Genomic DNA, 136285 nt, shown 5'->3' on the forward strand with positions numbered 1-136285 from the left:
TCTAAATTTAATTCAAATGGCCAAACAAACATATGGCTTCAGTTGCATCATTATAAAGTACGCACTAGGTAAACCTGCATCGGAAGTTTGAACCATGATCTCACGGTCACAAGTCCAATCCCTACACCATCATGCCAATTTTTACGAAACCTGATATTTTAACCATATGACAACTAGATGCACCAAAAATGTTGAATAAAATTGTGCCTAATAAAACTAACAGAAATTTTCTGATATTAGCAAATTGCAAGAGCATATGAAGCTTGGAATTGTTTATTACCTATGCTTGTCCTCGGGAATTTTCAAAAAATTGGTTGGTTGCCTATTTTTATGAAACTGTACGAGAAATCTATTACAGACAATGACTATATTATATTATGATTCCTAAAATGGTTGTCCCTATTGCTTCAACAACCCCTCCATGCACCAACCTATATGTCAATTAATATAATTTGCTTAATTAATTATTCATACATTTGGAGTTTGCTTTTTCCCCCCCAAAAAAAAAAAAAAAAAAAAAACTCTGTCGTTTTGTCAATCACAATTGTGATACTTTTATGCAGTGTCTTATTCGTTCTTGAATCACATCAAAATGCACCATAAATATCTTCCGAATTCTGTTGCTGGAATTTAATTGCAAGTTGCAATCTTCTGCAAATTTAATTAATAAATTTATTTATTTATTTATCTGACAACATTGAAATTTATTTTTTCTTGGTTCACAATCGTACATCAAATGCTTCATGGTCCATTTTACAAAGATATTTTTCTCGAGTTGTTGAAAGAAGCCATTTATTTGATAATGGACTGATCGATACATGCAAATTCCCATCCTTTTTTATACTGTCAAGGGTAGCTTATTATAAATGCTAACAGAAGATAAATAAATAAATAAATCCCCTAAATGTTTGAATAAAAAAATTAAAAAATAAATTAATGCCCAATATTTTTGGATGTAGCATTGTGTTTCCAACCCACCTACATAAATTTTTACACAATGAGGTTGAGCTACTGATCTGACGATTTGGACACATTTCACTAAATAATATGAATTATTAAAAATTATATCCTAACCCTTTATTTTTATCAAAAAAAAAAAAAAAAAGCCCGAATATATTATTATTGGTGTTTGGTTGATTTATTAAAGTATGTTAAATGTCAATTCTCAAGAGATTAAAGTTAATACTTATAATATACCTGTAATACCAAATTTATTATTTTTTGTTTTAGGTTTCACTGTTTACAAACTATTAAATTTGGTTGAGAGTTTAATTTATTCAATACCCACTCGTCGAGCAGCGACTATAATATCGTTATCAGTTTATCTGGGTCAATTTAATTTTTATATTTGTTTGTGGTGTTAGGAAATCAATCTTTAATCAATGATAATTTGATAAGGAATTTATCTCAAAATCCCCGTCCTAAATTATCCTAAAATACATGACAATGTTCAAAATTTTGGATAGAGATTTCCGACCTACCTACATATATTTCAAGACAAGTGAAGTTGAGCTAATCAGACGGTTTAGACACACTGGAGTTAATAAGTAGAATTACAAAAAATTATTCCAACTACTTTTAACCATAAACTAAAATAAATAAATAAAATATGAAAAAATATGAATGAATGTATATTATTATATAAGTGACGTGTCTCATTTGACTAATAATTAAAGTGTTAAAAGAGCAATTTTGATAATGTAACTAAAAACGTGTCAAAATATCTATAATTGAGGGTCCTACAATCAAATCGAATTAATTATAAATTAAATAACATATAAATTATACAATTATTTAGATCATTCCAAATTTTTTTAATTTTTATTTGTATTTAAATAAATACGGTGTCAATTAACTTGGAACGGAGAAGTAATATATTTAATTTTGTTATTTTGAGGAGGAGATAATTAAAGAATAGTTAAAACGTCCAAACTAACGCAAGGTGATGATACTTTAAAACTTGGTTTGATCAGTTTCCCCTCAGGTCCAAAAATGGCGCTTGCAGTTGGATCTGCTGCTGTTGTCTTCTTCATTTTAGTCTTTACACCATCGCCATCACCAACAACAGCAGATTCGATCTTTAGATGCTACAATTCCATTGTTAGCTTCGGCGATTCGCTAGCAGATACCGGCAATATTCTCGTCCCCAGCCTACAACGCAGTCCCTGCGTCGCTGTTAATCCACCCTATGGCCGGACGTTCTTCCACCGCCCTACCGGAAGATACTCCGACGGCCGCCTCGTCATAGATTTCATCGGTACGCAGTGATTCATGGAAATCAAATTTGAATGTACACTACAGAGACGGCTCCAATCCCTGTTTTCAATTTTATAGCACAGAGCATGGGGCTGCCTCTGCTCAAACCTTACGTTCCCGAAGCTAACGCCGACGCGGCGCAACGTCGCCGGAGCTTCAGCACCGGAGTGAATTTTGCAGTCTCCGGTGCATCGGCGCTTTCGTATGAGTTCTACGAGAAGATTGGATGTCAGAATCCGTTAACCAACGCCTCTCTTGGAACTCAATTGAAATGGTTCCGAACCTTTTTGGCCGGACTTCCAGGTCGAAGTTTTGCCATAATTATTCTTTCATAGATTACTTCATTTACGAATTTATTCTCTCAGCAAATTCTTAAAAGTTATGTGATTACATACAGATAGTCGAAGATATTTGGAAAGATCTTTGGTTGTAATGGGAGAGATCGGAGGGAATGATTACAACCATCTCCTCCTTCAAGGGAGGACTCTTGATGAACTACAAATTTTGGTTCCTATGGTTGTTAGCTACATCGGATCCACAATTCAAGTATGTAAAAAAAATTTCATTGTAATAATCCATCCTTACCTAAATAAAAAAGATTGGCTTGCACTTCTACTTTCTTACATTAACTAACATACTGCAGGAATTGATCGAGCTTGGAGTTGTGACAATGCTTGTCCCGGGGAATTTGCCGATTGGTTGCTTGCCTGTTTGTTTGACACGATATGAGAAATCAAGCACAGCCAAAGACTACGATCGCCATGGTTGTCTCATTTCATTGAATGAATTCGCCGAGTACCATAATCATCTTCTCCTACAGGAATTGCAGAGAATAAGAGAACTCTATCCCCATGTCAACATAATGTATGCAGACTATTATAATGCCGCAATGCGAATGTATCAATCCCCCAAACAATTCGGTAATTAACATACGCTCGATTCTATGGAAAAATGATCAAGAAATAAAAGGCTAATGTATATATGTTTGTGGATCTATAATGCAGGATTTGGCAATCGAATTCTCAGCTCTTGTTGTGGAGGTGGAGGGGTGTACAATTTCAACGAATCTGCGCGATGCGGCGTACCACAAGCGACATGTTGCGATGATCCGAGTAAATATATTAGTTGGGATGGGATGCACCTCACAGAGGCAGCCTATAGATTGATAGCACAAGCAGTGATCCAAGGAACCTATACTAATCCTCCTTTCTCAAACATATGCCTTGGTTCCATATCCAAGACCCGCGGCATTTCTGATTATTAAGACTCGACTCGTCTGTGCATGGATGTATCTATATACATATATACACATATAGCTGATGCAAAGTTTCTATCTTCTTGTTGGAATCTTTCTGCATGTTGTTGGCTTGAGAAATTTAAATTTGGTACCATATTTCCTCCCAGCAATTAATTACCAATTAGAGTGGAACCATTGAAGTCATGATGGAGGAAATAAATAGCCAAAAATCGGTGAGAGAAGATGAAGCAGACGGCCCTGTGCCCACCTAACTACTAAATGACGACATTAATGAGGTTGAGCTACTCAGTCAATTTTGGCACACTTACACCCTCACATAATAATTCTAGTTTAAAAATTTCTTCTTCTTTATACTATATAGCAAAAATATATTATATAATAATTTAATTAAAACTATTATTGCTTCCGAAAAACAATAAATGGAAAATTCAAATTCATTTATTTTTTATTATTTAAGAGCATGGCGATCTTAGGTATACAAGTCAAAATATTCTAGGTGGTTGAAAATTTTCCCAAAAAATTTGGATTGGATTCAGATAGTGTTTTATACTAGTTGATATTTGGCATGAAATACTCAAGAGTTATTATCAGATTCAAATAGTGTGTTATACCATCTGATATTTTGAGTTACTCGAACAAGAACTACCCAATCTGATGCCTTTTCGGGTGTTTGTTTGGAGGATTGGATTGGATTGGATTTACACTATTCATCCAATTTTTTCCCCCAAAAAATATTAAATCAAACTCCTATTTTTTATTTTTTATATTATATTAAAAATCAATTTTACATTCAAAACATCACATCAACACTTATTTATATCACATCATACAACTATTCAAATTCAAAATTTTTAATATTTAAATCCCAACTCAAAATCCAAACCGCCGAACAGGCAGACATGGATTTTTGTAGGTTGGAAGGAGTGCATTTTTGTCATTTCACATGAATATACAGGTTAGATATTTAAATAACTCTTAATAGATATGCATAAAGGATATATGTGCATGTGAATATATGGAGTAAATTGCAAAAAAATATCTCATGCTTATACCATATTATCACTTTTGTCTTATATTTATCTATTTGATACAATATATCCCATATGTTTAAAAAAGTCGCTATTTATATCTTTTTTCCGCGCGTAAAATTCACACCATGCGCCCTTACGCACAATCACGCGCGGCCACGCGCGGTCAAAGGATAGAAATTGCGACTTTTGCAAACATGTGAGATATATTTTACCAGCAAGATAAATACAAGACAAAAGTGATAATGAAGTATACGTGTGTGATATTTTTTGCAATTTTCCCTGAATATATGTGTGGTATAAATTCGGTACATGGAGCATAAAGGATAGATGTTGCATGTGAATTTATGTGTGGTATAAATTCGGTACATGGAGCATAACGGATATATGTTGCATGTGAATACACGTATGGTATAAATTCGGTACATGACTGCTACTGTCAGTACAAAAAATTATAAACCATAAATAATTTGATATAAATCAAACATATAGATATGTTACAAAAAAAATTATAAATCACAAATAATTTGATATACTATTAAACATATAGATATGTTACTTGAAATTATATTGTGCCAAGTGTGAACTTATAACCGTGAACTATGAGTTCATTATTAGTCCAATCGCCATGAGTATCAAAATGAAAAGTTTATTTAATAAAAAAAATAAGGTCAAATAATTTTCTAACATAAAATTAGGGTGGTTGTTCCCTCTGCTGTAATTACGTTAAATTCTTTTTATTCTCCATTATTTTATTAAATTTATTTTAAAAAATAATAACCAACTTCTCACTATTTTCTTTAGCTATTATATCATATTTTATTAATTTGACTACATTATTAAAATTGGTCAATTTAAAACTAATATGATAATATCAGGTTTGAATTAAGTCTACACAGATTTATTTTTGGATTCTGAAAAAATAATATTTTTTTCAAATATTTGGTTTGCACCCAACATCTAGTAAAAGAAAAACTCAAAAGTATTCCGGCCTCCTAGGTGTGTTCGGTTGTAGGATTTTATCAAAATTTTACTATTTATTCAAAATTTTCTTCTAAAAAATATCAAATTAAACATCTATTTTTTATTTTTATATTATACTAAAAAAAATCAATTTTACATTTAAAACATCACATCAACACCTATTTATATCACATTATACAACTATTTAAATTCAAAATTTTTACTATTCAAATCCCAATCCATAATCCAAATCCCCAAACAAACACACCCCTAATGTAGACAATGAACTGATGACCACGAGCTTATGACTTCAAATCTCGTGTATTAAATAATGGTTATTTCACTCAACCGACCTGTAAAAGTTTCCTGGTCAGGAACCCGCGTACGTCAAAATCCAACGCTAGCATTCAAAACGCATGCATATAATGTGTCTATATATATAGATATAGACTCATTATAAATGCCCAACGTCAACATATTTCTGCGGTTCAAAATCTCCTCACGCAACTCACAACTCAGTCTCTGCAAACTCGATCGCTATCTTGATCCACCGCCGGAGAAGATTATATTGAATTCCCAGCATCGCATCGCATCGCACCGGAGAAATTAATTAGTAGTAATTAAATGGCTGTTGCAGGTACAACTACTGATGCCGCCGTCGTCGTCTTCCTAATTACTGTACTCTCAATCTCAGTCTCAGCAGCAGCAGCAGCAGGAACGACGACGTTTGGATGCTACGAATCTATCGTTAGCTTCGGGGATTCCTTGACCGACACAGGCAACATTCTTTCCGTCGCCGTGCACAAGGCCATGCCCCCCACCGGCAAACCCCCCTTCGGCCGTACCTTCTTCAACCGGCCCACCGGAAGATATTGCGACGGCCGTCTCGTCATTGATTTCATCGGTACGTGTCTCTATCAAACACCCAATTAAATTAAATTGAATTGGATTGAATATACACCTTACATTTTGGGAGGCCACGATATATATATATATATATATTATAGCACAGAGCTTAGGTCTGCCTCTATTAAAGCCGTACTTTTCCGACGGAGGAAACGAGGAGGAGCGCCGCCGGAGTCTCGCCACAGGAGTGAACTTCGCGGTGGCCGGAGCCACCGTGCTTGATTCTGAGTTTTACGACAAGATTGGATATCACAATCCCGTCACCAACAACTCCCTCACAATTCAGTTGGACTGGTTCCGAAGCTTTTTGACTCGACTTCCAGGTAATTAATCCGCCATGGAAACTTCCAAAAGTTTTAGAGTTGTGTTGGTTTCGAGGAGACGATAGGAAAATAATAAGTGCAATAATATCATATTCAGGTTTTGGCCTTTTTTTTTTTTTTTTTTTTAGTATATAAAACGTTCTCTAAATCATTTACAGATGGCAGAAAATATGTGGAAAGATCTCTTGTTGTGGTGGGAGAGATTGGAGTAAATGATTACAATTATCTCCTCCAACAAGGGACAACTTTGGATCAGCTTCAAACATTAGTTCCTCAAGTTGTTAGCTCCATCGGCTCCACAATTCAAGTTCGACCCATTCTCATCATTAAAAACAATATTGCGTAAGTATAATTCATTTTTGTCAAATTGTTCATAACATACTTCAATTCAGGAACTGATCAAGCATGGAGTTGCTACAATGCTTGTCCCCGGGCATCCTCCAATTGGTTGTTGGCCTATATACTTAACATTACACAACTCCGGCACCGACAAGTATGATCCGAGAACCGGTTGTCTCGATTGGTTGAACGACTTCTCCAAGTACCACAACAGCCTTCTCCTCGAGGAATTGGAGAAAATCAGGGACCTTCATCCTCAAATCAACATAATCTACGCGGACTATTACAACGCCGCAATGCGCATGTATCTCTCCCCCGACAAATTCGGTACACATTCAATCAGCTACTAATTATCCATCATTATAGATCCTCCTAATAGAAGGAAATCATAACATGTACGTATTTAATTGAATTTGTTCTGTAGGATTTGGCAGCAGAGTTCTTAGAGGCTGTTGCGGGGGAGGTGGGCCGTATAATTACAATACGTCGGCTGGATGTGGCGACGAAGGAGTGGAAAGCTGCGACAATCCGGGCTCGTATGCTAGTTGGGATGGCGTCCATTATACGGAGGCAGGGAACAGAGTGATAGCCCAAGGCATTCTCGAAGGGCCGTATACTAATCCTCGAATCGCAACGATCTGCCCCGACGAATCCGAATTATCCCTGCAGCCTCGCGGTCATTACACGTTATTTATGGTGATCATCTTCTCTTTGGCTGCAAACTTGTGCATACAAAATGTATGTGTTAAGTTCCATCACAGGAGGAAATCATTGTAGTGATCCCATAAAGTCATTTGTTGTTGTACTAATTGTTGTTAGCTAATTAAAGAGTGATGATTTATTACGACACGGCAGCCAGATTTGGAGAGATGAATAGTCATTGTTGGAGTTTAAGGACGATTGTTGTGGCCGAAATGAACTACTGATATATATGGATAGTTTAATCATTTTCAAGAATGTGGATATAGATAGATACGGATATGGATAAAAATGAGAATGAGAATAGTTTGATAGTGGCACGGCAGTAGAAAGAAATTGAAGCGGTGAATGATGCGTTTACTTGTCAAATTTTGATTTTTGGTTTTGGTTTTAATAGTAAAATTTTGAATTGAAATAATTGTTTGATATGATATAAATATGTATTTATATGATATTTTAAATATAAATTTTAATTTTAATATAATATAATAAATAAAAAATAAGTATTTAATTTGATATTTAAAAAAAAAATTAAAATAGTAAAACGGAAAAACAAAACTCACGGTAAACCCACCTGCGTTGCGCTTTTAGTATAGTGGCAAACAGCATCGCATTTAAAAAATGCTGCAAATGCCACCAAACTTGATTCAACAAAAGCACATTTACACGTGTTGGAAATATGAATAAACAAACAAATATAGGGAATAATAAAGAAATCATTGCAATAACGTTCCGCTGGTTAGGTTAGAGTATCTGTCGCTTCCCAAGTCATTTGCCACATATAATTTGTCTAGTATTATTTTTTAATTAAATTTGATTTGCAAAGTATTAAATTTGGCCAAAAATTTAGCCAATGTATACTTTCAAATAACGATTGCGGATTCCCATATTATAAAAAATATATATATATAAAAGACTCGAGATATAAAAAATGAGTCAGATTCGTCGGATTGAATCTTTTAAATGAATTAAAATAATTCAATTTTAACCGGACTTATGTGTTTACTTGCGAGATTTTGTTTTTCCATTTTACTATTCCAACTTTTTTTTCTTCTCTCCAAAAACATCAAATCAAACACCTATTTTTATTTATTATATTACACTAAAATTAAATTTTACATTCAAAATATCACATAAATATATATTTATATCACATCAAACAACTATTTCAATTCAAAATTTTACTATTCGAAATCAAAACAAAAAACCAAAATCTTACAAGTAAACACACAATTAGTTTATTTTTATGTGGGATTCTTGTTTATACTTCATCCATCTCAGTCTAAATCGACTATTTGAGGATTTATAATTGATTAAAAAATAATAACATTTTATAGGTGAGCGTAAGTGAGTAAGATGTTTTGATATTTTTTTGTCATTTGATTTATTAATAAAGTAATTGTTGTATATATAATGTATATTTATAAATTAGATAAAAATTAAATAATATTTTATTATTAGTGTAGATTTATTTTTACTAAAATTAGAAAGTGACTTTGAATGGAAAGGGAATGAGTATTAATTTTTTGCAAATGTGTATAATGAATTAAGTTGAGTTGTTTATTAGAGGAAATTTATTTTATATATAATAAATTAATTGATTAATACAAATGTATTATAATCTAGTTATTGTGTTGGGTTTAAATTCAAAATATCAATCATAATCCGAATTATTTATAACATATCGGTTTCCGTTGACATATATGTATAATTTAATTGAAATTTTTTATTTAAATTTAATTATTTATTTATATAAAGTTACCGTAAAACTGGCTTTATTTAGATTAAATGTGAGGTGACGTAGAGAAATTACTGGGCCAAGTTATGGGCCTGGTCCAAAATCAATGGGCTGAGCATAAAATTTATGGGCAAGTCACAATTATAGTGATCGATTAGTATATGCACCATACATATTTTAGCTTTAAGGGTATGTCAAAAAAATAGAAATTATCTTTTTCTTTTTTTCTTTTGTTTGGTTGAGATTAAGGAGTTGAGAAATGAAAACATTTCTCATGATTTAATATTAATTAGTATATTTATTCATTTATTTTATTTTTTATACTATTTATTTAATAAATTTTTAATAATATATTATTCTAATTTTAAATATATTATATTTAATTTATTATTTAAGTATTTAATTTTACATTTTTTAAAAAAATTATACTAAAATTTAATTTTATTAGTATCTAATACATTGTTTAAACTAAAAATTTCACCATAAATATTTTTCATAGATGCGTTAAAACTTTCTGTTGCGCCATTAATTATTTATTCTAGGTGGATTATAATTGTATTTTTTTACATTTTTAAATTGAATTATCTATTTTTTACCAAACATAAAATTATTCTCATTTTTTATTAATTTTTTTTCTTTTTTGTTTATTTTTTTAATTTCGTTCTCTATTTTTATTTCTCGTCAATTCAATTCTCTTTTCCAAACGCCTACGATGTTTGACATATTTGGGAATTTTGAAAGTTAACTAAATAATACTCCCTCCGTCCTACATACCATGTCCATGTTGCCGTTTCTGTCCGTCCTTCATACCATGCCATTTTTTTTTAAGAAAATTATTACACACTTTAATCTCATTTTAAACTTTTTAATTTAATTTTTTTAATTTTAATTAAACTAATTAGTTATCTTAATCTTAATTTATAATTATTTATATTATCGAATAATTATTTTCACTAATACATTCTTAATTATCTATTAATTACATCCCTCTTAAAATACCGTATCTACAGTGTAGCAGACACGGTATGTGGGAACGGATGGAGTATAATTAACGGTTGATGCAAGATACACAAGAATATAGTATAATGTTGTGTATATTTACGTTCATTTGATAATTACTACTTCAATTTTTGATAGATAATTGATTTGTTAATTATAATTACATAAATTAACAATTACTAATTATTGTTCATAATTTTATTTTTCCATAAGAAATTAATGTTCAATACAAAATATTGTTTTATATTATCAATACAATTTTTCATAATTCACATAAAAATGATCGCAAATTAAAAATACTAAACAATTTTATATCATAAATTAATGATCAATTATTATAATCTCAAACTCATCCATTCAACGTATCAATGTAATAATTTTTTGAAGTAAATGTATTTCTTTATTTTTTAAATATATTTTATTTGTATATAAATAAAATATGTAATAGATATTCATTTGTTTATTACCTAAATTTTATTATAATATCCGAAAAATATTTAATTCAAATATATATGTGCCTTACTAATTTAGTGGTACATAAATTAAATAAATATTATGAAAAAAAAACATATATCTAGTTTGATTAATATTAAATAGTATTGAGTGGTAATTTTTACTATTTGAATATTTTAAAACAGTCCAAAAGTATCAAAATATTTAAAGACATTAAGCATCAAATATTATGTAATGTTTGGTTGATTTTTCGAAATTGTTTGAAATGTTATTTAGGATTTATACAAATTAGACCCGATAATCAAGTCACGTTAGACAAACCATGTGTAGCAGACAATATCTGGAGGCGTCGATGTTTGAATCCATAATCTTACGGTCACATTTGACCTTTTTTATGGACAAACATCAGCTTTGATGAAGATTATATGTTATGAATACTTAGTTTAACACATTAAAAAATAAATAAATAAATAAATAAAAAATAAAACACTCTTGTGCATTTTTACCAAAATACAAAGACTATTATATAATTTATCCAATATAACAGAATTTTTTGACAAAATTTAATCAAGTAAAATTTCTATATTTTAGATAGATTTTTATTTCTAAATATAATTAATTAATGATTTAATTTTCATACTTAAATTGTCATTATATCAACTTTATTTTTATCCCTCAACTATTTTAAATTCATGTATATCAACCAAATTGTCAGCCTTCCGAAAATGATGCAATCTCTTGCACGTCCCCACTTGTTTATTTCAATTTTGTGCGATTAAATTAATTTATACAAGATGGTACATTAATTGATTTGTATTAGTAACACCCTGCCACGTTCTTCCTTGTAATTTTGTACTAGCATCATTTATTATTAATGTCATTAGTCACCATAACTCAATGATTTAACAAAAATAAAAAAATAAAAAATTATGTCATTAAGTTTTATATTCAACAAATAAGAATATATATGATATTTTGTAAGTAACGTTAACATGTATTATACAATATAGCTTACTACTCTACTTTTGTACACCCACGAGCTCGTAAGATTTTTAATCTCATGCACTAATTATATCAAATTCGGAGATAATTTTCTATTTTCAGATTTTACTTTTTATGGTGGAAAAAATACACCTAACAGTTGTTAAATTAAATTTATATAAATTACATCAACCGTTTACTTTTTATTTCATATAATATAATATAAATAAATATTTATATAAAATTAAATTAAATATAATATAAAAAATATTGATAAAAACCCAATGAATCCGACGTCCAAACAAACCTATTAAGATAATCATACTTTAAATAGTTGTTAAATCCAAGTCGTAAACTGATGCATCGATAGATAATTTTTGCTTTCAAACTTGGTACGAATTTGATCAGCTTCCCCTCAGCTCCAATAATGGCGCTTGCATCTGCTTCTGTTGTCTTCTTCATTTTAGTCTTTACACCGTCGCCATCAGCATCAGCATCAGATTCGATCTTTGGATGCTACAATTCCATTGTTAGCTTCGGCGATTCGTTAGCTGATACTGGAAATATTCTCGTCCCCAGCCTACAACGCAGCCCCTGCGCCGCTGCTAACCCACCCTATGGTCGGACGTTCTTTCACCGCCCTACCGGAAGATTCTCCGACGGCCGCCTCATCATTGATTTTATCGGTACGCAGTGAAATCAAATATGAGTGTGCAGAGATGGCAATAATCCCTGTTTTCAATTTTACAGCACAGAGCATGGGGCTGCCTCTGCTAAAACCTTACGTTCCCGAAGCTAACGACGACGCGGCGCAACGTCGCCGGAGCTTCAGCACCGGAGTGAATTTCGCAGTTTCTGGAGCTTCGGCACTTTCGTATGAGTTCTACAAGAAGATTGGATGCCAAGATTCGTTAACCAACGTCTCTCTGGGAACTCAATTGGAGTGGTTCCGAAGCTTTTTGGCCGGACTTCCAGGTCAAATTTTCGACAATTTTAAGGATATCTGGGAAAATTCTTAAAATTTAGTTGTTATTCTAACAGCTAAAGATATGACATACAGATAGTCGAAAGTATTTGGAAAGATCTTTGGTTATAATGGGAGAGATAGGAGGCAATGATTACAACCATCTCATCCTTCAAGGGAGGACTCTTGATGAGCAACAAATGCTGGTTCCTGTGGTTGTTAGCTACATCGGATCCACAATTCAAGTATGTAAATTTGTCTTTAAATTTTTTATAAAAACGATTGGCTTCTTCTATTGGTAATAATTTCTCATGAAGGAATTGATCAAGCTTGGAGTTGTGACAATGCTCGTCCCGGGGAATTTCCCGAGTGGTTGCTTGCCTGTTTGTTTGACACAATATCAGAAATCAAGCACAGCCGAAGACTACGATCGCCATGGTTGTCTCACTTGGTTGAACGAATTCTCACAATACCATAATCAGCTTCTCCGAAAGGAATTGCAGAGAATAAGAGAACTCTATCCACATGTCAACATAATGTATGCAGACTATTATAACGCCGCAATGCGAATGTATCAATCCCCCAAACAATTCGGTAATTAACATACGCTCGATTCTATGGAAATATGATCAAGAAATAAAAGGCTAATGTATATATGTTTGTGGATCTATAACGCAGGATTTGGCAATCGAATTCTTAGCTCTTGTTGCGGAGCTGGAGGGCTGTATAATTTCAATGCATCTGCGCAATGCGGTGCTCCACAAGCGACATGTTGCGATGATCCAAGTAAATATATTAGTTGGGATGGGATACACCTCACAGAGGCAGCCTATAGATTGATAGCACAAGCATTGCTCCAAGGAACCTATACTAATCCTTCTTTCTCAGACATATGCATTAGTTCGATATCCAAGACCCGCGGCATTATTTCCGACTTTTAAGGCTCAACTTGGAAACTGCTACATCGAATTCTATTACAAGGTTATTGTCTTGTTGCTGGAATCTTGTTGCATGTTGTTGGCTTGAGAGATTCAAATGTGGTACCATTACCATACATATTTTCTCCTATCAATTAGAGTAGAGCCATTGAAGTAATGGAGGAAATAAGTAAAAACCGTGGGGGAGATCAGAAGATGCAAACACTTTGATCGGAATGATTTTTTTTCTAGTTTATTATTAAAAAAGTAACCAAGATTATATAAAGTAAACATCAAGTATTTGAGGCAAACAATTGGAGTAGAGGGGAATGTGCAACTACAACAAATCTGCGTGACGTGGCACTCCTCAAGCAACATATTGTGATGGGACACCCTTCACTGATGAGAATTGAGACAGACAACAACATGTTGGTAGCTCAACTATTGCTCCAAGGACCTTATACACATCTTTCTTTCTCAACCGATGACTTTTGAAATACTTTTTCTACAATAATTTTTCAATTTTCTGGCAGTGCATCACAGCATCAATACGTATATGCAACAAATTCTCAGCATCTTAGACTAATGCAGAGACTAGTTAGTAGCCGGAAAAGGCGCGAGGATTCAATGCAGAATTAAGGCAGATGGTCGAGAAAGGAGGATCCGCATATGGTCCTTGGAGCAATCCTTGGGCCAACAATCTGTTGGCTGCCTCTGTATAGTGTACCCCATCCCAACTGATATACTCGGCTGGATCACGACAACATGTTACTTGAGGACTACTGCCGCATTGCTTGTCCGGGTTGTAGTTATACGTCCCTCCGGCTCCGCAACAAGACCTAAGAGTTTGGTTTCCAAATCCTGTATCATACATGGATAGTAGATGCATAAATAGGCATTCAATGGCTTTCTTGATAATTTGTGTAGAGCATAGGAATTCGAGGTTTAGAGTTTGAAGTGTTTATTACCGAATTGGTTGGGGGCGAGATACATTTGCATTGCATTGTTGTAATAGTCTACATACACTATGTTGACATGAGGATGAAGCTCCCTTATTCTCTGCAGCTCCTTTTGAAGAAGCTTGTTATGGCGCCGGAAGTGCTCGTTGTACCAATATAGACAACCATTTTGTGAATCATAGTCATCGGGTGTACAAGATTTCTCATAATAGAATAGAGTAGCAGGCTTGCAACCATCTGGTAAATTTCCAGGAACAAGGATTGTCACAGCTCCAAGCTTGATCAGCTCCTGCAATGTGATAGCTGCATGTATAAAATTCTATCTAATCTAAGGATTTTATGAAAAGACAGAGTTTGGTGAATCTACAATTAATTAATTTAGATTTTTTTTTTTTAAAAAAAAAAACATATATACCTGAATGGTTGATTCGATGTGGCTAACAATTTCAAGAGCCAACAATTCCATCTGGTCAAGAGTACTCTTCCCTGACAGGAGGAGATGACTGTAGTCGTTGCTTCCTATTGGTCCCAATATAACTAAAGATCTTTCGAGATACTTTGAACCATCTGTATAACATTAACATATACTTCAGTTCTTAGTCCATATCATATTTTAACATTCATTCTTAGTCCCAATATGTACTAATACGGCCAAATTAGCATGGTGCTGATTTGACCGGATGAACATATATGGTATAAATGATTAGCTTATGTTTACACATAGTACAATATATATATCATATGAGTGATCAACATATATTTATACGTAATACAACATATGCTGATTTATGGGGATAAATCCATGCCCTTCATTCTATATTGGTTTTGGAATGCATTGAAAATTGGACATTGGCTAGAGAGAATGGTGATGCTATAACTTTTTAAAAATAAATCTAAAGGGGAAACTTTCAAAAAATATGTTGCATATAACAAATTATTAATTTTTTCCTATATTATTTTACCCATCAAAATATATCATACATCTTTAAAAGATTAAATATATCTTTGATATCATAAGTTGTTATTATTAATTAATTATAAGTTTTAAAATTATTTAATAAATTTTAATGATATTTGTTTAATAAATTATAAGTTGTAAAGATATTTATTAAATTAAGAAGATAAAAATATAGAACAATTATTAAATTAGAAGTTTGTAGAAAAAAATACATTTTTGTGTCTCACAGAATATTTCATTGTATATTATTTTAATATCAATTTTTTTTCAAACACATCACAAGAAAATATAAATAAATAATTTACGTAACTTGTCGTGTATGATATATTTGGATGAAAATTTTGTTATGTCTTTCTTTGTTTAAAAGAGTTTGTTTGACCCGGAAATAAAATTCAGGCGCACTTTCTGAGACCGTAAGTATCAAAATCGTATTTTTATTATTTTTTCATTTAAACATAATATAGTGATTAATAATTTATACTAATAAAATTGAATTTTTATTTTTCATTTATTTATTTATTTTTTTCTGAAAACTATGGCAATTTTTTCAAAATTAAAATATAATAGAAGAGAGTTTAGGGGAAGATCGACAAGACAAGTGGTCTTGTCCAAAGATCAATGAAGCAAGCACATTCCGACCTGGAAGTCCGGCCAAAAAGGTTCGGAACCATTCCATTTGAGTTCCCAGAGAGACATTGGTGGACATATCCAGACATCCCATCTTCTTGTAGAACTCATAAGGAAGCACCGACGCTCCCGACACCGCGAAATTCACTCCGGTGCTGAAGCTCCGGCGACGTTGCGCCGAGTCCTTGTCAGATTCGGGAAAGTAAGGTTTGAGCAGAGGCAGGCCCAGGCTCTGTGCTGTAAAATTGATGAGGATATTAATATAGTATTATACACATTCAAATATCATTATTTAATTCAATTATATGTATATAGTGCGTACGGTACCGATGAAATCAATGACGAGGCGACCGTCGGAGAATCTTCCGGTAGGGCGGTGGAAGTACGTCCGGCCATAGGGCAGGTTAGTAGAGAAACAGTGTCCCAGCAGTAGCTCTGGGGCGAGATCATTGCCGGTGTCGGATAGCGAACCGCCGAAGCTAACAATGGAATCGAAGCATCCAAACAAGGAATTATCTGATGAAGAAGATGCCACCAATGAGAAGATAACAGCAGCATGTGCAAGTGCAAGTCCAACTGCAAGCGCCATTATCGATCCTTCTCTATACGGCTGGGAATTTAAATCATGAAAAAGACCACAAAAAGGCTAGGTGATATTGGTCGTTGAGGATTTTAATGACCACGTTTTCAAATTAGATATTTTTTATCAATTTTTTTTTTCTTTAAAAATATATATGAAATATTTATATTTTTAAAAATATTGACAAAAACATTTTGACCCAAACTCTCCGTTTCTTGTTATTTGGACTTTGAGTATGTATTTTTTTCCATAAAATATTCAATCAAATATTATTTTAATATCAAGTTGTAATACCATCGGAATTGGGCCGGTGCTAGGCCAATTCCCGTGGATGAGCCGATATCAAGTCATCCAAGATTGAATATAATTAAATGGATTCAATAGACTACTCATGTCAACAACGTGCACGTTATTTTTCAAAAACCCTATTTTAAACGTGCTTCCTCTAAAGTAAGTTGAGGATAGGTGACACACAAGTCTCTCAGGATGCGCGTAGATGAGGACAGAGGCGCGCTGAAAGGACTCGGCCAGTCTCCGATCCCGACACACCCGACTTTGCATGGCTTGCGGGCCGGGTTGTCACAATTGGTATTCAAGCCGACCTGCGACAACTTGCAATCGTTGATTGGATTGGTGACGAACCTTAGCAGTTGATGATTCTTGGGGTGCAACGCGAATGTTCTATTCTTAAGTGGGAATGATGTAATATCCCGAAGTTGAACCAATACCAGGCCAACTCTCATGTATGAGCCGTGCAGGTCATTCGAGGTTAAATATATATTAAAGAAAAATGTATTTTTGGGGAAATGGGTAAGAACACACCCTTGTTCTTTTTGTAAAATAAAGTACATGCTATTTTTTAAAAGAAATTAATATATCAAATATATTTATTATTTTTATGTTACTTATACACTTTTTCATGTTTCACATTAAAAAAAAATTTTCAAACAATTTTACAAAATAAACACATCCAAAACATTTTCATTTTTTATAGTTTAAGGTAATTATAAATATATATATTATTTATATTATATAAAATTTTATTATCTATGATATGATATGATATACATATTGCATATATATTATATATTAAAATATAATCATATATATTGTAAATTTATTTTAATCATATATATTAATTCATATTTTAAAAAAACCAACAATATTATTTATATAAAAAATAAATAATAGCCTTGCCAAACTAACACAGATTTTTCTCATATTAGCAAACTGAAAGAGCAGATCCAGCTTGAAATTGTTTATTATCAATGCTTGTCCATGCAAATTTTCAAATTGATTGGTTGCCTTTTTTTCAAAAAATAGATGAGAAAATTAGGGACAATGACTATTGTTCCAAATTTATTTTAATTTTTTAAATTGTTATTTAAATATATTTTTATTTCTTTTTAGTTTTTACTTTAAATTAATTATTTTTATCTACTTTTATTAAAATTCGTATTCGATCTAATGAGCGCACATTGATTCCCAAAATGGTTGTCCGGATCTGTTGAACAACATCTAGAAATATGTATCTAATAAGTGTGAATTAATATAAGCTTAATAAATTATTCATAACATTACATTGAAACTTTAATTTAAATAGAAAATTATAACAAAAATATATATATATATATATATATATAAACTCCAAAAACACATATTTGTTGTTTTGTCGGTCCCAAATCCCAATACTGATGTTTATGCAGTGTCTTATTCATTTCTTGAATCACATATATGCATCAAAACTACATCATAAAAATAATATCTTTCAAATTCTATTACAAGTCGCACTGTCGCAGTCGCACTATCACGGGACCATTTTAGAAGATATTTGAGGTGTTAGAAAGAAGCCATTCCAAAGGTGATAATAATATTGGACGCGGATTTTTGTTGATTTGGTATATACAATAAATAGATAGTACATATTATGTATAATAAATATTGTATTATAAATATATTATATTGAATATAATATATGTTTGTCCAATTTTATAATATATATATCTATGTATCAAATTTAATCGAGTACAAAAAGAGGTGTAATAAAATTAAAAATACTAAAAACAATATATATATACACATATTGATATATGCGATATTAGATAAATATTTTGCTATATTTTAGACGATTTTTTTATGCAAATTTTGTATATATACTCCTAACGATGTGTTTTTGAACAGAACACAGGAAGTCCTTAGGCGTGATCACCAAGCAGAAAAAAAATGAAAAATTGCAAAATGGGATGGACTTGAACAGAATGGACTACCACTTTTTCTACCACGATCTCACATACAACTCATTTCTGAAAGAGAAGAGAAGCGAAGGAAGAACACTACGGAGGGGAACTTTGGAAAGCAATGCAAAAGAACTTTCGGGCACCTTTTTCTTCATTTTTAGAATTAGTTTGTTGTCGATTTTTAAACTTGAAAGCATGATGAACTATTTGATTTATATTATGTTTTTAATTGCTATGGATTGCGAGTAGTTTTATTTCTAGTGTAGGTATGAATTGATGTTCGGGATTGAAATTGTGAGACTTGGTTTCGATTAAAATTGGTGTTCATCGATGTTGGGTATTTTTAATTCTTCTAATTGATGAGTTTAGAAATCTTGACTTGACGAAGAATTAAAATCAATTTTAAACAAATCCTTGTAGAAGCTTGTTAAATTGAATTGAGCTTTTCTAGTTTTTACTGCTGTCGAGTTAAAAAACTACGGTTGTACCTAGGATTTTTTCCCAATTAGAGAAATAGCTAACGGTCGTACCTTAGCTATCGAAAAAGTAAGGAAAGATTGGTTATATTAGTGTTCGTTCATTAATATTTGTGCACAAAGTTCGTATTCGATCAATAAACATTCGAGTTCGATTCGTTAAGTAATTTTAATGTTCGAATTCGTATTTTTATTCTATTGGAATAAGCTCGTTTCGATAAATATGATCTTTTGTTTTATTTTTTAATTCACATACATAATATTTTATTTATTTTTTAACTAATAATTTTATATTTTTATTTTTAACGAAGGTTCACAAATAAGGCTCGAATTCGTTCATTAACAAAACAAGTTTATTTATATTGTTCAGTTCGACTCATTTACGTTTGCGGAGCTAAATTCACAAACGCCTTGATCCATTTAACATTTTAGCAATCATCCAACTAGATGGATAGATTTGAAGAAGTCAATATAGACCTGAAAATTGAAGAAATATTGTGGATGAATGATGTGCAAGATCATAGTGAAAAAATGAATAAACTCCCACAGGCTAAGTGGATAAGGAATTAAAAGTGGAGTTCAATAATATCTTCAAGGGTAATTTTAAATTACAACATTTAATTTGCTATGTTTTGCAATTGGACAAATCCAATAGGTCACCCGAAAGAGAAATTTCGAGTGATAACAATTTGTTTGATGCAAAATATATACACACTAGTATTATGATTTGAATATCAAATTAATTTTTAATATAATATATAAAATTAAAAAATAGGTAAAATAATGTTTTGATGGACAAATATGGAAGGATGAGGGTGGTGTGTTTGTTTGAATGATTTTCACAAATTTGTATTATTCATTAATTTTTTTTTTTTAAAAAATATCAAATCAAATATTTTTTTATCGTATCAACATCTATTTATATAATACGATAGAACTATTCAAATTCAAAACTTTTACTATTTATTCTCAACCCAAAATTCAAACCCCCAAACATGGTCTGTATTTTCCGGCAGGCGTTCTTCCACCGTCCTACCGGAAGATTCCCCGGCAGCTGACACGTCATTGGTTTACCAAATGGCTGCTCGGCTATTGGGCTGAAAAATTAGAAGATAGAGGGAAGCACATTGGATCATCAAGCTTTGAGCTGTAGATTTGGATCATACGACTTTGGGCTGTTGTGAATCATATGCAACCCAACAAGTGATGTCGAATCCGAAATGCAAAAGAACATAAAATTGGTTGAAGAACAACGTAACATCAACATGGTTGGTAGATTTGTTAGGAATTTGTCAGAGATTGATGTGTTTTGAGTTATAAATAAATGATGAGAAAAAGACAGTGTAAAATAAGAATGACTAAATGGAAGTTGTCAAAGAAATGGATAAAGATGGACGATGGATATAAAATTAATATTTTTTAATTATTCAAAAGTTCAACCTTTTGAGAAATTAAAATTTAAATTGAGATTTGTTTAGATATGAAGTGTGATTTGGATATTATATCTTAGAGATATGATTTGAATATCATGGTCGTAGGCTTAGGCTGGCAGCTGCCACGAGACGTAGATCATTCTGATCGAACTGGATTACCAAATTCTTTTGTCTTTGTTATTTCATTTTGATTTTTTGAAATTTCCATAACAAGATTTGAGTAGCTGGCACGAGCGATATATGATCGAGGTTGTTGAAAGAAAGAGTTGACTTCATATGGTTTAATTACTCTCTATAGTAAAATCCAAATTCATTCAGCAGTGAAGTATTGTATGTAAACCAACAAATGAAAAAAATAAAATAAAATAAAATAATAATAAATAAATAATGGGAATCTCTTGCACGTTCCCACTCCTGTTTTTTAAAATGTATGTAATTAATTAATTTATACACGATGTGTGCACTATATATGTAATTACATATATGTGTGAAATATATCCAGATCCACTGTAGCATGGAACATCCTGTTTCAAAATTGAAAATAGGGTGTAATTTTTATACTCTTCCCTTTAATATATCCACATAAAACACTTATGAAAACAAAATTGTCCCGTAAGGGATAACCTGGTGGTGTAAGGGTTGAACTTGTGACCGTGAGGTTATGGGTTCAAACCCCCGACGCCTCAGGTCACCTGCCGTGTAGTTCGTCTAGTGTGACTTTCCCGTCAGACCTATTTATCCAGTGTGCACTATCAGATAACAACTGCGGTTCCCACGTCATTCAAAAAGAAAAATAGGGTCAAAATTCAAACACCATAACAAAAAGGCCATGACAAAAACAAGCAAACAGAATAAAGGTGGAAATGTTTGAATTTTGTACAGGCAAAAAATTGATACAAGAAATGTACAATAGCTGTGATGTAATATCCTCTCATATATTAGGGACAACTTGCATTCTTTAATAAAAATAGTAATAATTTTTTTTTTAAAAAAAATGTATCATTAAAAAAAGAAAATAATATTTTAAACTAACTTGAATATATCTTAATATTCAGCAAATTTTAATTTAATCCCAAGTTGCTGACTTGTGGCCGACAAGAAAGCATGGCATTATTTTATGCTAGAAATGACAGATAAATAAAATATATAAGGGAGCTCGCACAACACATGTAACAATTAACATAAATACACTATGGATATTAACAAAACATAAATGTAAGGTATGAGTTAACCTTATACAATAATTGGTCACATATTACATGTCGCAATTGATATCAACAACAAAAAATATGTTTACGTAACACAAATGATTTTATATGAAAAAAAAAATAAAATTAAAATTAACATAATTTACATAGTTCAGAATAAATGACATCTATAGCCATAAATCACAATAATTTCACTTGTTATAAATTTTTAAAAGAAAATAATGCAAAAAATTAAAATAAATAGTTTATATAATTAGCATCAAGAAAGAAGACACAACAACATCAATTGACCAAACAATCATTGATATTTTTCCAACAACAATTGACTAGATAAATTTGTATCTTTAGGCCATTTACAATGCCAAAACTTATACTCCATTTATGTTCTCCAATGACTCTATATCTGCCACATTATTTTATCAATTTAGTAAAAGAATAATTTATTCAATACATTATTTAAATAAATTATATAATTCAATTCTCTCTCTTAGGCTGAGGAGAGAGAATGAAACAAGAAGAATGAATTTTTAATTATTTATTTATTTATGTTTTGTTTTTTGTTTTTGTTGTTGGTTTTTGTTTTTATTTTTTATGTTTGTCTATTTATATAGTTAATTAAGAATTAGCATTAACGAGGGTGTTTTGACAAAGAATTTTTTAAAATATTTTTAGCTTTTTAATAATTTTTAGTTGTTTAACTAATCAAATATTTAATTTAGGTGTTTAATAAATTTATTTTTTAAATAATTTATTGCATCTAAGAAATTAATTTCTGATAAGTTTTATAATTTCGTATTTTAGAAGAAACTATTCTCTTTAACTTTTTTTATTCTTTATTTGTCATTAAAAAAATTATTATTAATTTCACACATATATAAATATAGTTTGCATTGTAGTAGTTATTAATTATTTTAATATAATTATTTACTAAATTATAATTTAATTTTTATAAATTTAAAATAATTAATTTTTATATGTAAAATATATAAATTTGTTAAAATTAAATCAAAAATAGAAAATATAAATATTATTAATTTATTTATATATAATTTTATATTAAATAAATAAAACAGAATAAATTTATTAAAAATTATAAATATAATAAAATAAAAAATTAATTACTGATGAACATAATAAATATATATATATATATATTTTTATTATATTATATTTTACACTATTTTTAATAAAAAAGCATTAATATTTTTTTATTAAAAAATAGTAATTATTTTTAATAAAAATATATTATTTTTTCAAAATTTTCAATATAATAAAAATAGATATTTTATAATATGTTCATAATTTCAAATAATTAATAACAAAAATTTTCAAAATTTTCAAAATTTTTAAATTCAAAAGAATACAATTGAATATTTTAAAAAATAAAATATAAATGTCCATTAACAAATAATTTTATACAAATAGCAAAATATATTTTGCATAATATAGAAAATTGTGTTTTTGGTATCATGGGCATGCACGATTGACAAATTTCAAAAAAATTGCGTTATTTGAATTTTTGTAAATTAATATTATTTTAAATTTACATAATTTTATGATGCAGTATAAATAGATATTTACGTTCATATTAAAGTTGTATATATATATATATGTTTGTACATCAGCTATTTCTGACCATACAGATCGAAGAAATTCAATCATTTAATATCAAAACCCACTTCCTTGCACGTTTCATATATGTTTATTCTTTTTGTTTGAATAGTATAATTTAAATATGTTTTTGTTTTTTTACTCTTTTATCATTTTCTTATTTAAAGTATTTTTATAAATTTATAAATATTATATACTTCATTCGTTTCATAAGTAAATATTCATTTACTTTTTGTGCGTAATTTTAGAAATATTAGCATTATATTGTGATATAGTAGGAATAAAGTAGAAATAACTAAAATAACTTTATTAGTACATGTGATATAAAGATAATGATATTTGTGTAATATATTGTAAGTTGTAAGGGTATTTGTAATGTTAGGCATATGGTACAGTTACTATAAATTAAAATGTACATAAAATTTAAAACTGTTACCAAAAATTGAAATATTTCATATATAAAAATAATAAAAAGGAAAATTGAAACAAAATATTAATTAAATACGCATATGTTACATCTACAAATATATATACTCTTTGATGTGTAATTAGGAAATAATATAACAGTTATTATATTATTTTACATGTAACTAATATTATTTGTAGTTTTAAATAAGAATTGTATATATAATTAAAAAAAATTAGAATATATATTAAATATTTTAAAAATTATATCTTAATAAAAATATGAATTCAAATATAATTATAAATATTTATTTATTATTTATTGAAAAAAATTGAAATAAGGGTTTGAGTGAGTTAATTAACTCTGTAGTTATAGAGTTAATTAATTTATTTTATATTTATTAAATATATTTTAAATTAATAATTTTGATCAAATATAAAAAATATCAAATAATATAATACAGATTAAAATATAAAAGATATCTATAAGAAACAAAAAGTATAAAGAAGTGAAAAGTAAAATATATATAAATATATATTAAATACGGATATTATAATTATATATACATGTACACAAAACAGTGTAATAGTGAAAGTAAAAATTGGGTCGTGGTGTTTATTTGTAAAATTTTATATTTGGTCATGCTATTTTAATTTTTTTTTTTTTAAATATCAAATCAAATATTATTTATTCATTTATTATATTATACTAAAATTTAATTTTACATTAAAAAAAATTACATCATTACATATTTATATTGTATTAAATAATAATTTCAATTCAAAATTTTACTATTCAAAATCAAAACTTTACGAATAAACACATTATGCTCTCTCTTTTTCCTTTTTGCACGCAGAGAGTTATTTACTTCTCTTCGTCCGCCTCTAAGGGTCACATTTACCTTTTGTGTCATTTTATTTAATATTAAAAATATTCTTATTATATTTTAAATATTTTTTTTTTATAAATATCCTTCTATTGGTATTATAAGACATTTTTATTGATATTATATCTTTGTAAAATGGACCATGAAGCATTTAGCCGGACGATTGTGAACTCAGAAAAAATAAATTTCAATGTTGTCGGATAAATAAATATATTTATTAATTAAATTTGCAGAAGATTGCAACTTGCAATTAAATTCCAAGCAAAGAATTCGAAAGATATTTATGGTGCATTTTGACGTGATTCAAGAACGAATAAGACACTGCATAAAAATATCACAATTGTGACTGACAAAACACGAGTGTTTCTCTCTTTCTTTTTTCTTTTTTATTTATTTATTTATTTATTTTTATTTGAATAATAATTTGAATGTGATATTATCGAGCAAAACCAATCGAAAAAGCAAACTCCAAATGTATGAATAATTAATTAAGCAAATTATATTAATTCACATTTAGGTTGGTGCATGGAGGGGTTGTTGAACCAATAGGGACAACCATTTTAGGAATCATGATATAATATAGTCATTGTCTGCAATAGATTTCTCATACAGTTTTGTAAAAATAGGCAACCAACCAAATTGAAAATTCCCAAGGACAAGCATAGGTAATAAACAATTCCAAGCTTGATATGCTCTTGCAATTTGCTAATATCAGAAAATTTCTGTTAGTTTTAATAGAATATACAATTATATAAATATATATAAATAATATATCAATTCCTCTAAAAAAAAAAAAAAAAGTTGCAGAGACAATAAGATCTGAGAATGGATAAAGAGACAAGATTCTCCATCAATTAACATTTTAAATGTAGAAACAAGATATCCCTTAAATAAATAATTATATAAATGTGTGGAGGTTAACTTGTGGTCGTAAAAAAATTTATTTACGCATTGTTTTATTACACTTATCATATAATTGTGTATAATATAGTCAAATTATTGAAAATAAAAATAAATATTTATTTTAATAGACGATTTAAAATATATATATATATCTTTTGAGTCCGCAAAAAAAGTATATTTTTATATTTATACTTATTTAATTAATAATTAAAACCAAATCAAATATTGTACTATCAAATAAAATTACATTTTTTTATTTTTATTTTATTCATAAAAATCCACCACCATCATAAATATTAATTAATAGTATAAAAAGGTTTATATTCTTCTTTTTATTCATTTATTTTCAAATCTTTTGATGTTTTAAATGATGACCTATATTTGAAGATACTTTTCTCCTTTATAAAATGATAAATTATACAACACTCATGTATTTTTTTTTTTAGTAAAATTGTATAAAATACTTTGTATTTCATTTATTGCGTGAAAATTGCTTTTGTTAACGTACAGTTTGCACGAAACATCATCCTTGTCCAAAATTGATGTTTGGTTCTAAATAAAAACTTAAATTAAACAAGTTTTTTACAAATAAAAAACGTAAAATATTTTAAATAATTTTGTTGAATAAAATAAATAAATAAATAAATGATCAATCATTTATTTTTATAACTTTTTGTAAAAATCAGATAACAATTTGTCTACAAAAAACTATAAAATGGAGGATTAATCAATTATTTATTTATTTATTTTATTTAAAAAATATTTAAAGTATTTTACGTTTTTAGTTGTATAAAATATGCGTAATTTAGGTCTTTATTTAAACCAAACATTAGTGCTGGACAAGGAGAGTGTTTCGTACAAATTTTACAATAATATAAAGAGTTTCACGCAATAAATAAAATATAGGGTATTTTGTGCATTTTTACTAAATCACAAGTGTTATATAATTTACTGGTCTTTTTTTTTATTGATTTATTTAAGATTTTTTTCATCATTATGGATGTTCTAAGTTTATTTATTTATTTTTGTTTAAATAATAGTTTAAAAATTCTATATTTTCTAAGAGAAAATGATAAATTTGTATAAGAATCGACTTTCATAGTAAAAGAAAAATAAAATAAAATTGAAACAAAAGCTCCACAAAAAGATATAATTTTTTTGTCGAATGACCTAGCTATGTGGTGAATGAGTTGTAACCGTGATGAGAGGTTTACATCTTCCGAAGACAGATTTATGCAAGTATTTTTACAATTTTTTCTTAATTTGTTATATATTTTGATATAATAATTAATATTATAGATCAATACACAAAAAGTAAATGAAACCTAGTCAGACAAAAGTAGTATTAATTAACAATAAAATTTCAAAAATATTTTAAATAAATGCTCTTCTGAGCTAATTATGTCATAATATCTTGATCATGAAACTAAAAAATAATACTAATATTTTAATATAAAAATGAGACAAGTAAAAAATAGTATTATTTGTTAAAATAAGAAAATAAAATTATTTACTATGAATGAAATACTCATTATGTCCATTAATTTTTTTTTTTTCAATTTTTTCTTTTAGTAGGTCTATTTCATTACTTTTTAAACTAAAAGATAAATATAAAATTTTGTTATCTAAATCATTTTACTTATATATCAATAAAATATTAATATACTTAAAATTACGTGAAAAAATAAATAAAAAGATTATCAATGATTGGAAGAAGTATTTATAAACTTAAGATACCACCGTTTTATTTAAAGCAGTATATAGTATTTTTTGAAAGTAAACAAATAAAATGTTTTAAATATAGATAGATCTATTATAACTACTGATACTTTTTCAAACTAAAAAATATACAAAAATGGTAACAATAACAATAAAAATAATAATTCCATATATATATATATATATATATAGATAGATCCATCCATCGTGTAATGCACCACCTACCAATCAACAGTCAACCGTTCCCCCAATTGCAGTATTATATAGTAATATGTTACTCGGCATTAGGTAGTTCAAATCGTCAACGACCAAACCGTAGTAGTATAAGTATTATTTATAACGTGTTACTGGGCTGTTCTTTAATGATTAAATCCTCAGGGCCAGGATAATTAAGGATCCATTATGGCGTTTGCACATGCTACTACAGCAGCCGCTTTATTCATTATTTTGCTGGCATCGTCTTCCTCAGCAGCACCACCTGCAGATCCCTTGTTTCGATGCTACGATTCCATTGTTAACTTCGGCGATTCGCTCTCCGACACCGGCAATGATCTCGTCCCCGGCCTCCACACCGGAGAGTGCCTCGCCGGTAACCCGCCCAATGGCCAGGCGTACTTCCACCACCCCACCGGAAGATTCTCCGACGGCCGCATCATCATTGATTTCATCGGTATCATCAATTAAATGATAGTATTATTCTTATTTGAATTATAATTAGAATTAGTATATACCCACCCAAACCCTGTTTTCAATTTCACAGCACAGAGCTTGGGGCTGCCTCTATTGAAACCCTACTTTCCCGAAGGTAACGCAGAGGCGGCGCAACGCTGCCGGGAGTTCAGCACCGGCGTGAATTTCGCGGTGTCCGGCGCGTCGGCGCTTTCGTATGATTTCTACGTGAGTATTGGATATGCGAATCCGTACACCACAATCTCTCTGGGGACTCAAGTGGAATGGTTCAGAGGCTTTTTGGCTGGATTTCCAGGTCCAAATTTACTATATCTATGAACTTGATCGATGATCTATTCGTATGGATTCTTACAGCTGAAGTTATGACATGTAGATGGTGGTCGAAAGTACGCGGAAAGATCTTTGGTTGTAGTAGGATCGGTAGGAGGCAACGATTACAACCATCTTCTCCTACACGGGTGGACTCTTGAACAGATGCAGTTGTTGGTTCCCAAAGTTACTAGCTACATTGCATCCGTAGTTCAGGTATTATATACGCATCATTTATTTATTTATCTACAAATATACCCGAGTCAATCAACATATTAGATGATCTAAACGATCGTCTCACCTAAAAGGTTAAGTTGTTAGAGATGCGCATAATTTATTGACACGATGATGCAGGAGTTGATTGAGCTTGGAGCTGTTACATTTCTTGTCCCGGGAAATGTCCCGTTTGGCTGCTTTCCTGATTATCTAACAATATTCGAACAATCTAGCACATCCAACGACTATGATCCGCAAATTGGTTGTCTTTCTTGGTTGAATGAGTTGTCCGGATTACATAACGATCTTCTCCAAAAGGAGCTGCAGAAAGTAAGGGAACTTAATCCTCATGCCAACATAATGTATGCCGACTTTTACAATGCCGCGATGGGAATGTATCGATCCCCCAAACAATTTGGTAACACTCCAAACCTCGAATTTTCAAATCCACTCCATGGAATTAAAAATAATGATCATGAACGTCGCCGTGTTTGTATCTTTATGCATAATGCAGGATTTGGAAACCAAATTCTTAGGTCTTGTTGCGGAATAGGAGGCCGGTACAACTACAATGAATCTGCGCGATGCGGCACTCCTGAAGCAACATGTTGTGATGTACCGTCGGAATACATCAGTTGGGATGGAATACATTTCACCGAGGCAGCTAACAGATTGATATCGAAAGCATTGCTCCAAGGGCGATATACCGATCCTCCTTTCTCAACCATCTGCCTTAATTCGACATCCAATCCTCGCGGCGCCATTGCCGACAACTAAGACTCAGCTCGACTCGACTCATTTAAGCATAATGTTTGTATGATTGTTGTCACAAATTGTGATGTACTTACAGGCACATAGAATTGATTTGCATATTTGTTCTTGTGTTTTAAATTCATTGTTCCCAAATCATCCACCATAGAGTGATAAAGACTTTTGTTTGATATTTGGAATAAATTTTGGAGGTAAAATTTGAAATCTCCAACCAATTTCTTCTTCTCGTTTTAATTTTCATTTTTACAATTGGCTTACGAAAAAGTCATACTAGACGAACTATGTGTAGTAGGTGACCTGATGCGTGCCAGATCATCCTACGGGACTTCATGTCAATAAGAAAACTGCACGTCTGCACGCACCCGCGGATGTAGACGTCTTGCCAAACCTTACAAATATTAGTACTTCTTTTCTATCACTTTCCCTAATATATATATATATATATTTATTGTATATCCGATCTTTAATCAATACTCAATAAAATTCTTATCTTTATTCTCAACACATCTTCCTAAAAAATATCCTTCCTTCTGTACTTTAGAAAAAACACGACTCTTCTGGTGGTTGTCTAGACACACAATATTCAAATAATTATTTTTTTAGTATTGATTTTTCTAAAGTAAATGATGACATGCATGTGGGTGTTTTTTTCTCTTACTATGCATAATCTAAACTAAACAAATCAAAATTGAACACATGAGAGGTCTATTTTAATTGCTTTGATATTTAACTTTTGATTTGGATTTAAAAATAGTTACACAATTTTGTTAATATAAATAATTATTTGATATAATATTTAAGTTAATTTATATATATAATATTATTTTTATTTAATAATGTAAAAAAGTAGTATTATAAATAGTAGTATGAAATTAAAATGTAAAATAGTTTTTTTTTTAAAAAAAATAAATAAATAAATAGTTTTTAAATTATAAATGTGAAAAAAAGTTATAAATATTTATTGACAAGATTAGCTTTTTAACAATTAATAAAATGTAATATAGTTTTTTCTTTTTTTTCTTTTTTTTTTTTTAACAATGTAACCATAAAAAAATTAAGCATCAAGCATCAAAAAATTGTAATTTTATAAACATGAAAAATCGAATATTGCTTCCTAAAAATAAATTAAAGTATGTAATTTTACCCGAAATAAAAAAAAAAAATTAAAGTATTTAAATATGTTGCAAATATGTAATAAAAATCCAAAAATGTAAATAGTCAATTCAACCTTGTAAAGTTTCAAAGACTTCCTTTTGATACAACAATGTTTAATTATTAAATAATAGTGGGTGATAGATATTATTTTATTTTATTTATATAATTAATAATATTGATATTTTAAAAATTATATGGCAACAATATATATAATAAAATATTATTTTATAAATAATAAAAAAATTTATAATACAAGTAATTAAAAAATATATTTATTTATTTAATTAATATAAATTAATTTTATAAAATATGTGAAATTTTAAATTAAAAAAATATATTTATTATTTTAAAAAAAAAAGATAATAAAATGGTTTTGAATTAATGTTCTGATATTTATATGTTAAATAGTTAATTAAATTGATTTATATTTATTAAATATATTTTGATTTAATAAAATTTATCAAAATTAAAAAATATTAATTATTGTAGAACAAAGAAAATATTAATTTTAATAATAATTATTCCAAAAATGAATCTACATCAAATTTAAAACTTTTAAGAAACTCAACCACTGTCACAAATAGTCAACTGTATTTTCTGATGGCCTCACCAAAACCTCACCTACTCCCCAATTAGTCGTCGGTATTGTCAATTTCTATAATATATTACAATTGGCTGTATGTCGTATTCTCTATATGGATAAAGCTTGATAAATTAATGGCTCTTGCACAAGCTGTTGCTGTTGCTGTTCCTTTTTTCTTCATCGTAGTAGCATCGTCTTCCTCGGCAGCACCTGCAGATTCCTTGTTCGGATGCTATGATTCAATTGTTAGCTTCGGCGATTCGCTATCCGACACCGGAAATGGTCTTCTCCCCGAGCTACACCAGGGTCCGTGCCTCGCTTGTAACCCGCCCAATGGCCGGACTTACTTCCACCGCCCTACCGGAAGATTCTCCGACGGCCGCATCGTCATCGATTTCATCGGTACGCACTGTATAATTACTCCAATTAAACGATAGTCTTATTTGAGCTTAATTTACTTAAGATTTCATCTGTTTTCAATTTTACAGCACAGAGCCTGGGGCTGCCTCTGCTCCAACCTTACTTTCCCGAAGCTTACGAAGATGCGGCGCAACGTCGCCGGACCTTCAGCGCCGGAGTGAATTTCGCGGTGGCCGGAGCTTCGGTGCTTTCGTACGAGTTCTACGATAAGATTTTTGGATATCAGAATCCGTACACCACTGTCTCTCTGGGAACTCAAATGGAATGGTTCCGAACCTTTTTGGCCGGATTTCCAGGTCGGTGCCGCACTTGATCATAGATTCCATGAATGTTCTTGAACAAACTTAATCCCCAAATTGAAAAAAGATTTCTTTTTTTTTTTTTTTCTTTTTTAATGAACAACTTAAGCTAAGCCATACAGATGGTCGAAAGTATTTGGAAAGATCTTTGATTATATTGGGGCCGATAGGAGGCAACGATTACAACCATCTTTTCATGCAAGAGAGGAGTCTTAATGAGCTGCGATCGTTGGTTCCTATAGTTGTTAGCAAAATCGGATCCACAATTCAGGCATTTTGTTCCCAAACTCGTCTTGTAATCGGAGCTTATCAAATTAACATGATTCTGATTATGATGATGATGATGATGCAGGAATTGATTGAGCTTGGAGTTATCACAATTCTTGTCCCAGGAAACCTTCCTTTTGGTTGCTTGCCTAGTTATCTAACACAATATGAGAATGACTATGATCCGCAAATTGGTTGTCTCTCTTGGTTGAATCAGTTCTCCCGTTACCATAACGATCTTCTCCAAAAGGAACTACAGAGAATAAGAAAACTTCATCCTCATGTAAACATAATGTATGGAGACTATTATAACGACGCAATGCGAATGTACCTCTCCCCCAACCAATTCGGTAACATACATTTCCATATCTCAAATGATCGAATTCTTCACTCCTCGGAAAAATATTTTCTTAAGAAAATGTATCTATGTCTAATGCAGGATTTGGGAACCAAATTCTTAGGTCTTGTTGCGGAATAGGAGGACGTTACAACTACAACGAATCTGCGCGATGCGGCACTCCTGAAGCAACATGCTGTGATGTTCCGTCGGAATACATTAATTGGGATGGGATACACTTCACTGAGGCAGCCAACAGTTTGATGACCCAAGGATTGCTCCAAGGATCCTATACAGATCCTCTTTTCTCGACCATTTGCCTTAGTTCCACATCCATTGCCAACTACTAAGACCCGACTCGATGTATCTGTGCAGTGAAAGTTTGCTATAAAGTCATGCACAATTGATGATCTTGTCACAGTTAATTGTGATGTATATCTAGGCACTTCAATTGGTTTGCATATTTGCCTAATTAATCATCGTCCACCATATCCAGTGATCAAGTTTGTTTTGCATTTTGGAATAAAATTAGGAGATGGCGAGGCATGTAAGAATATATTGTACACGCAATAATCTTAGTACGGATTATGGGAAAACTCTCTAAAGCTATCGATAAGGCAATCAAATGATTCCTTCTGGCAACAATCTCTATCTTGATTAGCCTCTTACTGATGATGTTCAATCTCTATCGATAAGGCAAGCTAAAGTTGACTTGTAAAAGAAACATCCTTTGTGAGGGATAGAATCCAAGCCCCTCGGATCTTGACTTCCTAGGCTGCAAGGGATACAATCAGCACAAATTTGTTGCAAAGTTTTGCGAGGAATGGAATATCGAGTCCAAAATTGTGGTTGAAATTAGCAAAAAAAAAAAAATTAATTTTTTTGATATTTTCAAAACTTGTTTCAGCCAATACTAAAAAAATTTAGTTCAATTCTAGAATCTACACCATTAAATAATCAAACCCATACGCATGTCTTGCAAAGAAAAAGTTCAATAAAGCAATCAACCAATGTTTCAAAAAAACATAATGTGACATGTTATTTACTTGATGTTCGAAAACAAATATATAACATTTGGTCGGAGCCTACAAAGTTCTTCCATAATGGTGAAATTAGTCAAAGAAATGCTCAACTGCTTATGCTACACACCCTTGACCAATATAAAGTTGCATGTAAACAAACATGAAAAAGTGGATAGTGTAGAGATAGAAGTTTTGATTGGATATTGATGCTCGATAAATTTTCGAACAAACAAAAAAAATAAAATAAAATAAAATAAACTTCAATTTGCTTATATATTAAATAAATTAGAATTTGTTTGATTTTTCTTTGAAATTGAAATTTTGATTAAACTTTCTAATAATAATAATAAAAAAATAACATTTCTATTGAAAACCATGTAATAGGAATAATGGTAATTTGAATTTGAAACTCAAACCAATTACACTCTATGGATCCGTTTGAATTGAGGTATTTGAATTTAGAATTTTGAATTTTTTTTGAAACAATAAAATATTGAGTGTTTAAATATTTTGTGAAAAAAAATAATAATAAATATTTAAATATAATATCTTTAAAACTTTTATAATTGATTATTAATGTCAAAATTTTCTAAATATATGTATTTATTTTATGTGAACCTGCAAGCTTAGGTGGTTATGACTTCATGATTATGAGCTCAGTCTACACCATCATCCATTTCTTACGGAACAATATGTGTATTTATTTTTTATTTTTATTTATTTATTTATTTTTTATGACGTGAGAATCCGCAACTCCTACCGAAAAAATGCGCACCGGGTAAACCTCATCGAACTTAATACCCTAAAAACAAATATGTGTTTTTATTTATTTTTTTGTGGTGTTTTATTATATAGGATATATATAACGAAGTGTTGTTTATAATATAAAAATTAATATTTTATGTTGAATAGTTAACTTTTTATAAGTAAATATATATATATATTATACCAATTATGTTTATATACTCTCTTCATTCTATTTTTCTGCAATTATATTAGTTTACAGTAAAAAGACAAAAATATCTTTATTAGTATGATGTAATATAAAAATAATAATTTATAAAAAATTTTGACACACTTTGTATAAAGTAATTGTATGTGTAATGATATGTTTGTAATTTAAGTAAAAGTTAAAGGGTATTTTATTATTAGCGTATGATTACTTAATCTAAAATAGAAAATGAATACGTTGAAGTGGGACAAAATAAAAAATACTAATGATACTTTAAAATAAAACCGATGGAGTATTGTAAATTGTAAAGTATTTATTATTTTAAATATGTGGTACAACAACAAATTTGCTTTGATACAGACAAAAATTAAAAAATAACACCCAGACAGGTGGAGTATTATGTTTTTAAATAATATTAATTAAAAAATATGTAAGAAAAAAATGTCGGATAAACATACTCATGTATAAATAAACAAAGCCCATGTCCCGTAAGTAAGGGATGACTCTGCGGTACGGGGTTGGATGGGTGACCGCAAAATTATTTGTAATACATTATTTTCGAGATAGCGATCGCTAATTCTCACGTTATTAAAAAAAATTAAAAAAATAAATAAATGCCCCACATTTTATCCACTTTTCATATTAAATTTTGTCAATGCCTTTCTGGCCGTACATATTAAATGAACGGAGGTTGTTCGAAACATTGATCCATCACTATCATTCACATGCTTGAAAATAAATAAATGTAATATGACAGACATACTTTCTTGCACATTTTAGTATTTTAATTTGAAATATAATTTTTTTGATATAAGATATAGAAAATTTTGTAAAATTATAAAAATAATATTTTATGTTATATATTGATTTTCTTCTTTATGATTTGAACCCTAAACGTTTGAGAAGGATCGATAATGGCGCTTGCACTTGCTGCTGCTTTCTTCTTTTCACTGGCATCGTCTTCGTCAGCGGCGCCAGATTCGTTGTTTGGATGCTACGATTCCATTGTTAGCTTCGGCGATTCGCTCTCCGACACCGGCAATGATTTCGTCCCCGAGCTACACCAGGGGCATACCCTCCCAGCTGCTAACCTGCCCTACGGCCGGACGTACTTTCACCACCCTACCGGAAGATTCTCCGACGGCCGCATCATCATCGACTTCATCGGTACGCACTATATATTTACCTCAATTAAACGATACTATTATTTGAGTTTAATTTACTTAAGATTTCATCTGTTTTCAATTTTACAGCACAGAGCCTGGGGCTACCCCTGCTCAAACCTTACTTTCCCGAAGCTTACGAAGATGCGGCGCAACGTCGCCGGACCTTCAGCGCCGGAGTGAATTTTGCGGTGGCCGGAGCGCCGGTGCGTTCGTACGAGTTCTACGAGAACATTTTTGGATATCAGAATCCGTTCACCAATGTCTCTCTGGAAACAGAAATGGAATGGTTTCGAACCTTTTTGACTGGTTTTCCAGATTGTCGAAAGTACCTGGAAAGATCTTTGATTGTATTGGGACCGATTGGAGGCAACGATTATACCCATCTTTTAATGCAAGGCAGGACTCTTGATGAGCTGCGATCGTTGGCCCATGCCGTTATTAGCTCCATCGGATCCACAATTCAGGTATATATATATATATATCAAAATTGTAATTGTAACTGTAGTTTCTCAACGTATAAACTGATGATGATGACGATGATGCAGGAGCTGATTGGGCTTGGAGTTGTTACAATTCTTGTCCCGGGAAACATTCCATCTGGCTGTTTGCCAAACTATCTAACCTTATATCAAAATTCTAGTACACAAAATGACTATGATCCGCAAATTGGTTGTCTCGCTTGGTTGAATGAGTTATCCATTTACCATAACCATCTTCTCCAAAAGGAACTGCAGAGAATAAGGGAACTTCATCCTCATGTCAACCTAATGTATGGAGACTATTATAACAGCGCAATGCAAATGTATCTCGCCCCCAACCAATTCGGTAACGTACATTTCTATATCTCAAATGATCGAATTCTTCACTTGGTGGAAAAGTATGTTCTTAAGAAAATCATTGTATGTGTATCTCTATCTATCTATATATGTATAATGCAGAATTCGGAAACCAAGTTCTTAGATCTTGTTGCGGAGCAGGAGGTCGGTACAACTACAACGATTCTGCGCGATGCGGCACGGCTGAAGCAACATGTTGTAATGTTCCGGCGGAATACATCAATTGGGATGGGATACACTTCACTGAGGCAGCCAATAGATTGATGACCCAAGGATTGCTCCAAGGACCCTATACCGATCCTCCTTTCTCGACCATCTGCCTTAATTTCACATCCAGGCCTCGCGCCATTGCAAACTACTAAGACTCGGCTCAGCTCGGCTCGGCTCGACTCGACTTGTGTGTGTGGTGAAAGTTTGCTATGTTGTCATCGCAACTAATTGTGATGATGTATAATAAATATCTAGGCACTTCAATTGCTTTGCCTACTTGCCTAGGCATTCATTGTCATATCGACTGATGACAAGTTTGTTTTGAATTTTGGAATAAAATTAGGAGGTTATAATAATCGGTTTGGATCAAGTGCTAGAATATCTTATTCATGCTAATGCTTGTCAATTGATTACATATAAATATATTAATTATATTATTTAATAATATAAATTAAAAATAAATAACTTTTACAATTCAGTACCACTTGAGGTCACATGCCACACATGGTTGACCTAGTGTGACTTGTCTTGTCAGGCCTACTTTATATAGTATTAGATTCGATCAAAGATTTATTCAGTGCGTACTTTCAATAGCTACTCATGGTACTCGTGTCATAAAAAATAATAATAGTGATGAGAGATGGTGAGGCATGTGAGAATATATTGTACTATATATCATTTCAATTTAAAGTGCAGAGTCTTCGGTTATAATATCTAAATATACTAATTTTCTTTAGACATTGTTTTCAAGTACCATTCATTTAAAATGTTCATAAACTAAAAAGAATGCAAACATATATATATATATATATATAAAGCACACACAAGTATAGTACAAACTTACTAATGAATATTTACTTATTCTTCAAATTAAATAAAGCTAATGATATCTAGAAATATTGAGTTTATTTGATTATATATATAGGTTTTTTTTTTTTTTTTTTTTACAATTTACTATTTTATCTTTTAGTTTTATAAATAGATATTATATTAAATAATCATATATATATATAAGAAGGATGTGTAGTCTTTTTAAATTTACTTTTCTATTTTTTATTGGTAAATATAATGTGGATCTAAGTAATAATTATTATATGTTTTCTTTTTAAATTTGAATAATTTAGAATAGTTTAACAAATTATAACTAGGAAAAAAAAGAATCGAATTAGATTTTGTTAAAATAACAATAAAATAAATAAAATAAAGAAAGTTATATATATCTATATATATACCCAACTTCTAGCATGTCAAGAGGTTGTTCAACTTACTCCAGTAAGAGATGGTCTGGTGGTGTAGAGATTGGACTTGTGACCGTGAGTACTTCCCCGTCGAGCCTTGTTTGCAGTTTTCAATTTTATATACTTCTTTCATTTCTTAACATATTATTCATTTTATTTTTTTTATTTCGGTCTGTCTCATAATAAAATATTCATTTTTTTTAAATAATATTATCTACATAACACCCTTACAACTTACAATATATTACACAAATGTCATTATCTTTATATCATACAATACTAATAAGATTCATTTCTATTTTATTTCTACTAAATATTAATATAATAATATAACTTAAACTCCGTGCAAAAAAAATAAATGAATAATTACTTAAGGGATGGAGAGAATATATCTTAATTTTTAATATTTTTGATGTAATTTCTTCTTAGGACCGTTTGGTCACCATATGACTACTAAAAGAAAGATGTTTTGTTTGTTAATCTTTGTTAGGTGAGACAATCATTTTGATCGTTTAACATGGTATCAAAGTCATAAGTTTTGAGTTCGAATTCGAATTTCATCGTCACCATCGATCCGAGAGATATTTGTGCAAGTCTTGGATACATCTACTATTTGAATCTGACGGGCGTATTGAGGACTCCCGTGTGTTAAAAATATTAGAAAAATATGACACTTATTCTTACAAACTTAAACTTTTAGTTGATTTCCGATCATCTAACAATCTTTAATGTTAAAATTTGCAAAATATATATGTACAAGGAGTGCCCACATTTTATTCAACTGTTCATATTAAACTTTGTGGATGTACTTTTTGGCCATACACATTAAATCAAGAAGTTGAAATTGATTGCTCAACATTTTTGGATCACTGTCGTTCACATGGCTGAAAAGTAAATAGTGTAAGATAACATCGTACAGAAGTACAAAAGTGATTTAAAAACATGATCAATAAATCCTCAACGACCAAATGGTAGTCTTTGGAGAAGGATCGGCAATGGCGCTTGCACTTGCTGCTGCTTTCTTCTTTTCGCTGGCATCGGCGGCGCCAGATTCATTTTTTGGTTGCTACGATTCCATTGTTAGCTTCGGCGATTCGCTAACCGACACCGGCAATGACCTTGTCCCTGGGCTACACCGGGGGCCGTGCCCCCCTGCTAACCCGCCCTATGGCCGGACCTACTTCCACCACCCTACCGGAAGATTCTCCGACGGCCGCCTCATCATTGATTTCATCGGTACACACCGCACTTCAACTAAATTAAGATGATGATATTTGAGTGTGTGTGTATAATAGATGATTTCATCAGTTCCTGTTTTCAATTTTACAGCACAGAGCCTGGGCCTGCCTCTGCTCAAACCTTACTTTTCCAAACCTCACAACGACACGGCTCAACGTCGCCGGAGCTTCAGCACCGGAGTGAATTTTGCGGTGTCGGGAGCGTCGGTGCTTCCTTATGAGTTCTACAAGAAGATGGGATGTCTGGATATGTCCACCAATGTCTCTCTGGGAACTCAAATGGAATGGTTCCGAACCTTTTTGGCCGGACTTCCAGGTCCGTGCATCTATTCTACTTGATTGATCGTGGACAGGACCGCTGGTCAATTATATTTCAACTTTCATTTAAAACCTCTCTCTGCAATTTTAGTTTTTTGACTAAGAATTGAAGTGTTTGTTCATGTGTGATATACAGATGGTCGAAAGTACCTGGAGAGATGTTTGTTTGTATTGGGACCAATAGGAGGCAACGACTACAACAATCACCTTCAGTTAGGGAAGACTCTTGATGAGCTGCAATTCGTGACTCCTCTACTTGTTAGCCACATCGGATCCACTATTCAAGTATGTCAAAACATCTATACCTTAGACACATCGAAATGTCAACAGCTTAATGTTGTACATTGCAGGAGCTGATCAAGCTTGGAGTTATGACAATCCTTGCTCCCGGGAATTTGCCGGATGGTTGCATGCCTATTTCTCTAACCTCATATGGAAATTCTAGTACACACAATGACTATGATCCGCAAATTGGTTGTCTCTCTGGGTTGAATGAGTTCTCCGGCTACCATAACGATCTTCTCCAAAAGGAACTGCAGAGAATAAGGGAACTTCATCCTCATGTAAACATAATGTATGGAGACTATTATAACAATGCCATGCGAATGTATCTCGCCCCCAACCAATTCGGTAACATACACTTGGAACTTCCACTCTATTGAAAATTGATAAGACAATCATTGAACATGTATCTATATCTATATATCTATTTAATTCATGCATGATGCAGGATTTAGAAACCAAATTCTTAGGTCTTGTTGTGGAGGCGGAGGGACGTACAACTACAACCCGGTCGAGCAATGCGGCAGTCCTCAAGCAACTTGTTGTCGTGATCCGGCTGAGTATATTAGTTGGGATGGAATACACTTTACAGAGGCAGCCAACAGGGTTATGGCCAAAGGATTGCTCCAAGGACCATATACTGATCCTCCTTTCTCGACCAACTGCATAATTAATTCCACATCGACATCGACGATTGCTGAGTACTAATTAAGAAGACTCAAGTAGACTACTCTATGTAGTAGTGCAGATGCTGAAGTTTGTTGTATGCTTTATGCGTACACGTATTGATGAATGATGATGATGATGACTTATAGTCATTAATTATTTGCCACACCATTTTTGCCATTTCTTGAAAACATCTATTTTTTTTATTGTTTTTATATTTTTTTAATATATGTATTGTTCATGAGTTTGATCTTGTATATTTAATTGGTGAAGAGCGTGAAAGGACTTAAAGAGATCCCATCCCCAATCAACCATTGCCAAATCGTGAAGTTGGGTGGTACTATTATATATTCAGCCTTCAGGGAATCAAATCGTCAACGAGGAAGTAGTAATATTATTTATAGTGTGTTACTTGACATCATTAGTATCAGAGCCTAGGCTAGGTCTTGAGTTCGAGTCCCGTCCGTCCCCATTTGTGGCATATGCATGTGCAAGTTTCGCAGACCCATTTGCACCTGAGGGGGCGTGTTGAGGACTCCCGTTTGCTGTATATGTAACTAATGTCTTAGTTTCCCTAACAAGTTCGAGCTGTCTTCAATAATCAATAATGGCGCTTGCATTTACATTTGCACATGCTGCAGTTTGCTTCTTTTTGTTGGCATCGTCTTCATCAGCGGCGTCAGATTCGCAGCTGTTTGGATGCTTCGATTCCGTTGTTAGCTTCGGCGGTTCGCTCTCCGACACCGGCAATGATCTCGTCCCCGGGCTACACCAGGGACCGTGCCTCTCTGCTAACCCGCCTTATGGTCGGACGTACTTCCACCGCCCTACCGGAAGGTACTCCGACGGCCGCCTCGTCATTGATTTCATAGGTACGCTCTCTCTCTCTATATATATATATATATATATTACTTCAATTAAATTAGATGATACTCATCAGTCAGTTCCTGTTTCAATTTTACAGCACAGAGCATGGGGCTGCCTCGACTCAAACCTTACTTTCCTGACGCGGCGCAACGTCGCCGGAGCTTCAGCACCGGAGTGAATTTCGCGGTGGCTGGAGCGTCGGTGCTTCCTTATGAGTTCTACGAGAAGATTGGATGTGTCGATATGTCCACCACTGTCTCTCTGGGAACTCAATTGGAATTGTTCCGAAGCTTTCTGGCCGGACTTCCAGGTCGGATCTGCCTTTTAATTTATTTATTTTTTTTAATAATGTGAAAATTCGCAACTGCCACTAGTTGAGTGCGTTTTCGAACCCTAATAGTATGCAAACTAGGTCTGACAAGTCAAATCACACTCGGTGAATCATGTTTGGCAAGCAAAACCTGAAGGCATTGAGGAGATTTTTTAACATATTAGATGATATAAATGACCGTCTTACCTAAAGTTCGTCGTCCCCCATTTTTCATTGTCCACGTGCAAATTTAATTTGATTGCATTTATTCCCTTGCCCATGAGGAGCATGTTAGTTTACTCTCGTTTGTAGATAAATAAATAAATGATGCATATTCTAACCGGTTAAGTTTTTAAGTAAGACGATCATTTATATCATCTACCATGATATCAAGTCCTGCCATCTTCCATTTGTGGTTGTCCATGTGCAAGTTTAGTACACAACGGATCTGAACTTTAAACTTGATTGACCATGGACAGGATCACTTGTCTTGTAACCGTAAACTTGGCCACTTTTTTTAATTTTTATCTAAAATACTTATACTATTAAAGAAGTTTATACTATTAGCTACGTACTCTTTCTCTCCAAGTTATAGCACCATATATATTCCCAAAACAAAAACTTGAATGAAGAATGAATGAATGTTAAAAGAGAGTGAAGTATGTATGTATATACAGATGGTAGAAAGTACCTGGAAAGAACTTTAATTGTATTGGGACCAATGGAAAGCAACGACTACAATCATCTCCTGATCCAGTTAGGGAAGAGTCTTGATGACCTGCAATCGGTGGCGCCTCTACTTGTTACCCACATTGGATCTATCATTCAGGTATATCATCAAATTATATAACTGTCTTCTCATATAATCAATCCTTAGATTAGAAAGGCTTTAATTTGTACATTAATTGCAGGAGCTGATCAACCTTGGAGTTGTGACAATCCTTGTTCCTGGGAGTTCGCCGAATGGTTGCTTGCCTTCTACTCTGTTCTTTTATGAGAAATCTAGTACACGCGACGACTATGATCCACGAAATGGTTGTCATTATTGGTTAAACGAGCACTTACGGTACCATAACGAGCTTCTTCAAAAGGAACTGCAGAGAATAAGAAAACTTTATCCACATATCAACATAATGTATGGAGACTATTATAACGACGTGATGCGAATGTATCTCTCTCCCAACCAATTCGGTAACACACAAACCTCACTCTACAAAATTTATCAAGAAAGCCATTGAATGCCTATCTATCTATCTATGTATGATGCAGGCTTCGGTAACCAGACACTTAGTTCTTGTTGTGGAGGCGGAGGGACGTACAACTACAACCCAGCCAAGCAATGCGGCGGCACTCCCCAAGCAGCATGTTGTCGCGATCCAGCCGAGTATATTAATTGGGATGGGGTACACTTTACAGAGGCAGCCAACAGATTGATTGCCCAAGGATTGCTCCAAGGATCATATACCGATCCTCCTTTCTCGACCATCTGCCTAATTAATTCCACATCCAAGCCTCGCGCCATTGCCGACTACTAGCTAAGACTCAAACCCACTAGAGGCTGAAAGGTTGCTTTTATGCTTATTATGCATACATGTATTCATGATCGATGATTTTTATCATTGCATAATTATATATATAATTTCTCCTTGAGGGAGTGTTCATTTTTTGTATACATAATTTCTCCTTGACCACCATTTTCGTGTGAGGTGTTCCTTTGAGAGTTTGATCGGTGAGATATTAGCAAACTATACATGTGCTTGTTCTATAGTTGGGGTTTAGGTTAGTTTTGGAATTGGTTTTTGTGTTTGTTTATGCTCTTCCAATCCAACATATTTTATTAGTATATATATTACATTAACACAAACTAATCTTGCGGTCTTTCGTGTAGATATTCATCTCAATTATTGTTACTTTGGGTTCATTATATTGTATCATTTTGAAATTACAATATAAAATTGTATATAAAAATATATATCATTAATAATTGAATACTTCTTCTATTCAACTGTTCATGTACTCGAATAATATGATTGACTGGCAAAATATCAGCCCATAAATCACATTTTATTGGACGATTCATAAATAAAGTTGGGTTGAGGTATAAATATTGTTGGGAAAGTGGTTTATCCAACAAACAAATTCGAACACTTTAAAGTGTCAATTTTCTAAGTGGTTTACAGTTATAATAATGTTTTAACAACGAAAGACAATACATAATATAAAACAACAATGAGACAAAGTATTTGTTGACCAGGTTCGATTATCAACAAATCTATATTCGAAGATACCAATTCAGGAGGAATTCCACTAACCAGTGCTAGGACACAAACAACCACAATTCATTTAACTCTAACATTGTCATGGTTAACCCAGGAAAATACCTCATCAGGTTCGCGTTACTACAATCTCGTACCCACACAGCAAAGAAGTCCAGAGCTTGATCATTCCCTCCGGTTGGAATTTCATTAATTCCGAACACCTTCGACTTCTCCAGTTGATATCAGTGTAGAATACACATTCAAAACGTGGAGAGTTGAATCGACGGGGGTGGTGAGAGCTTTTCTCAACAATCTTTTCACTAAGATATACGCACCAACTCACACACAACCAACTTGTTTGTCTTTTTTTACTGCATAATCTATGCATCCTTGGAAAGAACACACTTCATGTTAATTTCCCTTAGCATAAAAAATGATGGAGTGTTCTCCAATGATTCTGCACAATCATCCCCTAAATACCATATTTGACTCTTGCAGGCATTTAATGTTTGGACATAATGAATAATGCAAAACACACAGATTCATATTGCAGCAGGATTGCCGAGACAGCCTTCCTGCAACCTACCAATGCTAAAAAATACTCTCTCCGTCCCATGCCGTTTCTGTTTGTTTCACATTCCATGTCACTTTTTTTTTGGAAAATGATTACACACTTTAATCTCATTTTAAATTTTTTAGTTTTTTTTAATTTTAATTAAACTTTATATTAATCTTAATTTATAATTATTTATATTATAGATAATTATTTTCACTAATATATTTTTAATTATTTACTAATTACATGCCTCATAAAATACGGTGTCTACATTATTGCAAATATATGAGACAAAAGGAGTATAAAATAGAGTATAAAATAGCTGCAATATAAAAAAAGTCTGATGGACCATCAAGTAAAATAAACTTATGGAGTGTTTATTCACAAATATAATCATAATTTTCTTAAACCGTATCGTCATTCTATTTCTGACCACACAGATCATATATGAAATTAAGTTCAAATTATTACTTCCTCCGTTCATATACTAATGTCTTATTTTTTTTATTTAGGTCTTATTTTTTTTAAATACAAATTTTACATTTTTACCCTTCATTCATTTATTACTTTTAATCTCTGTTATACAATTAAAGACAAATTTATCGATTTATAGCAAAAAAACAATTATCTAAAAAACCGTACAAATATACTTTAGTACAATAAAAATTGAACGATGATAATTGAATATTGTTCAACATTGATCACTATCATTTATTTCTGACCATACACATCAAATCAAGTCAAGTTCAATATTGATAATTGAATATTGTTCAACATTGATCACTATCATTTATTTCTGACCATACACATCAAATCAAGTCAAGTTCAATATTGATTATGTATCATCTATCACATTGTACTTCCTGCACGTTACCTTCTGCATTTAGTACTATATTTTTTAAAGAAAATAATATAATTCAAATAGTACTGTTTTTTTTAGCACTTCTTCCTCTTCCTCTTCCTCTGTATCATAATAAAATATTTATTTTTTTATTTTAATTTGTCACATAATAAAGTATTTATATTTTTATTAATTGTACTATTTATCTAACATTACAAATACCCTTACAATTTACAATATATTACACAAATACCATTACTTTTATATCGCACATGCTAATAAAGTTATTTTAGTCATTTCTATTTTATTCCTACTATATCCCAATATAATACTAATATTTCAAAAGTTACGTGCAAAAAGCAAATTGATACTTACTTATGAGACAGAGGGAGTATAATTATATCCGTTTTTATTTATGGTTTGTTTGTTTGGGGGATTGGATTTTAAATTTACTATTCAATCTATTTTTTCACTCTAAATATCAAATCAAACACCTATTCTTTTTTTTATATTATACTAAAAATCAATTTTACATTCAAAACATCACATCAACACATATTTATATTACATCATACAACTATTCAAATTCAAATTTTAGACTATTCAAATCCCAACACAAAATCCAAAGCCAAGCAAAGTATTTTATAAACTTATAACAATTATGTATATAAAAAGAACAAAAAAAAAACATGTGTATATACAAATTATAAAAATATTAGAAAATTTTTGAAATATTTAGTATAAAAATAATAATAAATTAAAGTGTATTAGAACAATAGTATTTTTTTTTTTTTTTTTTTTTGATAATATGAAAACTCACCGTTGTTATCGAAAGTGCTCACTGAGTAAATAATTGGTCGAACTTAATACCTATGCAAACTAAACTATGTGTGGTAGGTGAACCTGTAGGCGTTGAGATTAAAACCCATCGTAAGATCATAAGTTCACTCCTGATCGATGGTTCATTTGGTTAGACGAAGATACAGTATTTAAAGTAATGTAATTTAATAAATTAATTATAATAGTTATAATATTTTTTTATTCAAAAAAATATATATATTTTTTAGTTGTTTAATTATAAAATAAATATTTCAAAAATATCTATTTTTTTTACAAATACTCATATTTTATTATTACATCATTAGTTTTGCACCGATAACAATAACAATTATTTTTATACTATTTTTAACTATTCATTATAATTAAAATGATATTATTTCTTAAATTTCGCGTCAAAAGTAAACATATATTTTATAGCGGGACAGAGTGAGTATTATTTTATTATTTTTTATATAAATAGTATTATTGGTATTTTTAAAGTAAAAATTAATATATGTATATATATAATTAAAAGAAATTTTAAATAGTGTGTGTTTGTTTGGAGGTTTGAATTTTAATTTGAGATTTAAATAATAAAAAAATTGAAATGAACTAATTGTATAATATGATAAAAATAGATATTGATGTGATGGCTTTGAATATAAAATTAATTTTTTAATATAATATAAAAAATTAAAAATAGATGTTTGATTTGATATTTTAAAAAAAATGAATGCATAATTAAAATCTTTACAAATAAATAAAAAAAATATATTTACTTATCTATAATTAACATAATTAATTTTATAAAAATAAGTAATTTAGATATAGAAGAGGAGAGAGAAAAATAAAATAGTTTTGAATTGGTCTATCATAATTGAAAGTATTATTTTTATTATTTTGGTTTGTTTCACTTCAAAATATTTCTTTTGTAGGTAATCATAAGTTAGTATCAAAATATCTTTTAACTTTTAGTTAAATTATAAATATACAATTACACACACAATTATTTTATGCATAAAAGTCAAAAGCAAAAATGTCAAAAAACTTATCTACTTCTATTAACTAATAAAATATTATTATTTTTTAATCTATTACAAAATCTCAAATAACCATTTTCATTAGTGACAGAGGAAGTATTTATTTATGGTTAATACAAATTAATTTTATGATATTATATGTTATAAAGCTAATTAAGTTAGATTTATAATTTGTATATATATTTTAAATTAGTAAATTTTATTAAATATAAATAAATATTGTTTTTCATAAAACATAATAAAATAAAAATAGTACTTCCTCTTTACAATCTCAAAGTATCATTTTTACTATTTTTGTCTGTCTCACTTTCTAAAATATTTATTAATTATATACTAATATCAAAATATCTTTAAATTTTATCAAAATTTCAAACATACCATTAAATATACAATTACTTTATAAATAAAATCAAATGACAAAAATATCAAATCTCTTACACACTTTCAGTGACAAATTAAATATTGATATTTTTAATTTACTACGAAGCCCTGAAGGATCTCTTTGAGGTGAAACGGACATAATATCATTTGTTATTGAATGAAAAAAAAAAAAAAAAACATTTCATAAAATTAAATGATTTAAAAAAATGAAATGAAGAGTACCTACCAACACAATATGTAATGTACCTAAAAAAAGACAAAAAAAAAGGCATTTAATATAATTAAATGATTTATTGCATATTACTTCAAAAAATGAAATGGAGAGTAGATACCCATACATTATGTACTGTACCACCCACCAGTCAACCATTCACCATAGTACGTACCCATAAAATTAAAATTAGGTGGCATTATTAGATGTACAGACGAAAAAAGTGTATTATTATTATTTTGGTAAAAGTTATACCCCTACGTTTGTCATAATTATGCTCAAGCATTGAAATTAAAAAAATTAAAGTAATATTTCAATATATAAAACAGAATAGGTAAAGATAAAATGAAATATTATAAAAAAAGAAATTATTAAAAAATTAATAAAAAATAATAATAAATTCGATTAGTATTTATTGAAATAAAGAAAAATAAAATTATATATAGATAAAATTATTTATATATAAATTTAATAAACAGTCAGAAGTGACAGAGTCATTATTAGTTGGGGGAAGCAACTCATTATTTATAGTGTGTTACTTGACACAGTCATTGGGTGCTATTTAATTCTTCAATTACCAATAATGGCACTTCCACTAGCATTTGCACATGCTGCACTTTTCTTCTTTACGGTGGCATCGTCTTCATCAGCGACGTCAGATTCGCAGCTCTCTGGATGCTTCGATTCCGTTGTTAGCTTCGGCGGTTCGTTATCCGACACCGGCAATGATCTTATCCCCGAGATATACCCTGGACCCTGCTTCTCTGCTAACCCGCCCTATGGCCGGACGTACTTCCACAACCCTACCGGAAGATTCTCCGACGGTCGCGTCGTCATTGATTTCATCGGTACCGTACGCACTACATATCTATATATTATAGATTTGAGTGTATATATATATACTCATCAGTCAGTTCCTGCTTTAAATTTTACAGCGCAAAGCGTGGGGCTGCCTCCACTCAAATCTTACTTTTCCGAAGCTCACGAAAAGCCGGAGAAACGTCCCCGGAGCTTCAGCAGCGGAGTTAATTTCGCGGTGGCTGGAGCGTCGGTGCTTCCCCATGAGTTCTTCCGGAAGATTGGAAGTCTGAGTATGTCCACCAATGTCTCTCTGGGAACTCAATGGGAATGGTTCCGAAGCTTTTTGGCCGGACTTCCAGGTCGGTGCATCTATTCTACCTCTTTATTCATTGTCGATCTTCCCGGCCTTAAAATTATTGTGTTTCTTTGACCATCAAACTCCAGATCTTTTCCGGGATTATAGGGAAAAAAAAATAAAATATCTCATTATAAATTATTTTAATATACCTAAAATTTTCAAACTAAATTAAAATAAACAGACAGTATGTTTTATTTAAAATATTATTTCATCAATCCAGTTAAAAAGAATACATATTTATTTAAATACAAAGCTTTTTTATTTTTATTTTATATCAAATCATTACTTTTATTACAAATAACATGAACAAATTATTTGTTAAATTCAACGCCAAAAGTAGATGTATACTTTTTAACGGCACCGGGGGAGTATAGTACAATACAGTCTCTCCAATTTTTAACACCATCCAAAACCAAAAGTTATGTTTACATAGGTACTCTTCTTTATTTAAATTTTTGTGCAAATGTTTATTAATTTTATTATTATTAAAATTCTCTGTCTAAAGAGGCAAAAAGTAGAATGATCAACGTTAAATATCAGATAGACTATGAAGTGATGTGTGTATGATACACAGATGGTCGAAAGTACTTGAAAAGATGTTTGATTGTATTGGGACCACTTGGAGGCAACGACTACAGCCATCTCCTGGTTCAGTTAGGGAAGACTCTTGATGATGCGCGAATGCTTGCTCCTTTACTTGTTAGCCACATTGGATCCACCATCGAGGTATATATGTCGAAAAATCTCAAATTACCTTTAGACTAATCAAAATCATCTTGTCATATAATCCATCCTTGGATTATTAGAAAGGGTTTAATTTGTACATTATGTGCAGGAGCTGATCAAGCTTGGAGCTGTGACGATTCTTGTTCCTGGGAGTTTGCCCGATGGTTGCATGCCTGCTATGCTACTCTTTTATGATGAGATATCCAGCACACGAGATGACTATGATCCCCAAACTGGTTGTCATTATGGGTTAAACAAGCACTTACAGTACCATAACGAGCTTCTCCAAAAAGAATTGCAGAGAATAAGAAAACTTCATCCTAATGTCAACATAATGTATGGAGATTATTATAATGCAGCAAATCGAATGTATCTCTCTCCCAACCAATTCGGTAACATATTATATATACTTCTCCAACTCTGCAAACATTATCAAGGAATTGAAGCTATTGAATATATATGTACCAATCTATCCATTGGATGATCCAGGATTTGGAAACCAAGTTCTTATGGCTTGTTGCGGAGCTGGAGGGACGTACAACTTCGAGCCAGCCAAGCAGTGCGGCGGAAATCCTCAAGCAACATCCTGTCGAGACCCGGCCGAGTATATTAATTGGGATGGGGTGCACAATACAGAGGCGGCCAATAGATTCATAGCCCAAGGATTGTTCCAAGGACCGTATACCGATCCTCCTTTCTCGACCATCTGCCTTAATTCCACATTGAAGCGTCGCGCCATTGCCGACTACTAAGACTCGACTCGACTTGTCTCTGTAGTAGGCTAGATGCTGAAAGTTTAGTGCATGCATTATGCATACATGTCGTTTATTGTTATGGATTTTCTTTACAAAGTGTTTTTTATTTTACAAAATTTTGGTTCTACCATAAAAAATCAAATCCAACGCATCATATATATATATATCCATCATCATTGAGCACAGAAATTAAAGATCAATAGTAGTGTTTCGACGAGCAAAAACAAAAATTAAGCCATCCCTTAAAAAATAACAATGGAATGAAAATTACTATTTCCGTCCCAAATTAAAGGGTCAGTTGAAATTCAGTTGAAGTTTTTGTAACAAATTAAAAAATAATAGTATTCTATTAATTACTGAAAGTGGATAAAATATTTTTAGCAATGATGGGCGATCACTTTGCTCCGGCGACAGGCTGGGTGGCGACGGGAATTGCTTTGATTACGAGGGAAGAAATGAACATTTCCTAAGTTGGGTCAAATTTGTAAAAAATAAGATTTCTAAAGTTTTATAAATAAATAAACAAGCATGCTGCCACTTGTCGCTCTTCTATTGGGTCGAGAGGATTCGAAGCCCCCTTCCCTATGTCGTAGTATAGATGGCATTATTCAGCGAATCAGATCTACCGACGAAAAAGATATTATTATTAGGGTACAATATATCATTCATACCTGTGTTATATTTCTTAAGCATATAATACCATATGTTATTTTTTTTTTTAGCATAATTCACCTTCTTGATAATAGAAAGTGCGTGAGACACACATGCTATTAATGCGAACGATATTGTATCTTGAATAAAAATTTTATAACAAAATGACTGAAATACCCTTTCTTATTAATTTAATTAAGAAAACAAATAAGCAAATACACAAACCCAGATCGTCTGCTTCTATTGAACACTCCGAGGGAGGTTTTTTGTTTCCACTTTGCTGTATTTAAGAGAAAAAATATTATTTATTTTTTTTTTTCTTTATTAACTTTTTTAGCTCACCTTTTATTCGACTTCGCCATTGCTGATGAGGGCTTCTGCTCCAGCACAATTTCCTAAGGAGAAATGAGAAACTTCGAAATTCCGAAAATATTTTTTCAAAGTTCTAAAAATGTGGATCCTCCTAGAAGATCTGGTAAAATTAATCTGAGCAGCTTCACACCGTGCAGTGAGAAATTGAAAATTGATTCGCTCATTTTTCGTGTGTTGCCTTAAATCGGCTGTTTTGAATGCCTTCAGTTTTTTTAGGGAGAAAAAAATCTAACATTTTGGTTGCCAAGGACTGCCGGTGTGAGGAATGAGGATGATGTTCACGTTAGACGAGATTGAATGTAGTTTATTGTTTTTTTTTTAAAAATGTTTTATATTGCACCCGAATATTGTGTTGAAGCAGAAGTCTTCAGTTGAATTGTAGAAGTCGAAGACGAAGAAAAAAAACTAAATTAAGTGTGTTCGTTTAAAGATTTTATACAAAATTCTACAATTTATTTTTTTCCCAAAAAATATCCAATCAAAAACCTATTTTTTATTTTTATATTATATTAAAAATTAATTTTACATTTAAAATATCGGGCATAACACTTATTTATATCACATGATCATACGACTATTACAATTCAAAATTTTTACTATTCAAATCACAATTCAAAATCCAATTCCTCAAACAAACACACTACTTCATTCGTTTCTTACAGAAGTAACTGTTTGGTCTTTGTACGAAATTTAAGGTATATTAATATTATATTGATATATGATATAAAAATATATTGTAAGGATATTTATAATTTTAGAAAGTAGAGTTACTAAAAAAGAAATGAACATTTTATTATCTTTTTTATTACATATATTGTTGTTTTAACATTTTAAATTCAAATTAATATTATTTATCCGCATAAATTTTAATTAAAATTATATTATATTCCTTACAAAATATTACATCAAAATAGTATTTAAATAATAAGTTAATATTTTATTTTATATCAATTTCAAACTACAATTAAATTAGTAATTCAGACAAAAGACTTTTTTTAGTTAAAATATAAATTAAATATTAATTATATCACATTAAATCATTATTATAATATATAGTTAAAAAATTCTAAGAAAAAATATAATTTTTACAATTTAAATTATTTACCTCTCCAAATTACATTAAAAATACTAAAAATAGACCAAACACAATCTTTACAAACCCTACATTTATAAAAATAACATAATTATTTGATATTATATATGTATCTTATATAATTGACTATGAAAGATGGAGTATTATTATTTTACAGAAATTAAAAAAAAAATGAATTGGATAATAGAAGGGTAAAATAGGTACATATTATATGTATGTGACTTTATTAATTAAAATAGTCAAATTGGGAGCGTGTGAAAATTTAAGAAAATGTGAAGGATATTAGGGTGATTTTCATAATACAGGGTATTATAAGCTAATATATAACACAAGTGTTTTCTATATTATTATTACTACTACTACTGTGTCTAGAGATTCCTATTTATAGTGTTACTTGACATTGGGTGGGTGGGTGGTATGTATGAATTCTTCAATTACCAATAATGGCGCTTGCACGTGCTGCGCTTTTCTTCATTGCGGTGTCATCGTCTTCAGCAGCAGCGTCAGATTCGCAGCTGTTTGGATGCTTCGATTCCGTTGTTAGCTTCGGCGGTTCGCTATCCGACACCGGCAATGCTCTAATCCCCGAGATATACCCTGGACCCTGCCTATCTGCTAACCCGCCCTATGCCCGGACATACTTCCACCACCCTACCGGAAGATTCTCCGACGGTCGCGTCGTCGTTGATTTCATCGGTACCCACTATATATATATGCTCATCAGTTAGTTCCTGCTTTAAATTTTACAGCGCAAAGCGTGGGGCTGCCTCCACTCAAATCTTACTTTTCCGAAGCTCACGAAAAGCCGGAGAAACGTCCCCGGAGCTTCAGCAGCGGAGTTAATTTCGCGGTGGCTGGAGCGTCGGTGCTTCCGCATGAGTTCTTCCGGAAGATTGGAAGTCTGAGTATGTCCACCAATGTCTCTCTGGGAACTCAACTGGAATGGTTCCGAAGCTTTTTGGCGGGACTTCCAGGTCGGTGCATCGATATTGATCGTGGATCTTCCCGGCCCTAAATCTTTGTTCCTTACGAGTATCTTCTATTTAAAATGTTTTATTACAAGAATCTATAGCATCTCCTACCCATCATATAGTTCTTCTTATTTTTAGTTTTTCAATTATAAAGTTTAAATACTTTATTTTCATTTTATAAATATTTTTATTTTACTATCTTGTCTTCGTTACTTTTACATAATAAAAACTAAAGATAAAAATATTTTTAACTATTTTTAACTAGTTATTATAATTAAATATTATTTTTTTTTTTAAAATTTGACATCAAAAGTAAATATTTATTTTATAGCCAACGGATGAAATATAAATAAAGAGAAATAGCACTCTCCCTGATTTAAATTTGTGTTCTAATGTTTGGAAATAAATTTTCATAAAATAAAAGTAAAAAGTTTTTATTAATTTATGCCTTTTATATGTAAAAAATACTATAAAAATAAGAATTTATTTTTTAAAACAACATAAGAAGAATAAATATAAATTTGACCGATGGGTACTTTATATAAAAATAGATTGAAATTTTTACATAGCTTATAATATAAATTTTAAATTAAAATACAATAATAGTGTACATACATGAAAATAAAAAATAAAAAAATTATTAGATATGATATGAACACTTTTGGTACCATACTATTATACTCCATTAAATATTAAGTCTATACTATTTTAATTATTATTATTATTTTTTAAGTTAAAAACTTTGGGTCTAAACAAGGCAAAACATAGAATGATGAACGTTAAATATCAGATGGACTATGAACTGATGCATGTGTAAATTCTAATACAGATGGTCGAAATTACTTGAAAAGATGATTGATTGTATTGGGACCATTCGGAGGCAACGACTACCACCATCTCCTGGTCCAGTTAGGGAAGACTATTGATGACATGCCAATGTTAGCTCCTCTACTTGTTACCCACATTGGATCCACCATCCAGGTGTATATGTCAAATAAATCTATCCTTAGATTAGAAAGGCTTTAATTTGTACATTAATTGCAGGAGCTGATCAACCTTGGAGCTATGACAATCCTCGTTCCTGGGATTTTGCCCGATGGTTGCATGCCTGCAATGCCTACTCTTTTATGAGAGATCTAGCACACCCGACGAGACGACTATGATCCTCAAACTGGTTGTTATAATTGGTTAAACAAGCACTTACAGCACCATAACGAGCTTCTCCAAAAGGAACGGCAGAGAATAAGGAAACTTCATTCTCATGTCAACATAATGTACCGAGACTATTATAACGCCGCATTTGCGAATGTATCTCGCACCCGACCAATTCGGTAACATATTATATTGTTAAGAAGGGATCTGATCTTTCAATCTAAAACCAATTGATGATACTAGGTTGTTTGGTCCTTCACTCTTGTAAATTAGAAGAGCTCAACATCAATTCTTGTGAGACAATATTCAAAATATATATATAGATATATATATATATATATACTAATGTATCCATTGTTATATGATGCAGGATTTAGAAACCAAACTCTTATGGCTTGTTGTGGATGCGGAGGGACGTACAACTACAACCCAGCCAAGCAGTGCGGCGGCACTCCTCAAGCAATATGTTGAGAAGATCCGGCTGAGTATATTAATTGGGATGGTGTGCATTATACAGAGGCAGCCAATACATTCATAGCCCAAGGATTGTTCAAAGGACCATATACCGATCCTTCTTTCTCGACCATCTGCCATAATTCCACGTTGAAGCGTTGCGCCATTGCCGACTACTAAGACTTCATATATATATATATACTTTAATATATCTCATTAATTCATATATATATATATATACTTTTTAAATATTCATTCTTTATATCACACTAGTCAAATAAAAAATTTATTAACGGACGAAAAAAGTATGATATTCATTAAAACTTCATATCGTGCTCATGTAGTATACTTGTCGTGATCATATGGAGTATAATATAAATTTATACTTATTTGTTATTAAATATATTAAATAAAGATTATACCCACCATCAATCAGCTTAAATTTTCAATATAGTCATTACAATATGTAAAAATTATCCAAATATCATCTCAATAATCTCAATTTTTTTTTCAGAAAAATAAATAAATAAATAATCAAAATTTAAAAACAATCGCAAAAACCCAAATAATAGATCGTAAGTTTATTATTAGTAATATTATTTGATAATGTGAAACTAGCTGTTCGACGACTACGTTTTTACTATACTCTCAATCAAATATAATAATATGTAAATTAGGCTGACAAATGACACTAAGGTTGTGTTTGTTTGGGGATTTTTTCTCCAATATATTATCCATCCAATTTTTTTTCCTAAAATATCAAATCAAACATCTATTTTTTTTTATATATTATACTAAAAATTAATTTTACATTCAAAATATTACATCAACACATATTTATATCACACGTTATATAACTATTTAAATTCAAAATTTTTACTATTCAAATTTCAACGCAAAATACAAACCCAAAACAAACATACCCTAAGGGTGTGTTTGTTTGGAAGTTTAGATTTTGAATTGAGATTTGAATACTAAAAAATTTTGAATTGAAATAATTGTATAATATAATATAAATAGATGGCGATGTGATATTTGAATGTAAAATTGATTTTAATATAATATAAAAAAATGATAAATAGATTTGTAATTTAAAATTTTTTTTCAAAAAAAATGGAATGAATAGTTGAATTTTGGGGAAATCCTTTAAACAAGCACACAAGTTTAAGTCGCCTACAAATATTGAATGATATCCACAAGCCATCATTTAATGAAAAATAATATAACTATGTCCCACTCTTTTTTATATTTTGAAAATTTTAATTATTAATTTTTAAAGGTTTTTTTTTTAAAAAAATAAAAAAACATTATATTCATACATAGCATTTCGTTTTGCAATAATTGATGGATTTGATTAGTGACAAAGTATTTAGTAAAATTAAGTTTAGTAAATTAATAATATTATAATATGTCAATTTTGTGAGGTGGCGTGGGAACTGTATTCTCACACGATGTGAACTGTCGTCGGTGTTACGTGAAAATTAAACATGTCTTATCCGCCTTTATATTTTCTTTCTAAAAAATAGAAAATTTAAAGCATAAAAGTAAAATTAAAAATAAGAATTAGACATAATAAACACGTGCTGTCAACCTTTATATGGATACAGCGGGACGTAATGCACCGGGATCGTTGGTCAAAATATGGTGTCGCGAGAGATAAATTTAAAATGAATCTGGTCTAAGAAAGATAAAATGATTAAAATGCAATCTTATCTACTCAGTTCATCCAATCAGGAAATAACTAACGATGTGTTTGTGTGGGAGTTTTGGATTTTGAATTGGGATTTGAAGAGTAAAAATTTTGAATTTGAATAGTTGTATGATGTGATACAAATAGGTGTTGACGTGATGTTTTGAACGTAAAATTGATTTTTAGTATAATATAAAAAATAAAAAATAAATTTTTAATTTGATGTTTTTAAAGAAAAAAAAAAATAGGATGAACGGTGAAAATCTAATCCAATCCCAGTACAAACACACCCTTAGTTATTTCCTGATTGGATGAACTGAGTAGATACGATAACTTTTAGACGGATGATTCCAACCCGTAATGCAGCACGTATCAATCATTAATATTATCATTTACCAGTTTACTTCATTTGGAAAGAATCGATAACGGCGATCTCAAATCCTGCTGCCTTTTTCTTCATTTTACTGGCATCGTCTTCCTCGCCACTACCCTCAGCAGCAGCAGCAGATTCCTTTATTGGTTGCTACGATTCCATCGTTAACTTCGGCGATTCAATATCCGACACCGGCAACGATCTTGTTCCCGACTTACACTTCGGACCGTCCTCGCCGGTAACCCGCCCAATGGCCGGATGTACTTCCACCACCCTACCGGAAGATTCTCCGACGGCCGCATCATTGTTGATTTCATCGGTTCGCACTAAATATATTTACTTTAATTAAACGATAGTATTATTAATTTGAGTTTAATTTACTTGAGATTTAATCTGTTTTCAATTTTACAGCACGGAGCCTGGGGCTACCTCTACTAAAACCTTACTTTCCCGAAGCTAACGAAGCTGCGGCGCAACGTTGCCGGACTTTCAGCGCCGGAGTGAATTTCCCGGCGTCTGGAGCGTCGGTCCTTCCGTATGAGTTCTACGAGAAGCTTGGATATGCGAATCCGTAAACAACTGTCTCTCTAGCAACTGAAATGGAATGGTTCCGAACCTTTTTGGCCGGATTTCCAGGTAAACTTAATCTAAAAAAAGATTGTCAATTACATATTATATTAATAGACTTGAATCTACTTTACCACTTTGTTGAGTTTTCAACAAAGTTTGAGCAAGTCTGATATATTCTCTTAGTTTATTTGAATAAATTTAAAGATATATAAGTAATATATAACATTGTGGTCCTAAATAAATCTTTTTTTTGTTTTTGTCCGTGAACGTAGTCAAAACATTGTCGGTGAATCACGTAATTTGTATTTTATTTATATTTTCGATGATTAACCTTAATCCGTCACAAAATTATATATTTGTCCAATAATATGAAATGAAGGAGGCTTTGTATGTCTAATCAGTCTGTTCACTCAAGATTTTTAAGATAAATTTTTTTGTATAGTATGAGAAATTGTGTTGATCATAAAAAATTAAAAATAATAATAATAATATTTTGAGTTGAATGATTGACTTTGTATGAGTTGATGATATATACTTCATCCGTGTTCTATTTAATTTGTCTTCTCTTTCTATTTTCGTCACTTAATTTGTCTTTCTTTTTTTAAAAAAATATAATTACACACTTTAATCCTAATTTAAAATTTAAAATTTATAACTTTTTTTATTTTAATTAAACTATCTAGTCATTTTAATTTAATATATAATTATTTTTATTAAATCATAATTATTTTTACTAATACATTTTTTAATTATTTATTAATTCCACAATACTTATTATTCCGTGCCTAAACAAAATGGAACAATTTAGTTAAGGACGAAAAGAGTATATTTATATTAATATGAATATATTTGCATTTTTTTAATAATATTTATAGAAAATTATTTTATTGAAAAATGCTAAGTAAACAATGAATATATGTCAAAATGGATTGATCTTAACAACTCAAGTTATAACTATACAGACGGTAGAAAGTATCTGGAAAGATCTTTGATTATATTGGGGCCGCAAGGAGGCAACGATTACAGCCTTCTTTTCATAGGAGGCTGGACTCTTGATAAGGTGCAGCCGTTGGCACCTCTAGTTGTTAGCGGCCTCGGATCTACAATTCAGGTATGGAAAATCTAAACCTTACAATTGTAATATATATAGAAAATTGAAAATCATCTATAGATAGAAAATTAGGCTTGTATGAACATGATGATCGATGATGATGCAGGAGTTGATTGAGCTTGGAGTAGTTACAATTCTCGTCCCGGAAAATTTTCCGTTTGGTTGCTTGCCGGAATATCCAACACTGTATGACGAGTCTAGTTCGGAGAACTACTATGATACGCAAAGTGGTTGTCTCTCTTGGTTGAATGAGTTCTCCCGTTACCATAACGACCTTCTCCAAAAGGAAGTGCAGAGAATAAGGGAGCTTTATCCTCACGTCGACATAATGTATGGAGACTATTATAATGTCGTAATGTGAATGTTTCTTTCCCCCCGACCAATCCGGTACACACATTTACAAATTACAAATTAATGTTGTTGATAAAGAAAGCTACTATATGTGTATTCATTTTTGTCTATATACATGTATGAGTGATGCAGGATTTGGGAACCAAGTTCTTAGGTCTTGTTGCGGAGTAGGAGGCCGATACAGGTACAACGAATCGGAGCGATGCGGCAATCGTGAAGCGACATGTTGTGATGATCCAAGTGAATATATAAGTTGGGATGGGATACACTACACTGAGGCGGCCCACAGATTGATAGCCCAAGGGCTGCTCCAGGGAACGTATACTGATCCTATTTTCTCGACCATCTGCCTTAATTCGGCATCCAAGCCTCGTGCCGTAGCCGACTACTAAGGCTCAACTCGACTCGACTCGACTCGACTCGACTCATCCGAGCAATGTCCAGACTCTGTAAAGTTTGCTGTAGGTTATGAAGAGTATGAGTATGTTTGTCGTCACAATTTTAAATGTGATGTATATCTAGGCGCACTTTCAGTTGGTATGCATGCTTGTTCTTGTGTTCGACGCTACAAAAAAGAAGTTTCTATATTTGTGACACTGATTTCCGAGGATTGTATATATTTCCCTTGCAATTTGCAACGGAAGTTACCAGTACCGAAGGTGGAAAAACGGGTTTTGTTATTGACATTATTTGCTACGGATTTTAGCTAGGTGTTCATATATTTTGAATCTAGTTTGCTATTTCGTTGAATTTTTATGGAAGTTTCGCTGCCCGGTCAGCGAGTTGGGGTCAAGGGGCAAAGTTCCCTTGCATCGTCCGGGGGCGCGGAATGACCCCGGCCGATGTATTCTCTTAGTTTATTTAAAGAGATTTACCGATAATTGTAAAATTGTTGTCCGTTTATGCTCATGGATATAGCATTAGAACATATATGCGACCTTACTGCCTTTCATTACTCGGTCGATTCGACGGCGGCGCTACTTCGTTCTTGTTTTCATTCAATTACATTATTATTATTATTATTATATTCTTAACTGTGGCTTTGAATTCAAACTTTGTAGGTTTTGTTTTATAATTATCATCACCATCACCGTCACCGTCACCGTCACCGTCACTTGCAGTAAGATTATCTTCATTCTTTGTTTTTTATTTGGGTATTGACGTATTGTTCTTAGGCATTGTCATTTATCAACCCAAAACTGCATTTTAGCAACAACAATTTTATTTGTATATTTTGTATAGTATTTTTTATTTTGAATTTGAATATTCTAATAGAAATTTTTAATCTAATATTTAAAATTTAAATTTATTTTTTTAATATAATATAAAAAAATATTTTAAGTAATAAAAACTCTTAAAAAATTCTATAGCATAAATTAGTATTTACTAATTTGCAGGGTATTAGTTTCGGCCGGGGGTTTATTCAATGCGCACTTTCAGGTAGCGGCTGCGGATTTTCACGTCATCAAAATATAAATAAATAAAAAATAAAAGTGTTTTCATATTTTTTGAATGTGTTTGGTTTTTCTTTTAAATAAAAAAAATTACTAATTATTTTATGAGAATTTTAATAGAAATATATTATTTTCTATAAAATATAAAATCAAAATATTATTTAAATAAAAACTTATATCATTTTCTTAATTTCCCAATAAAACAAAACAAACTCTTTCTTTGCCATAAAAATTCTTTAAATAAGTTAAATTAATAATGACCATAGATGATATATATTTTAAATAGATTATATTATATATTATATTATAAATATTTGATTTTTTTATAAAATATAAAATCAAAATATTATTCAAATCAAAACTTATATCATTTTCCTAATTTCCCAATAAAACAAAAAAAAACTCTTTCTTTGCCATAAAAATTCTTTAAATAAGTTAAATTAATAATGACCATACATGATATATATTTTAAATAAATTATATTATATATTATATTATAAATATCTTCAAATTTATATTTATATATATCAATATTATTACAAACATAAATTGTCAATCTTTTGAGTTTATTATAAAACTTTTTTTAATTTTAATTACACGCATTGTATTTGATATTTCTTTTTTTTTTTACCAATAAATGATGTTTTAATATAAATTACAGAATCATTATCATTTTATTTTACATTTAATATTTTAGGTTTGTTTAATTTTTATTTGAAATTAGAATATCGACTTAAGTTTTTAAATATTATTTAATATAGTATAAATCCACGTAGGAAAGTCAATATTTGAATATTTTCGTCAAATGCCTAAATCCCGCATTTAATAAGAGGGCAGGCGTGAGGCGTCTGCCAGAAATTACGTAATAGAATAGTAAGTCTGGCCCGACACGTTTGCATATTTCATTCTCACACGATTAAAAAGTGATAATTTAAGTAATTATTATTAATAATTTTATAAAAAGTACTTTCTTTTTTACGGGACAAATGATTATTTTTTTTAAAAGAAAATACGACATTTTAGCTGATAAATGAGTAAGTTATTAATAAAATATTAAAATATTATTTATTATATTTTTATATAAGAAGTTGTTAGTATTTTTAAATTTTTAGTTTTATATCTTAATAAAATATAATATTATTTTGTAGATAATAATAAAAATTAATAAAATTAATAAAAAAATATATTTTTTTTATTTCTAATTAATTTAAAATTAATTTTATAAAAAAAATGAGAATTTTAAATATAGATAAAAATATTTGTTTACTAAAAACTAAAAATAAGTAAAAAAAAATTGAGTGAATTGTAGCTTAAAATTTTAAGTAAATTAATTTATATTTTTTAAATATATTTAAAATGTATAAATTTTTTAAAAAAAAAAAAACTTATCTTTTCTAGAACAGACTGAAAGAAAAAATAAAAATCACTTGTAATGGAACGAAAAAAAAAAAAATAGTAATTACAAATATTTAAATAATAAATTACAAATATTTGAAGAGATTCTATTAGGAGGGGATTGAGATTGAGGGCTGAATTTTTATAAACAACACCCATATTTTAGTGTAAATCTAACTATATTTAATTATATAATTTATAAAATAAATTATTTTTACACTATCACTATCAGCATGGTGCTCATTTTGAAATCCAACACTCAATCCTCTGCCCATTCTACTCTACATAAAATAAAATAAAGAAATATAATAATAATAATAATAATAATAATAATAAAGAAATATAATACTCCCTCCGTTTTAATATTTTTATTATTTTTGTTCGTCCCAAAACAATATTTTCATTTTCATAAATAATTATATCATTATAAAACTATCCTTATTTTTTTATTATTATTACACAATTCCACTACTTTTTACACTAATACACTCACAAGGACAAAAATATTTTTTATTCGTATTTTTTACCTATTACCAATATAATATCAACTATTTCTTAAATAACGTGTCAAGCATAACTCAAACAATAGTTTCGAAAGGTAGAGAGTAAAAAAATTCAAAATAAGATCTGTATTAATTGTACTCCTATCAACTACTCCCCATCATTTTGAAAAACTAAAAGGATATTATAAGTATATAGTAAGCAAGCCCTTTACGGCTTTTTTTCCTTGTTGCTATTCTCACCTACCAATCAACCATTAACCAAACCCATTTAAGTGGTAATTATTTAACGACAAAACTCAACGCCTCCCCTCTCCTTTATATAATAACCCCAATTTGGTTAAGGATGAAGATCTTAAATGGCACTTGCACTTGCACTTGCCGCTGTCTTCTTCACTTTAACAGCATCGTCGTTGTCAGCGGCACCGGCGCCGGCGCCGGAGTCGTTGTTTGGATGCTACGATTCCATTGTCAGCTTCGGCGATTCGCTGTCCGACACCGGCAATGATCTTTTCCCTGGCCTACACCAGGGAATCTGCCTCCCTGCTAACCCTCCCTACGGCCGGACCTACTTCCACCACCCCACCGGAAGATTCTCCGACGGCCGCCTCGTCATTGATTTCATCGGTTCGCACTATATATATATATATATAATTGAATGATGTTATTTGAGTGTGTATATATAGTTATATACTGTATAGAGTGACTACACTAATCAGTGAGTTCCTGTTTTCGATTCACTTTCACAGCACAGGCCCTGGGGCTGCCTCTGCTCAAACCCTACTTTCCTGGAGCGTACAAGGACGCGGCGCAACGTCGCCGGAGCTTCAGCACCGGAGTAAATTTCGCGGTGGGGGGATCGCCGGTGCTTCCGTATGAGTTCTACGAGAAGATTGGATATGAGAATCCGTACACCACTGTATCTCTGGGGACTCAATTGGAATGGTTCCGAAGCTTTTTGGCCGGACTTCCAGGTCGGTGCCCACTTCAAATTTACCTTAATCATGGCGTAGCCGCCTTTGTTTTTTTTTCTACTCCTTCCGGTGCCACATGTTTATTTTTGTACCTTTCGTATGTTTCACATTTTTATCTTTTTCCTAAAATATATTTTTTAATTATATTTTAAAAAGATTATTCGAATATATATTTTCTATTGCCATATAAATTTTAAAATTTTTAAATTTTTTAATTATATATATTAAATTTATTTTAAAATTATAATATTATTAATTAATAAAAATAAAAAATATTATAATTTATTATTATACATTTGACGTGACTAAAATATTGGAAAAAATAGAGTATTAAAAAATTAATTATTAATTGAAATGCCAGATGGACTAACAACTAATTAAATGTCGTATAGATGCACGAAAGTACTTGGAGAGATCTTTGATTGTATTGGGACCTGTGGGAGGCAACGACTACAATCATCTCTTCCAGCAAGGGAGGACTCTTGATGAGGTGCAATTGGTAGCTCCTCTACTTATTAGCTACATCGGATCGGCAATTCAGGTTTGTCAGAAAAAAAACAAAAAGTTTGAACCTTAAACTCACCGAAATAATCTTTTAATATGTATGATCAATCCTTATATATAGTTGTAGTTTCTCATAGTAATTAGTATCACATTGTAGGATATGATCAAGCTTGGAGCTGCGACAATCCTCGTTCCCGGGAGTTTGCCGGACGGTTGCATGCCTATTTCTCTAACATTATACGAAAAATCGAGCACGCCCAACGACTACGATCCGCGAAATGGTTGTCTCAATTGGTTGAACAAGTTTTGCCGGCACCATAACCATCTTCTCCAAAAGGAACTGCAGAGAATAAGGGAACTTCATCCTCATGTAAACATAATGTATGGAGACTATTATAACAATGCCATGCGAATGTATCTCGCCCCCAACCAATTCGGTAACATACACTTTCCTCGAATCCTCTACATTGAAAAATGATCGAGACATAAAATTGAATTGAATGTGTATCTAATATCCATCCATGTATGATGCAGGATTTGGAAACCAAATTCTTAGATCTTGTTGCGGAGCCGGAAGGATGTACAATTACGACCCTGCCGAGAGATGTGGCACTCCTCAAGCAACATGTTGTCGCGATCCTGGCGAGTATATTAGTTGGGATGGAATACACTTTACAGAGGCAGCAAACAGATTGATGGCCCAAGGACTGCTTCAAGGACCCTATACTGATCCTCCTTTTTCGACCTTCTGCCTTAATTCCACGTCGAAGCCTCGAGCCATTGCCGAGTACTAAGACCTGACACGACACGACACAGCTCGTCCTGCTATATTATAGATACTGAAATTTTGTTGTATGCATGATGATATAGGGATAGTGTTGTAGCCACTGCAAAATTAATGCAGGATTAATCGAACAAACAATAATAGGTTTGTTCTTTTATGTTTACACAATTTCAAATAATTTTTTTCAGCATTTATTCCCTCCGTCCTCCTACCTATTTTTCGTATAAAAAAAAATATATATATATATTCTTAGGAAATTTTTCTATCTAAACATATTTAACTAATATAAATTAATTTAACTGCTTTAGTTCTATCTCTCGAATCAATAAATAAATATTTTTATCTATATTTAAAATTTTTTATTTTTTATAAAAATAGTTTTAGATTAATTATAAATAAATAAATATTTCATCCGTCTCATTGAAAAGTTGTCATTTTTTATTTTTATCCGTCCCAAAACAATGTTACCATTTTCTAATTTAGTAATTGTGCTACCTACCTACCATAATAAATACCCTTCAAACTTACACTATATTACACAAATGTCATTACTTTTATATTATACAATATTAATAGGGGTATTTTTGTCTTTTTCACTACAACTTATTATAATACTAATATTAAAAAATCTACATGCAAAAAGTAAACGACAACCTTGCACCGGGACGGAGGGAGTATATTTTTTATTTATTTGTATTATATAAAATTTTATTATATACAAAATGATATTCATATTGCATAAATTTTATTGAGAAATAATCCAAAAAATATTTAAAATACTAACAAAACTACTCATAAAAAATAATATTATAACTTAATATTAATAAATTATTAATATAAACTATCTAAATTTTTTTTTCTGATTTTCTCCGAAATATAAATGCCGCGCAGGTTTGATTCTTGAAGGATATCGCATTCTCGAAACCTACAAAGCATATCGTCGATAAATTAGATGTTCAAAATAAAATAAAATTCAATATTAAAATTAAATTAGCATTAAACTCATTATTTTCCAATTAAAACAAAGATACTAGGTTTATTCCCGGCAAAAGCGCCAAAATTTGATCAAAGATTTTTGAAGATTAAAAAATATCTTTTAAAATACAAAAAAAGATATACGTATAAAATGAAAATAGTGTCGTGTCTGTTCGTGTAGTAACTCCAAAAACTTCGTCAAAAATAAAAAATCTCTTTAACCGGTGAGTGTCCGGTCGAACTCAGGGAATATGCGAATATCCTATATTTAATTAGAAAAAGTGCAATGAGTTGATGCAATCGAAGAAACTGAAAAGATAAATTGTAGAAATTAAATCTAACTAAAAAACGATAAAATATACGTATCTCGAAAAGAATGAAGCAAGGCGTTTGTGTCTGACTTTTGCGTTCCTTAATGGCTAGATTTCCATGGATGAAATGAGCGGGATAACGATGGCGTGATAGCAAAAAATATATGTATAATTGCGGGGCGGCTCGGAGGAATGAACGTGATCGCATTTGCTCGCTTAAGCCGATTCCTGACTCGGTTGGTACTCGACCTTAGAGGATTTACAACGAGGCTTCAACGACACTCGGCGAAGAACATTATAAGCAAGAAACTCTACTGTCACTAGAAATTTCTGTGACCCAATAGACCACCGCCTATGCCCCAAGAATTATTCTTCCAACCGTTCCGCTAGTGGCTCTACCCCTCTGATACCTCTCTTTAATCGGAATCGAATTCAGAACAGCAACTAAGCAGGTCGACAAGGCTCCCGCGTACTTAGCTACGTTGAACTACCCGAAATCTGCTTCTGACACGAAACAGGGCTGAAAGAGTCGATTCTTCTATCGCCCTTCCGCAACCTTGTCGAAATCCAACTTGAACAATTCAAATCGAACATGGAATTTTTGGGTGAAGGTGAGGCGAAGAAATATGATCAGATTTTACTAGCTAAAATAATATGCATGAATTAAAAGAAAATGAAGAGAAAATCAGTTTGTTCGCGATACAAAACCGAAAAATCTCGTATTATTAAACTAGATAAAAATATGGGAAAAAAGAAATAGAGAAAAATGGAATGTATATTATTGTGTATATATGGTGTGTGTATATGGTACAATTAGAGGAAATATTTATAGGGGCAAAAGCTTCTAAAAGCTTGGCGGTTAACAACCGCTAATAAATAACTACTTTTAAAAATAACTACTAAATACCTTTAGAAATAACCATAAATAACTAGCTCTAAAAATAGCTACTAATATAATTACTAATAACTACCTATTTTCTAAAAGGTTTTAGAATAAAAATTACATAAAAATAGCCAAAAATTGGATAAAAAGTAGTGCATGAACTTAATTAAGGGAGTTGGGAGAGTGTAGTAAATGCAGGAGCTGTGGGTGTAAGAGACATAAATGTAGCCGAATTCGGAGTAATCAGCGGCAATAAAATGCAGCGAGAATTAATGCAGCCGCCGCTCATGGAGTCCGCGCCAGCCGCCGCTCAAATTCCGCACCAGCTGCCGCTTCGCTCACTTCCACGCACGGCCTTCCGCTCCGCTCACATTTCCGTGTCAACCGTCGTCTGCCTTCCGTGCCGCCATCTTTTCGATTACTTCAATGCCAAAGTTTCCGTGCATCCGTCATCGCTTCGCTCACTTCAACGTCAAAGTTTCCATGCAGCCGTCACTTGTTTCCGTGCTCATAAATACAGCCGCCGCTCGCCTTCCGCGCTCGCTTGTCTTCATCGCTCACGCACTCCTATGCAGCCGCCGCTTGAATTCCGCGCAGCGGTTGACTTTGACTTTCACGTGTTGACTTTTCTGTGTTGACCGTTGACTTTTATTTATTTTCGCACATGTGACTGTTTTTTTCGCTTCTAAAGCCATTTTTTTGCTTTTTAAGACAAGTTTTGAACTCCCATGTCAATTTTCAAGTATTATTTCACATATATAAATAATAAACACCTTATAAATATTTATGTAAATAAATAATAAAATTAATTTAGCCAAAATTAAATACTTAAATATCACATAAATAATGCCTAAAAATATAATTTAAGAAACACATCAATTAATTTAATTTATACACCAAAATAATTATAAATTTCACTTAAAAATTAATAAATTAATATTATACAAACAAGATGAAATGAATACAATTATTAGAATAAATTAACATAAATAATACCAAATTCGACGTAAATAAATAAATAATTAAATAAATATAAGTTATAAAAGAAATTAAGAGTTATCAGTTACCCTTACCGGGACGGGACAGAGTGAATACTTTTTAATAATAATATATTAAGTTTATTATAAAATATTACAAATTAACAAAATGCAATTAACCCTAACAATATTACTCCTCCATATTTTTACAATTCTTAATATTCTCTTTGTCTCATAACAAAGTATTTAATTTTTCATTTTAGTTTATCTTATAACAAAGTATCAATTTGTTTTTTAGTAACTGTATTATCTACATAACATTACAAATACCCTTACAACTTACAATATATTACACAAATGTCATTACCTTTATATTACACGTACTAATAAGGTTATTTTAGTTATTTCTACTTTATTCCTACTATATCCCAATATATTAGTAATATTTCTAAAACTAAGTATAAAAAAGAAATGAATATTTAATTTCAAGACGGATGGAGTAATAATTATTGATATATGCTAATTTTGTAAAAACATCTGTTGATTACGACAAAATATACTGTGCTAAAGTCATAATTATATTTTATTACTTATAATTATATAATTTGCTATTAAAATGTTATTTTCGTCTGACTTTAAGGGTCTCATTTACTTTTTACGTGTTGATATTTGAATATTAATTATTATATCAAAATATAGTACCAATTAAGAAAAAATTGATATGAGGTACAATGACCCACAGCTAAATGTGACCCTTAAAGAGGACGGAGAGAGTATTTGTTATATATTACTTTATCCGTTCAATGATAATCTTTTATCCTTAAAAAGTAATATGAAAAAGAAAACAACACAGGTATTTTGATATTTAGTTAAGAGGTATTTTTTTAAAAATAAAAAAAAATAAAAAATTTTGATTTGGACAGAACAAAATAAAAAATGAGAAATTTAATAATGAACGAAGAGAGTATATTAATAGTGTTACTTATTTTAAAATTTTTTATTAAAGATGAATTAACCCAATCAACATAGTGAGTGAAACTATAATTGGATACTATATAAGAATACTCAATAGTCTTTTAAGTTTAAGTTTTTTATTAAAAAAAAGAGCAAAAATTAAAAGTAATCCCATTAAAATCTTAATTTTTCACTTTTAGTCTCATTAAAAAAAAATTTTATCAAAACTAGTCCCATTAAAACACTTATTCATCAATTTTTTATTCATCAATTTTGATCTTTGGCAGTTAATTCGGATCCAACATGGGATGCCAGACCTACCGCCCAGCTAAGAAGGTCGCCGGAGAGTTTCGATCAAAATTGACATTATGAACAATTCAATTTTTTTGTTCCTTGACGAGCCGACCTCCGACTAATGTGTGGTGGTTTTTGGTGTGCTTGCAGAAATACTTGAGCTGCTCCAGCTTGGTGCTGTCGGAAATATGCCGCCCCTTCCTAAAACTTTTTCTGCAGATCGAACTCTATCTCCAACTTCTGCTCGCATCACCGGAAATGTACGGTACCGCGGATGACGGTTATCTCCTTTGAAACCAAATAACAAAGGTTGTGGATCGCTGTCCGACGGTTCATCGCAGGCTGATGTTCGGGTCCCTTTCCTCAATGGCGCTCCGCGCTGATCTCCACCGCGAGACGGGAGGATGGGCTGCCGCCGACGCGTCTGGAGGAGAAGGCGGTGGAGAGTAACGGAAGGGGGACATGGAGAGGGTGAGCATATGGCTATCTTGATCTACGGTGGGGATGTTATAGCCTGCGGCGATGGGCAAATCTGTTATGGTAGAAATTGTCCGGCTCCATTCTCAATCAAGCAAAAATTGAAAAGGACATGGACTGGTCGAAGAACATAAGAATCAGACTGTGGAACTGAAATTCCGATGAAACTCGTCGGCGCTCTTCCTCCTTCGCAGGTGGACAGTCTAGAAATAAAAAAACGGGCGTGTTCTACATAATACGCCTATATTGGATCCGAATCCGAATTAACTGTCCAGGATCAAAACTGGTGAATAAGTGTTTTAATGGGACTAGTTTTAATAAAAAAAATTTGAATAGGATTAAAAATAAAAAATTAAAATTTCAATGGGACTATTTTTTATTTTTGCTGTAAAAATAATAATAATAATAAATAAAATAATAAAGAATAAAGACCAAAGATAATTATATATATATATACACACATATACATACATGTAATATACCACCTACCAATCAACCATTCCCCAAATCGTCGTGTTAGGTTGTATTATACAATTCCTCAACGACCAAATAATATTAATATGATTTATAGCATGGTACTTACATTACGTGAAATTCTTTGTTGAGGACTCCCGTTTGCGGGATATGTAACTAATGGCTTAGTTTCCCTAATAAGTTCGAGCTTTTAGGTGAGACGGTCATTAGTTTCCGACATGGTATCAGAGCCTATTTTACAGCACAGAGCATAGGACTGCCTCTACTTAAACCTTACTTTCCCGAAGCTCACAAGGACACGGCGCAACGTCGCCGGAGCTTCAGCACCGGAGTGAATTTCGCGGTGGCTGGAGCGTCGGTGCTTCCCTATGAGTTCTATGAGAAGATGGGATGTGGTGTTATGTCCACCAATGTCTCTCTGGGAACTCAATTGGAATGGTTCAGAAGCTTTTTGGCCGAACTTCCAGGTCGATCGATCGGATGATCTGCCCTCTGTACTTAATTCATTGATCATGTGCGTACACGAACTCTTTAATATCATATAGACTAATTAAGAAGTGCTCTACGTATATGACATACAGAGAGTCTAAAGTACCTCCAAAGATGTTTGGTTATATTGGGACCCCTAGGAAGCAACGACTACAGCTATTTCCAAATGTCAGGGAAGAGTAGTCTTGAAGATCTGCAATTGGCGGCTCCTATACTTATTCGCCACATCGGATCCACCATTCAGGTATGTCAAAGAAATATAAATTAACTCTACACTCATCAAAATTAGAAAGGGTTTAATTTGTACATGAACTGCAGGAGCTGATCGAGCTTGGAGTTGTGACAATTCTTGTTCCTGGGGGCTCGCCGGATGGTTGCATGCCTGCTATGTTAGTCCTTTATGAGAAATCCAGTACGCGAAATGACTATGATCCACAAACTGGTTGTCTCGATTGGCTCAACCAGCACTTACAGCACCATAACCATCTTCTCCAAAAGGAACTGCAGAGAATAAGGGAACTTCATCCTCAGGTCAACATAATATATGGAGACTATTATAACGACGCAGTGCGAATGTATCTCTCCCCCAACCAATTCGGTAATATACACTTCAAATTCCTACGCTCTGCACAAATGATCAAGAAAGCCATTGAATGCCTATTTATGTACCTACTATCAATGTATGATACAGGACTCGGAAACCAAATTCTTAAGGCTTGTTGTGGCGGCGGAGGGGCATACAACTGTGAACTAGACAAGAAATGCGGCACTCCTCAAGCAACATGCTGTCGCGATCCAGCTGAATATATTAGTTGGGATGGGGTACACCTTACAGAGGCAGCCAACAGATTGATTGCGCAAGGATTGCTCCAAGGAACATACACCGATCCTCCTTTCTCGACCATCTGCCTAATTAATTCCACATCCAAACCTCGTGCCATTGCCGAGTACTAAGACCCGACACGACTCGTCCCTGCAATAGTGTAGATGCTGAAAGTGTGTTGTATGCATATGCATTCGTCCACTCCTTTCAATTGTGGATTAAATATAACTATTTGCAGAAGCCATCAATTAATAATAAGAGATATATATTAGGATTGTAATTCTAGATCTAGACCCAATAACTATTACTTTTCATATAGAGAGTACCGGCGAGGTTTCTGCCGATTTTCTCAAGAAAGATTGCATCATAGACTTAAAAGAAAACAAACCCTACATCTTTACATATGGTGGCAGTGTTGTAGCCACTGCAAAATGAAGGATTATTCGAACAAACAGTAATAGGTTTGTTCTTTTATATCTACAAAATTTCAAATAATCTTTTTAGCATGTACTTTTTAATAAAAATATATATAAGTTTCTTATAAAATAAATAATATTAACAAAATGTATTTTATCCGAACAACTAATCTCAATCGTCAAGCTGCTAACAACTAAACACATCATATTTTAATATAACAATCTTTCCAATTTTTTTATTTATTACCAATTTGAGGAGAGATGATCACCAACAAAATATTTGAGTGCTAGTTGTTTCAAAGACTAAGACGCTCTCCCTCAAACACAAATTACTAGCACTACCCGTACAATTAAATAAATAAATAAAATTTACTTTAACATAACAAATATTCTTACAATTTACAATATGTAGTAAGAAATGACTAGGGTGTATGGAATGAACTTGTGACATATCGTGGTAAGAAATGACTTGGGTGTAGGAAGTGAACTTGTGACATATCCTGAGACTATGGGTACAAATCCCAACGCCTTCATGTCTGTAGACCTGCCACATATTAAATAAATGAATATTTGACGTCACAGTAAAAGAAAATTATATTATTTATTATTATTTTTGAGGAATCGCAATCGAAAATTTTGTTGAAAGAACAAAGTCTAATGTATTTGAATCTGAGTGAAAAAATTTTTAACTAAGACTAAAGGAGTATAGTTTTAAAGGAAATTATAAAAATTAAATAGTAAAAACATGAATAAATAAAATAAAAACAAACCAAACCAAAAAAAAAAAAAAAAAAAGAGTAAACACACATTCATGTTTTTAATTTTGAATTTTTTCGTTTTTATTTTCTTTTTTTTTTTTTTTTTTTTTTTTTTTGCGTTTTTCACACATGGTTGAAATAAAATCAAAATATGATAAAAAAAAAAAAAAAAAAGTAATATTAACTATGCATTATAGCGTTGCAAAACTAAAAGAAAAATAAACAATATATATTATAAAAACAATGCGATAAACACGCTCTAATTATGAAAAAAAAAAAATATTTTAACAAAGTGGATCCTACGCTGAATTATAAATTCAACACTCAACTATCTGGAAAGGTAATCACATCATTAGACAATCAATTATTAATTATATCATATTATAATATAATTAATTATACATCAGCAGAATTAATTAGCATCAGCAAGATTAATATTAATTACTATGCATTATAACGTTGAAAAATTAAAAAAAAAATATTATAAAAATAATGCGATAAACACGCCCTAGTTAATTAAATTATCCTTAAACCATTCCCACCTACCAATCAACGTTCACCAAACCGATCGAACTACGTCGTAATTATTTAACAGCTTGAATCCTCAGCCTTTGGGTAAGGATCATTAATGGCACATTCACATGCACGTGCACGTGCACTTGCTGCTGCTGTCTTCTTCACTATAGCGGCATCGTCGTTTTCAGCAGCAACGGCGCCGGATTCCTCATTTCGATGCTTCGATTCCATTGTCAGCTTCGGCGATTCGCTGTCCGACACCGGAAATGATCTTTTCCCTGGCCTACACCAGGGACCCTGCCTCGCTGCTAATCCACCCTATGGCCGGACCTACTTCCACCGCCCCACCGGAAGACTCTCCGACGGCCGCCTCGTCGTTGATTTCATCGGTACGCTACGAAAATATATATATATAATTAAATGATAGTCGTCGTCTTTCCATTCCTAAACCCTAATTTCCAATTTTTTACAGCTCAGAGCATAGGGTTGCCTCTACTCAAACCCTACTTTTCCGAAGCTCACCAGAAGGCGGCGCAGCGTCGCCGGAGCTTCAGCACCGGAGTAAATTTCGCGGCGGCCGGATCGGCGGTGCTTCCGTATGAGTTCTACGAGAAGATTGGATATCAGAATCCGTACACCTCAGTCTCGCTAGGAACTCAAATGGAATGGTTCCGAAGCTTCTTAGAAGGACTTCCAGGTCGATCTGTGCCCACTCCAAATCTACCTTTTTGTACTTAACAGTGGACTAAATTAATATTATACTATTAAAAAGTTAATTGTACTTTTTGAAATATCATACTGTGCTAACTACTAACAACTAAACTATGATTGGACATACAGATGGGCTACAGATGGGCGAAAGTATCTGGAAAAATGTTTGGTTGTATTAGGACCACTGGGAGGCAACGACTATAACCACCTCTTCCTGCAAGGGATGACTCTTGATAAGGTGCAATTGGTGGCTCCACTAGTTGTTACTCGAATCGGATCCACTATTCAGGTGTGTGTATATATATATATATATATATATGTAGAAATTAAAAATCTAAACCCTAATTAGATTCACCCAAAATCAAATTGTCTTGCAGGAGTTGATCAAGCTTGGAGCTGCGACGATCCTGGTACCCGGGAGTTTGCCGGATGGCTGCATGCCGATTTCTCTAACAATACATGAGAAATCCAGCACGCCCAATGACTATGATCCGCAGAATGGTTGTCTGAGGTGGATGAACCAGTTTTGCCGACACCATAACCACCTTCTCCAAGAGGAACTGCAAAGAATCAGAGAACTTCATCCTCATGTCAACATAATGTATGCAGACTATTACAATGCCACAATGCGAATGCATCTCTCCCCCAACCAATTCGGTAACATACAGTACTTCTGAACCTCAAATAAATACATACACTCGATCGATCTATTGAAAAAGGATCAAGACAGACAGACAGGTATCGAATTGAATTAATTAATGATGCAGGATTTGGAAGCCAAATTCTTAGGTCCTGTTGTGGAGGAGGAGGGACGTACAACTACGACCCAGACAAGCGATGTGGCACTCCTCAGGCAAAATGTTGTCGTGATCCTGCCGAGTATATTAGTTGGGATGGGGTACATTTTATGGAGGCAGCCAACGGATTGATTGCCCAAGGATTGCTTCAAGGACTTTATACTGATCCTCCTTTCTCGACCATCTGCCTAATTAATTCCACAGCGAAGCCTCGCGCCATTGCTGAGTACTAATTAAGACTCGACTCCAACTCTTACTTTCATTGATTTATTTTGTTTCAAAAATTCAACTTTATCTTCTATTCAGTAATTATGTAACCATAATAGTCACTGTCTTATATTCTCTCTGCATTCTAGGTAATTACTAGTTTTTATTAATTTATTAAATATATTTTATAAAAAGATATAGTATATAAATCCTATAGGTAATAATGGAATGAGACTGAGGTGCGGGTGGAGGTTCTGATCTCATACCTTTGACGAGGTGTTGGCATGCAAAATTCGTTTAAAAATCCAATTAATGCAGTGATCATAAATCTGGTTTCATTTTTCACTGATCAATTCATTGCAATTATGAATGTATATAATAGTCTTATTGTACCTCATTATAAATTACAGATTTTCTAATTAACTAAATTATAAAAAATAAAAAATAAATAAAAAAAAAAAAGAATATCATATTCACCATTTTATAATAGCCAAGCTAATTTCAAGTGGCAGCTGCATATATAGCCGTTCACAATGTCTTCGTTTTATTCAAAATTTTAATTAAGGAGATCGAATTAACCTTCATATCAATTCAAAAACCAACTATAGTAGTAGTGCCTGATATGGTGACAAGCAGAGTCACCATTGACATCATGCATGCATACATATTAGTCCAATTCAAGCTTTCTCAAGTTAAAATCAAGAAGATTATACTTCATTTTAATTTCACAATGCAAGTAATAAATTAAAATTTATCAGTGACTGTAATATTTGATGACGAATCAAGAATCCCAAATGGGTCCGAAAGCAGCAATTCCTGCGTTCTTGCACGCATCAACGACGTCCCTACTTCCCTCTGGATTGCTGGTCACGATCACCACCTCCGCCCCAAAACTCTTCGCCGTGTCGACGCTCATCTGCGACACGTTCGGGCGGCCCTGCACCGCCGTGTCGTGCACGATCACTTTATCCTTCGGCTGCCCGCTCATCCACTCCTTGATTTCTTTCCCGAAGTTTTGCTCCACGTTTTTGGTGATCCAAAGCAGGCAGACCTCGCCCCGGCATGGCTGCAGAAGGAACGACAGGAACACGCAGATGCCGGAGCCGGTGGCCACCAGAAGAGCCCTGTTGTACATGTTTGTTAGATATGGAAGTCCGGCGAAGTGGACCTGCCGGACCCAGAGGTGGCTGGGGGGATTCGCCACCAGGGATTTTGTGAAGTCCCCGACGGCGCCGGCGAGCATCATGTGCTCCTTCTTGTTGTCGGAGATGATCCCGAATGCGTGCCATTCCGACAGGGGTGACGGGCTGATCCTTCCGAGTATTCCGGCTTTGATTCCGCCGTCGAATTTGATTATCGAAGCGTGCCCGGATGGTGACGAAACCCTAACGGGGACTCGCCGGACTGTCAGCCAGGGAATGATGATTAGGACGGTGATTCCGACGGTGAACCAGAATTCTTGTCTTCTTACCAATCTTGACCCCAAATCGTTTCTGTAGGATTTCGTCAGCGGGTCGTAAGAAATCGTGAACATTACGAAAGCCCAGAGGAGGATCAGCGAACTCCAGCCGGCGAAGCGGTGGATACGTTCGAAGAAATTGTGGTGCAGGTGGCGGACGAGAGGGAACGCCGCCAGAGACGAGAGGCAAAGGAGGCCGAGAATCGCCGACGCGACGGCGATTATTTCCGGGCTGGTGTCTTCCCTGTGTTTCAGGGTCAGAACCAAGGCGTAGATCAGCCAGGCTATGGAGGATACCCCGCAGCTGCTGTGGATTCCCCCTAACGACTGTAACAACGACGTTGTCATAGTTTTGACAGGCAACGGAATCCAGGGCCATCCCAGGACATTGACAGCGAGCCAGAAGACGATCCTGAGGAAGGCCTCGCTCCGGCAGAGAACCAGAGCGAAAATGTTGGCGATGGAGAAAAGAGCAGGCCTGTCCCTGGCGTAACGGAAATTCCCCGTCGCTGCAAGAATCAGGCCTGTTAAGTTCAGCGCCAGAGAGACTGCGAACAGGCGTTTGTATACAGTGAAAAGTCCTTGGTCGAGGAGTATGACCGACAGCCTGGACGAGGCTGTCTTCTTTTTGGCGGCCGGCGGCGGCTGCTCGCGTTTGCTGGCGGCGGCCGGAGGGAGTTGCTGATCCACGTGCTTATCATCTTCGTGGCCTTCTTCAATGTCGGCTAATAACTGGTCGTCGTCGTCTTCTTCGTCCTCGACGTCGCAGAAATGGCTGCTGGCTCTGCTCATTGACCTCTCGATTACATCGGACGTCGACGGGACGACTCTGGAAAAGCTTCCCCATGGCATCCACGACCTTCTGGAAGAGCTAGGGATTGCAGGAGGTGCGGGAAGGGCGAAGGGGTTGTTATGGGGTTTGATTTCGAAAGCTACCCCTCTGCAGCTCGAAAACCTGTTGATCTTCCCCGAGCTTTCATCCATGGCGGAATTGGTTGTGTGGAAAGAAAGCTAGAAATGCAAGCGGATGTAGAAGATGATTGGAGAAGTAATTAATGGCTTCGTTGTGAGGTGAGAACTATTGCTTCTGCTGTCTATTTATAAGCCTTAATTCTGCTTGTCGCCTTCTGCCCTAATTAAGAAAAAGTCTTACATACACGCACATGCATACATATATAAATATATATATAATTTTTTGCATTATTGGATAATCCGATTATGTAATTCCATTTACAGTTGACTAAGTCCGTCACGATTATTGCAGATATTTAGATCATAGATGGTCACATTTTCTGTCTTAAGGATTTGTTCTTAACCTGTAGAGGGTACTCGTACACTGCTAAATAATAATAATAATAATAATAATAATAATAATAATAATAATAATAATTTTGGGAAATGCATTTATTATCTTCAAACAATCTCCAATGGCGGCTATATGTCCCCAAATTGATAGGATCGGATGAATATGTTGTAATTAATGTCATAACCACCAACTAACTATACATATTATTATAGTAAATTCATATTTGTATTGTAAATAATTATTATGTAGATTTTAATTAATCATACAAATAATTAAACAACGGTAAAAAAATGTAAAATTGATTGACTATAAAAACAGCAGAATAATCTCTAATATTTAATCCTTTGGTTGTAAATTGTAATTATATGAAACAAGCTAAGGAATAAGGTGATCATATCTAGGGTTTCAATTTCCATGCAGATAAGATATATTATTATTAATCGTCATCAAGTTTGATCAGGTCATCGCATGCACATAATTAATTATATAAATGTTTTTTTATAGTATTTTACTACGAACCAACATAACAACTTCGTGTTAGTAAATTTAGTGGTTCAATTGTGATGCATTAATTTCACAGTAATGAATAAAATTTGTCGAGACATGATATATATTGATTAATTAAAATAAGAGGTTTAATTATATAATTGCTCTTGGATTCTATCACCGATATCATTAATCTATATATCTATCTATCAATCAATTCGGCAGATTTTAGTTTGTTCCTCGATCGACAGGAACTTCCTGCTGTGTTGTCCCAAAATTAATTAATCTCTGGCTTTGACAATTTCTTCCCAATTAATTTCAACATTAAAAATCTTGCAAACATTTGTTTTGGAGTAATAGTGGAAGACCAAATCCGCTTAATCTGTTCTCTGTCTTATTTGTAGACATTGTCCGTAGATTTGTGTACTTGATGTTATATATATATATATATATATATATGAAGTGAATTAATTCTTATATATACGTTTATTTATTTGGCTTTAGGTTTTTTTTTTTTTTAGAGTGAAATTAAGAAATTAAATACTCCCTCCGTCCCAGAAGTAAATATCCATTTGCTTTTTTTACGTAGTTTTAGAAATATTAGTATTATATTAGGATATAGTAAAAATAAAGTAGAAATGACTAAAATAACTTATTAGTATGTGTGATATAAAGGTAATGACATTTGTATATATATTGTAAATTGTAAGGGTATTTGTAATGTTAGGAAGATAGTACGGTTAATAAAAAAATGAAATAAATATTTTGTTATGGGGCAGACTAAAATGGAAAAATAAATATTTTGTTATGGGACGGAGGGAGTAATAAATAAAAATAAAAACAAAAGATGCGAAGTGAACAAGCTCTATTGTTGCCATAATTCTTAATCTCAATTTGTCAAATTAAATATATATATATATATATATTAAAGCAAAGTAGCGTGGAACATGACCCGTGAGTCCGTGACAAAGACTTGGTAAATTCCATATACTGACCTCTTACTGTTGTTTATATAGCAATTAATCAATGCAATTACACTATTATTTTAATGGTGATCTAAATTCACCTGTAATTTCTTTTGAATTTCAATATGCCAATTATTTAGCCTACTTCTAAAATCACCTCTACTTTCTTTTGAATTTCAATATTATATAAAATATATATATATATATATTTTGTAGGAAATCATATTCATATACATTTAATATATTTTATTGAAATATAACTTTTAAAATATTCAAATATATTATATATTTATTTATAATCTAACATATAGATACAAATTACATCTTACAATTAAACAACATCTCAAATACTCAATGAGCTCAAAGTTGATATGATAAAATCTCAAATTGAGTTTTAGAATAAAATATTGTAACTCAAATAACAATTAACTATAGAAGAGTTGAAAATACTGTGTGGCTATAGACTTAAGATTTACAATTTTTTTTTATATTATTATTATTATTTATTTATTTATTTATTTTGTTTTTTGGCAAATAGGGCCTTGGCTTGCCCAATTGGTGCAGCATTTATTGAATTCAAGAAATATGTACATATCGAATCTACAAATATATATATATATATATATATATAAAAGTGGAAGTCCAACAATCTAATTAATATTACACACACTTTCATTACAAGTGGAAGACTTCGAGTATATATCTTTAAGGTTTCGTTTTAATTTTTTTTTTTTTTTTTCTAAATAAAATTATTAAATCAAATCTTGATTTTTCATTCAATTAATACGTTACATTAAGGGTGTGTTTGTTTGGGGGATTGGATTTTATTTTCACTATTTATCTCAATTTTTCCCCCAAAAACATCAAATCAAACGCCTATTTTTTATTTTTTATATTATACTAAAAATCAATTTTACATTCAAAATATCACATCAATACTTATTTATATCACATCGTACAACTATTCAAATTCAAAATTTCTACTATTAGTTTAAATTTTTATTAATTATTCAAAAACTTCAAATTTAATAGCATTCCGATTATGTAAAACGAGTTGAATTAATCTCGTCAATTAGCGGACCTGAATCATCAATGGTCCTTGTATGTATGTATGTATTTCAATTTGAAAAATTAAAAGGATACACACATAGATGGATAATTGGTCCGATTTGTGTGAATAAATCAACTTTCCCAGTCAACGCTGAAATATGTAAAACGAGTTGACTATCGTCCCTACTTCCATTCATTTCAATAAATTTGCAATGGAATGTATTAATCACGGTCAACACTATGAATATTGACTTTGCCAACTTTGCATGTAGATACATTCGGCGATTGTTACGTACATAATAATAATAATAATAATAATAATAATAATAATAATAATAGTTCATACAATATATATCTACAATTATCTCATCATACAAAATATATTTATACAATACATGTATATTATTGTAAAATATTAACATGTGCCGTCGAATTATATATTTCAATATGTTAATTAGGGATAATTAGCCCTAACGATCATTCTAACATTCCATTTGTCAGTGGGTTGACCCTAGCTATGTAGATCCTACGCACTGTCTTGACTGTTGACAATGAAATTGGTCAAAAGTAGGTTGCAATTTGAGGAGCTAGAATGTAGCCTGTAGACAACTTTTGATCATTGCATCTAATTGCAAGTGCAGGCCGCAGCCGATATAGTTGAATTATATATATATATATATATATATATATAACAGTAACCCCTTCCAAATAGTTGAGTCTTAGGTAAAAAATAGTTGAATCTTAAATAACTTTTATTATTATTATTATTATATATATCTTCGAGTGTCATAAAATTAATTATAAAAAATTAGAATACTATATAAAATAATTTTCATTTCTTGTTGTTTGATTTTTAAGGGTGTGTTTGTTTGGGGGATTAGATTTAATTTCCATTATTCATCCCAATTTTTTTTTTCAAAAAAATCAAATCAAACACCTATTTTTCATTTTTTATATTATACTAAAAATCAATTTTACATTCAAAACATCACATCAACACCTATTTATATCACATCATACAACTATTTAAATTCAAAATTTTTACCATTCAAATCCCAACTCAAAATCCAAACCCCCAAACAAACACACCCTTAATTAAACACGCACAATGATGATAAATAATTCATGTAATATCAATTGCCGGTAACATATGTATTGTTTTTTAATTTTTTCGAATTTTCCTAATTCTATTCACAAGATGTAGCATATATTTGAAACAAAATATAACTCATAACTTTTCAAATTTGACAAAAATTTATAGTTTGTCCGTTTAGTGTTTTGAGATGAAATTATTTTTTTTTTTATCTTTGATATGAAAATTTGTGTTAGTTAATATAAAAAATAATAATTTATGTTGAAAATTTGACTATATCTATATTATATATATTGTATTAATATGTGTATATATTGTATTCTAAAAATAATATTTATAGACAATTATGCTAGTAAAAAACACAATCTGAACAAACCCATATAAATCCAACTGAAAGATGTTTGTTAGATCAAACCCTGACGGCACCTTTGTTAGATCAAACCCCGACGTCGCCAAGTCTTGTTTGTCACACATGGTTCGTCTAATGTAACTTGTCTTGTCGGGCAGGTTGGATCGAGAGTTTACCCAAAGCACACATTCGGGTAGCGGCTGTGATTAATCGACGTTATCAAGAAAAATAAAATAAAATTGTTTGTTTTTGAAATATATATATTGATGGCAAGAATGACAATGGGTCTAAGGAGACCCGAGATCCGACTTGGACCTGACTCATTTATTTGGGGTCGGGTCCAGTTATTCGAATATGGACCCTATCCGAATTTAAACTCGACCCATACTTGATTAATATATTAGTTATATATATAGTAATACTTTTAGAAAAATATTTCTTCAGTTTAATTTATTTCTTATTTTATTGTAATATTTTTTAATAAAATATATAAGTTTTAATACATGTGGAATCCAAATTCGGATCTAATTTTAAATTATATATTAAAAATTGTAAAAAAAAAATTCAGATCATCAAATTTTGTTGAATATTGTTCAAGTTGAATTTCGGTCCGAATAGACCCAACTCATTGTCATTCCTAATTGACGGCCGTATTTGATGGCTCGTCCGTGTGGATCATACCAAAGGTTTAATTAATTTGAATTCAAATGAAATTAGAAAATGTTCTTTGGTATGGATATAATTAAATAATTATTTCCAAATAATAGAGGGGAACGGGTGCATGGATCGATCAGTCGTCATTAATTTGATTATATATATATATATATATATGTTGCAATCAATCATATAAATCAGTTGCACGCATTACAGCTAACCAATTATTAATGAGCCAGGAACCCAAATCAATAATGCATACATTCGTATATACACCAAGTAGCATTACGTGTGTTTGGCAATCAACTGATATCTTTTAGCTGTTAGCGTTTAGTTGATTTAATTAATAGATTTGATTAGCTGATTCAATTAGTTGTTTGTATTAAAGTGTTTGGTAAAATAACTTGTTTCATATTAGCTGTTTATATGTAAAATGACAATTAAAGACATTTATATTTTAACTTTTAAAATTTTTTAATTGTGTTTTTTTAAAAAATTTAAAATTTTGTTATTAGTTATTTGAAATTACGAATGTATTATAAAATATTTTTTTATTAATTTTAAATGTGAGAAAAATAGTAGTATAAATTTTTATTAAGAATGATGTAAAATATAAATTAATAAAATTTCTGTATATATATTTATTATATTAATTATTGATTAATTTATCATATTTATAATTTTAAATAAATTTATTCTATTTTATTTAATTTTAATATAAAAATAAAATAATAATAATAATATAATTATAGTTTACCAATAAAATTAATTATATATAAAAATTAATTAATTTAAATTTATAAAAATAAAATTATAGTTTAATAAATAATATATTAAAATAATTTATAATTACTGGTTATATGTATGTGAAATAAATAATAACATTTTAAGGTCAAATAAGGAATAAAGAAAATTAAAATGAAAAAGCTCTTTCAAATCGCTGGTCATATAACTTTTTAGAAATTAACTTTTTGGGGCCAATAAGCTATTTCAAAAAGCTAATTTATCGAACATTTGAATCAGCTTTTTGAGTGGTCAAACAACTAAAAGCTCTTAAATAAATTAAAAGCTCTTGAAAAAATTATTTGCGAAACACCCTCATAATCTATATATATATATATATACATATGTATCTATGCATCTAGATTTTTCATATAATTAAACTCGATATTCAATTTTAACTTCACGAAAATTTCGTATATAATCTAGACATATATATATATATATATATATATATATATATATTAGAACTGCAAAAAGTAAATTATTTCGTTGGAAATATTTTGGGCAAATTACCATTACCCAAACATGGCAGGCCCAAGGCCCAACACGAAAAATGAAATTCCTAGTAAATATAAATCTATAAAATTATAAAAATAATAACATGATTTTAAATTGAAATCAAAAGGGGAAAATAATGATAGGAATAAAAAAATGGGCTTTTTATTTTTTTCTGCTTGATTTGTTGCATATATATCTCCCAAAGTTCATTCGTATTTATTTATTTTTACTACTCCATCCTTCATTAAATGTATGTTTTAAAATTAGCGCACAATTTTTTAATGAAAATAAGTAAATATTTTTGTTTTCTATTTCAAAAATACAAAACATAACATAATTCTTTACTAAAAAAATATATCTTGTTATAACAAACCAAAAAAAAATGAGTATTGATTTCAACTATATAGAGTTAATTTTTATATAAAAGTGCAATTTCTGGTATCTATCAACTAAAATTTCAAATATATTCTGAGCAGTTCAATTTTCGTTTTCCACACTTAATTTGCTTAAAAGATTGTTTTTGCATGTGACATTGCACGTACCAAAATCACTATTATATACTAAATAAAGTTGTGTCCTACTAACCAAATATATAATGCAATAGTTTATTAACAATTATCAAATGTACTTCACAATATAAAAATAAATTAAATACGAATTTGACCACATTGGCATGTCCCAATCACTATCCCATAATTTTAAGGAAATTGAATATATTTAAAGATATATATATATGTGCATGTGTGTAAGGACCACATTTTATTTAATTTTATCATTTATCAGTCACATCCGTCAATGCCCTTTGCCTTATCTCACGCCTTCTATTCATTTATTAAAACATATACATCCAATTATATTACATTAACAATTGCAAATTTTTTATATTAATTTATTTATTGAATACAATAAATATAAAGTGGCAAATCAGACTTTTTCGAAATTTCCTTCCTGAATTAATTAATTAATTAATTAATTTATTATGCTGGTGTGGGTGTGGGTGTGGGCAATTCATGTCGTGCGATGTACACTCAATCTGTCCTAAATAATGGCCCAAATCAGATTTCATACAGATCTCTCTCATTATCCAAGATTTTTAATTTATTTCTCCAATTTTATTTTTTTTTTCATTTTTAGATTCGTGTCATGAAAAATCATAATTGATAATAATAATAATAATAATAATAATAATAATAATAATAATAATAAAAAATTTTATAAATAAAAATAAAACTGTTTCATTACCAAACATTAATGGCACAGATATTTTCATTATTCCTTTATTAATACAATGTTGGTGGAACAAACAACACAAGGTCCACTCTTCATTCAAATCACTATTAATTTTCATTTTTTAAAATTATTTTAGTCTCTCTAATTACAATTTATCATATAGATTTTTATTCGATTACATTTTCTTAAAAAAAATAAATAAATAAATGATAAAGTGGTTGCACCTACACAACAAAATTAGTGGTCTCAATAATATTTGCTAGTAAAAATAAATAAATAATATTGGGCAGTGTGTGTTGCATTTTGGGGCAACCAAAGACTATAGAATGGCTACAAAATATCTCAAAGTAAGAGATGACACAATTTCTTTAATTTTACTACACAATTAGTAATGTAATCAAAAGAGTTCGATTCAATAATCATCAAAAGACTCATAATTGGGTCTTTTTTTTTTTTTTTTTTTTGCTTCTCGAAGCAATTTAATTTATTGAGTGTTTTCCATTGACAAATGTGCTTATGATCGTGATCATCATCATCATCGTCACTCATTAGTTAATAGTGAGTTAAATTAATTCGTGTCATTATTTTGGGCAGCAGAAAGTGAAGCATTACCAGTAACAAACAATAATCCATCCTCGAATTATTACTACATGTTTATTAAGATTTAAGACAAATCCCACATTCCTTAAACGCACAGAATTAATCCTTACTGATATTGTAATAATGGGAACAATAGCAAAAGGGCATTTCTTCACACATCATTTTTTTTTTACAGATTTATTTTATTTTATTTTTCAAAGAAATAAAGCAAGTATTGTGATTTTTTTACTTCTTTTTTAAAAACCCATTACGAAAATAATTATAATATATTGATAAAATAAAAAAAGAGTGGAGGAGAAGAAGAAGGTGCAAAGGTTGGTTAATTGTCACACTCTGCCCTTATTACGAAAGAGATGCATCAGCCAAAAATTTTACCAAGATCCATTTTGCTCCACCTAATTTATTTATTTACTTAAAAAGTAACATAGTTCACATTTCATTTAACTTAATTTCATTTTATTTAATCCAATTTTCCACCTATTCACATATATCAAGTTAAGGGGTCCTCCTCACTTCCAACAATCTTCTAGAAGCTATATATATTACCACTCGTTGTAAATTAACATCCATTTAGTCACAAAAAACATATAAGAAAATTATTAATGTTTATTAGTACATTATAAGTAGTAAGTAGGGCATTGACTTATCTCAGACAATCCAAATTTGGAACTAAATTAAAATAAAGTGTACGAATAATTAATTGCGTCTTACCAAATATTTTAATCTAATAATTATTGTGATTTCGGAAGCCGAACGTTCGAAAGACCTTTTTTTTTTCTTTTTTTTTTTTAATTGACTGAAAAATCAAATTTAATAAAAGCAAGGATAAATACCACCTTCAAAGAAGCGCGTGTATCTCAAACCTATTATTTTGCATTTTATTTTCTAATTCGAATATAACTTTTGTGACTAAATTGTAAAGCAAATATATTCCATAATTTAGGTATCACGTCCAGGAGTTACATCAAATAAAACGACCAAATTTAAATGCTAAGCAATTGGTGATAAAAAAAAAAAATAAATAATAATAATAATAATAAATATATATATGTCTATGATGAGTCACGCACCGACCGTTCAATGGCGCGTGACGCAATTAAATGTGGGCTTTCATGACTATTACCTACTGCCTTTGAGGCTTTAGCCCTAAAGGCAGATTATAACCGTTGGATTACTTTTGTTGATAAATGGCCGTTGGATTGGTCATTCGTCTACGATCGTCATCGTCTCCATTAAACCTGAGACTCCTCTCTCCTCTCACATTCATTTAGAAGGAGGAGGAGTAGTAGTAGCTGTAGTACTTTCGGAGTTGGAGCAGTCTTATTTTATACAGTTAGAGGAGACAGTGACCTATGTAGAGCTGTCTTTCTCGAACCAGATTTCGAACCTTTGGCGTAGAGAAGGGGAGAGGGAGACCGTAGAGTTGTTACTGATTGATTATAAGGACGAGGGCAAACATGGTGGCTGGTAAAGTGAAATCGGCAATGGGATTGCAGAAATCGCAGGGCAGCACGAAGCTGAAGACTGAGGTGTCCTCCAAACCGCCATTGTTATCGACGCCGAGTTCGGCAAAGCAGCAACAGCAGGTGCAGAAGGGGTCAGGGGCGCCGCTGTCCCGATCGTTCGGCGTTTACTTCCCACGTGCCTCCGCTCAAGTCCAGCCGCGGCCGCCGGACGTTTCGGAACTCCTCCGTCTGGTGGAAGAGTTGCGGGAGAGTGAGTCGCGATTGAAAACGGAATTATTGGAGCAGAAGCTGCTCCGGGAGTCGGTCGCGATTGTTCCCGTTCTGGAGAACGTGATTTCGAACAAGGACGCGGAAATCGAACGGTCTCGGAAGAAGATCGAGTGCTTGGATTCGGAGAACGAGAGGCTCAGAGAGGAGAACGAGTTTCTGCACATGGAGCTGAGTAAACAGAATCATAAGTATGAAGAGAAAATCAAACAGATGCAGGCTGAGTTATCCGACATTAAACGAGCTGTGGAAGAGAGCGAACGAGAGAACGAGGAGGAAGAAGAGGAAGACGAAGAGGCAGCCTCGAATGCTTCCGCCATTGCTGCGAAGCTCAACGACAAACATAGCGTTACTGTTGCATCAAAGTGTTCGACGAAATGCGTGACCACTGTTGATGGGGCGGGGGCCGGCGTAGACTTGAAGAAAGACGAGCTTATAAGTGCAGGGGACGCCGGCGACGGGACGAGCCATTCCAGGAGTAATTCCGGCGAGATTTTAGAAACTTCCGATGTGTTGACCGGCATTAGATCCCGTATTCCGCGCGTTCCTAAGCCGCCTCCGAGGCCTATCTCTGCACCTTCTTTAAGCGGTTCTGCGTCTCACGCGCCGGCGGATATTCTCGCCGTTCCCGCACCGCCACCGCCACCGCCACCTCCACCGCCGTTTAAATCAAGCAGTTCTCCTCGCACTCTTCCACTGTCACGGCGTGGGTCAAGTACAGCTCCATGTCCGCCGCCGCCGCCACCTCAGAAGGGATGTAAGCCTATTCCGGCGAAGGTTACTAGAGTCCCGGAGGTGGTTGAGTTTTATCACTCCTTGATGAAGAGAGACATAAATGGCCGACGCGACGCCTCCGGCGGGGGCGCGGACGCACAGGGCGGCGGTGCTGCAACTGCGAAGGACATGATAGGCGAAATTGAGAATCGCTCTGCACATTTGCTAGCTGTAAGTTCCTCGTTTCCATGTCCGGTCTTGATCTCTGGATTATTTACATTATTGCCACTGACTTTATGCCATCCTGTAACTGACGCTGACCTTTCTCCGGCGACCTTTCGGGAACCCCCTGATGCTTTTTGGATTTTTGGTAGGTTTCTTGGTAGATAAGACAGGGTTTGGATTTCAAAATCTTAATTGGTACTGCAGAAAGTAGTCGATTCATGAAGCCACGTGGGGTTACATGACATTCTTTCCACATTGATTTTGTTCAAATAGAAAAACTTTCTGAATGACAAGTCGCCATTGACGACCTTGGTTAAATGATACTGGAGTTTCTTTTTTCACGACGAATCTTTCATTTTGATAATTACAGATCAAGACAGATGTAGAGACCCAAGGCGATTTCATCAAATTCCTGATCAAAGAAGTCGAGGCTGCCGCCTTCACAGATATTGAGGATGTCGTTCCCTTTGTCAAATGGCTCGATGATGAACTCTCTTACCTGGTGCACTTTCTAAGAGCAGCAGCTACTATTTCATTTTTTTTTCCCTGATCTTTAATGACAACATCTGTTTTACCCTGAAGGTTGATGAGAGGGCAGTTTTGAAACACTTCGATTGGCCGGAGAAGAAGGCAGATGCATTGAGAGAAGCTGCATTTGAGTATTGCGATCTAAAGAAGCTGGAAACTGAAGTCTCTTCATTCCGGGACGATCCCCGACAGCCTTGTGGTCATGCTCTCAAGAAGATGCAGTCTTTGTATGAAAAGTCGGTATATTTCCAAGATTCAGTAGATTCTTTTTAATCTCACATTTCTTATCTAACCCAATTATGATTGTGCTTCAGATTAGAGCATGGTGTTCACAATTTGTCCAGAATGAGAGAATCAGCTGCAGAGAGATACAGAGGGTTTAAGATCCCAATTAATTGGATGCTCGATACTGGTTATATCAGTCAGGTAAAATTAAAATTCATCCTCTTTCAATCATTGGAGTATTAAAGATTCTGTTTAGCACTGTGCTTGCACGTCGACTACATAACTTCGAATCCATTAATTTACCACAGAAATGTGCTACATAGCTATAAAGATTGTTTCTTTTCTAGTCGTTTTTGGTTGAAATTTATAGCAAGTCGTGGTCCCTCAAGAATCACTTATACAACTGGAAACTTGTGGGGAAACGAAAGTAAATTCTTGGGGCGACGGCTACCAAATGCCATACTAAATTAGGGGTTAGGTGGATGACAGAAGAGCTTGAGCCATTTTTGTAATGTCCAAACAATCATGCTCGCATGTGCATAGTTCCTGATCTGTAGCTGCCCCAACCTATCCTAACCTATCCATGGTGTCCCGGTTTTGTTTGTCTCTGTGTGGCGGCTAGTCAACCAAGAAGGAATTTCTTGTTTGTTTTTTACTTTTTTCGGCTGTATTCATTTTGATATTAACTTTAATATGAAATTTATCTGTTTGTCGTGATGGATTGATTGCATTCAGATTAAGCTGGCGTCGGTGAAATTGGCGATGAAGTACATGAAGAGAGTGTCGGCCGAACTCGAACTCGCCGCCGGTGGCCCTGAAGAGGAGGAGCTTATAGTTCATGGCGTCAAGTTTGCATTCAGAGTACATCAGGTGAGTTTTTTTTTTGTTTTTTGTTAAATTCAAGACTCTGCAACTTTGTATCGCCCAACATTTTTACTACAACATGTTTGTAATCTTTTTTATGATCAGTTTGCTGGAGGATTCGACGTCGAAACGATGAGGGCATTTCAAGAACTGAGAGATAAATCAAGAGCATTCAATCCGCAGCATCAACACAAGATTGTTTGCAGATCGTCTTCTTGCTGTTGATAAAATTCGATCTTGTAGCAAACTCCGCTGCCTTTTTGTAGTAAAACAGGATTGAAGATATGATGGAATTTCAAATGACGACACCATTCCTTTTGTGCTCGAATTTATAGATATATCTCTATATATAGTGTGGGTTTGAAAAGATTGCTGATTTTCCGACCATAGATTGTAACCTGGCCAAAGTTTTTCTTGGACAGTAGTGGATATTTAATTTGTGTATAATTTGGGGAAGAAATTAAAGATAAAATCAGTACTGCTCTTTGTTTTTTTATCTCCCAACCTATGGATTAATTTAAAGTAAATAAACAAAGAAATAAATAATCAGGATGGATTCACCAAGCCCAATCAATATTTTATTCGAAAGCCCAAACAGTGGGTGGGTTTGTCATAATTTTACAGAACCTAAGCCCAGAAACTCCGACGACCTCTAATGGCGGCGGTTTCTGTGAATTTCCCTTTTCTTTGTGCTCCATCGAGGCGTTCCGGTCGATTAATCTTCACCGACGCTCCTTTATCGCAGTCGCAGTGTGCAATCGAGAACAAATTGCCCAATTTTGTTTCTCGAACTTCAACGATACTGAGGGCAATTCCGATGGCGAACGAACGACAGTGTTCGATCAAACCGGTTGACCTGGTGCCGGATTCATCGATCAAGCTCTTGTTTGTCGAAATGGGCGTCGGCTACGATCAACACGGGTATTAATTTACTCCATCCTCTTCTTAGGGCAATACTTACACAATTTTAATTTGGATTCGATTACAGGCAGGATATTACCTCGGCTGCTATGAGGGCATGTCGGGATGCCATTTCATCAAATTCGATTCCAGCTTTTAGGAGAGGTACATACTTCGTCAATGCCCTAATATTTTATGCAAATCCAATTTCATTTTCTTGTCCTGATTCCTTAAAACTTTTCAAGGTTCAATTCCGGGCGTTTCATTTAGTGAGATGAAGCTACAAATTAAGCTCGGAGTTCCTAAACATCTCCAGAATTTGCTGGACATTGAGAAGATCAAATCAGTTTTCCCATAGTAAGTAAGCCTGCCACATTCATATCAAACATGATCTTGTCTGTCGAACCACAACCCTTGATCCTGTCTGATCATCTTAAACAGCGGATTAATATCGAAAGTCGAGGTTGTCGATGGCGGCCTTGTGTGCTCCAGCGGAGTCCATGTCGAAGAAATGGGAGATAAGAACGACGATTGCTACATAGTGAACGCAGCCGTGTACGTTGGCTATTAGATTCATTCAATATATGATCTCAAAAATCGAGTCTTTTTAATGATCAAATCTCGTGTAAGAATCAAGAAGCTTCATACATTTTGCAGAGCATTCATGGAGTAATTTCTTTTACAGTTGAATCACGAAAGCCCTAATAAAATTTAAGCAGCTATGGACAGACAGACAACAAACGACAGAAGTCGAATCCTAGTTAAGAATGAATCACATTACAAGGGCTGCATAGAGCAGCTGGTTCCAGGTATCGGGTAATCCGGGGAGGCACCAATGGCTGCAATCGACGCCGGAGTGATCTCCGCTGTACGCCGATGGATGCGCATCTTTCCTTAACTGAGACAGAGTCGTAATATCGAGCAGAAACACAGGTTTCCTGATTCTACTCAGTACTCTGTTGACAACCTCGACTTCTGGCGGTGTCCCCGCCGGATATGTCGACCCTGTCAACGGCTGTTGCTCCCCGTTGCAGTTCTTTGACACTGATTTCCAATCTCTACCCCTGTTTTACGACGAATTCTTGATTTTAACTTAATTTTAGAAGTACATAGGATGATGAATTGTTGCGGAATTGCTTACTGGTAATGAGTCGGAGAAATGCCCTGGAAGAAGACCTTGGTTTTGACAGGATCGACGTTGAGGTCGATCCATCGAGCCCACGTCGTCAGGCCTTTGTAGAACGCGACGAGCCGGTTCATGTCTTTGGTTATGGTCGCACCGTCTTGAATATAATCCCACCTGCAAGAACAACACGTTGTCATAATTCGCTCCCCGTCTTTATCTAAAGCGACGAATTATGACATACGATTGCGCTCTTCCTTTGTGCGTCCACCAATGCCACGAGTTGAATACGAGCATGTCCATTCCTTTCCAGGCATTGCCCTGTTGAATCGAGTCCAGCTTCAATACTCGCCCGATCGATTCTCTTGTTATGTCGACCAAATACGGCGACCGGTACAGCATAATCGACACGCCGTAATCCTGAAAATGTGCATAATTCATTCATCCCCAAGAACGATCAAGATTCAAGTGCAGATCTTGTCAACAAATTCACTCACTTCAGTCCGACGTACGTTCAATATTTTTGTATTGGCAATAAATGCTTTTATTATTTACTATTCCTATGTTTTAGTAATAAGCTCTGCTCTGCGCAATGGAAGTTTCTCTTTTACTAAAGAAAGAGAGACAGAGAGAGTGGCGGCTGGGGAAGAAAGTGCGAGAAGAAAAGCAAGAAATGGAAAAGAGACACGCCGACATTGAAATCATTGCAATAAAAACTTTAATGGATAAACCTGGAATGTAACGGATGAAAGCGACTCCTTTCTGATATAATCGATCTTGGAATTTGGGACTGAGGCATGAATCATACAAGCAAGAGACTGCCATTGATTCAAGCTCAGTGAATCTCCAACGAACATTATCTTCTTCCCTCTCCATCTCCTCAAGAACTGACCCCCATCGAATCTGCACTACCAAATTACAACTCAAAACAACAATCCACCATTGCCAATCGAACTAAAGAAACACAGAAACCTGACCTGGGCAAGATGCAGGAATCGGGCCTCCAAGAAAACTTGAGGTACTGTCTATCGGGGCGGCCATACTTGATGCAGTCGAATTCAGGGTCGATGAAGGGACAGCTAGAGGATTCATACAGAGGGTAAGAAGGATCGATTGCCCATTTACCCTGAAACAAATTGCACCCAATAGCTGAACTGAAATTGGTTGCAGCTGCAGCTGCGGTGGAGTTTGGGGCGCGAAGCACGACCGCCATTAAAGAGGATGAAAGCAGCATAAAAAATAATCTCATTATGGCTTTTAAGCTTCTTCTTCTACAGAGAATTGGGATAATTAAACTAAACCAAATCAAACAGGCAAAAGCAAGGAGAGTGTTCGAATGCAGAATGGGATTTTATTCAAATGGTGTGATGTGAGTTGGAAATTTTTTGGGTCTGTCCCATTTCATGTCGTTTTCTTGGTGGGTTTTTTGTCAGTTTGTTTTCTGCCTCTGCCAAGTCTACAATGCAGAGTTTTGGGAGTGTATTTTGTATTTGTATGGCGCATCAAAAGTAGGAATTTTTAACGTTTTTGTTGCTGGGGGGAAAAGGCTACGCATGCTGGGTTGGTGATGGTCATCCGCACCGTTCATTTCACTGAATCAACGGCTCCGATTGTTTCGGGAGCTGACGTCCCGGGAGTTGGTGGCATCATCATCCACGCGTGTCACAAGCACTGGTACAGGACAGTGAGCTGTAGTTTTTATCTCGGGAAGATTCTTGGGAGGACCATGGATCTCTGCGCCGGATAGATCCACGCCGTTTATTCGGCGGGGACCACGTGTCATTAATGGTGGGGATTGTTCTGGCAGTTGGGTTCATGGCGCAACGTTTAGCCTTGTCCTTTTCTGGTGGAGGCAGCGCCGCCGTGGCGGTGGCGGTGGCGGTGGCGGAAGTAGGCACTTACATTCAATTATTTTATTTGATATTAAATAAAATAATATTTAAATGAACTGGATTGCATGAATACGAAGCAACCTAGTCTAGAATACTCACCAAAAATAATTATTCAATCATGTGCTATAATTGCAACAAATAAAACCAACTCCAATTGCACAATGCAATATATATGTATGTATTTATGCAAAACTTTATTGCCAACTTATTTGCTTCAATAACAATAGATCAATAAAAAATAAAAATGCAAAAATGATTTATTTATTTATTTATTAATACTTTTATTAATTTATTTTCCCCTCCTAGTGGAAAATTGTGGTAGTGTATGGGCCAGCGCAGTGCACCAGCAGCACCAAATCCAATAATAGAGAGAGCATTCTTGATAAAGCAATGCAAGTTGCTCCAACTCATTATTACTAAATATTTACTTGTATGAAGATTCATTAATTCATTTCTTTTACAATTCCTATTTTTTTTTAGTGGAATCAATTTTGGAGTTTGCCTACAAAACTTGTGTATGGTTTGGATTATTGATTCCGACATTGAAATCAACACACAACTAACTGATTTACTTACAAATACTTATATACAAATAGATTGAGACAACCTTAGCTTGTTGTGTGTCCAAAGAAAAAAAAAACAAAAAAATTTCTTGTGGTGGGCATGGATGTAATATTAAAATGATCACATGTATGAATCTACACTATAATTGAGTGGATACAGCTTTACAATTAGTTGGATGGTTTGGCTTCAATAATTCTCTTGTCTGTTAGTTATAAGTTTATTATAATGAATAGTTCTAATTAATTAAGAGCCAGAGGCGCACACACACACACACATATATATGTATATTATTAGCACATTAACCATTGTCATATTATAAATAAGGGAGTTGCGAAACTTAATTTCAGTCATTATTGTTGTGTTCGTTAATTACTATTCGTAGCTGTATAAGTTCACACATTATTGCTACTATATTAATGACTCATCCGACTGGCAACCTTTTGAAGTGATTAATAAATCACACGAACATAATTATAATAATAATAATAATAATAATATTAATAATAATAATAATAATAATAATAAACTATATACATGCATATATATATATATATATGCGTGTGTAAAATGATAAAAGAATAGTCAAAATTATTACCCCAATATATGGAGTCTGACCTGAAGGCGATGGTTACAAATACACAAACGTACAGACAAACAGACGTGGACAAGTTCAGAAGTCAAGTTGTTATTATAGTCTAGTGTGTGTGTGTGTGTGTTATTATTGAATTTTAATTTTGTGTGGTGTCTAACAAAATGGGAATCATCAATCAATCAGTGGAGTCATGGCATTAACAAAATTTGTATTGTATTATATAAAACAAGAGCAAATATTACAAATTATCATACATGTGGTGATGGAGGGATTATATTTCAATCTTAAAGAAGAACAATCTTATCAGATCAGGGAGAGGGTGCACCTTTGAGCGATTCAATTCGATTGATTTCGTCGGCATATTATTTGAGGTCATGTGTCGACGACTTCCAGAATTCTGCACGACCCTGCATCAACTAGCACACACTAAATTAGCCACACACGTATACTAACAGACAAGAGGGTAATTATTGTTTGTTGTCTTGAGTTCAAACCGCTTTCAGCAGTGGGGTAAGAAAATGCCTGAATCAAAAATGCCACAGGGCCCTTCAGCAGTATTGATACAATGGTCTGATCTCTTTCTTCATATTGGCTTGGCATCTAGAAGAATGGAAATAATCAGTGCATGGTTGTGCTACACATTCTCTAAAATGATTTGATACACATTGTGCATTACATTATGTGGCCGGGAGCCAAATATGTCAAGGTACATACCTCTGACTCCACAGTTGGATCTCAAGTTTAGGGAGTAGATCCATTCTGTATAGACTCCACATTTTTTGCAGCTCATTAGGTGATATGACCGTCCAAACTTGCAAGTACGGATATCCCTGCCTTCTATAGCACAATTCAATGCACTTGGAGGATATGTTTGGATCTCATACCTTTCTCCAAATCATCTTCTGTTTCATTGTTTTGTGTCAAAACCATTGATGCCCGATGCAAGCAGGCCATGAATTGCAAATCCCACATTGCAGAAATGAACACTTCAATAAGAACAAGTTTGTCCACAGCAGCCATTCTTAACCTGACCATTAATGAGCAGAATATCATTATTATATAACCAGAGTCACAACTAGCAGAGCTGTTGTGTAATTGCACCAGGAGCAGGTATTTATAGAGTTCATCCACACCATTCCTGGAAAGATGTCAAAAACCCCTGGTTTTCTGAATAGAATATGTGGTATAGGAAAGGGAAGCATATGACATCAGCAAAAATCTGGCACACTAGGTAACATAGTTGCATTCAGACAACAATCCCAGCAAGAATGGAAAAATAGGGATATTCAGAACAAAGCTTCATGAAGCACTCACATTTATTCTCAGAACATTTGTAGATCTCATAACAAGGACCTCATTGGCTCAGAGTTAGAATTTCACATATACTATAGTTCTGAGGAATTTCACATATACTACAGTTAGACAATAATAAGTTTACGACTGCAGAATTGTCATGTCTGTCTCTTGCCTAAACAACTTGCATTTCTCTCAAATGGTTCATTTTTACCACCAAAAGCAATTATCTTTCTCAAGAAAAACTAGGCACATGCAACTTAAAGATGGAAGCCAAATCCATTGCCAAGATAAATGGCTACAAAAATGTACCTGCAGAGAATGAGGATGCACATAGTTGGGGAACAACCATTTGCTGTTAGTCCAGATGCAAGCGCACCAGCCTTCCAGTTTTATTCAAGTGGTGTTTTCACAGGCCAGTGTTGCACGAGCTTGGACTATGGAGTTGTGATCCACTATGGTACTGAACCAAACTTTAGCACTGGTACTTACGAGCTCCTGGGGTACCACTTGGGAGGTGGAAGGATACATGAGGCTCCAGAGGGATATTGATGACAAGCAAGTGCTCTGCAGAATACTATTTATCTTCACTTAGCATATGTAATTTCATTAAACCTTTGACATATCAGACTGGGAATGCAATCCTGCCCATCAGTCTAGACCAAAGCAAAAATCACCATTTGTTTCAACAAGGATAGCAGACAATACCTTTTTCCATGATCCAATAGTTTTGGTCCTTGTAAAATTTCCCATATTGATTCTTATTGACCAGAACATTTAGTCAAGATTTGCAAATGGAAATAGAAAAGTACCTTCCAATTAATGTGAACATTGGAAGTGTCCTGCACAATTTGAGTAAAGAATAAACATTAAGTCATATAGATAATAATCAGAATCTAAAGTACGCTAAGTGATGAAAAAATTAGGCTTCCTTAATTTTCAGGATCAGAATAGATTCCCATGCATCAGTTGCCATGACAGTAGAATATTGTGAGTCAATTGGGATACAGCAATAAAGTTTGCCTCATTTTGCATATTTTACAATTGAAGTGTGCTACACATCTTGCAGAAGGAAGGATGCCAACACCACAACAGAAAACTCAAACAGCACCTATATGAATTCAAGCAAATCATATACTCATACCTACAGAAACTAAGTCCACAAGGCTATTGCATGACTGTGTAGGCTTGTATAGCAAATATTTACAGCAATGATATAACTGACCAATTGAATCTATTACATATAATGATCTACTTCAACATGTTATCCCTATAATTTCATTATGCCAGGCAAACAAAAACTCCACTGGTGAGCCCATGTTGTGAAATACATAAACAGCAGAAGGGCTCAAAGAACCACAGGTTACAAACTAAGCAGCAGACAATCACAACTTGCTTGATGCTTCGCATCACAATTTGGTGGCAATGACATTGTTTCATTTGCCACATAAAGCTTTCATCCCAGTGGATGTTAATTTTGCTCAAATCATATTTTGAATAGAGGCTTCAAAGTTACCCAACATTAAGCACAAGCAGCAGACATTGTGCAACAAGGTATTCCAGTTTTTTTTTTTTATTATTATTTTTATTTTTATAAAAAAAAATAAAAATAAATTAACTTTTAGAACATCATGATGCTCATCATACTGAAAAGTGTAGATGCTTCTGCTTCAGCTACATTTGCACAGCAGCATTGCAATACTTGCTTCCCAGTGTACCCTATATCCAGAAGTGGGGATCAAACCCTTCATTTTACAATATAATAAATATTAGTTTGGCATTTAACTTGTACCTAAAGGAAAAGCACACGAGTTCACTATCTCATATGACTAAATTAATCAAAAAGCAATTGGAATATCACCTCAAAAATCTTAATCTCACCAGGTTATTGAAAGATGAAGACAGATTTGCCATTCAAGTCCAAAACATATCAATGTTTTTTATGTCCTTGTCAGGCAATAAAACACATCTAAATTACTAAGACCATAATTAAGACATCAAATAAATACTTTGCCAACAGCCATTTATATCACAATATGGCCATTTTCTTGTCCCTTAAAACATGCAACTAATCATGATGATAATAGAGCTTTAGTAACATAAAGAAATTCCACTTAAATCCCTTTCAAATAAATAACATGCAATACACAGTAAAACACATCAGAGCTCACCTCCTAAGCTCAAGATAGGTGAGTGCAAAGGAGCTAGATCAGATCAAGCAGCAAAAGGACAACCGTTGCTCAACCATTTTAACAGGGCTAAAAAACTTAATCAATTTATATTTTTGTTAGAAATTTAGGGAACTGCAGGTGAGATCATATAGCCTGAAAAACAGGTCAGAGTTCTTCCTTCACCAAACTGTTTCAATTAAGAATTATACATAGAGGATCTGCTAAGTTTGTGATAGCTGAAACACCATGGTAAGAAATATGGCCTGAACTTCCGAGCAGAACATTTCCCAAAGAAGATTGTAAAGTGATGATAAATTGAACATCAATAATCATACTACAAGTTCATACTTATAAACAAAGCTATCTTTTGATTCAAAATCAAAACTATTAGTTCATGTAGGGTGTGTTTGTTTGGGGTATTTTCCCCAAAATCTATTGTTCATAAAAAATTTTCCCCCCAAAATTTTGATTCAAAATCAAAACTACAAGTTCACATCAACGCCTATTTATATCACTATCATATAACTATTTCAATTCAAAATTTTTACTATTCAAATCCTAACTCAGAATCCAAACTTCAAAACAAATACACAAGTAGTAGAAACTGTACAGAAAGATGCAACTTCTTGTTATTCTTATCATCTTCTTAAGATTACTGTATAATATATTTCGGGTGTCAAAAGAACAAAATAGAAAGCCAATTGAAGTGTAGCAAAATGAACAGTTAATGTAACTTACAGATCAGATGAGAATATCAGAAATACACATATACTTGGCAGGGTTCAGTTCAAAGATATGACATACAGAAGCAGGGAAAACAGTTGAGGTGCCAAGTTGCACCAACAGAGAAACATTGGTTGCCAAATTCAGTATATCAAGATACTAAAAAATAAGCAACTAGAATTAAAATGATAGAACATTTTACAAGCAACTACAAATAGAAATAGAAATGCAGCAACCTGGAGCCTAACAAATGAAAAAGTAAATGCAAATGGAGAATATGTCATCATAGCCACTTATCACATAGTACACCAATGTCTCAAAACATGGAGTTCATTCTAGGACTAATACAGCTCATCAATCCAACACTCAAGCAGATAGAGTGAAGCAGCCAAAGATGCACAGCAGTCCATTTATCAACCAAAGATTTCAAGTCGGCAATCATATAATCACCACAACCATTTAAAACATTTGCGCCCAACAAGCTGTCAAATTACCTGAACACATGAACATGTAGAATTCAATCCATAGTCAAAAGTAAAGAAGACCAAAAAGTACTTACAATAAAACCATGTGCCAAATTTCTTACAAAAACACACGGGAAAACAATGCAATCTTCCATTTAGTTTCAAGTGAAAACACTATTAGGCATCCACAATAATATGTTTGTGCGTGATTAAAACGAAATTTTAATAACAGGTTGCCAAATGAAGTAGTGTATGATCTGCAAAAGCTTTTAAGCATTATGCGAAAGCCTGAAACAACAATTGAAAGTGTCTTACTTAATTCAACCAAATCATAGGATTATCTCCAAAAAAATTATCATGAACATTTACATCTCATTCACAGGTTATGATTATGTGATACTAATGACATTTGGACTATAACAATACATTTTAATAAATAAAGTATACCTCAATACGGTGGCATAGTCTGGTAATGAGGATGCCTTGGCCCAGGGCCAGTAGGGTGGCTTGGTTGAGATGGATATCCACTTTGAACCCCGTAGTTCCCACCATCCGGGTACCCTCCTAAGCTCTGCACCCCGCCACTAGGGGGCATTCTGTAACCTCCAGCACTTCCTAATCCTCCACCATACTCTCCAGGTCCAACCCCTCCATCATACATTGATCCACCAGCCCCATATCCAGTACCATAACCTTGCCCACCAGGACCGCCCATTCCTGTATTGTAGGCCGCATTCTGATGAACCATTCCCCCCTGCTGTGGAGGAGGCTGTGGCATATTTGGCCCCGGTCCATAGCCCATATAACCTCCTCCCATTCCATAATTCGGTGGCGCCATTCCCATTGGTCCAGAATTAGGCATTCCCGAACCCATCCCACCAGGTGGAGCCATATTTGGCTTCTGTTTCTTGTTATCTGTAGCCAACTTACAGATAACCTGATGTCCATCGATAATCTTCATGGGATCAACCAGTGACGCTCTTGCACCCTCCTCAGTCTTATAGACAAAAAACGCGAATCCCTTGGCCTTACCACTTTGTTTGTCAAACCCTAGCGGCCCTTCCTCGATGTCACCATACATCGCAAAGTGAGACAACAACCGCTCTGAGGAAATTTCAAATGGGATATTACCAACATAAATCTTCCTCGACGCCACATCGACAGAGTAAGAATTGTTCGAATTTCCAGTGGCCGCAAGCTGAGCCACCGTAATACGCCCGTCGATCTTCTTATTCGGCTCTTTGAGAGCCATAATTGCTGCATCGATGTGCTTAAAGGTTACGAAGCCATACCCCTTAGATTTTCCAGTACCCTTATCGGTAATCACGATAGTATTAGCCTCATCCAGTTCGCCGTACGTAGAGAACGCTTCCCGGAGTTTCTCCGTCGTGGTTTCCCACCCAAGCCCACGGACAAATAGTTTACGCTGAACCGGGTCAGCGTCAGCAACGGCACGCACCGCCTCCAACACATCGGGATGACGGAGTACGGCAGCACGCAGGATAGGAAGGAGCTGTTCCTTCGTGAAGGGTTCGAGAATCTTCTCAGCATCTTCGGGATACATAGTGCCCATCGGCGCCTGCGACACATCAGCCCCAGTATTCCCATACTCCACACTTGTAGAGTACGCTCCACCGTTCTCGTCAGCCTTCCGTTTCTTGGTAAGATCCATTGCAGAAAAAATCAAAAGAACCCTCAAGACGACCCTTCCCCGAAAACCCTAACCAGAAACTAAATTTATAGCGCAATTTCCTCAACACCCTGTCAAATTGCAACCATGTCGCCGCCTTCTCAAAACGGCGTCGTATTACATCGTAATGGGCCGTATTACTTTTGGGCCATCTTGGGCCTCAATTTCATTGGCCCAATCAAATTCATACTTGGTTGATCAATTTCACAACTTCTTTTATTACAGAACAAACCTAAACCAATTACAAAAATAAAATCCTATCTAGTAAGGCAAGCTCTTAGAACTTGAACTGATCACCAAAGCCTTAATCCTCGAAGAAGAATCCTCAGCACCACTTGCACGACGTGTGATGGTTTCCATGTTTTTGTTCAAACTCTGCTTCACAATCTTCTTCATCAAAATCTTGCAGTTCTCACCAACATCGGGTGATCCAAATGAAGACATCCTCCTCGTCACCTGTGGCTTCTGCCTGTCGTCCTTAAACCACTGCAATATCTTCATAGCTCTTTTCTGAGCCAACGGGCTGCCCAGCAGCCCCACTTCTAGAAGAACCCGAACAATGCCGGCGTCGGCCATTTTCCGCCGTTGTAAGGAGCTTTGATGAGCCAACATCATCAATACGTATGCCGACAGTTCTTGGCATCTCGGCCTCTCTCCGCGCGTCATGATCTCGATAAGACCTTCTGGCACGGCGTGGTGGCGCTCTATTGCAGCCCTTCCGGGCGCGGTTATAACGAGGTTGGCGAGTGTGGATAAGGCCTTTTCCGATGCTCCTTTGGCAATGGAACAGGACATTGTAATAAGAATGTCGATGAGTTTTGTGGAGGACAATGTTGCAGCATTGTCGAGAAGTGAGGATAGGTTGTGCAGTGTGGCTAGACATGCTTGTGTGGTGTCGAGGTTTGGATTTGATTGGAGAATGGACACCGCTGTGGGGATGATTCCAGGTGGTTGTAGGAAAAATTGGGTTTTGGATAGTGATGATATGGAGAGGAGGAGATGGGCTAATTCTTGATTGGATGATTCGTCATCATCTTCTATGGCTGTTGTGTTCTTTGGTAGTCTTGATAAGAGTCCTGCCTCCACCATTGATGCCTTGTTCCTGAAATAATTTGGAAGGATATTATAGCCAACATTATTTCTTTTATTTTAAAAATTAAATAAAAAAAAAAAAACTGGCTTACGTGGAAGAGCCATTGGCGACTTCGATCAACGCCTTGACAGCCAATCTCCGACGCGCCGCCACTTCCGAGCCGACCATCGCCACCAGCGGCGGAATGACACCGAGCTCCGCCATGACCCTCCGCCGCTTCACGTCTTCCTCCGCCAGCTTGGCGATCACTTTAGCCGCCTCTTCTTTCTCCTCCCACTTCCCGAAATGAAGCATCGTTACCGCCCTGTGCAAACCCGCCGCCCAATCGACCTTCAGACTTCCGGCCGCCATGCCCTTCTCCAATACAGGCTTCTCCGGCGGCGTCGGCGAAAGCCAAGAATGTGAAGAAGAAGAAGAAGAAGAATGTCAGAGCAAAAAACTGAAAATAGTCAAAGAAGCAACTGAAAATACTATATTGTATATCTTAAGGACTTGTGGCTTAATTTGAATTGGATAAACTGGTGGATGACTTTTGGTTGGGGGAAAGTGAAGAATCAGACAAAAGGGTAGAAGACGACTTCGAGAGAAAATACAAATTAGGCAGACATCACCACATGTAGGCGAGCTAACACATCTGTCTGCGAATGGCTGGTGAAATTATGCTATCTGCTACAAAATTAAATTCTATAAATCTTGAGGGATTTATTCAAATTTTCTGATCTACGGTATGGTGTGTGTATGGGGTTAGGAAATCGAACAAAGCTGCGACCTTTACTACACAATGCCTCCATTTTAATGGCGGTCTGTGAACACGAACATTGTCTGACCGACACGTGGATAAACCGGATTGGTTAGTTGACTTCGTCAAAATTGAAAGAAATAACAAAAAATAAAATGCACCAGCCGGGAATCGAACCCGGGTCTGTACCGTGGCAGGGTACTATTCTACCACTAGACCACTGGTGCTTATTGAACATCTAAATAAAATGTATTTAATTATTTAATATATTTTTGAAATTATTTTTGAAATTTCAATACACAGAAATTGCAAACAAGCAATGCAATACAATGCAAGGATCATCATGCATAGAAGCAACTCAGATCTTATTATTCAACATTTGGGATTATTTTGGAAATTGGAACTAAAAATTTTCCATGTTTCCTCAACATTCACCGGAGACGAAAACCGACACGGCGCGGCGCGGCGTGGCGTGGCAGCAAACAATCCAAAACAGAGGAGTTCAAACAAGCAAGCGAGCTTTCACGACGAAGAATTGAGGTAGCGAATCCGTTGCCTTTTCTGCGGATAAATCAACGGCTGAGCATAATCGGCAGAAGCCGAGACCTTATCCAATACGTCATCCAACGCTGCACGAACATCGCTCAAAATTCGCATTTCATCACCATTGCTCGTCGTAGTAGCCGAGAATACAGTCCTCACTCTGCATCCCAATGTCGAAACCTCAAAATGCAACAGATTTAAAGGAAGATTACTAATGGCTTCTTTAATGTTCAGCAGTAGATCGGGCCTGTAGTCGCAGCAAAGAGAAGCACGAACCAAGAACGCGCCGTTGTTTTGATAATTTTTCACAACTTGTATCTCATCGGTGTCGACTGGTATGTTCTGATCTTCGCTGGCTTGTCTCGCCGTTTTCTTCAGCTGTTTTAGTTCATCGATGACCTGTGCCAGCAGCGTCGCTTTGTCCATCTGGAAAACGACATTTAGGATTCGACAATCAGATCGAATAATCTATAGAAAAACAGAGGAGGGCTAATCGTCATTTTTGTGCGGATATATTGTAACGACAAAAATTGCGCGGTCGAATGATGTGTTTAGAGAGCGACGGCTGCAGGGAGAAAATTAGAATAGCTTGTGGCATAACATCGAGCAGGTAGCCAACCATGTTATTACAATAATGCGATGAACTGCGCAATGCAAAATGGTTTTGACCTTAGAGATGATCGAAAGCGAAAGAAAGCGACGAACTATTATATATGTATTAGCCAGCAATGCAAGAAAGCGAATTTAATAAGCACAAGCTATGTTGACATTGGGAATTCACAATAGAGAATTTTCTGTGTGTTCTTTCTGCACTTTGTAGAACAAATTAATTTGGATAAAACCTGAATTTCGAAAGTTGACTTTGCCTTTTTTTGATGATCATATTCATGGTTTGAATTTGGTAAAGATTGTAAGAAGAAGACAAGAAGAACATAAACTGACCTTTTCATTGCCGGGAAGAAGACCTCTGAGTTCACTCAAATGTGCATTGATTCTTTCCCTTCGTCTTCTCTCGGCATCGCTGTGGCTCTTCAAAGCAGACTTCGCCTTCACCAATTTGCCCTTTTCATCTTCCGCCATTAGAGGCTGCTTAACGGACATCGACAGATTCTCCCAATTTTCTGACAACTTATTCACGGGCTTGAAATTAAAAGAATCCCCAAAATACATACTCTCGATCACAACAAATCAGGTCCAAAAAGACTTGAAAATTGAAATTAAATGAATCCCTCGAATAAGAAACTTCTTGGATCTCTTCAAGAAGATAATGTTTCGCGAAAGGCGACACGAAGATGGAAAAACCCTAAATCTTGAAAAGAGAGAATATGTCTGGTGCGTGAGTAATATAATTAGGGGTCGAGACCAGGAGGACGAAGGGCTAGTGAGAACCAGAAAGAGAGCATTTTTGAGCGAATCCTGAGAATGGCGATTGAAGGGATGATGACTGGAGTGATCAACAGAGGTAACATTATTTTCTTCAAAGGGCAATCAAGGCAGGAGACGATTATGTACATATATATTATATATAGATACAGATTTTGCAGGAAGAGATTCAGTGAGAGAAAATCCACATTTTTTTCTTCTTGAATTCCTGCATTTCTTTTTGCAATTTGAATGAATCTTTGCAGAATTCGATGAACAGTAAGAGACGAGGGTCAGATTAGGGCAAATTTAAAGGCAGAAAGAGGGAGGCTTAAAAAGGTGTGGCTGAAGGGACAGTTAAACACCATGGGAGAGTTTAGGGGTTTGATGATGGAGGTTTAGTGTGTTGATTTTAATGAATGGCAGAAAGACGAAGTCCACTTTCCATGATTTGATGTTGATTTTGATTTTGATGTTTGGATCTAACCACTTTTACATCACTCTCATCCACTGGGGTTAGCTTCTAGACGTTAGTTTACCTGTAATCTTGAAAACTCCGATGCCGACATTCTTGAAAATGCGGCTGTGTTTTTGTCAAATCAGCGAGACTCGCTGCACTGATCATATTGTTATACTCACTCATCACCTAGAAAATAGAAATAGAAATATGCTCAAATTGTTTTGTCATAAATTTTAGTGTGTATATATATATATATATATATATATATTGCTTTTTATATTAAATCTTTTTTAAATTCTTAAATAAAAATATTTTTACGTAACCAAATAAAATACAAATTTAGGTGATAAAAAAGTACAAAAAAGAGACAACAAATTTATTTTAGCATATCCTATCAAATTCACATATTTTCAAAATGCATTAAACTTATTTACGATGAAATTGTATATAAAGGTGTACAGTCTTTTGTAAATCATTCAAATTTAAAATATATTTCTTCCGCTCTCTACTTTTTCTTTAGAGTTTGATTACAGAAATATTCTTGAAGAATTTAAAGAAAGACTATTGTTATCTTCGAATATTATTTGAGATAAAATAATATTTAATTTTCTATTAAGATATTAATAGATTTGGACAAAATATAATTTTAAACTCATCTAAATTTGATAAATAATACTCCCTCAGTCCCATAATAAAGTATCTATTTTTCTATTACACAAATATTATTACCTTTGTATCACACATACTAATAAGGTTATTTTAGTCATTTCTATTTTATTCCTACTATATCCCAATATAATACTAATATTTCTAAAACTATGTACAAAAAGCAAATGAATATTTAATTTCGAGACGAAACGAGTAATATAAGCAGTATTGAGACACAAAACCCCTCTCTCTCCTTTTTCTTTCATACAAATTTTAATTTTTATGTAATTTACTTTCCTTCTTATTTCCATTTTCTCTCTGCTTCTTTAATTTCTTCTATTTTCCTTTTATTTTTTTTACTTTCTTCTTTATATTTATCTCATTTTTCTAAGAGGATTTTTTTGCAAAAGTTTTTACTTTCTTCTTCTTTTATTTTTATCCTATTTTTTTTCTTTTCCATCTTTTTTTTTATCTTCTTACCTTTTTTTTTTCCCTTTATCTTTATTCTCTTTATTCTCTCTTTTTTTTTAATTTATTATTTTTGCGATCACAGTTTTGGATCTTGTTAGAGAAACTCGGAGAATTCATCCGATTTTCGACAAGCTCTTCCGATAATCTGTCAACAAATATTTTAAGTTACAACAACTATATTACTTCCTCCATCCCATTAAAAGGTTACTATTTTTTATTTTCGTCCATCCTAAAACAAGGTTGCCATTTCCTAATTTAGTAATTGTACTACCTACTTCACATAATAAATATCATTTCAACTTATAATATATTACACAAATGCCGTTACTTTTATATTACACCATACTAATAAGGATATTTTTGTTTTTTTACTACAATCCAATATAATACTAATATTAAAAAATCTATGTGAAAAAGCAAACGACACCCTTCCAACGGAACAAAGGAAGTATATATTCTAAAGTGTCCAATTTTTTTTCTCTTCTTTTTTTGTTGTGTATTGTTCTTTGTTTTTTATTTTTTAATTTTATTTTCTTTACTTTTTATTGTTCGATTTGCAAATTTTTCTTTTGTTTTTTCTATGATTTTTTCTTTATTACTTTTTTCATTCTTTCTTCACTTTTCTTTTTAATTTCTCCTTGTTTTAAAATATGAGAATTCACCCTTTTTTATTCTTCGAGTGCACTTTAGATAAATCTCATTTGAACTTAACAATCTGCAAATTAGGTCTTGTGCTTTGTGATAAATCATGATCTGTCGAACTTAATAGTTTACAAACTAATTTCGCAAGATCAATCACTGTAAGTGAATCTTAAGTGGTAGACAAGACTTATAGGAGTCGAAAATTTGACCTTTCGGTTATAAGTCAACTTCTGCCAACAGGTAGGTGTCGATAATTTGCCTTCACTGTTTCCACACCAACACGTCATTCTTAGGGGACATTAATTTTTCCATCTCTTGACTTTCTTTCTTTTGCATTCTTCTTCCTCTTTGTAAATTTGATGGAGGGTTCACTCTTAATCTTCGAATGATAACAAAGCTGCTTGGGATTTTGATTTTTTCATTTTCTCTCGAGCTAACGTCTAACTCAATGTCATACATATCTTTTAATAAATGTATATAATATATTAATTTTTTATTTTTAGTAAATTTGTTTGTTTATTTTCAAATAATAATAATAATAATAATAAAATGTGTGTGCTCTATGGGCCAATTTCTTGAAAGTGGGCCGGAGCCTGTCAATGATAGAAACCCTATTTACCCGTTCTTGGCGAATCCTTTTTCCATCGATTTCTTGTATTATTAAATCACTTTCAAAAGTCACTTCACATTTACATTACAGAGACGCCTGGTAAGATGGAGAAACTGCTGAGCATGAAATTGCTTCGATTGAATGATCAGTTGGTGCACTGCTTGTTATTTCTTGCCGATTTTTCTCTAATTGGTCTCAAGAATTTGTTTTTGGATTGGAATGATAAGTTTGTTTCGCTGCTTTATTTTGTTCTTCAGTGATGAATCTACTTTTGCGTTCTTCATATTAAATTACTGTAAGATAAGGGGATTTTCGGCGCTGTATTCTCCTTCATCATATGTTACCATCATAGGAAAGAAGTGGATAGTGGTCTCTAGTGATTCTTGCAAGCAATTCCACTTATCAGAATATACTGTAAATTTAACTGATATTATACAATTCCTGTTCTGATTCCATTATTTAGCTTTTGAGGTTCTCTTTTTGTGCAGTTTGTTTAAACAATCATGGCTCCTATTAGCTCCCTTATTCTCATACATATTAGACTTTAATGATTTGTTTGTTTATGAAGATTTAGTGAATGATATTTCTCAACTCTGCACACAAAGATGATCATTATGAAGAAAGCTTTAAATGATTTGTAATAATGTCAGAGGCCATGGAGCCAGCAACGGATAGCATTGATTCAGGTTCTGATCCAAACCCTCCGCTCATATACCGATGCAAGAAATGCCGGAGAATTGTTGCAACAAAAGATCATATAGTAGCCCACGAGCGCGGCGAAGGTCAAAAGTGCTTCAAATGGAAAAAGAGAGATGATGGCTTTGATAGGGATAGTATGCCTGACTGCTCCTCCATTTTCGTTGAGCCCATGAAATGGATGCAATCAGGTTAACTCTTAAGCCTTCCAAAAGTTTATGATGTATGCTATATGCATATGTCTGTGTGTTTCACCAAAAGTATATCTATTTGTCCTAATTCTGCTGGTGCTGTGCATTGGCAGTGGGAGAAGGCTGTGTGGAAGACAAGCTCCAGTGCATTGGCTGCAAGGCCCGACTAGGTTCTTTCAACTGGGCAGGCATGCAGTGCAGTTGCGGAACATGGGTTAATCCTGCATTTCAACTGCACAAAAGTCGATTAGATGAGTCGCGTGTTTAATCTAACTTATCTCCTGTAAAAGTTAGCCATGACATTGACACATCCTTTCTTGCCAAAGATATCAGAATGATTTAGCTATCAATCTGTTTCGACATTTCCTTAATGCCATTATAATCTCCGGTCTCAAAATGTGGGGTTGGAAGTGGCTACTCATGTTGCAGACACCATAAAGCAACAAGATTCTTCAGCTTGCAACGGTGCCAGTTCATAGCTATATATTGACAGACAGACCAGAAATTCTGGTATGTTAGACGCTTGATCTTTTTCCCTTGCAATATACGATAGAGCCCTTATCATAGATGGAAACAATATGTCGATATTGTTGTCTTCTTTAGTGAAATAGTTTTTGTATTTATTTTCATTTATCAAACATAACTTATTATAATGATTGGGGAGTATCTATGAACACATTATCTGAGGTGTGTTTTTACATCAAAAACAATGAGATGGAATGCGAAACAAAGCAACACTGTATATGTAATTATGTATAGTAGTTGATGTAGATGAAATACACACACGATGAGGAAGCAATTCATACAATTGTTCCCTTAAATACGACAAAAATCTGCAGAAGAATTCCTCATTCGATCTTTTTATAGAGTAGCCAGTAGCATTGTCATCGCTGAAAGTCGTGGTAGACCTTTCATAACCCGATAGCTGATGTTAGCCATTTTTTGTGCCCATTTTACCAATCTTTGCAATAGTTATGGATCAAACGGAAACAATGATGGAAATCGTGAAGAAGACCAAGAGCTTAGAAAAGATTATCATTTTTGGCCCATTCACTTGCTGGATTAATTGCACGATATGCTGTTGTGTTTTGTGTACACCTAATGTCTTTTCTGAACATATCAGAAACACAGATTCCTCCATTGCTTCACAACTGGAAACTTATTCAGCTCCTGCTTTGATTCCTGGATTGGAAGCAATTACTTTTACCACTTTCAGACCAAGTCATATTTCGATGTGTTTAACTTTCACATGTTTCATTGAACATAGTATGGATGTAGATCAGTACAACCTATATATACACTGTAATGAACAAGAACATCAAGCAGTACATTTTTCGGACCCGAACCGATTCAGGAACAATAATTGACATGCTATGTACAGATAAACAGCGGATCGATGATCCAAATCATAGTCGACAGCGAGTTCTAAGCTGTCGGGTAGGAAGCCTGCATAGCAATGCCACACAGCCCTTCTGCAGCATCAATGTCCTTCTGCATTCGAATGTACCCGCTCTCGCCCCAGCTCGTTCCCCACGAGTTCTTGACGAGCCAATAATTGGTCCCGTCGCTGCTCTTCCCATACCCAACGGCCGTGACACCATGGTCGAGCTCGGTTCCACACTCCCCCGTGAAAACTCCACTCGAATAGAACTGGAAGTCTGATCCACTGGCATCAATGGCAACAGATACCGGCTGTTTCGCCACGGCTTTCATCAACGACGACTCGCTGTTGGCGGGGACATCCTCGTAGCCTGTAATCTTGGCGACTCGGGAGGATTCCTTCTTGGTGTTGCAGGTGCCGTCAGTTCCCTCGTACGGGTAATTCGATTCGGTTGTAAGGCCCTGGTTTTTGATGATGTACTCGAAGGCGTAGTCCATTAGTCCGCCGTTGCAGCCCTGATCCTCGCTGGTGTCGCAATCCACGAGTTCTTGCTCGGATAAGGAAACCAGCTTCGTCGTTTTCAGCTGGTGGATTCCTTCTGTCGCTGCCACCGCCGAGAACGCCCAGCAACATCCTGCATTATTACATACGTCGAACGTATTAAGAACAGATCATCAGTCGAAACAAAATTCAGTCAGGTAGTTGTACTAACCGCATTGGCCTTGATCTTTGACAGCGGTGACGGCTCCCTTCTTTCGCCAGTCCATGCTCGACGGAGCAGTCACATTAGCATACCTGAACGACGAGTCTCCAGATGATTTTGCACGGGACATTATGTATCCGTTGCGCGATTCTTGAAATTCCTTGTTCGTCAAATCGGCGAACTGATTAACGGAGAGTTTGTATGTCCGGGACTCTGCCTCATTGAATGATTCGATGTACTCGACGTTGTTCTTGAATATCTGGAATCTTTTCGCCTTCTCTGCGTCGTCTTTGTAGGCTCGTCCATACTGCACCATCCACGCCTCGTGCCTATCAACCATTGATGCATCGGATAGTAGCCGGGCTGCGGTTTGGGATGGCAACATCCCCAAAACCAGCACTGCAGCCAATATAAGCATCGAAAAGCTCGTCGTCGTCGTCATCGCCGCTGCCATTCTGCTATTGAGAATATGGATAGATAACTTGGGAAGTGTTGATGAAGTTGCTGTGTGTGGTGAAGTTAAAATGAATCCATTGAGGTATTTATAGAAGTGAATAATGTGTGTGTAGGAAGTCCCTGGACAGCCCGGCAAGCTGTTTCCTGATACAGACATCATACATTTCCTTGGACGCTGCTCTATCAAATTTATTTAGCATAAATTAAGGTAATTCATGACTACAATTTTGTCTTGGTTAATCCCAAATTGAAACGCAGGCATTGGATTAATTTATGAAACCTAATACTTCAATCGTATCAAATGATATTGTTAACACCAGAATTGTTACATATTCATAGTGACAATAGACCTCAATAGTAGCATCGTAATTTTTTCCTCCTGCGACGAGCCATAATAACAACATTCAAGCGTAAGAATGTCCGAATTCATGGTTCCGATTTGCCTTGTCGAACTTAGTTTACAAGGTATTAGGTTCAACTGAGGATTTACCCAATGTGCACTTTTGGATCGCGGCTGTGGAAGGGTTTACCCAGTTTGCACTTTCGGATCGCGGCTACGAATTTCCATATTATATATATATATATATATGTATATATAAAAGTGTAAAAATGTCCGAATTGTAATAGCAAATCATAAGAATACAGATTATTGTTGATTAGTTACAGGAACAACCGAATCACTATATTTAGGTGTTAGCTTGAGAAAGTAGTTATAACAAGTGAAGTAATTTTGTGGTCGAGACAATCCGAGTATAAGTATTGCAAAGATTGGTAAAACGGGAACAAAAAATGGCTAACATCAGCTATCCGGTGAAGAAAGATCTACCACGATCTTCAGTGATGACAATGCTACTGGTTACTCTCTAATGTGATCGAATGAGGAAAATTTTCAGAGTTTGTAGTACCTTTTAAGGGAACATTTGTATGAATTACTTCCTCATCGTGTGTGGATTTCATCTACACAAACTAACTATATATATACAGTGTGTGTCACTTTGCTTCGCATTCCATCTCATTGTCGAGCTTTTAACATACCAGAATTTCTCGTCTGCCTGTTAATATATATATATAGCTATGAGCTGGCACCGATGCAAGGCGAAGAATCTTGTTGCTTTATGGTGTCTGCAACATGAGCGACCACTTCCAACCCCACATTTTGAGGCCATACATTTTTCATCTGTTTCTCGAGAGATGAAAAAGGAAATCAAATAAGAAAACAATGATCATGAGAGATGATAGAATTGGGAATTTTGCAGCTACTCTCTTACCTGAATAGTGTTGTGTGCAAAGAGTGGCCAGAATGCCGTCTGAAAGCAGACATCGACTTTTATCCATCCTAATTGTTGTAAACCGCGTACCATTTCCTCTGTAACAAACAAGAATTTCCCTCAACTTCTGCACAGAGATATCCATCTTAAGAGGGTGAGAAGATTCAGTTAAAATACCTTCCATGATCTCATGATATTCTATGGTGTTGCGGGTGCTGGGCTCATTTTGAGCAACTTCCTTAGCTTTGGCGGCCCCTGGAGGGAACTGTGGATTCTCTGATACTACCGGGGGACATTCCTCAATCCCAACAATATGCTCGTAACCATCCAATGAGTGACCAGGGGGCTGCCGGTTCCAAGACCAGAAATCAGACAAGGAACAAGTTCGTAATAAGTTAGCAGATCAGAAATAGAAAGCAGAGAATGAAGGACACATTAATATGTACCAAAACCTCTGCTAGAAAAAACAACAATCATAATAAGTGGTGATCAATTACCTCAGCAAGTTCTGTTTCTCTTCGTATTGAAGATGTGCGCCAGCCAACCATATCTGGTTTTATGTTAGGAATCTAAACAACAAATGCAACGGTAGAGAAAAATAACAATGGGGGCATGCATTCTGAACCAACGGATGAGAGTGAATATTAGGATACGGTCGTAAGACACATTAGCATACACAACCCGACATTTGAAAGTTCCAAGTGCAGATCTGCAAGGAAATTTAGTAGTAATATAGCTTTTTTTAAACTGAACATCCGGCAATAATTCAAGTGGATTAGAGAACAGTTAAAGAACATCCAAATAGGTTTTCTGTTCTCACAAAAAATTTCCATCATCACAATCTGAGGCCATCCGTAATAAGAGAGGAGGTTTGTTAGGTTTGCCATCGGTGAGGAACAGCTGACTGCCGGTGTGACCAGTAAAAATTGGGGCAATGGGAGCAGCAAGTTTCTCCAAGAATTGCATACCCAGAAGGAAAGGAAGCTGAATCATTGTAGAAGATAAACTGTCTGGAGGTCAGATTTCAAAGAAACACTGAATATTACAGAAAATGGATTTTACTACAAGGGGACTTATCACAACCGAAACATTTGGTGATTTCCTCAATAAACATGAAGGGACAAATACAATGTTTGCACCTCTTCTTTTCTTATATAGAGAACTTCCCAATTAATCTATTTATTTTGTTTCTATAGAATGAGGACATCTGAGTAGAAACATGTGAAAGTTAAACACGTCGAAATATGAGTTGGTCTTGCATTGGTAAGACATACCTGCTTATTTCCTCTAACTCCTAGATGAGGTGTTGCCAGTGTGATAAAAGCAATTGCTTCCAATCCAGCAATCAAAGCAGAAGCTGAATAAGTTTCCAGTTTTGATGCAATAGAGGAATCTGTGTTTCCGGTACGTTCAGAAAAGACATTAGGTGTGTACAAAACAGCAACAGCGTATCTTGCAATTAATCCACCAAGTGAATGTGCCAAAAATGATATCTTTTCTAAGTTCTCGGTCTTCTTCACAATTTCCATCACCTGTTTGATCCAAAGATTTGGGTAAAAAGCTTTAACACGTCCAAGAATAAACCATTCAATAATCTCCAAGGACCAAACTTCACACTATGTGAAGGCAGAAAAAAAAAGGCACTCTGGAATGTACAGAAAATCAAATCATTAAACATTAGCACATTTAAAAAATGTTCATGATTGACACTATCTGAGGTATCGTGGCACATAATAAGACAAGCACAAGCCTGAAGCTTACTTCATCTGCCAATCGTTTACCAGCTCCATCAATGCCAGTGAAAGTTTTGGTGTACATATTACACGAACTTACTGCACAGAATATGAAAGAATTTAGTTGAGCTTAAACACGACTTAATCAGTGTACAAAAAGGATCAAAGGAACATAAAAATCATTGAACTGAAGGTCAGCATTCCAGGCAGTACTCCAACATACTCATTATTTTAAAAACAAAATATGATTATGCACACACGAGGCTCATCTAATAGAAGTTTGTATTTCGATAGTTGCATATTAGCTTACCATTCCAATGCAATGTTCCAACTTCCAAACCTTAATCAAACTCTTGATGATTAACCAAGAACTCTCGCCCTAGGCTCAATCAATGTTATATTAGTACCACAACCATCATTAATACTAGTTTGTTACATTGGTGATGCTGCTATGCTTATCGACTTCTTTACTGAGTTATCATGCTACTTTCGATCAACCATAACAAAATTCAGACCATGCCAATTAATCCTATCTAAGACATCATCTTATTTTGTTTGCCCAATATAGTATATTTACAGCTTGCTCTAGTTACATACCATATATCAAGAAGTTTTTACCCAATCGCTTCCTTAGCTCTGCTTCAAAACATGTCCAATCACTCGGGCTGCAACATTTGAAAACTTCGAAAAATCTCAATGAGGAATGCAATACAACAAACGCTGAATCAATGGAACCACATCTACCCTAAATGAACTGCAAACACACCGAAGGCTTCATTTCACAATAGCTACTTTAAACTCTTTATCTACACTGTGCTAAATTTAGGTTCGCCTTCATACTTCCTTGAGATGTTCGATTAAAGATTATGTATATTATAACGCAATATATAACATAATGTGCATACCTTCCCATAATGCCATGAACAAGAACCAGAAGATGGTTTGGCTTGTCCTCCTCATTACTCATATCTGTTCTAGATGAAAGATTTCCATGGGCTGTACTCATGACCTCGGCTTTGAGACTTAGGCGCTTCCAGAAATTTCTTACGCCTCCGCGGTGCAGGCAAACGATAACAGTGAAAATCAAGAACGTGTAAAAAACTAAACAGAAAAAGAACAGTAATTCACAATAGGTTTGCAGTTTCCAAAATCGAGCTTCGAATAATGATCCACACAAAGTCACAGCAACACAAAAATGTTTGATAATATGAATATTCTCATAGTTACTTCAAGATTAATAGCAGATAAAAGGGGCAATTGAGTTCAAGAATTCTAAAGAAACAAGATCCACACTTCAATTACCAAGAAGAGGAGGCAAAAGATTCCACAATTACGAAACAATTTTCCAAGATCGATGGAAATAAACGATTAATAGAGGTTTATCGCTAAGAAAGGAAAAAACTGAGAAAAAGACGAAGTACCAAGATCAAGAATTCTTCCTAAATCTCGTTCAGCAAACAGTGAAGGAAAAGCGAAACCGTTAAAAGAAAAAGGGAGAGCGAGAAATTACCGACGAAAGTCATGAAATTCCAGTTATGCCCCAGGCGATGATGACACAGGGAAAGGGAATTGGCATATGACAAAGAATACGGCGAAGGCGAGCAAGAACCCGAAGATGACGTCATGGTAGAGCTGGCGTTCCGGTGGCGAAAATTCCGAGGAGAAGAAATATAAAAGAGGGGTGGAGAGGACGCCATTTGTCAGCGGGGAAAGCTCAACGACATTTATAGAAGAACACACACGCTACATACCCAACAATCCAAAGGCAATGCAGCAGATTCTAGTAGCATAGGAGAAAGACGTCAGACCCGTTGCGGTTCTTGAACGTAAAAAAATGGCTACGTTAGCGTCGCCACACCTCATGCTTAGCTGTTTACTTCACGACCACATAACCCACCGTAGGGACACCCAGCCGCCATCAGAAAAAATTAATTTTGTGCACATATCCGTATGAGTAAGACTCTGACAAAGTACTCCCGCCAGGATTCCTTTTTGACAGAAATTATTGAGGCAGGAGTTGACCAGTGGAACTGATGGAACTCTGAGAGAACTTTTTGAAAGCCAAATCTTTGAATCTCACCCGCTATTGATTTGTCGTTTAGGGAAGGACAGGGAAAGACAAGAATACCCTTTCTTGAATTGCAGGACTGAGTTACAGAACTAACAATCTGATGTTATTAGCTAGACATGGAGGGAAAGAATGATGGGTAATGTTACTAGGGTTTGGATTAATACATTTATGGGCACAACAAAAATTCATCCACACTCCCATTATGCTACCATTGCAGTATGCAAATCCAGGATTTAGTTTGATCAGATGAACATATACCAAACATGAACTTGTAAAGTGCAAATTTTTTTTTGACAACTATATGAATATTGTCGACGAATCTCCAGCTGATGCATCAAACAAGCAGCCATCAGACAGCACCTTCATCACAGAGGCTTAAGGTAAAGAATAAGGTACTAAACATCACTCCAATTGCCGCCATCATCGTCTGCATCATCGCTTCCGACAGCCTGAATGGAGAACACAGTTAATTAAGATCAGAGAGAGCTGAGGTAGTTTGGTGCCTATATAGGAGTTAAGACCGACCTGGCGAATCAAATTAGCCTTGTTGAGAATTGCAGCGACATGGACATTGGCTGGGCTTGCTGATGGCGTCGCTGTTTCCTTTGTTACAGTTGGTCTGAGATTGAAGGACTGAACCCACAATCAAAAGGCGAAGAAGGTGCAAGATCAGGACCAACAGGGCTGTGATGATGACACAGTAACAAAAAGCTTTAAAGTATTTCGGTATGAGAAACTCACTTTTGATCTAATTAGTTGGAGAAAATCCCTATCATCTAAGCTCTTCCCTTTGTTAGCCTCTCTTTGTCCATCTGAATCCTGTCAGAGAAATTGTTGTATATGATCATAAACTTACATTGTATTAAATGAGTAAAGGGCTTGAAACAAGAAAGAACATTGAAATACACATGGTATGGACCTTCCTTCTCTGCTCAATTGTGGGAAAATCATGATCGAATGGAGCTGGCTTAGGTTGCTGAGAAGTAGTAGATGACAATTCATTGAGATTCAATGTATAATCCAAATTCGGCTTCATTCCGTGCCACTCAACAGGGGGTATTGATGAAGGATCTGGAGTACTCAGAATATCACAAGAATGAAAGGAATGAGAGCCCTGGATGTAGTTTCTATCAATAAGGCTAGTCCTTTCATTTTTCATTGTGGTTGAAACAGATTCCGAACAAGAGACTCTGCTGTAGAAGCTAAACAACTCAGTGTCTTTGTTAGCGGGAGATTCACCAGAGCCCCACTGCTCATAATATGATTCATAGTGATAACTGCGACAATTATCTAATGAAGAAGCAGATGATCGATACAATGTGTCATCATCTGAATCTGAACAACCATTTTGTTGAGCGATCAATAGCTCTGGGACCAACTGAAATGAAGGGAGAACAGCCCTGCAGCTTTCATCACCAGTGCTCCCATGTGGAAACTTAAGCTTCAGCTTCGAGGAATCTGAGTAATCTATTGGTTGAAATGAAATTTTGATCTGCCTCAAAGGAGGTGATGAAGGAGGTGAAGGTATTGACAGCTCATGTCTGAACAGATCTTTAGTTCGACCAGAGAGTGTTTGATACTCAGAATCATTTCGTTTGGTTGTATGCAGTCTAGTGCCCTGCTCAAATATTCGACAAGAATTCTTGCTATCTTCTGCATTCCTTTCTGCAGCATCAGTCGGAACACTTCCAGCTTGTGTTAAACTCACATCATTACTATGAAGCTTGAAGCCTAAATCAGTAGGAGAAATTTTACATTTCATCTTCCTAAACCATGAATTGCTTTCTTCACATCGCTGGTGTGCAGAGCTTTGCGTTATATCTGGTTCACCATGATTATTCGATAAACCAAAATCCATTGGTTTTGATGGCTGGAGTCCTACCAAACCACCATTATTCCGAAAAGAAGCTAAAGAAGCATTAGAAGTTTTGGTTGAAGGTCTTTGAGCAGATCCTGACCAATCAGTTCTTTCATCCAACGATACTGTGCGCAATGTGTTTTCTATGTATGCGCCATCATTCACATCCCAATTACTGTAAGAACCTACGCTGTGTGGTAGCAAAGACTTATCCACCGGAGATGCTGAATCACACAAGTCCTTGGCAGATACGCAACCAACACAAAAGAGAGCAGCAAATGATGATTTTAAGGACACTGGAAGGGGGTTATGTTTGAAACCACCGATGACAACTGAACTTCTGGCCAAACCACCGCATTCATAATATGGTGTTCGACATTCTAAATTTTGTTGCATCAGCTCTGCAGCTTTTCCCTCCAGCTTAGAATTTTTATTTCTGGTGTAGTTCATATCAGTTGTATCCTTCAGTTCCATGACATTACATGCATCCATGAATATATCGTTTTTATTTTCAAACTCATCAAAACTGATGTCAATATACTCAGATGTCGAGTGATCTTGATCACAACTTCGGATGCCCCTTTTGTCCACAGTTTCAAAGCTAACAACTGCATCATTCCGCGAAGCATCCATGTCCAATCTTGGTGAAAGCAGTCGCAGTCTAAAATCACCTTCAGTGTAATCTGATCTTAAGCTGCAATTCTTAAACATGTCTAGTTAAGCATTGTTTCCTTAAAATCACAACAAAATGTTCATGTCATTAACACAATCTGTATGTTTCATGGCTTCTCTGCTAATTTCTTTTAGCGTACCTGCCCCCAAGGTTGAACAAGGTTGCGCCGGGGGTTACTTCATTCCTTGGCTGAGACTGCAATTCCTGCTTAAAGTTGTCAGCAAAGCAGCAAACCATCGTGTTTTTACATTAGACATGTTTATAATCAAGTTAGTTATGACCTTGATCATGCTTCCTCTCTTATCATCTAAAACTTTACGGGAACTTGCTTTCTTAAAGAATGATGGATCTGAATACCTTTTAAAGCATGATCCCGGGCCACCAGGATCGAACCTAAAACAATAGTACAACCATCAAAATCACCGCAATAGATAAGTATTTTGACAGTAGCTACTATACCTATCAAGCAAGTGTAGCCGTGGAGGCTCACCGCAGTCTTCATAGGAATCCAAAATAAATCGAGGCAAATCGGTATGCTCAAACATATTCATTTCACAATTGCTTCGACCATGCAAATTAGAACCTGAAATTTTCTTCGGCTATTAGGCAAGAATTCTCCTGAAAAGTGCAGCCTAGCAATGGAGATTCTGTTAAATTGGGATAGTTTCAACCATACCTGCAACGTATGCAAGATGTAAATGGCTCCTTTGAGCTAATACAGCTTTCTCGAGAGGAGAAATAGCAGCTTCAATTCGTCGAACACGGTGCCACAAGTTACGGCTTCGGGAAGATGTCATCATCAGTTCTTCCTGCAATCCATGAAAAACTTCCGCTGCAAAGCTATCACATTCAAAGATCTTGCTACAGTTACAAAGTGTATGTGCGCAAAATTCTTAATGATGAAGATCACAGCACATCTTGCCATGAAACTTCCCAATTCGAACACACAATTGTATCAGCATAACTAGCATCGGAACTCGAGAATACCACTCCGAAACACAAAATAATTCCATAAATAAAAAAGAAACATACTCAACAAGATCAGCGAGCTGACGCAATATTCCGACAAGGCCGGCGACGGCAACTCCTCCGAGAATCTCCTCCGGCTCTTCCTTGCTGGCCTCGTTATATGTCTCAGGAGCTCCAAGTCTGTATGCATTCCTCACCTCCATCTCACCAACGGCATCGCTCAATTAAATTGACACAACCAAAAAGAATTCCAGCAAGCCCTAAAAACACAATTCTTAGCCAATCACGCAGAAACAGGAGCAGAAGCAGAGGATGAGTTGTTACATTATCAATGCAAAAAAATAATGTGCTCCGGAAATGATGTGTGTGGGCAATATTAGCAGAATGAGACGTTGCCTTGTTTGATTACAGTGAGATGACGTCGCGATGGAAGGACGGGAATCGGGCTGGATTTTGAAATAAAAGGGGCCCCATGGCCGAGAGGATTCCCTCTGCAGGAATCTGTGGCTCAAATTGCAATTGCAAACCACCATTGTAGGGCCAAGTACCTTTTACCTATAAGAAACAAATTTATCGAGGGAATTACTGCAGCAGCTACCATGATCGCGACAAAGCAGCAGCCACCGTCAGTCAGAGGCTATAATTGTAATAGAAACCTAAAATCACTTGCAGATGCAGGAAGAATGAGTTGAATGGCAGTTGGAATCCAATGATTGCCGCCAGGGCTCTTCAATATATGCATTGATTGAATGCAGAGGCAGCCCTGGCCAAACACGCATCTACACAAATATCGCGATCACCATCAGCGACGTCGTCACTGCAACTGGATAATCAAATTTTGTATTTTGTACACTATTTTCGTAACACTGAATACTCTTCTTCGAGGAAGGTAGGCGCATGCTCGTCCAGGACCTGGACTCCCGGATCCCCCTCCGGTGGCCACCGTACATACAGCCGCCGGTGGATTAATGATAAAATAATTAGGCTCGTTTTTTGTTTATATCGAATTAATATTTAATCATGGTAAATAGAAGAGAATTTGCTAGGACGTCGTCTTCATTACATTAATGGGCTGGGTTACCACAGAAGGCCCACTTTGAATGGGCCTTCGATTCTAGTAATTAATAGAAGCATATGGACCATGCCAAATGTTATTGAGATTAATTCGCAATAATAAATTATTATTTATAATAATAATAATAATAATAATTGTTTATTATTATGTGGGGCATAAATTATTGATAGCGCGCATAATGAATATTGAAATTTATTAAATCTACTGTGGGGGGTCATGCAAGTGGAGCACACTCAAAAACACAATTGAAGACAAGTCACGTGCAATCACGAGCCGTTTAAATATGACAATTAAAGCGCGACTTATATGGAAAAAAAAAAAAAGGGTAAAAGTAAAATGCGTCTTCTCCGTTAGTATTACCCAAATACAATGATAGAAACACGCTTTTTTTTCATAGTCATTTTCAGGAAAAAGAAAAAAGAATCCATTACTTAAAATCAATAATTATGCTGTAATAAGATATTTACCTGTCGAATGTTGTAGAGACTAACATCGACCGACGAATATGTCCAAAATATTAAAATAAAGAGAGCCGTACGGCAAAGGCATGCCTTTTCGGAAAATAAATAAATAAATAAATTCGGAGCACAATTTTGTTGGTTAGATTATGGACGTAAAAAATAATAATAATAATTAAAAATAAGGGGGGCTGTATTAACACTGCAGCTAAGTTTAGGGCAAATGATAAATAAAATTGTTTATAAATTTAATGAAAGTGACTCGATACCTAGGCTATGTCTGCTTATTAATAGAATCTTTATATAAAATTTTATTCTTTATAATACCAAATATGTTTTATTAAAGTATAATATTAAAAACATTTAAAATGTATTTTTAATTATTTATATATAATAAATTACTGTTTATAAATTGCAATCATAGGTTGTCTATTCATATATTTTTAGTTGTCTATTTAAATATTATTATTATATTTTTTATAATATTACATATTCCCAAAAGTGTGCATTGACTAGAATTTTACGGTTACACGTTCAATCTCACACCACGAGGCTAGCCATTGCTGGACTACTTTGTTTATCTACATAGAACGGAAAAAATAAATATTAGAGTCTGTTGATGTCTATAAATAATTATGAGAATTATTTTTATTTTAATCAATGATCAAATACAAATTGAATTCGAGATCATTCTAACTAGGGTTTTTAATTATAGAAGTTTCTTAATTTTTAATTGCATTCCAATTTCAATTTTAGTTAGGTTATAGGTTATTAGTTAACATAACATCGACAAAACAAGTCACATTATGGACGAATTCATCCCTGTACCATCAGATTATTTTACTAACAGTTTTCAGTCCTACGAATTCCACGGTCTAACTTGTTTTGTCAAATTTAATTTGCATATTATTATAAAAATAAATAAATAAATAAATAAAAAGACAAATATTAATATTATTTATTTTATTCGTCCGAAAAGAATATTAATTAAAATGAATATATGAAGAGGGCCCACTAATGGCATCATGGATTGTTTACACGCAATTGAGGATTAAGGGTTGGACCCACAAAGATCTCAAACAAATTTGCATTAGAGTAATGGCTGTGCTCTTTTCTAAATGAAACCAAAAACGTCGCCGTCTTGGGTGACACACAAATAAATAAATAAATAAATATATATATATTAAATTTAAATTTAAATTTAAATTCTCTCAAAAGTCAAATCGGATTGCATATATAATTAGTACCTAATGTTTAGTTAAGTTAATTTATCTCTCTCCATTCAATTACAAGTAATTAATGTGTCATTTCATTCAATTTTATTCCTTTTTTAAGAGGAAAATCTTGGTTTATGAATAGTATTAACTATTATAAGAATTCATTTCTTATTTAAATTTAATTAATAGTCCTTTGATTGTATATTATTAGCAGCATACATTTTATAAAAGAAATGGATTTGGCTCTTAAAAAAAATCAAATGTCATTAATATATATATATTCATGCAAATTAAACGGTCTAGAGCCACTGTTAGAATAGAAGTTCAAAATTACTTAACGATTTGATCGAACATTTTTGGTATACAATTCAACAATTTTTTTATACATAGTTTGTAAAGTATATTTGTAATGCCCAATAATACAATTATATGGATAATTTACTCTTTTTAGCAAAAATACATTTTAGTCCATCATCAAAGCTTGCCAATGATAGTCTGAAGCTATCTCGATACCAAGAAAAAATCATATTGAAAAATTTAGCCAGCTGCGAATAGAGATATCAACGGGGAGGGTTCACGACGGATTTTGCAGGCTTCGAGACTCGCCCCATCAGAAAATATTAGGATTCAATACCCGCCCAGTCCTTAGGATCCGTCCCGTTCGGAGCCAACCCGACAAACTTTTTTTTTATAAAAATAAAATAAAATAAAATAAATTTTTTAAAAATAACTTAATACTAAAGAAGCATGCGTCAAAATACCAAAAAATTATAGTTCTAAAAATAAAAACAATCAAATATTGACGATAGTCTGTAATGATGGCGGTTAGCAGTAGTCCCGACTATAAAGAGAATTGTAGGAAAAACAAATGTGAAGATAAATTTGATTCAGAATTAATGTTCTATTTTATATTTAAATTTTTTAAATAAATAAATAATCTAATTTATATTGTATAAAAATATAAATAAATTATCATAATTATTAAAATATCCGGGTTCGGGTTCGGGTCCGAGGTGGGACGAGTTTATAGTAAAACCCGTAACCCGCCCCGAACCCGGCTGGGGTCTAAAACTCAAAATTCACAACCCGTCTCGAACCAAATTTTTTAGATCCGAACACACCCCATTAAGACCAGACCCGGGCAGGGTCCGGGGCTAACCCGTACCATTTGACATCCCTAGTTGCGAAGATGTCATATTAGTACACATAATCTAAAAGTAAAAAAAAATGTCAATTATTATGAGATAGACAAAAATAAAAAATATATCAATTATTGTAGAACAGAGAAAGAGAATATTATTTTGTATACGTTTCTTATATATCACATTAAAAAAAATTTCTAATCAAAATATTAAATAATTGATTTTTTATAACATCTTTTTTTTTTTTTGGAAATCTCTAAAAATATTAAACTTTCCTTCTACAAAGTATATATTAGAGAATGATTACGGTGCTTATTCCAAAAATTTAGCATCAGCACCAATAATATAGACAAACAACATATGTTCTTGTTACACATAACATGTGTTGTGTATAATAAAAATATATATTGTTTGTTCATAATGATACATGTCTTGTATAAGAGTATGTCATATGCTAAAATCAATTATTGTGTGTGATGCATGTGACTACAACATGTATTGCTAGTTCATATATTGTATTTGCATTATATTAATATATAATGTATTCTGTGTAATAATACTGAGTGCTGCCAAACAACACACGATGTACTTTTCAGCATAGAATTCATCACTGTAATCACCGCCGTATATATTAACAACAAAACATTTTGAATGAATGCAAGGTAAATTTTTGACCAGCATACAAATTCAAAAGGTACTAGAAATTTGAATCTATAATCTTACTGTTACAAATTTACTCGTATCACCAACTCATTTCTTACTAATTTTTTTTACTAAACAAATACTTTGTGTGTGTGTGAGAGAGAGAGACGTAGAGAGAGAGAGAGAGAGAGGAGGACAAGAAGGATCATTAAAAGGAAAAACACTAGTACGAAATGTCATCTTTAGAGTTAAGTATCTAAGCATTTTATTTTTTTTCACATTTTTCTAATATTCTTTTCTCTCAATTCATAAATCCCACATTAATTGTTCCCCTAATTAACTGAATATTAATTAAAGATAAAGAATATAAGTGAACACTATTATGACACTAACAAATATACTTTCATCTACTCATCATGTTATTCACATTATTATAATATATTGAGGTAACGCAATATTCAATTCCCCATAATTAAAAATCTGAAAATTGAAAAGGCCCACCACAAATTAAAGTGACAAGGTGAAAACTCTCTTATCACTTATTCTCATTTATTATTTTTTTTTTGTCTGTACAAAATTCCACATTTTCACACTTACTTTATTATTATTATTATGTATTGATTTTAACCCATTCTCAATTTTTCAAACAGGATTTTCCATGGTACAATGGATCTGGATATATTGAACAATCTAAGCTTGCATGCAAATTCTCAATATTTTTTAATTGTAAGAATTTACATCAATAATTGGGGAAAATTCATTGCTGGTGGCCTAATTGTCAAATGGTTTTATTTTGGATATTCAAAGAAAAATTTATAAATGCTGAATTAAATCTGACCCTTCTTCATGTAAATTTGACCTTGGTTATAATCAAATAGATAAAATTTTATCTGTTTTACTATAATATTATTTTTTCCATATTATAGTAGAAGTAAAAACATATTAGTACCAAAATATTAGTAATTTTTACACACAAACATATTAATAGACATATATAATTATTTATGCATAAAATAGGAGAGATGAGGGGAGTATTATATTCAAATTTGTTTTCATTTTCAACATAGCATAGGCTATGTTTTCATATTAATTATTTAAATTTGATTACTAAAGAATTATCATATCATAATTTATTTGTTATTTAAAATATTACATTCCATACACATTTTTATCAAATTGACTACTTATGGACAATCCAAAATACCAAAATACTTCAAAATTATGGGGTGTATTTATTTGGTGTTTTAGTTTGAGTTATTATTATTATTATAATTTAAGATATGAAGAATTATGTCTAATATAAAAAAAAAATACTCCTTCCATCCAGCTACAAGTATATATATTTCTATTTTGTACGCCCAATTACAAAGTAACTATTTCATTAAATATCCTATTTTTTTTCACAAATATCTTAGGGGCTGTTTCGTTCGTGAATTTGGTGGGATTCTATGGAATTTGAATTTTAAAATTCTAATGAATCTATATTTGGTTATAAAATTGATGATGAAATTTTAAGTATATGGGATTTTAAATGCATGATTTTTCAATAACAGTGTACCCCATGTTACTTTAAAATCCCATGTAGTTTATTTACTATTATACCATCTCATAAAAAAAAATATATTTCTTTTTCTTTTTAATATTAAATGTATATAAATATATATTTACATTTAAATTATATTTTATTAGTTTTATAAAATATAATATTATATTTAAGCATAGTACTACAAATCATATATTTATTTATAATTATTAATGTTATTTATATTTAATTATTTTACTAATGATAATTTAAATAAATTAATAATTTAAAATATCAATTAATAATTTAAATTTATTTTACTATAGTGTATTAATTTTATATTTTTAGTTTAAAGTGCTTTTTTATATTAAATATGAAAAAGAATGTTGATAGCATAAAAAATAATTAAATTATCGTATTTTTTAGTGTATAGATTATATATTACAATATATATTTTGTATGAATATATATTATATTTTTTATTATTAATCGAAAATAATATTAAATTTTTTTTATTAGAATACACTAAATATAGTAAAAAGTAAAGTTTACGGAGAAAAAAATGAATGTAAAGTTTAATTTATTATAATAAATAAAACTCGTGAAGGATAATTACGCTCATTTAAAATATAAAAAATTAAAATTCTTGAACCAAACAGCTCCAACCAAACACATGATAGGATTTTAAATCCTAAATATAATAAATCCTATCGCATATAAATGTTACTGCAAAATTCCAATCCCATTAAAAAAAATTTTGAACCAAACAATCATTTACTTTACATCACATCATTACTATTATACCAAAATTATACCAAAAAATTAAGGATAAAAATATCATTATACAACTTTTACTTATCTACTGTAATTAAAATACTATTAGTTCTTAAATTTCGCGCAAAAAATAAATGTATATTTATTATTTGAACGAGAAAGTAATACTTTGGATTAATTATTATTTTTTTTAAAAAAATAAAATATATTATATATATTGGGAACGTATCAGAAAAAATTCTCAAAAGAATCCTATGTTCGTTTTTACTTATTTCGTGTAGTATTATTAATATTCAATTCTTTGTATTTTGTTATCGTTGTTTAATTTGCTTCTTTTATTTTTTTATTGTTGTTTTTTTTTTAAATAAATGTTAGATGTAATATTTTAAATATAAATTAATACAGTATAAAAATTTGAATGAAAAATTATTTATTAAATAATAAAAAGGATATATTATAATTTTGTTTACCTTATAACTATTTTCATTTTTTAAAACCATGAATATTCATTGATTTATATCAAAATAAATAGAATTTTTTTTAATAAAAAGATATATTTAAACTACTATTAAAAAAGAAAAAAATAAAAATAAAACATGCTAAGACACATGACTTGTTTGTCGGACCTAGTTTGCAGGGTATTAGGCTCGACAAAAAATTTACTCCGTGCGCATTTTCGGGTAGCGGCTGCGAATTCTCGCATCATTCAAAAAAAATAAAAATAAAAATAAAAAGTATAAGTAGACAAATCTCATTCCAAAACAAGCAATATAGCGTATTTATTCGAAAATACGAGGTTTCAGAAAATGATCAAAATACGTGTGTATATATAATATATATATATATGCATATATGTGTGCATTTTAAATGTGAAATAAAATAAAATCTATGGTGGCTTGTGACACTCTCAGGGTGTGTTTGTTTGGTGGATTTTCCTCTAAATACACTATTTATCTCATTTTTTTTTTCAAAACATAAAATTAAATACCTATTTTTTATATTATACAAAAAAAAAATAATTTTACATTCAAAATATCACATCAACACCTATTTATATCATATTATACAATTATTCAAATTCAAAAATTTTACTATTCAAATCTCAACTCAAAATTCAAACCCCAAACAAACACACCCTAAAGTATATAATATGAATTAGGTCAAGTCATGCTACTTGTTGGATCGAATTTTATTTTTTTTTGATGTCACGAGGAACCATAAGCTTAATGGCGGATGCAGTAATCATTATTATTATTATTATTATTATTATCATTATTATTATTATTACTCGATATTAAATAAACATATCACAGTAACTATATGCGATAAAAAGAAATTTGAAAATAATTATATAAATATATTTATGCAGTTAGTGCATTTTAAAAAAGTAAGGTTGAAAAAAAATAAATAAAGAAATGAATAAAAGGAGCAGAGTGGGCCCCAATTTATGTCTCGTCAAAAGACTATAATGGTAATAATAATATTAATTATTATTATTATTATTATTTAATAATATTATTATTATCTTTCTTCCTCACTCATTCCTATAATTTCGTCTACCCTTCGGTTCCCTTCAGCTCCGCCATCTCTCTCATCTTCCCAACACTCACAAAATATATATAAAAAAAAAAAAAGGAAAAATGAATTCTCCGGCGGCAATCATACCCACCGATTCCGGCGACGTCCATAACGGCTCCGCCAGCACCCACCCGCCGCCGCCGCAGCTGAGCCGATACGAGTCGCAGAAGAGGCGCGACTGGAACACCTTCGGACAATACCTCAAAAACCAGCGGCCGCCGGTGGCGCTGTCGCAGTGCAATTGCAACCACGTGCTGGAGTTCCTCCGGTACCTCGACCAGTTCGGCAAGACTAAGGTTCACCTGCATGGTTGCGCCTTCTTCGGGCAGCCGGATCCTCCGGCGCCGTGCACCTGCCCGCTCCGGCAAGCCTGGGGCAGCCTCGACGCCTTGATCGGACGCCTCAGAGCCGCCTACGAAGAGCACGGCGGCTCGCCGGAGACGAACCCCTTCGGCAACGGCGCGATTCGCGTGTTTCTCCGGGAAGTGAAGGACTGTCAGGCAAAGGCCAGAGGGATTCCTTATAAGAAGAAGAAGAAGAGGAAGATCAATCATCCAATCAACGGTCACGATCATCTCATCAAATCTTCCAAGCACTTGAATTGAAAAAACTACAGGTAATTAATTAATTAATTAATTAAATTTATTTCATAAAATATAGTACTATATATATACATACTCGTGATCGTCATCAACATCGTATAGTATTTCGAAAATTGAAGGTGCCAGAAAACCCTAACCCTAATTCTGATTTGGGAAATTAAGATTGGGGGGTACAATATTATAAGCATTTTTTTTCAAATATTCTTAAAGGGCATCACAGCTTCAATGAAAATCGACTGTTTCTTGGAATTTGAATAGGGAAATGGCATGATTAAGAATTTACATGTCGATCTTTTGTTTTCTCACTCTAAATCATGGAAGAACACTGTGGAGTGAGAGAATATATATATATATATATATTCCTGATTTCATTTTCCGACAAACCATCAATTTCCTTTGATCACTTGTGGTCGGATCTTCTGGGATCCATGACATGAATGACCTCATAAACAGTACGTACGTACGTATCAAATTAACGTCTATATATATTTCTTGTCCGTAGCTTTTGCATGAACTCTACATATAATCAAGATATATATACATATATATAGTGTTTAATGAAAAGTTAGCTATATAGGATTTGAAATTGTGCATAGTTTCAGGGCCCCATAGGCAAATCTGATCCACAGAAAAAGAATATAATCACTGTCTTAATTATTCAATTTTATATATGTGTGTTTGTGATTGTTGATATCATCATAGAAATTCTCTGTCATTAATTCATTACACCTTATTATTGAACCCACAAATTTTTTTATTCATCTTGCAAGTACGAATTAATTATTTTCACATTTTGTGTATATATAGTGATATAAGTAGATACTTATGCATTTTGACGACATGTTTAGCACCAATTGTTACTAGTTAGGAGCAATTTTGAAATTTTTACATGCATGCAGAAATCACTTCAATTTAAATTCTCATTTCATATAACTTTGATCATTCTCTAAATGACATATATAGTTTTACATTAGAGTAGATAATTATATATATAATTAATGTTCCTGTATATAGTATGATGATGATTGAGCTCATTAAGTGATAGTTTATGCAGATTTCCAAGGCTACATTACTGTTTATGAATTCATTAATAGGTTTTGTTCCATTCCTGTCAACCTTTTCACAGAATATTAAGTGTTCATTTGATTTTTTTTCTTCTATTATTTAATTTATACAATCTTTTTTGTAAAAATATAATTCTAGCTTACAAAAATATTGTATCCAAATCATATTACAAAAAAAAGAAAAGAAAAAAAGAACTACAAACTAAACATATATTTTAGCATAAACCATAGTATAATACAAAAACAAGACACCCACCCCCACCCCACCCTATTATAGTAGCATTGTCAGATTTTTTGTTATTAAATAGATTGTCTAGTGTAATCCTAACTCCATATATAATTAAGCTTATTACATATTTTTTTGTGTATGTTTTGTCATCCTAATCATTATGTCCTTAATAGAATCCTATGAAGTTGCTTGAATAAAATATCATCCACTGATGAATTACACAGACTTCTTTATTAGTTTGTCCAATAATGAGATCTTTCATGGAGTGGAAGGCAGGTACATGTTCTGATGATGAAGCCAGAATAGTTTCGGAAAAATTGATAATCTGCAGTGAAAGACACCCTGTGATTAATTATTTTGTATTTATTTCGATCTTCTGCAGGAGTATAATATACTAAACAAGATGCATGTAATGCATGGATGGAACAAGAAGCTAGGGTTGCCATGTTATTCATTCAAGAATATTCCGGGGCAAGCCAAGGGTTAGATACCTCCACCATTTCCTTTGCTGCAGCCATATATATAGATATATATATATATATATAGAGAGAGAGAGAGAGAGAGAGATACAATGTCCTATATATGTTAGAATTTTAGGTCTGTTGTAAGTGCCGCTGTAATAGACATGCATGAAACTTGTATAATTCGAGTCGATGAGGTTTATAACACTCTTTTCACAATTGAAATACTTTGTTATATTATAATCCCTCCAATTTTGAATATATTCATTTACTTTTCTTAGTAAATGAATGGATATTAATGTTTTATATATAGTTTGTGTTGGAAAATAGGGTTTGACCAAAACTCCTTCGAACACCGACAAAAGGCCAACTCTCCGAAGTGCCGTTAGTTAACAATAATAATAACACCTTGTCAACATAATAAATACTCTCTCTGTCTGATAAGTAGATATCCATTTGCTCTTTACACGTAGTTTTAGAAATATTATTATTATATTGGGACGTAGTAGGAATAAAGTTGAAATGACTAAAATAACTGTATTAGTATGTGTGATATAAAAGTAATGATATTTCTGTAATATATTGCAAGTTAAGGGTATTTGTAATGTTAAGTAGACAGTACAGTTACTTAAAAAAAGAAAATGAATACTTTGTTATTTGACAGACTAAAATTGAAAAAATTAGATACTTTGTTATGAGACAGAACGAGAGGGAGTATATAATTTCAAAGTAATAAATAAGACAAAGTATTTGATAACTCAGTTTGGTTATAAATCAGTCTATACCTGAGATCTCAATCCAAGAGAAGTTCTACTATAATCACATAACTAAAATAACCACAAACTCTTTCAACCCATCCTTCTACAATTGCTAATCTTGAAAAATACCTTCATAGACTTTGATTGTCACAAACGCATACGGACAGCCACATAATAAGATAGCTCATAACTTGGTTATCTCTTTTGGTTGAAATTCTGAATACTCCGATCTCCGACAATTTTTCCGACGGAATAAAGTGTTAAGCACACTTTCAAAACTTGAAGATAAGAAAGGGCAGAGGTGAGAGCTTTGAAGTATATATATTTTTTTTCTCAAGAATATACTCTCGTAATGTACTAATATTATGTTGTGCTATATATAAATATGTATTGTATGTCGAGTGGTCAAACATTGATTTGGTCAAATTAGCGAGCTCTAACCACCGTCAAGATAGTGATATGAGTGTAATTTTAGGTTAAAAAATTGTATTTATCATTCGCGTAGACCATATTTACTAGATTAGTAAATGAATATGTAGATAGAATGAATACATTACTTGTATATATACTGTGGGATACATGAGTAAACGGTCGTGTTTTAAGTACTAGACAATAGTCATATTTTCAAGTTTTAACATTTCAACGAGGAAGACATTTGTTTTAAGGCAATAGTCATATTTTTCAACTTTTAGATTTAATAAGACATATCATATGATGTGTTTAGTTGTATTTTAGATAATATGATTATCATTATTTTTATGAAACTCTCATTTCTTCGCAAGCATCGATATACTTTGTCCTCGCTTGCATATCCCTAAAATTCTTTGGATTTACTTAAACTCGTTCCACTTTTGGTTGCATCGTGAGTTTTTTCGATCTACTTAAACCCACTTCAACTTCATAAGTATTACAGGTTACTTTTAACACAATCTGTAACATCTACTTTATCTCTCTCCGTTAGCCGAATGTGTTGCTAGAGATCGTAGATTGACCCATAGGTCAATACAAGCCTTCTAATGTGTTGCTAGAGATTGTAGATTGACCCATAGGTCAATACAAGCCTTCTAGCATACTCGCCGAGAAGCTTATGAGAAGTCATCCATCCATAAATTATCCTTATGAGTGATCTTTTGAAATTTCTCATTATAGACCACACGTACACACAAAAAAACTTTCTTTCAAATAAACTCCTAAAAGGGAATGTGCAATATGAATATTAATGAATCTATTTAACTATCTCAACAACATATGTATCCTATATTATTATTATTTGAATGAAATTTTAGTACTTACATATAATCTTTATACTAAACTCCAACTAATAGAAGTTTTGAAATTTAAAATTTTTTGAAAATACACAGCAGACAAATATGATATGTTTGGTGGAAATAAATCATTTTAGTGTACATTGCAGAGTAGTACAACATAGGAAAATGCAATAAATTGCAAGAAATTGACAACCCCTGTTGACGTTTGTGTGCAACCGTGTTACTTATATCTTGAAACAAAGAAGGATCCAAAGAAGAAGAAACTAACACAATTGAAAGAAATAAGATCAATCAGCAGATGAAAAGAACAGTGTCGATGTTACCATAAGATCTGTACAACTTAGCATTGGCATTGTCCGAATGTGTATTCAGCCAATGCATATGTAAATTTGATAAGCAACTAAACCATCAACTTCACATAAAGAAGAAATATTGGATATTTAAACAGAGCCACAAATGCAAGTCAGCTCACGACGAAACCTTAAAAGATCGAACCTAGTTGTCTAAATATTTCTGCCACTGCAAATATAACGTAACAGCAGACAAGAAAGCAAGAGCTCTGGAGGCAATGAAATGAGTTTCTTGCCAACAGAACTGCTTTCCAATTTCCTTTCAGGTAAAATCTTCTTCAACTGTAGACCGGGAAAAATTGTGTTGTATGGTGAATGAAGTGCCCCGGTGCTGCTACCATTCTTCTAATACCTAATCTGAAGCATCCACATAGAAAAAGAAAAAACAATAAAAATACATAAGGGCATCGCAGAAACATATGAATTATGTAAGCATAAAAAAAATGGTGACTGACTGTACATGATTTCTGCAAACCATCAAAGATGAACCTTGAAGCAAACTTATGAGGATTGGTTAATCCTAGAATACAAAAAATACAAGCATTGTATATGGATTGCATACCACATGGATCTTCCTTCAATTGTTTATAATGCTAAAGACGAGCTCAATTGATTTTCCCCAAATATTGATATCATCACAAATGATCAAAGGTTTCAATGTCCACAGTCAATTACAAGTAGCAGAGGATCAATGCAGGGAAATCATCATGGATTTCAATGATGATTGAATGCATATGTCTTAGTTATAGCCTAAACAAAATCGAAGCAAAATCAAAACCCAACAATTCACATGATTTCGGCAGTATATAACACAATAGAACAATGCACAAAACATTTACATTCCAACACTACATATCGGGCTTGTTTGCTACACAGATAAATTCATGGATTCTTTCAAACTTTGTATCTAACTCTCCATTCCCAACTAAGGTTTGTATTGTTTGCTCTAATCAGAATTCAATATCAGAAGTTCAGAGTTAAGACTGCACAGATTTTTGGTTTCTTTTTTAAGCCAATACAGGTGCCAATGAATCCCCCAAAGTGAGTACTATTCGATGAACTAAAGGGCAAACATCGAAAGCTAAATGATACCAAATATATCACAAGACAGCACAATCATACCATCAGATGATCCGGATCGTTTGGCATGCTTCATCTTCTCTAGCTGAACCTGAGTATCCATAAACAATTGCATCCTCTGAACTTCCAAATCTTTGGTAAACTGCATCCTCTGCTTTTCCAATTCCACCATCTGTCGATACTTCATACCCTCAACTTTCTCAAAAATTTCTCCAAACCTCTCTATGGCCTTCGCCAATCTTCGCATCCCTTCCTCTCCCACCTCCCCATCCTCCTCCGAAACCCTAGTCTTGCTTCGCTTTGGAACACCCCGCTCCAATTCGTCGTCTTCTTCTTCCTCCTGCTCATCTTCCGCAGCAGCCATTGGAAAATAACTCTTCTTGAAGTGTGGACCGTCCACGGACGGCATCGGCGTCGGACGCTTCATCGGCAAAGTCACCGGAGATATAATCGCTGAATTAGCCGGTTTGCGGTAGGACAACGGCACGGCCATCGGAGGCATGGGGAGAGATAAGGACGGTGTAAATTGGGACGGGGGTAACGGAAAAGATGACGGCGTCAGTTTGTTCTGATGCTTGGTGAGACTAGACGGCCCAATTAAAAGCTCCATCTGAGAGAAAAACCGCCACGGCGACGTTAGGGTTCCGTTAGAGTCTAAGATCCTCGCCTTCTCCACCTTATACTTCTTCTTGAGAGTGTCGACCCGATTCTTACACTGGACATCAGTCCGGCGAGTCTTCTTGGTGTGGCCGTGCCGGGAATTGACGATATCAGCCACCTCCTGCCAATCCTTCTGGCGGAGATTCCCCCGATTAAGCTCCAAGTAGCGGCGGCCCCAGGCGTCGACAAGCGTCGACGTCGCGTCCTCCGTCCAGCAGTCCTCCCGGAAGGGGCCTTGCCTTGACGGCGGCGCCGGAGGGGTCGACGATTCCGTCAAATCATCCATGGATTGAACAGAACCCTAAAGATTCGATCAAATTGCAGAAGTGGGGCGATGGAAGGGTAGGCGGCGAATGTCGATTGGGGAAATGCGCTGGAGAAAAGTAGGGTAAGAGGGCATCGGCGGGGGGCGCGCGTGGGGCCGACGGCCACGCATTTTCGGCAGCATTGACATTGGTGACTGGATTACGTAACGTCGATGGTTAGGGATTTGGGTTCGTTGAATTAGGAAGGGAATTTTTGACGATTCCCCTAATTACAAAGTCGAATTGGTTCCCAAGAATTGGGCTTGGCGGAATCCCCAACGCGACGGGGGCCGATGATCGCGGAGACGGCCGGTGATCGCTCGCCGTCGGCCGGCTTGACTCGGCTCGGCTCAAACCATAAGGTACTCAACTGGGCCTCCCTCCCATCTCCAGGCCCATACCATTTACTTATTTTAATTCGGCCCATTTTGCTCCCAACAACATTTGACAGTCTTCAATTCTGAGTACGATGGTGTGTTTCTGTGTTGGCATTACGTCGTCGTCTTCAATTCATTAAATCATATCGACGAGATCTCTGCAGCATACATATATCTATCTATATATATATACACATTTTTGTACAACCAACGGCTGGCTTTAAGAAACACCCCACTTGCCTGGCTCCTACACACACATATTGTTTATGTATATACATCATTTTGTACTGTTGGGATTCTCCATCCGATTCGTTTACTTGAATTCGCTTTCAGACAAATCTTGAAAAATTCTGAAAGTTGTTTGAAAATTTGTTTTGGATTATTGTTTATATAAGTTACACTTCTTGAGCTCGTTTTTTAAGCAAGTAATTATAGCAATACACTTGTTATAATGATGTGGATTTACTCTTCTATCGATTTAGTGATTTTTCTATATATAAAGAAATTCTAAACGTATACATCACCAACCCTACAGCTCTAACATATTGTTGATTAATTATGACAATGATCCTAACCATGTTGTGGGGACAATGATCGTAATCCATCAACCTCAAACACGAACAATCAAATACATATATATATATATTTTTAATATATATATGAGATCACATTAGAACATAATGCGTGCACTCAAATGCATGTAATTAGTTAAAGTTGACACACATGCGTTTAGGCAGGATCCTTTTCGTTAATATTCATGTAATTTAATTAATATCCAGACAGCATTATTCCGTCAA

At 33.5% G+C, this 136285-nt stretch overlaps 27 protein-coding genes and 1 non-coding gene across 59 annotated transcripts; 17 read left to right on the plus strand and 11 right to left on the minus strand.

The window, feature by feature from the left end:
* The first annotated feature begins 1884 nt into the window (after positions 1-1884).
* On the plus strand, positions 1885-3723 carry LOC127247640 (GDSL esterase/lipase At1g28590-like). The gene is made up of 5 exons (XM_051269591.1): positions 1885-2257; positions 2335-2559; positions 2654-2802; positions 2900-3176; positions 3261-3723. The coding sequence occupies exons 1-5, from the start codon at positions 1993-1995 to the stop codon at positions 3518-3520; spliced, it is 1176 nt and encodes a 391-aa protein (XP_051125548.1). The 5' UTR covers positions 1885-1992; the 3' UTR covers positions 3521-3723.
* A 2240-nt stretch (positions 3724-5963) lies between these two features.
* Positions 5964-8020, plus strand: LOC127247633 (GDSL esterase/lipase At1g31550-like). Its single transcript, XM_051269576.1, has 5 exons — positions 5964-6409; positions 6513-6734; positions 6893-7041; positions 7127-7400; positions 7498-8020. The coding sequence occupies exons 1-5, from the start codon at positions 6130-6132 to the stop codon at positions 7848-7850; spliced, it is 1278 nt and encodes a 425-aa protein (XP_051125533.1). The 5' UTR covers positions 5964-6129; the 3' UTR covers positions 7851-8020.
* A 4272-nt stretch (positions 8021-12292) lies between these two features.
* Positions 12293-14037, plus strand: LOC127247642 (GDSL esterase/lipase At1g28590-like). The gene is made up of 5 exons (XM_051269593.1): positions 12293-12629; positions 12694-12918; positions 13004-13152; positions 13225-13501; positions 13586-14037. The coding sequence occupies exons 1-5, from the start codon at positions 12371-12373 to the stop codon at positions 13846-13848; spliced, it is 1173 nt and encodes a 390-aa protein (XP_051125550.1). The 5' UTR covers positions 12293-12370; the 3' UTR covers positions 13849-14037.
* A 34-nt stretch (positions 14038-14071) lies between these two features.
* LOC127247638 (GDSL esterase/lipase At1g28570-like) lies at positions 14072-16990 on the minus strand. The gene is made up of 5 exons (XM_051269586.1): positions 16696-16990; positions 16381-16605; positions 15199-15350; positions 14793-15072; positions 14072-14685 (listed from the first exon to the last, which is right to left on the minus strand). Exons 1-5 carry the CDS (start codon positions 16955-16957, stop codon positions 14423-14425), a joined length of 1182 nt encoding a protein of 393 aa, XP_051125543.1. The 5' UTR covers positions 16958-16990; the 3' UTR covers positions 14072-14422.
* Positions 16991-28136: 11146 nt separating this feature from the next.
* On the plus strand, positions 28137-30028 carry LOC127247635 (GDSL esterase/lipase At1g28570-like). The gene is made up of 5 exons (XM_051269582.1): positions 28137-28497; positions 28588-28812; positions 28891-29042; positions 29181-29460; positions 29557-30028. Exons 1-5 carry the CDS (start codon positions 28230-28232, stop codon positions 29817-29819), a joined length of 1188 nt encoding a protein of 395 aa, XP_051125539.1. The 5' UTR covers positions 28137-28229; the 3' UTR covers positions 29820-30028.
* Positions 30029-31617: 1589 nt separating this feature from the next.
* On the plus strand, positions 31618-33335 carry LOC127247634 (sinapine esterase-like). 4 transcript variants are annotated; one of them, XM_051269578.1, is made up of 5 exons: positions 31631-31953; positions 32040-32267; positions 32393-32541; positions 32623-32887; positions 32977-33335. In XM_051269578.1, exons 1-5 carry the CDS (start codon positions 31686-31688, stop codon positions 33222-33224), a joined length of 1158 nt encoding a protein of 385 aa, XP_051125535.1. In that variant the 5' UTR covers positions 31631-31685; the 3' UTR covers positions 33225-33335. The 4 variants fall into 4 exon arrangements, with proteins under 4 accessions (XP_051125538.1, XP_051125536.1, XP_051125534.1 ...); XM_051269581.1 differs by having other exon boundaries at positions 31618-31953; positions 32393-32864; positions 32977-33137; XM_051269579.1 differs by having other exon boundaries at positions 31619-31953; positions 32393-32887; positions 32999-33155.
* A 2396-nt stretch (positions 33336-35731) lies between these two features.
* Positions 35732-37416, plus strand: LOC127247643 (GDSL esterase/lipase At1g28570-like). Its single transcript, XM_051269594.1, has 4 exons — positions 35732-36015; positions 36102-36478; positions 36560-36839; positions 36953-37416. Exons 1-4 carry the CDS (start codon positions 35763-35765, stop codon positions 37210-37212), a joined length of 1170 nt encoding a protein of 389 aa, XP_051125551.1. The 5' UTR covers positions 35732-35762; the 3' UTR covers positions 37213-37416.
* Positions 37417-39262: 1846 nt separating this feature from the next.
* On the plus strand, positions 39263-40973 carry LOC127247639 (GDSL esterase/lipase At1g28600-like). Of its 2 annotated transcripts, none has more exons than XM_051269587.1 (5): positions 39263-39534; positions 39628-39852; positions 39991-40139; positions 40205-40484; positions 40585-40973. In XM_051269587.1, the coding sequence occupies exons 1-5, from the start codon at positions 39267-39269 to the stop codon at positions 40842-40844; spliced, it is 1182 nt and encodes a 393-aa protein (XP_051125544.1). In that variant the 5' UTR covers positions 39263-39266; the 3' UTR covers positions 40845-40973. The 2 variants fall into 2 exon arrangements, with proteins under 2 accessions (XP_051125544.1, XP_051125545.1); XM_051269588.1 differs by having other exon boundaries at positions 39991-40112.
* A 274-nt stretch (positions 40974-41247) lies between these two features.
* LOC127247641 (GDSL esterase/lipase At1g31550-like) lies at positions 41248-43754 on the plus strand. The gene is made up of 5 exons (XM_051269592.1): positions 41248-41674; positions 41767-41979; positions 42657-42808; positions 42891-43170; positions 43249-43754. The coding sequence occupies exons 1-5, from the start codon at positions 41410-41412 to the stop codon at positions 43512-43514; spliced, it is 1176 nt and encodes a 391-aa protein (XP_051125549.1). The 5' UTR covers positions 41248-41409; the 3' UTR covers positions 43515-43754.
* A 4867-nt stretch (positions 43755-48621) lies between these two features.
* LOC127247636 (GDSL esterase/lipase At1g31550-like) lies at positions 48622-50882 on the plus strand. The gene is made up of 5 exons (XM_051269583.1): positions 48622-48933; positions 49021-49245; positions 49819-49970; positions 50080-50362; positions 50460-50882. Exons 1-5 carry the CDS (start codon positions 48669-48671, stop codon positions 50720-50722), a joined length of 1188 nt encoding a protein of 395 aa, XP_051125540.1. The 5' UTR covers positions 48622-48668; the 3' UTR covers positions 50723-50882.
* Positions 50883-53313: 2431 nt separating this feature from the next.
* LOC127247644 (GDSL esterase/lipase At2g27360-like) lies at positions 53314-72163 on the plus strand. Its single transcript, XM_051269595.1, has 5 exons — positions 53314-53537; positions 70711-70935; positions 71050-71201; positions 71276-71555; positions 71649-72163. The coding sequence occupies exons 2-5, from the start codon at positions 70854-70856 to the stop codon at positions 71909-71911; spliced, it is 777 nt and encodes a 258-aa protein (XP_051125552.1). The 5' UTR covers positions 53314-53537; positions 70711-70853; the 3' UTR covers positions 71912-72163.
* LOC127247645 (GDSL esterase/lipase At2g27360-like) lies at positions 57947-59912 on the plus strand. Its single transcript, XM_051269596.1, has 4 exons — positions 57947-58116; positions 59013-59161; positions 59268-59548; positions 59645-59912. Exons 1-3 carry the CDS (start codon positions 58080-58082, stop codon positions 59520-59522), a joined length of 441 nt encoding a protein of 146 aa, XP_051125553.1. The 5' UTR covers positions 57947-58079; the 3' UTR covers positions 59523-59548; positions 59645-59912.
* Positions 63164-65322, plus strand: LOC127247637 (GDSL esterase/lipase At1g31550-like). 2 transcript variants are annotated; one of them, XM_051269584.1, is made up of 5 exons: positions 63164-63488; positions 63611-63835; positions 64228-64376; positions 64497-64776; positions 64874-65322. In XM_051269584.1, the coding sequence occupies exons 1-5, from the start codon at positions 63221-63223 to the stop codon at positions 65131-65133; spliced, it is 1182 nt and encodes a 393-aa protein (XP_051125541.1). In that variant the 5' UTR covers positions 63164-63220; the 3' UTR covers positions 65134-65322. The 2 variants fall into 2 exon arrangements, with proteins under 2 accessions (XP_051125541.1, XP_051125542.1); XM_051269585.1 differs by having other exon boundaries at positions 63231-63488; positions 63616-63835.
* Positions 72164-73582: 1419 nt separating the features above from the next.
* LOC127247417 (GDSL esterase/lipase At1g31550-like) lies at positions 73583-75211 on the plus strand. The gene is made up of 5 exons (XM_051269244.1): positions 73583-73859; positions 73943-74102; positions 74311-74470; positions 74559-74838; positions 74949-75211. The coding sequence occupies exons 1-5, from the start codon at positions 73583-73585 to the stop codon at positions 75209-75211; spliced, it is 1140 nt and encodes a 379-aa protein (XP_051125201.1).
* A 666-nt stretch (positions 75212-75877) lies between these two features.
* On the minus strand, positions 75878-77711 carry LOC127247136 (adenylate-forming reductase 03009). Its single transcript, XM_051268869.1, has one exon. It carries the CDS (start codon positions 77626-77628, stop codon positions 75967-75969), a length of 1662 nt encoding a protein of 553 aa, XP_051124826.1. The 5' UTR covers positions 77629-77711; the 3' UTR covers positions 75878-75966.
* A 9209-nt stretch (positions 77712-86920) lies between these two features.
* Positions 86921-90443, plus strand: LOC127247689 (protein CHUP1, chloroplastic). The gene is made up of 6 exons (XM_051269657.1): positions 86921-88336; positions 88701-88832; positions 88913-89094; positions 89173-89284; positions 89819-89953; positions 90053-90443. Exons 1-6 carry the CDS (start codon positions 87116-87118, stop codon positions 90170-90172), a joined length of 1902 nt encoding a protein of 633 aa, XP_051125614.1. The 5' UTR covers positions 86921-87115; the 3' UTR covers positions 90173-90443.
* Positions 90444-90569: 126 nt separating this feature from the next.
* Positions 90570-91508, plus strand: LOC127247694 (uncharacterized). Its single transcript, XM_051269661.1, has 4 exons — positions 90570-90868; positions 90936-91012; positions 91093-91204; positions 91289-91508. Exons 1-4 carry the CDS (start codon positions 90603-90605, stop codon positions 91416-91418), a joined length of 585 nt encoding a protein of 194 aa, XP_051125618.1. The 5' UTR covers positions 90570-90602; the 3' UTR covers positions 91419-91508.
* On the minus strand, positions 91472-93344 carry LOC127247693 (protein trichome birefringence-like 38). The gene is made up of 5 exons (XM_051269660.1): positions 92948-93344; positions 92702-92873; positions 92215-92390; positions 91989-92147; positions 91472-91911 (listed from the first exon to the last, which is right to left on the minus strand). Exons 1-5 carry the CDS (start codon positions 93217-93219, stop codon positions 91620-91622), a joined length of 1071 nt encoding a protein of 356 aa, XP_051125617.1. The 5' UTR covers positions 93220-93344; the 3' UTR covers positions 91472-91619.
* Positions 93345-95186: 1842 nt separating this feature from the next.
* LOC127247690 (UBP1-associated protein 2C-like) lies at positions 95187-101446 on the minus strand. 17 transcript variants are annotated; one of them, XR_007837921.1, is made up of 6 exons: positions 100117-101446; positions 97959-98030; positions 97124-97153; positions 96624-96878; positions 95733-96045; positions 95187-95618 (listed from the first exon to the last, which is right to left on the minus strand). XR_007837921.1 is itself a non-coding variant. In XM_051269658.1 (2 exons), exon 1 carries the CDS (start codon positions 101339-101341, stop codon positions 100118-100120), a length of 1224 nt encoding a protein of 407 aa, XP_051125615.1. In that variant the 5' UTR covers positions 101342-101446; the 3' UTR covers positions 99363-99699; position 100117. The 17 variants fall into 17 exon arrangements, 1 of the variants encoding a protein (XP_051125615.1); XR_007837919.1 differs by having other exon boundaries at positions 96624-96888; XR_007837918.1 differs by having other exon boundaries at positions 96624-96967.
* On the minus strand, positions 101439-103191 carry LOC127247692 (uncharacterized). The gene is made up of 2 exons (XM_051269659.1): positions 102544-103191; positions 101439-102461 (listed from the first exon to the last, which is right to left on the minus strand). The coding sequence occupies exons 1-2, from the start codon at positions 102801-102803 to the stop codon at positions 101621-101623; spliced, it is 1101 nt and encodes a 366-aa protein (XP_051125616.1). The 5' UTR covers positions 102804-103191; the 3' UTR covers positions 101439-101620.
* A 156-nt stretch (positions 103192-103347) lies between these two features.
* TRNAG-GCC (transfer RNA glycine (anticodon GCC)) lies at positions 103348-103418 on the minus strand. The gene has a single exon. It is a non-coding gene; the product is annotated as a tRNA-Gly (tRNA).
* A 74-nt stretch (positions 103419-103492) lies between these two features.
* On the minus strand, positions 103493-105509 carry LOC127247164 (transcription factor bHLH30-like). The gene is made up of 2 exons (XM_051268900.1): positions 104677-105509; positions 103493-104160 (listed from the first exon to the last, which is right to left on the minus strand). Exons 1-2 carry the CDS (start codon positions 104902-104904, stop codon positions 103714-103716), a joined length of 675 nt encoding a protein of 224 aa, XP_051124857.1. The 5' UTR covers positions 104905-105509; the 3' UTR covers positions 103493-103713.
* Positions 105510-107955: 2446 nt separating this feature from the next.
* On the plus strand, positions 107956-109313 carry LOC127247106 (probable inactive dual specificity protein phosphatase-like At4g18593). Of its 3 annotated transcripts, none has more exons than XM_051268819.1 (3): positions 107956-108026; positions 108578-108814; positions 108928-109313. In XM_051268819.1, exons 2-3 carry the CDS (start codon positions 108583-108585, stop codon positions 109080-109082), a joined length of 387 nt encoding a protein of 128 aa, XP_051124776.1. In that variant the 5' UTR covers positions 107956-108026; positions 108578-108582; the 3' UTR covers positions 109083-109313. The 3 variants fall into 3 exon arrangements, with proteins under 3 accessions (XP_051124776.1, XP_051124774.1, XP_051124775.1); XM_051268817.1 differs by having other exon boundaries at positions 108011-108026; positions 108496-108814; XM_051268818.1 differs by having other exon boundaries at positions 108018-108075.
* Positions 109314-110082: 769 nt separating this feature from the next.
* LOC127247844 (senescence-specific cysteine protease SAG39-like) lies at positions 110083-111537 on the minus strand. Its single transcript, XM_051269887.1, has 2 exons — positions 110908-111537; positions 110083-110829 (listed from the first exon to the last, which is right to left on the minus strand). The coding sequence occupies exons 1-2, from the start codon at positions 111512-111514 to the stop codon at positions 110240-110242; spliced, it is 1197 nt and encodes a 398-aa protein (XP_051125844.1). The 5' UTR covers positions 111515-111537; the 3' UTR covers positions 110083-110239.
* Positions 111538-112061: 524 nt separating this feature from the next.
* On the minus strand, positions 112062-116217 carry LOC127247526 (lipid droplet phospholipase 1-like). Of its 6 annotated transcripts, none has more exons than XM_051269393.1 (11): positions 115866-116217; positions 115261-115456; positions 114953-115020; positions 114384-114454; positions 113897-114154; positions 113443-113606; positions 113276-113331; positions 113120-113172; positions 112800-112968; positions 112623-112720; positions 112062-112531 (listed from the first exon to the last, which is right to left on the minus strand). In XM_051269393.1, the coding sequence occupies exons 1-11, from the start codon at positions 116050-116052 to the stop codon at positions 112427-112429; spliced, it is 1425 nt and encodes a 474-aa protein (XP_051125350.1). In that variant the 5' UTR covers positions 116053-116217; the 3' UTR covers positions 112062-112426. The 6 variants fall into 6 exon arrangements, with proteins under 6 accessions (XP_051125350.1, XP_051125351.1, XP_051125355.1 ...); XM_051269394.1 differs by having other exon boundaries at positions 115261-115405; positions 115866-116213; XM_051269398.1 differs by having other exon boundaries at positions 114953-115036; positions 115261-115405; positions 115866-116013.
* A 346-nt stretch (positions 116218-116563) lies between these two features.
* Positions 116564-120566, minus strand: LOC127247525 (protein SCAR3-like). 4 transcript variants are annotated; one of them, XM_051269391.1, is made up of 9 exons: positions 119990-120566; positions 119634-119789; positions 119417-119540; positions 119239-119350; positions 119097-119161; positions 117346-118978; positions 117168-117245; positions 116952-117059; positions 116564-116875 (listed from the first exon to the last, which is right to left on the minus strand). In XM_051269391.1, exons 1-9 carry the CDS (start codon positions 120114-120116, stop codon positions 116822-116824), a joined length of 2457 nt encoding a protein of 818 aa, XP_051125348.1. In that variant the 5' UTR covers positions 120117-120566; the 3' UTR covers positions 116564-116821. The 4 variants fall into 4 exon arrangements, with proteins under 4 accessions (XP_051125348.1, XP_051125345.1, XP_051125346.1 ...); XM_051269388.1 differs by having other exon boundaries at positions 119634-119797; positions 119990-120563; XM_051269389.1 differs by having other exon boundaries at positions 119097-119152; positions 119634-119797; positions 119990-120562.
* A 7745-nt stretch (positions 120567-128311) lies between these two features.
* LOC127247825 (protein LIGHT-DEPENDENT SHORT HYPOCOTYLS 10-like) lies at positions 128312-130931 on the plus strand. The gene is made up of 2 exons (XM_051269857.1): positions 128312-128950; positions 130612-130931. Exon 1 carries the CDS (start codon positions 128397-128399, stop codon positions 128937-128939), a length of 543 nt encoding a protein of 180 aa, XP_051125814.1. The 5' UTR covers positions 128312-128396; the 3' UTR covers positions 128940-128950; positions 130612-130931.
* Positions 130932-132988: 2057 nt separating this feature from the next.
* On the minus strand, positions 132989-135583 carry LOC127247824 (trihelix transcription factor ENAP2-like). Its single transcript, XM_051269856.1, has 2 exons — positions 134189-135583; positions 132989-133423 (listed from the first exon to the last, which is right to left on the minus strand). Exons 1-2 carry the CDS (start codon positions 135090-135092, stop codon positions 133419-133421), a joined length of 909 nt encoding a protein of 302 aa, XP_051125813.1. The 5' UTR covers positions 135093-135583; the 3' UTR covers positions 132989-133418.
* Between the last annotated feature and the right edge of the window lie 702 nt (positions 135584-136285).

This window comes from Andrographis paniculata, unplaced genomic scaffold, assembly GCF_009805555.1.
Source record: "Andrographis paniculata isolate CXL003 unplaced genomic scaffold, ASM980555v1 Contig32END, whole genome shotgun sequence".
In the NCBI taxonomy this organism is placed as follows: domain Eukaryota; kingdom Viridiplantae; phylum Streptophyta; class Magnoliopsida; order Lamiales; family Acanthaceae; genus Andrographis; species Andrographis paniculata.

Excerpts from the sequence above, each read along its gene's own strand:
- LOC127247690 (XM_051269658.1), bottom strand. The coding sequence starts at position 101,341 with ATGGATCTTACCAAGAAACGGAAGGCTGACGAGAACGGTGGAGCGTAC.
- LOC127247417 (XM_051269244.1), top strand. The coding sequence starts at position 73,583 with ATGGCACATTCACATGCACGTGCACGTGCACTTGCTGCTGCTGTCTTC. Across the intron at positions 74,103-74,310 it reads AAGATTGGATATCAGAATCC|ATGGGCTACAGATGGGCGAA; the intron begins GTACACCTCAGT and ends TTGGACATACAG. Across the intron at positions 74,471-74,558 it reads GAATCGGATCCACTATTCAG|GAGTTGATCAAGCTTGGAGC; the intron begins GTGTGTGTATAT and ends ATTGTCTTGCAG.
- LOC127247637 (XM_051269584.1), top strand. The coding sequence starts at position 63,221 with ATGGCACTTGCACTTGCACTTGCCGCTGTCTTCTTCACTTTAACAGCA. Across the intron at positions 63,836-64,227 it reads CTTTTTGGCCGGACTTCCAG|ATGCACGAAAGTACTTGGAG; the intron begins GTCGGTGCCCAC and ends AATGTCGTATAG. Across the intron at positions 64,777-64,873 it reads TCTCGCCCCCAACCAATTCG|GATTTGGAAACCAAATTCTT; the intron begins GTAACATACACT and ends TGTATGATGCAG.
- LOC127247526 (XM_051269393.1), bottom strand. The coding sequence starts at position 116,052 with ATGGCGTCCTCTCCACCCCTCTTTTATATTTCTTCTCCTCGGAATTTT. Across the intron at positions 115,457-115,865 it reads GAATTTCATGACTTTCGTCG|TTTTTTACACGTTCTTGATT; the intron begins GTAATTTCTCGC and ends TTTTCTGTTTAG. Across the intron at positions 115,021-115,260 it reads GTTCATGGCATTATGGGAAG|CCCGAGTGATTGGACATGTT; the intron begins GTATGCACATTA and ends CAAATGTTGCAG.
- LOC127247635 (XM_051269582.1), top strand. The coding sequence starts at position 28,230 with ATGGCGTTTGCACATGCTACTACAGCAGCCGCTTTATTCATTATTTTG. Across the intron at positions 28,813-28,890 it reads CTTTTTGGCTGGATTTCCAG|ATGGTGGTCGAAAGTACGCG; the intron begins GTCCAAATTTAC and ends TATGACATGTAG. Across the intron at positions 29,461-29,556 it reads TCGATCCCCCAAACAATTTG|GATTTGGAAACCAAATTCTT; the intron begins GTAACACTCCAA and ends TGCATAATGCAG.
- LOC127247164 (XM_051268900.1), bottom strand. The coding sequence starts at position 104,904 with ATGTATTTTGGGGATTCTTTTAATTTCAAGCCCGTGAATAAGTTGTCA. Across the intron at positions 104,161-104,676 it reads TTCTTCCCGGCAATGAAAAG|ATGGACAAAGCGACGCTGCT; the intron begins GTCAGTTTATGT and ends GTCGTTTTCCAG.
- LOC127247643 (XM_051269594.1), top strand. The coding sequence starts at position 35,763 with ATGGCGCTTGCACTTGCTGCTGCTTTCTTCTTTTCACTGGCATCGTCT. Across the intron at positions 36,016-36,101 it reads CATCATCATCGACTTCATCG|CACAGAGCCTGGGGCTACCC; the intron begins GTACGCACTATA and ends TCAATTTTACAG. Across the intron at positions 36,479-36,559 it reads CCATCGGATCCACAATTCAG|GAGCTGATTGGGCTTGGAGT; the intron begins GTATATATATAT and ends ACGATGATGCAG.
- LOC127247136 (XM_051268869.1), bottom strand. The coding sequence starts at position 77,628 with ATGGATGAAAGCTCGGGGAAGATCAACAGGTTTTCGAGCTGCAGAGGG.
- LOC127247689 (XM_051269657.1), top strand. The coding sequence starts at position 87,116 with ATGGTGGCTGGTAAAGTGAAATCGGCAATGGGATTGCAGAAATCGCAG. Across the intron at positions 88,833-88,912 it reads ATGATGAACTCTCTTACCTG|GTTGATGAGAGGGCAGTTTT; the intron begins GTGCACTTTCTA and ends TTTACCCTGAAG. Across the intron at positions 89,285-89,818 it reads ATACTGGTTATATCAGTCAG|ATTAAGCTGGCGTCGGTGAA; the intron begins GTAAAATTAAAA and ends GATTGCATTCAG.
- LOC127247106 (XM_051268817.1), top strand. The coding sequence starts at position 108,571 with ATGTCAGAGGCCATGGAGCCAGCAACGGATAGCATTGATTCAGGTTCT. Across the intron at positions 108,815-108,927 it reads CATGAAATGGATGCAATCAG|TGGGAGAAGGCTGTGTGGAA; the intron begins GTTAACTCTTAA and ends GTGCATTGGCAG.
- LOC127247694 (XM_051269661.1), top strand. The coding sequence starts at position 90,603 with ATGGCGGCGGTTTCTGTGAATTTCCCTTTTCTTTGTGCTCCATCGAGG. Across the intron at positions 90,869-90,935 it reads GTCGGCTACGATCAACACGG|GCAGGATATTACCTCGGCTG; the intron begins GTATTAATTTAC and ends ATTCGATTACAG. Across the intron at positions 91,013-91,092 it reads GATTCCAGCTTTTAGGAGAG|GTTCAATTCCGGGCGTTTCA; the intron begins GTACATACTTCG and ends AAACTTTTCAAG.
- LOC127247640 (XM_051269591.1), top strand. The coding sequence starts at position 1,993 with ATGGCGCTTGCAGTTGGATCTGCTGCTGTTGTCTTCTTCATTTTAGTC. Across the intron at positions 2,560-2,653 it reads CTTTTTGGCCGGACTTCCAG|ATAGTCGAAGATATTTGGAA; the intron begins GTCGAAGTTTTG and ends GATTACATACAG. Across the intron at positions 2,803-2,899 it reads ACATCGGATCCACAATTCAA|GAATTGATCGAGCTTGGAGT; the intron begins GTATGTAAAAAA and ends AACATACTGCAG.
- LOC127247638 (XM_051269586.1), bottom strand. The coding sequence starts at position 16,957 with ATGGCGCTTGCAGTTGGACTTGCACTTGCACATGCTGCTGTTATCTTC. Across the intron at positions 16,606-16,695 it reads CCTCGTCATTGATTTCATCG|CACAGAGCCTGGGCCTGCCT; the intron begins GTACCGTACGCA and ends TCAATTTTACAG. Across the intron at positions 14,686-14,792 it reads TCTCGCCCCCAACCAATTCG|GATTTGGAAACCAAACTCTT; the intron begins GTAATAAACACT and ends TGTATGATACAG.
- LOC127247634 (XM_051269577.1), top strand. The coding sequence starts at position 31,686 with ATGGCTCTTGCACAAGCTGTTGCTGTTGCTGTTCCTTTTTTCTTCATC. Across the intron at positions 31,954-32,039 it reads CATCGTCATCGATTTCATCG|CACAGAGCCTGGGGCTGCCT; the intron begins GTACGCACTGTA and ends TCAATTTTACAG. Across the intron at positions 32,888-32,976 it reads CCTCTCCCCCAACCAATTCG|GATTTGGGAACCAAATTCTT; the intron begins GTAACATACATT and ends TGTCTAATGCAG.
- LOC127247633 (XM_051269576.1), top strand. The coding sequence starts at position 6,130 with ATGGCTGTTGCAGGTACAACTACTGATGCCGCCGTCGTCGTCTTCCTA. Across the intron at positions 7,042-7,126 it reads CCATCGGCTCCACAATTCAA|GAACTGATCAAGCATGGAGT; the intron begins GTTCGACCCATT and ends ACTTCAATTCAG. Across the intron at positions 7,401-7,497 it reads TCTCTCCCCCGACAAATTCG|GATTTGGCAGCAGAGTTCTT; the intron begins GTACACATTCAA and ends TTTGTTCTGTAG.
- LOC127247639 (XM_051269587.1), top strand. The coding sequence starts at position 39,267 with ATGGTAGTCTTTGGAGAAGGATCGGCAATGGCGCTTGCACTTGCTGCT. Across the intron at positions 40,140-40,204 it reads ACATCGGATCCACTATTCAA|GAGCTGATCAAGCTTGGAGT; the intron begins GTATGTCAAAAC and ends TGTACATTGCAG. Across the intron at positions 40,485-40,584 it reads TCTCGCCCCCAACCAATTCG|GATTTAGAAACCAAATTCTT; the intron begins GTAACATACACT and ends TGCATGATGCAG.
- LOC127247525 (XM_051269388.1), bottom strand. The coding sequence starts at position 120,129 with ATGGAGGTGAGGAATGCATACAGACTTGGAGCTCCTGAGACATATAAC. Across the intron at positions 118,979-119,096 it reads TTGTTCAACCTTGGGGGCAG|CTTAAGATCAGATTACACTG; the intron begins GTACGCTAAAAG and ends TAAGAATTGCAG. Across the intron at positions 116,876-116,951 it reads AGGCTAATTTGATTCGCCAG|GCTGTCGGAAGCGATGATGC; the intron begins GTCGGTCTTAAC and ends TTCTCCATTCAG.
- LOC127247692 (XM_051269659.1), bottom strand. The coding sequence starts at position 102,803 with ATGGCGGCCGGAAGTCTGAAGGTCGATTGGGCGGCGGGTTTGCACAGG. Across the intron at positions 102,462-102,543 it reads GTCGCCAATGGCTCTTCCAC|GAACAAGGCATCAATGGTGG; the intron begins GTAAGCCAGTTT and ends AAATTATTTCAG.
- LOC127247644 (XM_051269595.1), top strand. The coding sequence starts at position 70,854 with ATGGGATGTGGTGTTATGTCCACCAATGTCTCTCTGGGAACTCAATTG. Across the intron at positions 71,202-71,275 it reads ACATCGGATCCACCATTCAG|GAGCTGATCGAGCTTGGAGT; the intron begins GTATGTCAAAGA and ends CATGAACTGCAG. Across the intron at positions 71,556-71,648 it reads TCTCTCCCCCAACCAATTCG|GACTCGGAAACCAAATTCTT; the intron begins GTAATATACACT and ends TGTATGATACAG.
- LOC127247645 (XM_051269596.1), top strand. The coding sequence starts at position 58,080 with ATGGAATGGTTCCGAACCTTTTTGGCCGGATTTCCAG. Across the intron at positions 58,117-59,012 it reads CTTTTTGGCCGGATTTCCAG|ACGGTAGAAAGTATCTGGAA; the intron begins GTAAACTTAATC and ends ATAACTATACAG. Across the intron at positions 59,162-59,267 it reads GCCTCGGATCTACAATTCAG|GAGTTGATTGAGCTTGGAGT; the intron begins GTATGGAAAATC and ends ATGATGATGCAG.
- LOC127247642 (XM_051269593.1), top strand. The coding sequence starts at position 12,371 with ATGGCGCTTGCATCTGCTTCTGTTGTCTTCTTCATTTTAGTCTTTACA. Across the intron at positions 12,630-12,693 it reads CCTCATCATTGATTTTATCG|CACAGAGCATGGGGCTGCCT; the intron begins GTACGCAGTGAA and ends TCAATTTTACAG. Across the intron at positions 12,919-13,003 it reads CTTTTTGGCCGGACTTCCAG|ATAGTCGAAAGTATTTGGAA; the intron begins GTCAAATTTTCG and ends TATGACATACAG.
- LOC127247825 (XM_051269857.1), top strand. The coding sequence starts at position 128,397 with ATGAATTCTCCGGCGGCAATCATACCCACCGATTCCGGCGACGTCCAT.
- LOC127247693 (XM_051269660.1), bottom strand. The coding sequence starts at position 93,219 with ATGAGATTATTTTTTATGCTGCTTTCATCCTCTTTAATGGCGGTCGTG. Across the intron at positions 92,391-92,701 it reads TTTCATCCGTTACATTCCAG|GATTACGGCGTGTCGATTAT; the intron begins GTTTATCCATTA and ends GCACATTTTCAG. Across the intron at positions 92,148-92,214 it reads CACAAAGGAAGAGCGCAATC|GTGGGATTATATTCAAGACG; the intron begins GTATGTCATAAT and ends TTGTTCTTGCAG.
- LOC127247844 (XM_051269887.1), bottom strand. The coding sequence starts at position 111,514 with ATGATGTCTGTATCAGGAAACAGCTTGCCGGGCTGTCCAGGGACTTCC. Across the intron at positions 110,830-110,907 it reads CAAAGATCAAGGCCAATGCG|GATGTTGCTGGGCGTTCTCG; the intron begins GTTAGTACAACT and ends GTAATAATGCAG.
- LOC127247641 (XM_051269592.1), top strand. The coding sequence starts at position 41,410 with ATGGCGCTTGCATTTACATTTGCACATGCTGCAGTTTGCTTCTTTTTG. Across the intron at positions 41,675-41,766 it reads CCTCGTCATTGATTTCATAG|CACAGAGCATGGGGCTGCCT; the intron begins GTACGCTCTCTC and ends TCAATTTTACAG. Across the intron at positions 41,980-42,656 it reads CTTTCTGGCCGGACTTCCAG|ATGGTAGAAAGTACCTGGAA; the intron begins GTCGGATCTGCC and ends ATGTATATACAG.
- LOC127247824 (XM_051269856.1), bottom strand. The coding sequence starts at position 135,092 with ATGGATGATTTGACGGAATCGTCGACCCCTCCGGCGCCGCCGTCAAGG.
- LOC127247636 (XM_051269583.1), top strand. The coding sequence starts at position 48,669 with ATGGCACTTCCACTAGCATTTGCACATGCTGCACTTTTCTTCTTTACG. Across the intron at positions 49,246-49,818 it reads CTTTTTGGCCGGACTTCCAG|ATGGTCGAAAGTACTTGAAA; the intron begins GTCGGTGCATCT and ends TATGATACACAG. Across the intron at positions 50,363-50,459 it reads TCTCTCTCCCAACCAATTCG|GATTTGGAAACCAAGTTCTT; the intron begins GTAACATATTAT and ends TGGATGATCCAG.